At 30.6% G+C, this 123525-nt stretch overlaps 8 protein-coding genes across 14 annotated transcripts; 2 read left to right on the top strand and 6 right to left on the bottom strand.

Annotated features, from left to right (window-relative positions):
• Positions 1-13269: 13269 nt before the first annotated feature.
• On the bottom strand, positions 13270-17043 carry LOC8287910. Of its 3 annotated transcripts, none has more exons than XM_015728116.3 (3): positions 16886-17043; positions 16565-16675; positions 13270-15794 (listed from the first exon to the last, which is right to left on the bottom strand). In XM_015728116.3, exons 2-3 carry the CDS (start codon positions 16575-16577, stop codon positions 13705-13707), a joined length of 2103 nt encoding a protein of 700 aa, XP_015583602.1. In that variant the 5' UTR covers positions 16578-16675; positions 16886-17043; the 3' UTR covers positions 13270-13704. The 3 variants fall into 3 exon arrangements, with proteins under 3 accessions (XP_015583602.1, XP_025015641.1, XP_025015642.1); XM_025159873.2 differs by having other exon boundaries at positions 16565-16725; positions 16886-17037; XM_025159874.2 differs by having other exon boundaries at positions 16565-16720; positions 16886-17029.
• A 7416-nt stretch (positions 17044-24459) lies between these two features.
• On the top strand, positions 24460-34097 carry LOC8280420 (uncharacterized protein At4g15970). The gene is made up of 4 exons (XM_048371564.1): positions 24460-24902; positions 31163-31531; positions 33018-33499; positions 33933-34097. The coding sequence occupies exons 1-4, from the start codon at positions 24693-24695 to the stop codon at positions 33940-33942; spliced, it is 1071 nt and encodes a 356-aa protein (XP_048227521.1). The 5' UTR covers positions 24460-24692; the 3' UTR covers positions 33943-34097.
• A 3696-nt stretch (positions 34098-37793) lies between these two features.
• Positions 37794-39969, top strand: LOC8280421 (UV-B-induced protein At3g17800, chloroplastic). Its single transcript, XM_048372043.1, has 4 exons — positions 37794-38026; positions 38142-38278; positions 38512-38810; positions 38907-39969. The coding sequence occupies exons 2-4, from the start codon at positions 38153-38155 to the stop codon at positions 39736-39738; spliced, it is 1257 nt and encodes a 418-aa protein (XP_048228000.1). The 5' UTR covers positions 37794-38026; positions 38142-38152; the 3' UTR covers positions 39739-39969.
• Positions 39970-47273: 7304 nt separating this feature from the next.
• Positions 47274-58311, bottom strand: LOC8280416 (extra-large guanine nucleotide-binding protein 3). The gene is made up of 8 exons (XM_002533403.4): positions 57137-58311; positions 56925-57062; positions 54722-54826; positions 54417-54602; positions 53377-53554; positions 51669-51910; positions 48541-48710; positions 47274-48445 (listed from the first exon to the last, which is right to left on the bottom strand). The coding sequence occupies exons 1-8, from the start codon at positions 58070-58072 to the stop codon at positions 47860-47862; spliced, it is 2541 nt and encodes an 846-aa protein (XP_002533449.1). The 5' UTR covers positions 58073-58311; the 3' UTR covers positions 47274-47859.
• A 2813-nt stretch (positions 58312-61124) lies between these two features.
• Positions 61125-65484, bottom strand: LOC8280417. Its single transcript, XM_002533404.4, has 4 exons — positions 65110-65484; positions 64916-64998; positions 61581-61636; positions 61125-61477 (listed from the first exon to the last, which is right to left on the bottom strand). Exons 1-4 carry the CDS (start codon positions 65279-65281, stop codon positions 61399-61401), a joined length of 390 nt encoding a protein of 129 aa, XP_002533450.2. The 5' UTR covers positions 65282-65484; the 3' UTR covers positions 61125-61398.
• Positions 65485-81305: 15821 nt separating this feature from the next.
• Positions 81306-94351, bottom strand: LOC8280418 (potassium channel SKOR). 5 transcript variants are annotated; one of them, XM_048371520.1, is made up of 14 exons: positions 93887-94349; positions 91379-91603; positions 91208-91271; positions 89985-90324; positions 89351-89646; positions 88358-88438; positions 85688-85792; positions 84762-84986; positions 84337-84525; positions 84023-84098; positions 83609-83903; positions 82805-82926; positions 81631-81903; positions 81306-81528 (listed from the first exon to the last, which is right to left on the bottom strand). In XM_048371520.1, the coding sequence occupies exons 1-13, from the start codon at positions 94084-94086 to the stop codon at positions 81665-81667; spliced, it is 2457 nt and encodes an 818-aa protein (XP_048227477.1). In that variant the 5' UTR covers positions 94087-94349; the 3' UTR covers positions 81306-81528; positions 81631-81664. The 5 variants fall into 5 exon arrangements, with proteins under 5 accessions (XP_048227477.1, XP_048227478.1, XP_025015604.2 ...); XM_048371521.1 differs by having other exon boundaries at positions 81306-81539; XM_025159836.2 differs by having other exon boundaries at positions 81306-81903.
• A 3186-nt stretch (positions 94352-97537) lies between these two features.
• On the bottom strand, positions 97538-99850 carry LOC8280419 (protein PEROXIN-4). The gene is made up of 5 exons (XM_015727947.3): positions 99694-99850; positions 99078-99197; positions 98859-98987; positions 98502-98631; positions 97538-97827 (listed from the first exon to the last, which is right to left on the bottom strand). The coding sequence occupies exons 1-5, from the start codon at positions 99694-99696 to the stop codon at positions 97739-97741; spliced, it is 471 nt and encodes a 156-aa protein (XP_015583433.1). The 5' UTR covers positions 99697-99850; the 3' UTR covers positions 97538-97738.
• Positions 99851-111927: 12077 nt separating this feature from the next.
• LOC125369506 (mitogen-activated protein kinase kinase 9) lies at positions 111928-113165 on the bottom strand. The gene has a single exon (XM_048372241.1). It carries the CDS (start codon positions 113095-113097, stop codon positions 112099-112101), a length of 999 nt encoding a protein of 332 aa, XP_048228198.1. The 5' UTR covers positions 113098-113165; the 3' UTR covers positions 111928-112098.
• Between the last annotated feature and the right edge of the window lie 10360 nt (positions 113166-123525).

Here is a 123525-nt window from a genome sequence, read left to right on the forward strand (position 1 = left end):
ATATTCTCAGCAAATTGATCACAAAAGAGGGCACATTTAGCTATTGCATCAGCTGCCAAATAACAAGAACGAGGGACACACAAATTTGAACTAATACCAATAATGCCTTCAAAAATGACTCCAGAGAAGCCCTTTTCTTTAGCCAACCAAACTGCACTTTAGATGCCGCAACATTCTCACAATAGGGAATTTGCCCTGCCTTTGTATGGAGAACTGAACCCTTACTATCCCTAGCTAATATACTTCAAGATCCACGCTTCCTAGATCTATCAAAGATTAAACTTTAACGAGAGGAAAAAGAATTGGCAAACACCGGTAAACTAGTCCCTGTTCGCTGATCATAAGAGGCACATATGAGGAATCCGTGTTGATAACATTGAGCTTGTTAAATGATGATCTAAGGAAATCAAAGTTGTTGCTAAAAAAGCCATAAGTTTTTGACTTTAAAGGAGGTGTCTATTCAGTCTGACCAGGGTACTTCTTTCAGAGGTATAGTTGATAAGGCATTAGAAGTAGAGAGATTGCATAAGGAAGAACCAGAGATTACTCAGAGGAGCAGAAAGCACAATCAGAGTTCTTTCAAAGGTTCAAAGGAGAGATATGCTAAGAGAGGTGGTAGTATTCATTATAATAGAGGTTTCAAGAGTGGATCAAGTCAATACTACAGGCTAGTAAAGGATCACGCTAAAGGACATCAATGGGCAGTTGTGTAGGTGCTCAAGGACATCAATATAGATCACGCTAAAGGTTTTAATATTTCCTTAATATTCTATGTGTGGTATGCATATGAGGGGAACTGTAAAGCAACGACAACCATATGTTCTGAGTATGGTTAGATAAGTCATTTTGAGAGAGTATGCCCCATATTAGTGCATACCAGTGGTTTCAAGCAAGGATCTGTTATGCATGTGATGCATAACGATGGTAGGATCTAGTCTCATAGTAGACTAACTATAGGAGGTGTTAGCATCATCCAATCAGCTCATACAAAATTCACAGACTAGCAAACTATAGGATCAAGCAAGAGTAACTATGACTCAATAGGAGGCTCTAGCTTCTTGAAAGGTTGTGACTAGTGTGTTACCCATTTTGGCAAAGATATGCATATTTTTAATGATCCAAGCACTCCACATTCATTCAAATCATATGCATATGCCATTTATGTAGATAAACATAGCGATTCTTTAGATAAGGCTTTAGTAGTGAGTATACCAGCTAGCAGTTTTAGTCGTTTGTGAGAAAGTGCTTAAAAATTATGGCTAGGCTAGGAGATCACAAATTGGTAGTGGATCTGGTTCCTTTGCCTCTACAAGATTTTGATATTTATTTTATCATTTTACCATAATATATTATTAAAAGAAGGTGGTGAATTTTGAATTACCTAGGAAGACTAAGCTTGTTTTTCTAAAGGAGTGATAACTCTTACCTTTATATTTGATGTCAGCTAATTCTAGTAGGAGACTACTCAAAGAAAGGTGTTAGGATTATATAGCATATATGGTTAATATTGTATTGAAAAGATAAAGATTGGAGGATATCCTAATTGTGTGTGAGTTTTCCGAGGTGTTTCCTAGGGAGCTTCCTAGTTTACCTCTGGATAGGAAGATATAATTTTCTATTTAATTGCATTCAGCTACTGCACCAGATGGCACCAGCAGAGCATAGTTGCTTGACATAGGCTTCATAAGACTAAGTGTGTCCCCATGGAGAGCCTCATCATTGTTTGTGAAAAAGAAGGATGGTTCCATGAGATTATATATGGACTACAAATAACTCAATCAGGTGACTATGCGTAACAAGTGTCATTTGTGTCGCATTGAGGATCTTTTTTACCAGCTTCAGGGGCTAAGGTAATTCCAAGATAGACTTACAATCAGGGTATTATCAGTTGAAGATTAAGGATATAGATGTACCTAATTTCAGGACTTGTTATGGACATTATGAATTCTTTAAGATGCCTTTTCGTAACCTAACAACCTTTATGGACCCGAAGAACAAGGTGTTCCAACCATAGTTGGACAAATTTGTGATTGTCTTCATTAATAACATTTTGGTGTATGAGCAACATTTAAGAATTATATTAAGAGACTTTAAGGGCTGGCAGTTGTATGCCAAGCTTAGTAAGTGTTAGTTTTGGCTTGATAAAGTTATCTTCTTAGGATATATTATTTGCAAAAGGGGTTCTAGTTGATTCCAAGAAGGTTGAAGCAATGGTTATTTGGTAATTGCTTACTAATCCTACTAAGGTTTAGGAGTTTCTTGGGCTTAGCAGAGTAATATTATCGTTTTGTATAAGATTTCTCCATATTGCAATACCTTTGACTAAGTTGCTTAGAAAGAATATGAACTTTTTTAAGATAGATGAATGCTATGAGAGTTTGAGAAACTTAAGGCATATGTAACTTTAGCTCCAATTCTTACTCTTCCTTCAAGTAGTGGTGGTTGTGTTGTGTATAATGATTCTTCAAGAAAAGGTCTAGGTTATGTTTAATGCAACACGCGAAGGTGATAACTTATGCTTCCGAATAATTTAGGCCTCATGAGTTGAATTACCCTACACATGAATTACAGTTAATAACATGAAGAGACTTGCTAGATATTCACAGATCATAAGAGCCTGAAAATATCTTCTTACTCAAAAAGATTTGAATCCAAGATAAACTTGGTGTATTGAATTGCTTTAAGGTTATGGCTGTACCATTGAATATTATTTGGGCAAGGTGAATGTAGTGGCGAATGCCCTCAATCAAAAAATATAATACTTTTGCTCATATGAAGGCAGTAAGGCTTCTTTTGCTTACGGGACTTTGATCTTTGATAGTAGATTTGACAGTTGATAGCTTAATGCATTATTGTCTAACTATTCTCTCAGAGATTATTGCACTTTGATGTTTAGGGATTGACTTCGTGTTCCTGATATAGAATGTGAAGAGAGAGATTATGAAAGAAGCACATTGGTCTGTTTATTCTATGCATTCATGTAACATTAAGATGTATGGGACTCTTAAAGAGAATTATTAGTGGCAAGGCATAAAGAGAATCATAATAGATTTTATGGCCATTATATGTTAGTAGGTGAAGGCAGAGTATCAATATTTTGGTACTTTACAGTCGCTTCCTATTCCTGAACAAAAGTGGGAGCATATTACTATAGATTTTCTATCTAGGTTGACTCAGACCCAAGTTGTAATACTTTAAATTTTTACTTTTAATTTAATTGTTATTTTTATGTATATTTTAGTAAATCGATAGTTTCAATTTTAGATTCACATATTGATAAAAAATATTCGTTAAGTATTCTTAATTTTTATTTAATATAGACATGTTATTTCATTTTAAATGGATCAAGTTCATGATTATTTTATGTATTATTTATTTTTATTTTATTTTAATCCACCCTAACTAATAAATATCTATTTATATTTGTTTTAGTGCAATTAATTAGTAAAGATATTTTGTTCGGAGTCGTGTAGTATATTAAGAATCTATTTCTTATTTGATGTTTAAATTTTCCCTAAAACAATAATAAATAAATAAATAATTATGTAAGGAGATATTTCAAGAGTTACAGTAGCCTTTTCCATTTATCTTAAGGGCGCAACAATAAATTTTGATGTTGCAAAATGTTCACTTTAGTCCCTGGGCATCTCTTTCACTCCCTAACAGATTTCCCTCTAGCCGCGCCACCGTTAGCTACCATTTCTCACCTTTAGGCTACCATTAGTGGCCATTCTTCACATGTTTCGCCCCTCATTTACACTAGTTAGCTTTAAGGCTAGTCAGTTTGCTCGATTTGAAGAGAGAAAAGTCTCATTTTGACTGTTAGTTGAGGAATGATGACTTCCAGACTTCTTCTGCCCAATCCGACAGCACTTATGTGTTCCTCACCCTCAAAAACCCTTATATTAAGAAAACTAGTTCTGAACATTGTTGTTTAATCATGAAGTTCCCTCATTGACGTCGAACATTAAGCCACCAATTCATCGCCTTTCGGTCACTTTTTAGGTGAGAAAATTGTCTATTTAGCCGTCACTTTTTCGTAGCCGTCAAAAATTTTCCAGCCACCATAAGCTGATGACCTTGGGACATGTACCGACAAGTGAAATTTCAGTTTGTGCTCTCAGCATTTCTATGATTGTTTTGTGTTATTTGTCGGCTCAGTGTAGTAAATTTTGAAGCGAACTCATCATTTTTATTATTTATTTATTTTTGATATTTAGTTAGAATTTAGAAAAATATTATTTATTAGAAATAAATTAAAAATTAGAATTTAATTGAGGTCAATTAAGGATTAATTAGGAAATACATATTAATTGTAAAATTTATTGAAGTTAGAGCATTTAATTAGGTGATTTATTAATTTTAGCAGTAATACAATGTAGTTCTTATTTTCGGGATACGAAATCATCAAAATGATTGTAATGATTCAAGATTAAGGATTCAGGTATTATTTGTTGATTATATGATTATGTTTGATGGCCTTGAGTCTTAATTATAGAAGAAATTCTGCTCGTATTGGTTAGTAGGGCTGTAAATGAACCAAACGTCTTGCAAGCTATTCGGAGCTCGGATCGATAAAAAGCTTGTTCGATCGTTTGTTAATTGAAAAGAGCTGAGCTCAAGCTTGACAAAGATGGCAGAAGATCTCTTCAGTTAGAGCATACCCACGATGTATTCCAGAAATCCGAATTTATGGAAAGAGGCTTAAAATGACATTATTTGCCATGTGGCTTTTTAATTTGTTCTTGGGAATGTTTATTTACTAAAAATCCCTCACTACTTAAGGTTATTTTAGGAATGAATGATTCCTTCTTTAGACACATCATCTAATATTTCTTAGGGGGCAAGTTTTTCTATAAAAAGAAAGAGATGAGAAGATAGGAAGAGTTTTTTCGGTTTTAGAGAGAAGGAGGCAACAAAACCAGTTTTCTTCTTCCTCTCATCCATTGTTTTAGCTTTCTTCTTTGCTTTATTTTCTCTATAACAATTATGTGTGGCTGAACTCTTTCTTTCCAACTCAAGGTTAATTTAAGGTTTGAATTTATATGGGTTGTGAGATTTAATTGTTCTTCATTATTTTCTCAAATATATTAATATTCATATATCTTCTATGTCTATTAGGAATTCTATTTTTGTTGATTGTGTAAAAAGGCGTATTACTCAATTATCAAGATAGTCTATGCCAAATTAGAATATTAAATTCGTAATTGTTTAATTATTCTAATGATTAGTGGTAGAATAACATACCCATGTTATGTGGATACATGATCTAGTCTAAATAAATTCATCTTATGTATTTGTTGGCTAGAATTGGGTTTCTCTAGATTGCATTGCTATTAGCAAATTAAATCTTAGAAGCTTTTCTAGGGTTATTTATTCAATAAGAGAATTACTCAAGTGGCTTCCATTGATTAACGAAAAATTAAGGAGAAATTAGGTTGTTAGAGCTTCTCAACAACTGTAACCAATTTATTAATGGATTTAGAAATTATATTTGCATCAATGATCAATTCAATGAATTAAAACTGAGATTATACCTTGGGTTGGAATTTTCTCATATTGATTTATCTTCTCAAATATTATTATCGCTTCTAATTGATTTTTAGTTTAATTTGTTTTGATTCCAAATTTAAAATCCCCCCTAATTTTGTTTGAATTTTGTTAAAGAAATAAATCTTACCAATCTCTGTGGATTCGACCCTACGTGTCACTATTTACAAGTTATTTTTACTTGAAGAGTAGGAATATATTTTTGTTGGATTCGACACCCATCAAATTTTGGCACCGTCGTCGAGGGATTGGTGTCACTTAATTAGATTTATTTATTTTATGCCTCGTTCTTCTCATACAGAAAAATTTAAATTTGATCCTAAGATTGAGAAAACTGCAAAAAGAATAAGAAAGGAGACTAAAGAACGTCGTAAGAATTCAAAATCTTCTTCATCTTCTACACCTCCAGAATTGGAAACAGATTTTAACTTGGTTGATTCTTCAAGTGATTCTGAATTAGAAGAAACCATGGAAAATCAAGAAAGAACTCTAAAGGAATTGGCGGCACCAAATGTAGGCCAACAACCGCTTTGCATTCAATATCCCGATTTGGAGGTAACCTTTGAGCTAAAATCAGGTTTGATACATTTATTACCTACTTTTCGCGGTCTTGAGAATGAAGATCCTTATAAACACTTAAAAGAATTTCATGTGGTGTGTTCGAGTATGAGACCACAAGGGGTATCCGAAGAACAAATCAAAATGCGTGCATTTCCATTTTCATTAGCTGATAGAGCTAAGGATTGGCTATTCTATTTGCCATATGGTTCTATCACCACATGGACGGATATGGCAAGAGCATTCCTTGACAAGTTCTTTCCCGCCTCAAGAGTCGCAAGTATAAGGAGGGAAATATGTGGAATCAAGCAAAAAGATGTGGAGACTCTCCATGAATATTAGGAACGATTAAAAAATTATGCACGAGTTGCCCTCAATATGAAATTACCGAACAACTTCTCATCCAATACTTTTATGAGGGATTGTTACCTATGGAGAGAAAAATGATGGATGCCGCTAGTGGAGGCGCTATAGTGAATAAAACTCCTCAAGCCGCTAGGGACTTGATCTTCATCATGGCTGCCAACTCTCAATAATTTGGCTTCGATCAAGGCTCAACATCAAGAAGAGTGAATGAGATAAGTAGCAATTCTATCGAAACTCAATTGTCTAAACTAACCTCTCTTGTTCAACAATTGGCTTTAGGAAATGCACCAAAAGCGAGAGTTTGTGGAATTTGTACTGATCCAAGTCATCCAACCGACATGTGTCCAACACTTCAAGAGGACTCTAATGAGCAAGTCAACATGGTTGAAGGATTTCCAAATAGGAAGTATGATCCCTATTCAAATACATATAATCCAGGATAGAGGGATCATCCTAACCTTAGCTATGGATCAAGAAATCAAAATTTCCAAAACTCTAATCAAAATTTCCAAAACTCTCATCACAATTTCCAACAAAGATCGGAAAATTTCCAGCAATCACCTCCTGTAAAGCAAGGTATGTCTCTTGAAGATATTGTTAAAGAGCTTGCTAATAATACAAATGTTTTTCAACAGGAAACGAGAGCAAGTATTCAAAATTTTGATGCTCAAGTATAGAATCTCAAGGTAAATTGCCATTACGAACAATTGTCAATCCAAGGCACAATGCTAGTGCAATAACCTTGAGAAGCGGAAAAGAATTGAAAGAATTTGATGATGCAAAAAGGCATGGGCAAGCCTTAGAAGAGAAGGTTGAAAAAGAAGTGGCGACCTCATCGCAAGAAACCGACCAATCTCAAGTACCCAACAACGAGAAACAAAAGGTATTGGTGATAAAACCTCCTTTTCCCGAAAGATTTGCCAAATCTAAGAAACAAGAAGAGGAAAAAGAGATATTTGAGACATTTCGTAAAATTAAGGTACATATTCCTTTACTCGATGCAATTAAGCAAGTACCTCGTTATGCTAAATTTCTTAAAGAGTTGTGCACCAATAAGAAAAAGTTAGAAGGTATGAAAAAGATAAGTGTGGGTGAGAATGTTTCGGCTATTCTTTAAAGAAAGCTACCTCCCAAGTGCAAGGTTCCAGGTACGTTTACTATCCCTTGTAAGATAGGCAGTGTTGAAATTAAGAGGGCGATGTGTGATTTAGGAGCCTCAATAAATGTCATGCCTCTTTCAATTTATGCATCTTTAAAATGTGGTAAATTAAAAGAAACGGGTGTTGTTATACAACTTGCGGATAGGTCGGTTGTGTATCCTGAGGGTGTCTTAGAGGATGTTTTAGTGCAAGTGAATGAATTGGTATTTCCTGCAGATTTTTATGTACTTGACATGGAAGAAGATAATTCTCCTAACTCAACATCAATTTTGTTAGAAAGATCATTTCTTAAAACTTCAAAAACAAAAATTGTTGTACATGATGGCACACTTAGCATGGAATTTGATAATAAGATCATAAAATTTAATATCTATGATGCCATGAGATATCCTAGTGATGTATCCTCAGTTTTTATTTTAGATGCAATTGACACTTTAGCGCAGGAAACTTTTGAGTTGGAATATGAAGACAAGTTACAAGTTGCACTCACCAACAACCTCAATCCAAAAGAACTTCTACACCTTGAAGCACTTTATGCGATAGATTCGCCTTTACAAGACACCATTTTTGCATTGGATGCACTCAAGTTTGTGTTGATTCGGGTACTTAGAGAGTATAAAGAAGCAATTGGATGGACTATAGCTGATATCAAAGGATTGAGCCCCTCTTTGTGCATGCATAGAATACTATTAGAAGAGGAGAGTAAGCCATCTAGAGAAATCTAACACCTTGAACAATGACAAATAGAAATAGAATTAAACTTGATGGCTTTCTTCAAGCACATGGATTTTACTCCACCATATCCATCTTGCTGTTAGACATTTTCGCTATGCCTAGCATACTCAGGGAAGTTTCATCATTCCTATCTTTTATTTCCAATTTAATATGTTAGACATTATATAAATACATTAGGGACAATATATAAGATAAGTGTAGGGTATTTATAGGATGTTTTTGGGCATTGTACATGCATGTTAAATTTTTTATTTTTGGGTATTGTTCTATGATTGTGACTTATGAATCCATAATTTAAATTGTTAAGAATTGCTCGATTGGGTTAAAATATAATAAGAGAATTGCATAAATGATTGAGTTTTTATATGTTGCATTGTGAGTATTATTTTTATAATTGATTTGAATGAAAAAGTTCATAGAACTTAACACAATCACTTTTTGTGAGCTTTTGAGCCTAAGAGGATTCATCACAATATGCTTCATATTTTTCTTGATTATCTGATTGTCATGTGTAGATTGATTTTTCTAGAACTTGCTTTGTTATATATGTTAAGGTCACATTAATGGATTGAATGTATTAAAATGATAAGGGCAATTAGGGATAGCCAATTTGAACTCTAAAAAAAAAACCACCCTGATTTTACCCCTAGTGAACCAATTTTGAGCCTTAAACCTTTTCTTTATTTATTAATTCCCATCTAACCCGTTATAGCCTTTTCTTTCATTTTACCTCTTTTGTAACCTAAGTTGAAGGATTTTGTGAATTTATATGCATGAAACTTTTGGATGTTTATTAGGATTTTAAGTTGCAATTATATTGTGCTATTGCTCAAGTTGTGGAAGAAACTAAATAAAGTCTTCTTCAAAGATATCAAAAATTAAAAAAAAAAAAAAAGAGAGAAAGGAAATAAAGTAGGAATTAAAAAAAATGAAAAGAAAAAGCAAAAGAAAAAAAATTGAATAAAAAATGAGTTCATGAGAAATATGTTGTGTGTCAGAATATAACTTGAATTGAATATTATTGTTCCTAAAGGTTAAGTTTCATGTATGTATGTTTTTGTAAAATTTCTTCAACTTATTTATAGCCAAATTCCTTATTACCTGCCCATTACCTAAGCCTCATTACAACTTTATTAAGCTCCTTTGATTTTTGCATTTGATTCATTGTTTAGTGGTGGAGATTTGATATATAAGCAAGCTTATGGTAAAATTCTCTCTATGTATTGACTTGAGAGTTTATAATTACCCTAGAACACCTTGAGTGCATTGAGAGAAATCCTTGGGAGGGTGTTAAAGTTTTATTGCACTTTGATTTTGAATTTATTATGGAAATTGATACTCATTTGTGTTAACTTATAAAGACTCATTTGTGGATTGCATTTATCTCTTGCTATATTTTGATTCGAAAAAGTGAGACACGATAACTTATATCATGGATGAATATGTCATGAGAGGAGTTGAGAGAAAACCGAGCATGCTTGGTGATTTTAATGAATACTTGAGGACAAGTATTGTTCAAGTGTAGGATATTTTGATAGTGTGCATTTTATACATATTAATTATCATATTTTCTTAGTTATTATTAAGTATTTATGCTTAATTTTGGATCTTAATTGTGATTATTGATTTTCATAATAGACAGAACGTTTTGATGCAACATGAAGCTGAAAGGATGATATTTAATGAGTTTTCATAGAGATTGATGCTTTGGTGAGTTTTGGATAAAAGGGAGAAAAGATGGCAAAAGATCTCTTCAGTTAGAGCGTGCCCACGGCGTATTCCAGAAATCCGAATTTATGGAAAGAGGCTTAAAGTGATATTATTTTCCATGTGGCTTTTTAATTTATTTTTGGAAATGTTTATTTACTAAAAACCCCCACTACTTAAGGTTATTTTAGGAATGAATGATTTCTTCTTTTGACACATCATCTAATATTTCTTAGGGGGCAAGTTTTCCTATAAAAAGAAAGAGAGATGAGAAGATAGGGAGAGGTTTTTCGGTTTTAGAGATAAAGGGGCAGCAAACCAGTTTTCTTCTTCCTCTCATCCATTGTTTTAGCTTTCTTCTTTGCTTTATTTTCTCTATAACAATTATGTGTGGCTAAACTCTTTCTTTCCAACTCAAGATTAATTAAGGTTTCAATTTATATGGGTTGTGAGATTTAATTGTTCTTCATTATTTTCTCAAATCTATTAATATTCATGTATCTTCTATATCTATTAGGAATTCTATTTTTGTTGATTGTGTAAAAAGGCCTATTACTCAACTATCAAGATAGTCTATGCCAAATTAGAATATTAAATACGTAATTATTTAATTATTCTAATGATTAGTGTTAGAATAACATACCCATGTTATGTGGATACATGATCTAGTCTAAATGAATTCATCTTATGTATTTGTTGGCTAGAATTGGGTTTCTCTAGATTGCATTGCTATTAGTAAATTAATCTTGGAAGCTTTTCTAGGGTTGCTTATTCAATAAGAGAATTACTCAAATGGCTTCCATTGATTAACGAAAAATTAAGGAGAAATTAGGTTGTTAGAGCTTCTCAACAACTATAACTAATTTATTAATTGATTTGGAAATTATATTTGTATCAATGATCAATTCAATGAATTAAAACTGAGATTATACCTTGGGTTGGAGTTTTCTCATATTGATTTATCTTCTCAAATTTTATTATCGCTTCTAATTGATTTTTAGTTTAATTTGTTTTGATTGCAAGTTTAAAATCCCTCCTAATTTTGTTTGAATTTTGTTAAAGAAATAAATCTTACCAATCTCTGTGGATTCGACCTACTTGTCACTATTTACAAGTTGTTTTTATTTGAAGAGTAGGAATATATTTTTGTTGGATTCAACACCCATCAAGACATCAAACTTGTGAGTTAATACTATATAATTTATTATGTATGTCAAACTGCATTACATTTTTTATTAGCATTATTTATATTTGATATTAGTATAGATTGATATTAAAACGGTTTTAATATTTATTTTAATAGTTATTTTGAATTATTATTGTTATTATTAATTTTTATCATTGTTAGATTTATATTATTATATTAATGTAATTAATATAATGCTATATTATGAATGTACTTTATTGTGATCGAAGATGTGCTAAGACCTAATTAGATTGAGACTTATAGCAGAATATTCTATTTAATAGGCGACACCAAGATCGTTATTGCACAGAGTGAGATACTAATAATATGATTATTGCCCTAATTCGAGCACAACTCTTCGAGTATTATAGGGAGACTTTTTGGCATTATTAGAAGTAAAATCCGTGATTGAAGAGTTGTATCATTTAGGCGGGTAGTAAAAGTTCTTGATTAGAGAGCTATCTCATCTAAGTCTAATCCCATTAGAATGAAAGATCATAATGCCATAAATTGAGAGTTAGACTTTTACTATGAGGTCTCTTCCCACTAGTTGCTTACATGATGCACTTTAACAATTCCACGGGGTGTAATGATTTTATCAAATTTATTTTGCATCATTATATAGTTATTTATCTAATTATTATAATGATTATGTAATACATTTTAAATGATATGACATTAATTCACCTTCAAAACTAAAAATCTTAAATTTTAAGAGCCGAGCCGAGTATCTATACGTAAAATTCTGAAAAAACTTTTATTTCGGGAATAGAGATATAACATTGCATTTTATTATTATTACTATTATTATCTATATCTTTAGAAATTATTTAAGATTGTCATTTTAAAATTTTCTCTAAATTTCATAATTGAACACATTTACGCACACATACACATATATCCCTATCAATTTTGTATCTATTTTTTTATTCAGTAAAACCAATAATCTTTTTGAGATTATATTGCTTTAGAAAAGTCAATTTTAAAAAAGTTATAATACTCTTAAGTAGAATTGATTAGAAAAATCAATTTTAAAAAGTTATAATACTCTTAAATAGAATTGATTTTTTAAAAACAATAAGATCTCAAAAAGATTAATGAACCAAGAAAAATGTATATAAAATTAACAGGTATTTAGTTGTTTATCGAAATGTGAAAAGAAGCTAACAACTATGACCCTCATAAAAATGCTCTGGCATCATTCTCTGGCATCATTCTCCAATCAAAGACGAGCTGATTAAATCAACCAAAGTTCCACTTCAACAGCCAATAGAACAAATAATAGGTTAAGAAAATATCAATTGTTTAAAATGGTCATTACAAATGTTCTCTGAAATTCGCCATAATCTGCCCTTATATCCTCTAGTTTTTGAAAATATGCACTTTCATCCCTCATTCCTCATTTTTATATATCGTTCATCGTAATAGTCCTTTCCTAAAGGGTCACATTTTACAAACTTAAAAGGACATTCTTATACTTATGTAAGTCTATATTAAACTAAAATTTAGTGCAGCACTTTATTTTATTTTTTTCAGTTAAAAATATAAAATTTTATATTTAAAAAAAATAATAAAAATTCAGAAGTGAGCAAATTTTATAGCCCTTTTTAGTAATTTCACACAATATTAACACTTAAATAGACGGCAATCATTATAAGAGATGAAATTACCACTTAAATAGACAGCAAGTACCGTAAGAGATGAAAGTGCATATTATTAAAAAATAAAAAATGCAAATGCTGGTTATGCCATACCTCTCGAGGGTATTTACAAATTCCCCTTCTTCAAATTGTAAATAAAAAGTTAGGAGTGGCAAGGAGTAACCTTCAGTTTTATGAATAAAATTGTAATCTGAAACCCAAATCCAAAATTTACCTCGCAATAGTTTCTTCAATTATAGAAGAAACCATACATAAAATACAGATCAAATTTGCCATTATGAATAGAAGAAAGAAGGCTAACCTGTTCAAGTTCTGAGACTGGTATGGTACCTGGCTTTACAGAGAGTTGAACTAATCTCAGACCTTAAAAGATTATACAAATTTCAGGACAATCCTGATAGTTCATATCTTTACAAAGGAACGTCAGAAAATAATATAATGTATATATATATATATATATCACCAAAACAGAAAGCAATGATATTTTGAGAACCTTTACAGAAAGTGGGAACTGCAGGCACACAATTCCAACAAAATAGACCAAATCTGATAGGGTGGCTGATCTGCAAGAAAAATCACTATATGGTCCCCATGATCTCCAAAAAACAAAGAAACATCCCAAACCATTCTCCAAATTTTGAACTACTTACTGTCCTCAAGATGAAAAAAAATGTAGATCACCGGAGCTAGAAAACAACTTACAGAGTGTAGAGATTTCTAATGAATATACATAATGTTGCTACCAGGAGCCAAATCCGATCAGTATTGGCCAACAGAAAACCTAGCCTGAAGTGTCAATTTCCTTACCATGGTCATCATCACGAATATTTCTCCTTAACCTTCTTAGCCATATATCATAATCAATCGGGTAAGGTGTCCCACAAAGACTGTCTACATAATCAGCAAATGCTTTTAACACTGTTGAGATATCACCAAGCTTCTGCTGAATTGATCTCCTTGACCAAGAGGTCTCTCGCCATCGCAGTGCCCCCTCAACTGAATCCAAATCAGGCAAAGGCCCACCACAAGAAAAATAAAGCATATAAACCAAACTCTCGGCATCTGAAGCTGAGCACAACTTGCCCTCTTGCAGAGCATAAGTTGAAGAGTAGTGGAGATTCATGGCAGGGCGGTCCCTATCTTCAAGAATGGCATGACCCCAGCCAACAAGGACAAAATAAGGCTGTCTTGCACCATATCTCACACAAATTACATTCTCTGGCCGTATATCTCCATGTCGAATGCCAGCAGAAGAGGCAATAGCAAGTGCAGATAAACAATCATGACAACACCTGATAGCCTCGTCCGGATTGAATCTGCCTGCATTTACCATATTAGCAACGGTTTCACCTGCTGGGCTGGTAACAAGAACTGGGGTACCACACCAGGGATGATCACAGTTTACACCTGATCTGGGTTTCCGACACTGACCAGGGTGAATAATCCTGCCAGAAGCACTCAACTGTGGTAGATATTTGCTAGATATACCTTTCTGTCTCATAATGGTCAATATTTTAGTCTGTCTTTGAACTTGATACCATAAATTCATATCTTCCCATGCTGGCTCCAGTTGAAATGGATGAGAGCCAATGTAAAGAAACAAGGATTTACCTGGGTCTTCAACAGGTGATGCAATGTAATACTGTAGTTCAGCATTACACGTGATGTCATTAATCTTATAACCCCTTCGCTGGTCTGAATCTTCCAACCATAATACAGACCCTACCTCCAACTTCATTATCAAGCCTTCAGCCTCAACTTTGATGGATTCATCCTGAACTTCAACAATTTCCGGTGAAACACTGCGTTGCTGAAACCGAAATAGACCATTTCCATTGACTCTAGTATCCCCTAACTGCCTTTCCACTCTTCTTGTTTGTAACCGACAACCATGATCAGCTGCTAAATCTTCAATGGAGTGCTTTGGGATTCCCGCAAACTGTATAATGCTGTGAAAGGTAGCAAAAAGTACCTGTAAAGCACCAATATCTCCCCAATTGGCATTTCCAAGCTTGTTCCAGATTCTCTCAATAGGAGAGACTGAGACTCTTGAATGCTTTTTTATCCAGTCCGCTGAACACTCATATATATTATTGACATCAAACTCCATTTTATTTACATCTCCTTCAACTTTAACTACCCCACCATATTGAGAATCCACTAGAAGAACAAAGACGCAGTTTGAACTCTCAAAAACACTTGTTTTGCTTATGCTTCTTGATAAAAGTATGCGTAGAGCATAGAAGAGAGCCTCACTTAGAACAGATAAGGAAAGTTGCTGATTACTTCGCACAGAAAGGTCTCTAATGTCGGGCCTCAGTAGTGCCAATTCAAGAATTTGATCCCATTTTCCATGTGGATGTCTAGGGTTGTTCAGAAAAATGCCAGTGGCACAAAGTCCCCCAAGTTTTCCATTAGCTATCGCTTTCTCAGCCTGGTAGAACTTTAAGTTTGAATTGTAGAGACAGGCAATGGAGAAAGGCATTGAATCATCCTGACTCCAAAAGGTCTCCCACAAACCTTTCACACTTGCATGTAGAAAATCTTCAATAGCAAGATAAGCAGTTGCTTCCACAGCATCAGATGTAGAACCATAGACAGCATTTGGCATCCGAATCAACTGCTGAAAGGATACTCCCTCTAATGCATAGTCAAACTTTTGAAGTTCTATCAACTCAAAAGGGACATCAAATGGAAGACTTTCTGTTGCTGATTTTTTCAATATAGATTCATACCAGTCGTCAAGTTTGGTAGTCAGGACTTCACTGTCCACAAACCTATAAAGAAATTCCTTGCGGTTACGAGACCTGCCAGATGATGCACTAGACCTTTTGGTCCCAGACCCTACAGATTCCTGGTCCGGGGATCCACCTGTCAAATAGCAAGTTTCCAAATATTTCTCTTCAGTAAACTTTATTGAATATATCTAGACCCATATATGATGCATCAAAATAATTGCAATAGCCAAGGCCAGCATAAAGGACAAGAATAAATGCAGTACATGGAAAAAAAAAAAAAAAAAACATTTTCAACAATTTTTGATGTTCAGTTGAGGTTTTGGAATCTCAGACAAATAGATCAGGCTTTTAAACAGGACTTAACCAATGGCCATCATGCATGTGATGGCAATTACGCAATAATTTGGCCAACTATCATGCTCTAGGCTACTATGCAACAGAGATTCAGAATCACAGGCGAGACCGTCCATTACAGCTTTCAAACTTCGCTTTCAAAAGCAATCCACCACAGTGCCTGCCTAGGAATGGCATCAGATATGTTATCCACCCATTAAGCACTACCCAACCCTGAACCCAATTATTCACTATATGTAACTGTCTCAAACCCGATTAGGATTACCCGTCTCACAAGTCCAAATTGAACTATCGAACCCACCCAAACCCATATATCATTATCTAAGATTCCCAAAAAGAGAAAAAAAAATGGGAGAAAATTAAAAGGAAGGCGAAACGCTGGGTGAAGACAGAACATGGAATATGAAACATGAAAAAGCGATCCATGCTCTAAAGGAAATAAAAGTAAAAAAAAAAAAAAAGAAAGCCCATATAAACAAACTAATCGGCAAGACTAAAAAAAACAAAAGAAAAAAAAGAGTAGCAGATATTGATAACAAGAAAACTAACCTAAACTAGCCATTTCAGCATTTTGAAGATATTACTGTAACAATTTGAGCATCTTCATGGCATCTCTCTTGAGATAAGCAGCACCAGCAGCAGGATCACCACCAGCAAACACTGAAGAAAGAACCCAAATCTAATTACTTCTTCCTTAGAAGGCACCTAAGCTAGCCAATCAATAACATCACAATTCTTATCAAAAGTTTTGATACTTAAAGATAAAATATACCATAATTGAGCTTCAAAAATCATTAAACTCACAACTTATTTAAGAAGCTAATCTTTACAATTATCATCAACATAGAAAATTCAAGAAAAAGTACGAACCCATTTATTAGAATCGACCGAAATAGACACAAATTCTGCAGCCGATACTGGACATCAAGAACCGTAGGAGCAAGAAAGCAAAATTTTAGGACTGGTGCGACAAAGAAGCAAACATTGGATTTAGGGTAAGGTGTAGGAAGTGATATATTTATAGCTTCAATCGAATGGTCAAGATTAATTGGGTCTGATGATCTGAAGGTTAATATCAAAAATACAGTTTCTTTTTTCATCTAATTTTTGTATGATGTTTTAAAACTTCCTTGGCATTGAAGCTGGCCGTTAAAATTACACTTCCAATTATAAAATATGCTTTTATATATATTTTCATATTATAATCATAACCATAGCCATCATCTTATTATATCATAATATATAAAAATACAAAAAGAAAAGACAAACAAATTTTGATTAAAATAATCATATTAATTGTTTAATTAATTAATAAAATTAATTATTAATTTTAATAAAAATAAAACATTAAATATAAGTCTAGCTCTAAAATTTCAATTCTATTAAGATTTCAACAATATACTTATAAGATTTATGATAGGTTAAGAAATAAAAGTGCAAAAGGAGAGGACAAATAAAAATGCGAAAGGAAAAGAACAAATAGATTTACTAAAATGATTTTATTGATTGTTTAATTAATTAATAAAGTTAATTAATAATTTTAATAAAAATACCAATATTAATATTTTATTACGTATAAGTCTTAACTCTAGAAGTCCTAACTCTATTTATGCTTATAGGATTTGTGATAGGTTAAGAAATAAAAGTGTGAAACTAAAATATTTTAATAAAAATAAAAAATATTAATAATTTATTAAGTATAAGTTTAACTCTTAAAGTCCAACTCCATTAGAATTTTGGCATTATGCAATGTTGCTTATAGGATTCCTAATAAATTAAGAAATAAAAGGGCGGAAAAGGTAGGACAAGCAGATTTACTAAAATGGCATTAATGATTGTTTAGTTACTTAATGGAATTAGTTATGTTATTTATTAATTAGTTTTAATAAAAAAATGTTAATAATTTATTAAGTGTAAGTCTAATTTTCTCTATTAGCCTTTTAATCTCGACCTTTAACTACCTATATTGCTCAGTTTCATGACCGTAATCCTCGTGAAATTGAAAATACTTGATCTTATATCTAGTGCTTTTATTTTCAGGATCTATTTTTCTTGTCTCTCGTATGCCCTTCTTGTTTTCTTTAATCTACATATTTATCCTTGATCTGCATTCAGTCAATAAAGTCTAGCTTTGCTTTTTCTCTTTAGGTTGACTTCTTTCCCTAGGCTTAGACGGCTAATTATCTAAATCTTTTCGCATCAAACTTTCTAGCTTGACTTTCATCTTTTTCTGATTTCTTTGCCCTTCATCTAACTCCATGTTCTTTCTAACTATTGCCATCAGCTCTGAGAAAGTGTTAGGCTTTGTAGTGTGCAATTTATCAATAAGTTGTTACCTAGTTAAGTCCCTACTTGAAGGGCCTTGGTATTTGTCTCCATATTGATATTTTTAATTTGAGTTGCCTCATTATTGAATCTTTCAAGATAACTCTCTAGTGTTTTATTTTCTCCTTTCTTACCTACAAATCATTAGTATGCTTTTTGGGTGGAACATTAGTGAGAAAGCGTAGCATAAAGCTCTCAAAGGAGATTCAAATGTAGTGACGAATCTTTTGGGTAATGTTGAATACCACCTCAAAGCCGAATCTGTCAATATAGTCGGAAACTCACGACACATAATTGCATTAATTATATTTATAAGTAATATTTGACATTTGAATTTGTGAAGATAGAGCCCTAGATCCCATAATCCGGTGAAGGAATCGAGATTTAGCAGCTTGAATTTTGCTGGGAACTTTTCAGCCAATTATCAAAGATAAGGGTGATCCTTCAATCATGAACTTTTCTAAGTTGGAATATGAAGTTTTCAATTCTTTTATAGACTCTAACAATTATTGCTTGAGATTGGAATTCTCTTGCCTTATTGTTGCCATATTAAAAGTATGTGCTTCTATACATTGATGAGATTCTACCTTATCGTCTATGTTCTTAGGATTAGTATTATACTACTAATTTTCACCATTTAGAGCTGGTGGAGATGGTGGATGTGTGTTCCTCGGTCCTATCCCAATGTTATTCTGATTCATAGCAGGATTAACATAAGGTACTAATGTAATCACCTACGATAAGGTTTTTTAACTGATTTTTTGCAATTGACCTTAAAACTAGAAAAGTACGGTGCTTATAATTAATTGATGGTAGTTTCAAAGGTTGGGGGTAATGCTAGTGGGTCAAACATCGCAACCTTTAATGGCATAGCTGTAACACCCGAAATTTTTATATATTTAATAATGAGTTTTTATTTAAGTTAATTTTAGCTTCATTTTTATTGGGTTTAATTTGAAATGATTTAATGAAAATTTTAATATTAATCAAATAAATGAATTATTTTCTATACCCAATTAGTTTGAAATTTTAAGAAATTATTCAAGTAAATTATTTGAGAAATGATTATATTTTGGTTATTCAAATTTTCCCCAAATGCATATTTATATAAGTAAAATTATATATTGGAATTCTGTAGGATGAAATTGTAAGTAATTAAGAAAGTTGAGGGACCAAATTATAATAAAGAAAAGTTCGGGGGCCTAATGTCGATATTGAAAGGAATGGGATCGGGGAGAGAGAAAGTAAATCGGGAGAGAGAGAGAGAGAGAGGTGATAAGCAGAAGAAGAAAAGGAAAGGCCGTCGGTGCTGCCGGCCGGAGAACCAGCGTCGGACAGCAGAATCGCGAGGAGGCTGCCCGGAGGCCGCCCGACCGCTTCCGGCTGTGGCCGAGTCGAGTGGCGATCGGCTCCTCTCGGCAAGGGCTCTCTTTTGGCAGCAGCGGCAACGCCTGTGGTGACCGGAGACGGAAGATCCAGTGGAGAGAGAAAGTAGGGGGCAGCCACATTTTTCAGCTTTTCCGGCGAGCTAAGGCGGAGGATGGACGATCGGAGGACGTATCCCAACTCTCATCAGCTCAAGCTTCGCATTGGGACCGGTTTCGTGGCGATCGGGCTCCGTTTGTAAATCGACGGTCGAGATCGTCTGTAAATTTCTCCGGATGATCGGATGTCAGATCGGAAAATCGGAAGCGGGGATCGTCATCAGCACGTCGTTGTGAGTCCGATGGTGTGTTTAGATCGTCGATCGGACTCCAGCGGCCGGAGGCGAGTTGACCGAGCGACCGAGCGTCTCGGTAATTTTCTCTGGCCCGTTAATTTTAGAAATTCTTGGTTTAATTGTGTGTCTATTGGATTATATTGAGTATTTGATTATATTTGTGAGTCATAAATAATTGTCAGTTTGCCTGCCATAGTCGTGTTTTTGTGCTGTGTGGCGTAGTCGGGAAATAGTGAAGTTTGGGGACCCGACTCCTGTTGTTTGAATTGTTAAGTATTTGAAGTGTTTTTCTAGCAGGTCCTGGACCCGTTTCTACGGGGGGGTAATGTCCGTGTTGTAGGGGAGGTTCTGCCGGATTTTTGGTAGAATTCTCCCGAGTCGAGATTCTTAGTCAGTGAGTCCTAGGAGTCTAAACCTAGGATTAATGATCGATTGTTTCAGCGTTTTGATAAATTGTTTTCCGTGACTAGATTGTCCGTTTGTTCGGCTCGCTCCAACCGAGGCACCGGAGCAGAGCTAGGAGGTCGCTTAATTCTGTGAGTTAAAGTCATATATCACTTATGCACGTGTCATGCATAAAATTTGATTTGCTACTGTGATTATTCATTTGAAATTTTAATTTTTCATTTAATTATTATCATTATTTTCATGATGCTTTTAATTACTATTTAAATATGTTTTTTCTTTATCACCAATTTTAATATTGCATGATGACTCAGGATGGGACGGCAGTAGAACATAGGAGTTGGATGAGTGTTCCAATATAATCTGAGAGAGATAGGAAAAGGGTAAAGAGGTAAAAATTTTGAGAAAGAAAGATTAGGACTGCCTGGTCGAGCATCTCTCTCCGGGCTTAGTAGAGTGTGGTTGCCGGGAGTAAAGGTCCCCGGTCGAGCATTGCTCTGGCCGGCTTATCCGGAAATTTAAGTGACCGGACTGGAGGTAAGGTCCCTAGTCGAGCTATGCTCTCGGGGCGCCAGTCTTATTGGATAAGAGAGCCCGAAAGGCTAAGGCCGAGAGTTAAGTGACCGGACCGGAGGTAAGGTCCCCGGTCGAAGTTTTGCTCTCCTGGCCAGTCCTATTGGAATGAGAGGTTTGAGATGTTAGAGTTAAGGTTAGTTGAGACATAAGTGTTGAAATAAATCGAGATGTTAGAGTTGGGATTAGGGTTATACTGAAGTACTCCGTCCCGTTGCATGTGGAATAATTTTTGTTTAAGCATGGCATAACACATATGTCTTAACATGACACGTATGGTTCGCGTGATTTATTAATTATTTTAAAATTAAATGAATGTGATATTGAAATGTTTGAAACTGTTTTAGATATATGATTTTAGCTCACTCTCGAGACTGACAGTCTCAATTTACTTTTTTCTTCAGATGCGTGACTGTTAGTCTTCCCGCGACTCTTATTCAGTAACCCGACTCCTTCATCATCGGGTGATGTATTTGATTTGGTATGTCAAATTGTAAAAAAAATCTTAGATTCTCCGCAATAGTAATAGTAGAATGTAACTATTAAGATAATTTATGGCTTTAATAATATTAATTTGAGATGAGATTTGATTGAGTTAGTGAGTTTCAGGCTTACTACGGGATTCGGTGGCCTTAAGCCTACCCATTCCCTAGTGCCGGTCACGGGTCCACGGGTGGGGTCGTGACAATAGCAAAGGTGGAACCTCCCTCCTTTTCTAATAATAAGTGTCCCTGAGAGGTTTAAGTTGAACTAAGGGTTACAAAGATAGTGGTTTTATGGTGTATTTAGTATAGGTTATATAGAGTTGACAGGGTTGATTGATGGAATTTGCTCATTCAATGTCATTTTGAAGATCAACCAAAGAAGAGAAACTTTACATTTCCCACAGACGACGTGAAATGATGATGTCCGAAATAATGACGTCGAAAGGATAGATCCGGAATATGACCATCTCCTTATCAAGATAGAAAATGGCCTCAAAGGACCTGGATTTGTGGTACAGGGAAGCCTCTGATGCTTAAATTAGTAATAACGGAGTAAATTAGGCTTAGAGAATGATTAAAGTAATTAGAAAGTGTGTAAAAGTCATACCTTGTAAATGATGAGCTTGTGATATATATAAAGGAGTAGCAATTGCCTTTTTTATGTGCCTTAAACTCCTCTTTCTTTTATAACTGTTAATAATGATGCTAAGTGTAACTCCCTTATTTAAGACTTACTTAAATATTATTTAGTAACCGTTAATTACTTGAAGGGTCTTTGAGTGTCTGAATCCTTCGAGATCCTCTCCAGACTAAATCCTCATCCCCTATCTTATCAAATATGGATTTATTAAAATGGGATACCATCATCACCTATTAAAAGGTTCATAAAATTCGTAAAGGAGAGTGCTTTAACTCAATACGATGAAAAGCTCAACCCTTATGTTGATGCCAAAGGGAAGACTCGCCTTGGATTTCAGATCTTCAGTGAAGAGATCAAAGCAATAAGGGTTGAGAAAATTCAGCAACTTCATACAAGGAAGATGTTAAGATTGAGGTTGAGACTGCTGCCAAGGGTAAGAATTAGCTTAAGGATGATCCGATGCTAGATGCTAATGAGCATGTTTGGTGTTGTTGCTTTTATTTAGAATTCTATTTCTGATGTTTTTTACGAAGACATGTTTGTCCTGAATTTGTTTGAAAATTCTAATGAACTCATTTCTAAATTTAATGACATGAACATTGATTCTGCTTACTTGTATGGTGTTTTGTCTGACAGTGAATTGCATTTTAATAATCATCTCATTCGCATATTTGACATTAATTCCACGCCATCTCACTCATTAAATTGAGATACAACTGAATTTTCAAGAAAAATCATGTTAAGAGCCACTTTAACTCCCAAAGAAAGAGACAATAACAAAAATAATAATAATAAGACAAAGTTACTTTGCTTGGTCTTATGATAATATGCTTGGAGTAAATAGAAAAATTATTGAGCATAAGATCCCAACCTATACTAATACCAGGCCAGTTAAGCAAAAATTACGAAGAATTAAACTAGAGCGGCCTTAACTAGTTAAAGAAAAGATAAAAGAAGCAGATAGAGGCTAATTTTTTAGAGAAGGTGAAATATCCAACATCGCTAGTTAATGAAGCACTCAATTCTAAAAAAAAACAGCAAGGTTAGGATGTGTGTGGATTATAGAGATCTTAACATAGCTTTACCAAAGATGACTTTCCTTTACCACATATAGATGTATGGTTGATGGTGTTGCCTCTTATGTTATATATAATTTTGTAGATAGGTCCTCAAGGTATAATATAAGTTCAAAATTGTTTTTATTACCGATTGGAAAATTTATTATTATAGGGTTATATGTCGTTTGGGCTGAAGAATGCAGGTGCAATCTATCAGAGGAGTGGTTGTCAAAATATTCCATAATATGATTCATAAGAAGTTTAAGATATACGTGGATGACATGATGATCCGAACCAAAAGCCACGAAAAGCATATGAAAACGCTGGATAAATTTTTAGAGAGAGTTGAGTAAAATAATCTCCAACTTAATTCGAAGAAATGCATTTTTAGGGTAACCCCTAATGAGTTGCTACCATTCTTAGTGCATTTCCCTAAAGAGGTTCAGGGTTTTCTAAAAAGAGTATATAATACATCAACTGATTCATTGTCAAGCTTACCTCAATCCATTCTCATATTTATAAGCTGCTAAAGAAAGATCGGAAGTTAATTTGGAATGAGCATTTTCATGTTGCTTTTAACAAGGCATATGTACTCTGAAGCATTTTTAGCTCTTTCTGGTACCACGTCACCTCTCAATACATATTGTCAGACTTCTTATAATGCCACTGCGTTAGGCCTGAATCATAGACTGGAATTATTTATAAATATAACTCTATGTTAAAGAAAAACACAATAATTTAATATATAGTATATCATTACTTTTGTTATGTTAAAAATTCATTGAATTATCTTTGATGTAATATTTGATGATTGATTTATATAATAAAAAATAAAATAAAATATATTATATTATTTAAAATTAATAAATATATATAAATTATTTATTGATTTGGTATATATATACCTAAATAGATAATTGAATATCTAATATGCTGCTGAAAAATAAGTTTTTTAACTATAATTTTAATTAACGAGTGGAAATTTTTATAATTGTTTATAGAAGTTTTATTATATATATATATCACATAAATATTTTAATAATCAAATAAAAATAGCATTTATCTAAAATATTTATATAATTAATAAAATATTTCGTTTAGATTACTCAAGAACTGCCAAAATAATAAATAAATAAAATAAATACGACTAAACTCTGATTGGCTAGGCCCCTTTTTGTATTACTTACTCATCCTTGTGTTAGCCCCTCTCTCTCTATCTTACTTAATCAAAGATTACAGTCTCTCTTTCTCAAAAAAGAAAAGAAAAGATTACAGTCCCTTTTAATGACCCATTTGGGTCGTCGTCACCACAGAATATTCAACGCATTACAGATAGATGGCATATATATATATACACACATATTTTACGAAGCTCTCATTAAATCCACCAATCTAAAACCATACAGAAGGAAGAAAAAGACTGTTTTGTTTTGTTGTATTTCTTACTTCCTTGGATGGAGAAAACAAGAAAATGAAGAATCCATCAGATGAAGAAAACATAATCAGCAGCAGCAAGGCCTCAAGTTCTTGGAGAAACCATATCAGCATCAGCAGAATAGGGCTTGTGTTCGTAGGATCACTTGTTGCAGTTTCATGCTTTCTCTCCTACAAATCAGCCTACCATTTTCAATTCTTACCCACCTCCTTCCGTTCCTCCTCCTCTCCAGCTCCTGTCTCTCCTGTAAGTGACTCTTTTTCCTTTCATCAATTTCTTTGCCTGTCCCTTTTCTTTATTGGTTTCTTTTTTAATTACTTGCTGTTTAGTAACAAAATTATGTGCTTTTTCTTTATTTTCCATGTATTTTCTTGGAAGTAAGGTCTTAAAGAAAAAAAGAAGAAAAGAAAAAGATGATTTATATATCAGGTGATATCCAGTCACCTGCATGAACCATGATGACAAGTCCATGGCAACCAGTAAAATATGGTTAATTAAAATGAGTCTAAAAAAGAGGGCTTCTAGATATGATTTGGAAACGATTCGTTTTATATATTTTATGGAAATATAAAATTAAAATGGTTTGAAATAAATTTCTCTAAAATAATAAATAAAAACTAAATTAAGCATTAAAAGGAAATATATATTAATATGTATAAATTTTTTATTTTTATTTTTTATGTAAATATTTTTAAATATTTTATATTTAAATAATAAAAAAGTGATATATAATTATAATAACGTTAAATATTAATTTTGGAATATAGGGCACACTATACAGAGCGGCAAAGATTATTATTATTATTTTAATTTGTTCTAGATGTTGGCCCTGCACATGTTTTACTAATCCAACTAAGCAGGGTTATATTTTATGATCAAATATTAAATTTATAAGTTTGTGAGTTAAATTAATTATAATTTATAAATCTCTTGATCTTCAATTAAAAAATGATCAATAAATTGATTGAGTATTTTGTGATTTAATATAAATGAAAAAAATTAAATAAATATTATTACTTCTATAGAATTTAAAATTAAATTACATTATTAAATTAAGATAAAGTTTAAAAAATAATCACATGGTTTGACGTTTCTACACTTAAGAAATAAAAATATTTTCATATTAAATAAGTGACACGGGTTCCATTTTTAATATTTTTTAAATATATTCAATATTTTTATTATTTTCAAATTGTAAATATTAATAAAATAAATATTTGATAAAATAAATATTTTTAACTAATTTAGCATCCAATTAGATATTTTGTGATCATAAAAATTGTTCAAATTTTAACTAAATTTTAAAAATAATTTTAATAAAATTTTAATATATTTATAAATTCTTTAATGCATTATTAAATACCACATTACTTATAAAATCATAATTTAATAATAGTTCATATTAGATATATGAAAATTATGTGAAAAATAATAAATATATACTTAAAATGTTAAAAAAATAAAATATTTAATACTCTTTTAAAAGAAAAAAATATCTCGATCTTTCAAGTAAAAAAAACGTCAAATCATATATTTCGATTTTACTATATTTATAATAGTTTAAAAATATTCCAAAGTCTATAAAAGAAAAATAAAAATGTATACTTGTTTAAGACGGCAGCTGGCATTTACTAAGTCAATGGGGACATGGAATTGAATAATAGTACTATCAAAATCACAAGTCACCATCTACCATTATTTATTATATTAGTTATTTATTTTTGCTTAAAAAGAAAATAATTAAAAAAAATACATGAAAGTGATATTTATTTAAAAAAAATTGAAATTATGAGGAATAAATTAAAGCTGCCAAATATATTCAATATAATTCAGGTTAATGCACAAACAAATTGGCAACTCAGAAGACTTTGTAGAAGGCCATAAAATTGTTCATTTCCCTTTTCATTAACTTTACTTTACAATTAATTACAATCTTCTTTTTTCCTGAAACCTTAATGAAAATCGTGAGATTTTAATTAACATACTAAATATAGTACTGATATAAAGATATTGTCTGCCTAACCTAAGTTAATATCTATTTTAATATGGTAATAAATTTCAATTGGAGTCAAGTCTTGAGTTAAAGACTTCTTCTATCATATATTACTGAAATTTAATTTTTTTTTATATGTGTGATTAATTTTTTACAGATAAGATTTTTATTTTGATATGTGTACTACTTTTGACACGTGAGATTCAAATTTATGTGTAATTGTATAATTTTTTCTATTAATTTGTTAATTAATAAATTATATTTCTAATTAAATATTCACTCTAATTCTACAAGATAGAATATTAATTATATTTTAATATTATATTAACTAATAAATAATTTCTTAATCAAATAATAATACTAATTTTATCCTAAAAAATAGTAGGACTTTCATTATATTCTAATATTATATAATAAATAAAGTGTTTCCTAATCAGATAACAGTATTAATTTTATGTTAAGAAGTAGCATATTAATTATATTCTAATGTTACATTAACTAATAAATTTCTTTTGTAATTAGATACTAATTCTAATATAGGAAATAACATTTTAAATTATATTCAATAATAAATTAAATTTTTAATTATATAATAAATTTTTAATTCTAGAAAATACTAATATCAATTATATTAAAATTAATTAATAAATATTTTTTATATTATTGCATTAATAAATTTTTTTAAAATTTAAAAAAAATTAAGAACATTTAAAAATAGTTAATTGTTATTATTTTTTTAAAATTTTATAAAATAATATCAAATATTAAAAAAATTTATTAAACTATATTTATCAATTTGGTTTCATAATCAAAATAATATAACACGCAATATTAATTTTGGTTAATGCACAAACAGAATTTGCAACTTAAATGAGTGAGGCAATGCTAATTGCGAAGAAAACTTTTCAGAAACATTAAAATGGTTCACTTCCCTGGCATTACTTTAAAATTAATTACAATCTTTAAAGACATTGAAACTGTGGTATTAATTAACCTACTAAATATAGTATAATTGGGAAGATACATTCACCCTAATCTGCATTTAACACACAACTAGAATTGACAACTTGAATGAATTTATTCTCAACCAGTAGTGAGGACTACCAATTCAGGTTTGGGTTAATCTAAGTTTAATAGAGAATTAAAATTTAATTAGCCTAAAACCTTTTACAATTATAAATTGATTAAATCCAAACCGCCCTTTCACCAGGTCTACTTGATCAGTTTTTCACTATTATACAAGGCAAAAGGTATACAAAAAGTTCATGAAATCTCAATCAAAACTTAATTAAATTATAGCTTAATTGCACTTCTAAAGTTTAAAAGTAAATTCATATTCTTAAGCTAACTTTCACCGAGCTGAGCTAAATTTTTCAAAATTTAGATTTGGTTTGTAAAAATTTAACTGAATTCGAGCTTGATAATTTTTTATATTTTAAAGTTAGAGCTTCGCTCAGCTCGGTATTTATATAAACAAGCTAAACTTAGGCTCGGCTCAATTTCAAACTCGTTAAGCAAGTTTGATTTTATCAAATATATAGCTTTAAATTTTGTAATTATAAATAAATAATATACAAAAAATAAAATATGCATATAATTTCAGAAACTAAAATAATTAAACAAAGTATCTTATGAAAATAAAGAGTTCAACAAACTTCATAGAAATCTATCTCAAATTCGTATAAATCTATTTATGATTTGGTCAGGAATAAGGGTGCAAATGAGCCGAGCCGAGCTTCACATTAAGCATATCGTAAAAATATTTACTTATGCTTCGATAATTTACAAACGTATAGGCTATAACTTTCAAATATTTTTAAGTATTTACATAATATATACTTATTATTTATTTAATATATATATATATATAATTTTTATAGTAAAACAACGTAATTTATGTTGATTTAAATTAACAAATTATATTATTTTCATACATGTTTTTATTTTATTATTTTACTTAAATTAATTTATGATAAAAAATAAATTGATAAGATATTAATAATAATTAAATGTACATAATCAAATGCCAATTTAATTAATAATTTTATTAAACTAGTAATTATTTAAGTGATATTGAAATTATTCAATTAGAGAATTTATAATTAAAATTTAATTTATTGATATATATTGTTACTTTAATATTATGGTGTTTTTATTTTTTTTATTTTTTTCAATTAAAATATATTATTTTTTTAATTATTTATTTATTTATTGAGATAATTCATGAGTTTTGAAATAAACTAATGCACAAACCAGCTCATGAACTTAGACGAGTCAAACACTACTAAGCTCGAGCTCAGCTCGTTCATTCTGACGAACGAACTCGAACGAGCTTTTATTCAGTCGAGCTTCGAGTAGCTTGCGAGCATCTCAACTCATTTGCAGCCCTGTTCACTATATAATTGTGGGAGATCTAGTTAGTTTTAGGTATAAAAAAAGATTATTTTAGCTCTTTCTAACTCAATTTTTGCGGAGATGAGAAAGTATTAATTTCTTTTTATACTTTTCAGTATATAAAAATTATAAGATAATAGTTTTTCTTTTAATTTACTGAAAAAATCAACACTGTTATTATTAAGTAGAAAATGAGTTAGTTTTAAAAATATAATTATCTATTTTTTAAATCTTAAGTATATTAATTAAATTAATTTAAAATTTAAAAGTTTAATTATAATTTTACCAGAATCTTCGGATTTATTTGAAACTTTTGCTGCAATACAATGTCAAGTTATCTTTCCAATAAGCATAAAACATGTCATTATTTGGTGTCATATACCACTAATATCATATTAAATTTTAGTGATTGGATTATTTATTTTAAATCTCAACCGTTCAATTATATTTACTTAGATAACTTATAATTTAGATAACTTATAACTTAAACAACTAATTAAAAGGAATTAGATATATCTCAAAATTATAATTATAATTATATATATATATATTAACTATTTATCATTTTTTAAAGAAATAATTTAGTTTTATTCATCAAATTAATCATGTCTATTAATTCAAAATAGAAACTTTATATATTTTAATTTATTTTATTTCTATTTTTTTTATTAATATAGCAAACTTTTTCTAAAAATAGAAAATATGTACTAGTTAAATTTATGAATATTGTTCATATAATTGTATTGGCCCATAAAAATAATGTGTTGGCAAATCATTCAACTTACATAAATCTAACAAATAATTTTCTTCGTATTTGTAAAAACTGATAGATATAATTTAATAAATTTTTAATATTTAATATCAATTTAAAAAGATAATAATAAATTAATTATTTTTAATTTTTTAGAATTCAAAATTTTATTAATATAATAATATAAAATTATTCTAAAAATATTTAATATTGAATTTTAGTATTATATAAATTAATACTATCAATATAATTGATATTACTATTTTTAAGATTAAATAATTAATTTATTATTAAATATAATATTAAAAATATAGTTTAAAATGTTATTTTTAGAATTAGAATTAGAATTATTATCTAATAAGAAAACTAATTTATTAGATAATATAATATTAACATATAATTATTATGTTATTTTTAGAATAGAATTAATATCATTATCCGATTAGGAAATAAATTAAGATAATATTAAAATATAATTAATATGTTGTTTCTTAAGGTTAGAGTTAGTGGTAATTATGAATATAATTTATTAATTAATAAATTAATAAAAATAATATGAAATTACACATATATAAGCTTGAATTTCATAGCAAAAATAAATATACATATTAAAATAAAGATTCAATTTGTCAAAAATTAAATATATATATTAAAAATATTTTAAATTTTAAAAATTAATATATATATATATATATATATATATATATATATATATATATATGTTTCTATATAATTAATTTTTATGATTGAACTGTGTTATTAATTTATACGATTGAACTATATTATTAATTTTAATTATATTTTTAATATTATATTAACTAAAGAATTAGTTTTCTAATAAAATAATAATTTTAATTCTCAAAATAACATTTTAAAAATTATAATTTTAATATTATATTAACTGATAAATTAAATTTTTAATTATATAATAATTTTTAATCCTAAAAATAGTATTATTAATCATATTTATAATATTAATTTATAAAATATTTTAAAAAATAATCTTTATATCATTACACTAGTAAAATCTTAAAAATCAAAATATAATATGGTTAGTCTCCATATTTTTAAGACTCTGTTTTTCCTTCTCCTATACACATATTCTTCTTGGCCCTCCAAAAATTTATAATTTTAAACTTTTCTCTATAAGTTTTATATTTATTTTTTTTCAATTTTAGTTCCTCTTTAACTTTCTTTCTTTTTTTTTTAAAATAAAACACCAGTATTTCGGGGCTCCTGATACCTAAATATGCATCAATTTTTTAAGAAGTTGACATCATGATCTAACTTGAGAAACATAACTTAAGTTTTTCTTTTATTTATAGTCCTTGTTGTCATATTAATTAGTTCTTGGCCCAATATTTTCAGGAGAAGCTTGATGTGGAATTAGAGAAGGTTTTGAGAGCAGCATCAATGGAGGATAACAAGACAGTGATATTGACAACTTTAAATGATGCATGGGCAAAGCCTGGGTCTGTAATTGATGTGTTCTTGGAGAGCTTCAGGATTGGGAACAATACAAATGGGCTCCTAACTCATTTGGTAATAGTAACATTAGATGAAAAGGCACATTCACGTTGCCTGGCAATACATCCACACTGCTATGCTCTTGTTACCAGAGGCCTTAATTTTACACAAGAGGCTTTTTTCATGACCCCAACTTACTTGGAAATGATGTGGGCAAGGATCGAATTTTTGGCTACTGTTCTTGAGATGGGTTACAGCTTTATCTTCACGGTATACTCCTCTTTCCTCTCCTTCTGCCCTTTTAAATATGTCAAGTAATTGCTACTTTCTGATAAGTTCATTTTGTTTTTATAAGAGTTCTGGGAAAATGATGTTCTATTTGAGTTATATGTGTATTAGAAATTGAAACTGATTTGATTAAGTTGAGAGTTAAATGAACTAATAAATGTCGAGATCAATAAATAGAATTAGGCTTGAATCCAACTAATACTAAAATGGCTAGAATTAGCAATTTGATTGGTCGGATCTTATCTTTATAATTGTTTATATTTTTTGATCTTTTAGTGACGTAGGATTCTAACATTTTAGATAAAGATTTTACATCAATAAAAAATAAGAAATATAAATAATTTGTAAGTTTAAAATTCAACCAATCAAATTATTAGTTCTAATTATTTTGATATTGGTTGGACCGAAGTTTAATTCTATGAATGAACTGTATTCTTTATTTATTCACTTAACTCCTACTTTAATCAGTTAATTCGATTTTTAACGAGATTTATTCAAGTGGATAAATTATTAAAATATTTATTTGTGAATTGGTTAAATTAAAACATAATAAAATATTATAAGCAAAATGAAATTAAGTATACAATTTAATAGTCATTTATATCAATATCACTAAAATAAAGAAAAAAAAAACTTAAATGACATAAAAGTAAATTGGATTAAAAGTTTTATCCAAAGGAGGCATTCTTCTTCTTCTTCTTCCCTTTTCTTTTTATTAAAAAAAAAAAAAAGAAGAAAAGAAAAGAAAGCTATTATGAATCTTCTCCTCCTTCCTCTTTCTGCTTGTTATCTAAATATATTAGTTTGGTCAATTATTTTAACTCATTTAGAATAATTAGTTTTTTTAGTAACATGCGTTTTACATAAATATTAACTATTTAATTTCTTATTATTTATAAAATAATATATATATATATATATATATATATATATATATATATTTTAAAAAAATTTTAATAATATAATTGTGCATGTTATTTTTTTATTTATTATGATTGTTATTTGAATATGTTATTTGAACTCTTTATTTATTATATTGATATTAATTAAATACATAATTAATATACTATTTTTAAAAATTAATTTATTAATTAATATAATATTAAAAATATAGTTGAAATATATATATATTTTAGAATTAAAACTATTGTTGATCTAAAATTCTAATAGAGTTGCACTTCTAGAATTAGAGTTGCACTAAATGAATTATATTAAACATTATTAAATTAATAAAAGATCAAATTAATCTAATTAATTAACTAATAATTTAATAATAACTCAACAATAAATTTATCGGTTCCCTCCTTCCGCACTATATATATATATATATATATATATATATATATATATATATATATATAATGATAATTGATGGTGTTGTTGCATAATGATATAACTTTTGAATTTTACCTTATTACTCTATAGTTCTTTAATAGTCTTATTGATAATTGTTAATACCTTTTACTAGGATGCAGATGTGATGTGGCTACAAAATCCATTTCCCCACTTCTACCCAGTTGCAGATTTCCAGATAGCATGTGATAATTATTGGGGTAACTCTTCTGATAGAAACAATATGCCAAATGGTGGGTTTAACTATGTTAAATCTAATACTCCCACAATTCAATTTTACAAGTTTTGGTACTTCTCTAGGACACAGTACCCAGGGAAGCATGACCAAGATGTGTTGAACATGATCAAATTTGATCCATTCATTGATAAAATTGGGTTGCAAATGAGGTTCTTAGACACAGCTTACTTTGGTGGGTTCTGTGAACCAAGCAAAAACTTCAACTTGGTGTGCACAATGCATGCAAATTGTTGTTTTGGTTTGGAGCATAAAGTTTATGATCTTAAACTTGTGCTTGAAGACTGGAGACGGTTTATGTTATCCCCACCAAATGTAAAAGCATCTTCTTCATTCTCTTGGAGAGCTCCTGATAAATGCAGGTAACTGTTGTTTTTTTTCTTTAAATTGTTTTTGGGTGTTCAGAAACAGTTCTAGATTATGTCTTTTCTGATTTATTGATTCAATAGATTTGACTTGTTCGAAGTTTCTATGAACTGATTTTTTGAATTTATTTTACAGAAAAAATCAATTTTTATTTTTATTTTCTTAGAAACTTTTTATAATTTTCGTTGTCATTTAGTTTAATTAATTTTTTAATCTTTTGTAATTCTTTTATAGTTTCTCTAAAATGACTTTCAGAACAAATTCAAACTAAACAGAATCTAGATATATTTGTTAGATATTATTTATCTATTCAAGCACTTATTTCAAAAAAAATAATAATAATTCAAGAGCTTAAAATATCTTGAGCATTATTATTATTATTATTTCATATCCATTTGACACCAGTCTTGTATCTTTCAATCCTCCCAGGTTACGATAGAAGATTAAACAGAAGAATAATGATCAACAATGTCTGTCTTTGATCATTTTTCAGACAAATGGATATGGTATGTTTCTCCAATGTTTATTGATAAGAACAATAACAAAATTATCTTCTATAAATCTTATGATCAAGAAACTATATTCTTATGTTGATTCCTTTATTATATGAATTTCTTAAGAAGTCATGTTTGTCATGCCATTGATTAGAATAGAATCTTAAAGAAAATAAAATAAGAATTTAGATTAGGAAGAGAAAAGCAAAAAAGAAATAAAGTTTATTTAATCATAGTATTTGAAATAGAAATATTGATTCTGAAAATTAAAGAAAAGAACAATACTTTACAATTATGAGTTCTCTACTAATCTCAATGATTAGCCCAAGTCATTAATGAAGTTCTTCCTTTGTTTTCTTTTTTTTTTTTTTGTTGTTGTTAAGGGTTCTAGAATTAATCCTTGAGGCTAATATTTAAAAACAAATTTCTTTGAAAAAGCCAATTCGAAATGGAGCATTTTAGAAATTGTATAAAAAGAATTTTAATCTCGTCGATTAGTACATAGTCTAATATGTCAGTATACATATGTTCTGATGAAATGCAAATACATATCATATAATATCAAAATCAAAATGTATGTTTACCTATCTCGTAACTACAATACATATTTATTTTTCCATCACACAATAAATATGAAATGCAAAGCGTTAGAGGACTAACATGCAAGCATATATGTTATATCACTTATCTCTTACGATCAATTCTACCTTTCAATCGTTGAAAAGCCTCGGCTCATGTTTGCACCATTAACTTGACTCCTTAAGTGATCGTTGACTCGTAATATTTAATTCAAATCATACTATTAGAAGGAAATTAGAATTTTTAATTCTATTTCCAACCGCACAAGAAAGATTACAAACACATATCATACATGACTCATCAATATACTATTTTCATCATATTCAGTTCATACATATTCATAAGCATATAATTGATCAATTACACATGATTTGTTACAAACATACTCTAAGTTATTCACCAGACAAACACTCAGTGGTAATATATCACCAATTATATCACTTATTAATCATATGGCATCAACAATGCAATATATTCAAGTAATAATCCCTTTAAAACTACCAATTTATTCAATAATGTACACATTATTAAATAAGATAGATCGAGCATGAAAATATATCACTCAAATTGACTATTAAAGCCTTTGAATGGTTGGGCTTTGGATATGTTATTGATATATCAGTTTAGTTTATATAGTAAAATTTACCGAGCGATCCAACAGTTGGATCTCTAGAAAATACCCTTGAACTAAGGGCTACTTAGGTATGTTCTGTCATGAGTTGATAATTTGATTGTTTGAGCCTTATCTTAAATTTTACAACTCTAAGTTTAAATTTATAGAAATCTTGATTAGTCGTCTAAAAATATTTAGTTTTAAAAAAGACATGATTCTAATAATGTGAGACATAAATTGACGAAGCTAAACCTACTGTTGAACTGACTTGTTCCGAGTCACTTTTAAAAAAAAAAACGACTAAGTTCGGGTTGCTAGGTAGAAAGTCGGTCACAAGATCATCTAGTCCAGATGGAAGCCTATAACACAGTTTTTGACATTTTAAGAGCTCAAAAACACTAAAAATTTCACCTCCAGATCACAATTCAAGTTTCCCAACCTAACACAACTCAATTTAACTTCAAATAACACTCAAAATACATAAACATGTGTTTATCAAATATATCATCAACCAAAGATTTAATAAAAAATTGCAAACAGATAATTCTAAAAATATTATTCAATATTAAAATATAAAATATTTAATATTTATCGATTTTCTTTTTATTATAACTTATACTCCAAACTAAAATAAAAATTTCTCATGTATCTTAAGATCCGCCTCATACACGCCGCAGAAATCATGCTCCACTGGGAGTGGGACGCGTAAACCCATAACTAAGAAATCTAACGGTTTGATCAGCGCCACAAGTTCATGCCACGCTCTCAACAAATCACAAAAAGATCCACACATATGGGGCCCATCTTTCAAACCAGAGTTTTCCTGAAGCTTTTAATTTTTCTATTCCCCATTAAACCAAAAAAGAAAAAGAAAAAGAAAAATATCCTTATAACCATTGTTAAATTACCAAACAACCCCTCGTGAGTCTCTTGTCGCATGTGCAAAATTTGTTTTGTTCAATTATTTTTATTATTTTGTGCTATATAGCCTGTACTTCATATGAATGGGATTTTAATGTCATATGCTAAACGTGTTTGGATTTATTGTATTTTTAAATTTAATTATTTTGATATTTTAATTCTTAAATTAATTTTATTTTTTTATAATTTTAAATAATTTTTAATATATAATTTCAATTAATACGTCCTCAAATACTGATATAAATATTTAAATATTATTTAAAAAGTTAGATATTTAATTAATAAAATAAAACACTTAGGATTACTAAACAAAAATTGATCCTAACAATAGATGCCAATAAAATAGATTAAAATAAAAATTATTTTGTTCAAACATTTTTTCTCTTCTGTAAGATTACTAAATGGTCGAAAATTGACCCTTAATAATAGGATATCAATACTATGCCAATAAAAGAATTAAAGAAAATAAAAAATAAAGATATTCTATGCAAGCCATTTTTTTTTTCATACAATGAGAATTTTTTAATATTTTTAAAGTTGATCGGATTGACTGATTGAACCTTAAATAATGACTAATCCCATTTGATTAGGATGATAAAATTAAAATTTAGTTTCAATTGACTTTTTAACTAGCTAGTTAGACTGATATTTATTATAAATAAATTTTAGAGCTATTATAAAAAATATTTTATAATTTTACCATTTTATAAATTTTTAATATGCTTTATTTTTTCAAATGAAGAGAAATATGTAATTATCAAATTATAATAAAAAAAGATATTTTATCATCAAAAAATTTCAATTTGTAAGGTTTTGATCTTTTTCACTAGGATTATTAAACCGACAAAAGCTGACCCTTAAAAATAAAACATCTATTATTGCCAATAAAAGAATTAAAGAAAATAAAAAGTAAGAATATTCTATGCAAACCATCTTTTCCTGCTATGAGCATTTTTCAATATTTTTAAAGTTGATCGGATTGACTGATTGAACCGATTAGACAGTGACTAATCCGAATTGATTAAGATGATACAATTAAAATTTAGCTAGTTAAATCGGTATTTATTATAAATAAACTTTAGGGCTAAATATAAAGAAATATTTTATAGTTTAATTGTTTTATAATTTTTAATATGCGTTATTTTTTCAGATGAAAAAGACTATGTAATTATATATCGTGATAAAAAAAAAGAAGATATTTTACCGTTAGAAAGTCTTGGTTTGTAAAGATCCAACCTTTTTTTATTTCGATTAACTATCATTATTATATTTCTCATATATGATAACATGAGTTTATAATTTAATAACTCATAGTTCCATTTTTAATCGCCAATTCATAATTTAAAAGCTATTATTCTAATAATATTTTGAGTTATTAAGTCTTTAAACTTATATCATCAAACACAAGCCATATAATAATGATGGCTGATTGGAATAAACATAGATGAATTCTTATAGATCTATACCTTTTAAGGGTAAAATATTTTTTATTCTAATTTATAGCTACATATTAAAAATTATAAAATGGTGAAATTATATAGTTTATTTAAAATTTAATAAGTGTCCGAATCAAACCGGTTTGATTTTACCGGTTCAAACTGGAGGAAGGAAAACAATGAGAAGTGGCAAATACGTAAATAAGTGAAACTTGCAGTGCTAAGTCAATACAAAACTCTTAACTGTAGAACACAAACACAAACATGTATAAAATAATTATTACTCTGGCCAAAGGCAGCTCCCAAATTTTTAATTCCGCCAGCCATCTTAGACTCTCAAGAGAAAACTCAACACAAAACACATCCTAATCAAATAATATTATAATAAATATTTGTATAACCCATTTGGGTTCGTCTCTCGATTGCCTATATACAATCATCTCTCGCCTCTCTGCTACCATCTCCCTGTTTTTTCATCAGGTAATCATCATCCTGATTTTTTCTTCAATTGGTTCTTTTTTCTTTTTTTTTTTTCTTTTTTCCTCCGGGTAATTGATACTAACATCAGTTTTATGTTTCGATTGGGTTCTCGTAGAACTGTGAAAAATGGAGGCAGCGACAGCAGCTATTGTTAGGTATCCTATTGGCATGTATAAACCTTCCACTACTGTTGGCAGATCCGTTTTTCTAGCTGCTAACGGCCCTGGCTTTTTGCGCTTTTCTACTACAAAGGTACGAAGGTTTCTGTTTTGGTCTGAATTGGGTTTTGGGTTTCTTGCAAAATCATAGTTTTTATGCCTCAATTTCATATCTTTTGTGTAAAATTTGGTCCTTTATTTATTTGAGGAAAGATATAAAGTTTGTGATTGTATCTGTGACCTCTGGATAGGATATATATATATATATATATTGGTTGATATGTTTTGCCCGGAAAGTATTTGATGAGATTTTGCAATGAATTGCAGCATTATTCTTCGGTTTCATACGGAAAGCAAGGATATAGACGGGAGGCTTTTGGGAATAGAAGATATACAGCAGTGAGAGCATCATCATCATCATCAGATCGTGCTGGGCCGCCAGCTCAAATAGCTCCACTTCAATTGGAGTCTCCAATAGGACAGTTCTTGTCTCAAATATTGATTAATCACCCACATCTTGTGCCAGCTGCAGTGGAGCAGCAGCTTGAACAACTTCAAACTGATCGCGATGCAGATAAACATAAGGAGGAGCCTTCTGTTTCTGGCACTGACTTGGTATTATACAGGTTAGTAAGTGTGACATCTAACTGCTTGGTATGCGTGTATGGGGCTTGCAGATTTCATGCCAAGAGTGTCTAATTATGTCTTGATGAAATTCTTAGGAGAATTGCTGAGGTAAAGGCTAATGAAAGGAGAAAAGCTTTGGAAGAGATTTTATATGCTTTGGTTGTGCAGAAATTTATGGATGCCAATGTTTCTTTGGTTCCCTCGATAGCTCCGGCTTCTGCTGAGCCATCTGACCCGGTGGATATGTGGCCGCGCCAAGATGAGAAGCTTGAGAGGCTTCACTCTCCTGAAGCCTACGAGATGATCCAGAACCACTTAGCACTGATTTTGGGTAACCGGGTAGGAGATTCAACTACAGTTGCACAAATAAGTAAATTAAGGGTTGGACAGGTCTATGCAGCATCTGTGATGTATGGGTATTTCCTCAAGCGTGTTGATCAGAGGTTTCAGCTTGAGAAGTCAATGAAAATCCTTCCAAGTGCTGTGGACGAGGGAGATAATAATGTTCAAGAAGCTATGAGGCCAGATATGAAATCTAGTGATGGAGATGCTGCCTTTCAAGCTGCGTCATCTCACCCGGAGGTGGCTTGGTCTGGTGATGTCAGTGCTGGGGGGTTTGGTCATGGCATAAAGGCTTCCAGACTTCGGAGTTATGTGATGTCTTTCGATGGGGAGACACTTCAAAGATATGCAACAATAAGATCCAAGGAGGCAGTTAGTATCATTGAGAAGCACACAGAGGCCTTGTTCGGAAGACCAGAAATCATCATAACACCTCAAGGGACAGTTGATTCTTCCAAGGATGAACTTATTAAGATCAGCTTTGGTGGTTTGAAGAGACTCGTCTTAGAAGCTGTTACTTTTGGTTCTTTCCTTTGGGACGTTGAGAGCTATGTGGATTCAAGGTACCACTTCGTTACAAACTGAATGTTGCTTGCCTACATGCCTGTCAAAGAAAACTTGTTGCAGAAGTAGAACTAACCGAATTTGAATGTCATTAAAGACTGTAAAAATTTGCACCGATATTTCTGTATATAGTTTGGATTAGGTATTTTCTACGATGGATTTGCTTAATGTGAAATTTGGTCGCCATTGGCGTCTCAGTTATTCATCATTATACTTGAATACAAAAAAAAAAAAAAAATCTTTGCATTCTCATGCTTGGGGATTGTCCATCTTATTTGCTAGTGTATGTTTGATCACACCAGCTGCCTGTATGTTTTGCTGGTGGTAATTTCTATCCCACAACTGGAGTATGAGGTTCATTCATGCTCTATGGTGCAGAAATGTTAATTTTAAATTACATCGAGTATGAGTGGCCCTCTATATGATAGAAATTTCCTTTGGTGTAAATCCTACCTTAGGGGAACAACTGGAGATGAAATCTAAAGATGAGAAATGATCAGAACTTTCAGAAAAACAAAAAATAAAACATATATTTTGATAGATGATTGATATATTTTAAATAATTAAGAATATATCGTGTCATTTTTCTATTAGTTGTGATGTATATAGTATTAAACAGCATGCTAAACACTAGCTAACTGACTCCTAAAAACAAGCTTGACTCAACTGCTAACTTAAGACTAGGAATCCACTAACAAACCTACAAGTCTAGCTAACAGCTACTGAACATAACTAACTAGATGACCAACAAACATGCTTGTTGGTTATACTAGATAGAGAAGCAAAAACTTAATAAATAAACTATTGATAAAACAATTTATTAATCTAACATTTCCTTCCTTAAACTCAACCGGATTAAGTTGAGTTTATAGACTTCAGCAAACTCAACCTTCTAGCCACTTGCTGTTGCTTCAGACTTATCAGACCAATCTCCGACTCCAAGCTTAGCCCTTAAAGTCTCAAATGTTTCTAACTTCACAGCTTTAGTCATGATATCTGCAATCTGAAATCTAGTCCCACAGGGCATCAGTTCAACAACTCCTTCATTCACAAGATCCCTCAGAAAGTGAAATCTTACGTCTATGTGCTTACTCCTTCCATGTAACACTGGGTTCTTCGATAGCTTGATTGTAGAGACATTGTCACACAGAATTGTAGTGGCTCCTTCTACATTTTCCATCCATCCCATCTGCTCAAGAATTCGCCTCAACCAGATACACTGAGCTGCACATGAAGCAGCTGCTATGAATTCAGCCTCTGTAGTCGATAGAGTGACCACTGACTGTTTCTTAGATGACTAGGAAATGGCACCCCCAGCAAGAAAGAACACATATCCACTGGTGATCCTTCTATCATTTAAATCCCATGCATAGTCACTGTCTGTGTATGCAATCAAGATAGGATTCTCCTCCTTTCTCTTGTACAAAATTCCAAACTCCAAAGTACCCTTTAGATACCTCAAGACCCTTTTTGCAGCCTGCATATGTAGCCTAGTTGGCTTAGCCATGTATCTGCTAAGCAAACATACCACAAACATTACATTAGGCCTTGTTGCAGTCAGATATAACAAGCTCTTAATCAGCTGCTTGTACAGAGTTCCATCAACCATAATTCCATCTTCTTCAAGTGTCAACTTGTCACCAGGAACTATGGGATTCCTTACTGGATTGCAATCCATAAGCCCAAACCTGTTTAGCAGATCTTTGGTATACTTCTTCTGGCATATGAATACACCATCATCAAACTGAGACATCTCTACTCCAAGGAAGTACCTCATCTTCCCAAGATATGTCATTTCAAACCTGGACATCATGTTGGTCTTGAACTCAGATACTAATTGTTCACTGCTGCTCACATACATTAGGTCATCCACATACACACTGACCATCAACACATCTGAATCTTTCTTTAGAATGAACAAAGTATGTTCATAAAGACACCTCTGAAACCCTGCTTCTAAGAAATACCTTTCAATCTTGGAATACCATGCTCGTGGAGCCTGTTTTAATCCATATAAAGCTTTTTTCAATCTATACACCTTGCTTTCCTCCCCTGAGCTTACAAATCCTGGCGGTTGTATCACAAAAACTTCTTTAGTAAGCTCACCATGTAGAAAAGCACTCTTCACATCAAGTTGATACACATGCCACCCATGATGTGCAGAAAGTGCAAGCATGGATTGAATAGTATCCCATCTAGCTACTGGTGCGAAAACTTCATTGTAGTCTATGCCATATTGTTGAGTGTTATAACTGTCATAAGCTTGGTCACTTCAAAAATGAGTGTCCGGAGTGGACACCTCAGACACACTATGCTGATGGACATGTCTCTGGACAGGATGAGATGCTCTTAATGGCTGGTGTTGGAGCTGACTGGCACAGGTTGATGGCTCATGAGAATTCAGAAGAGAATAGTAACAATTGGTGGTTTCTGGATAGTGGTTGCAGCAACCATATGAGTGGCGATAAGAAGTGGTTCAGCAGTCTTGATAGCTCCTTCACCTGCAATGTGAAACTGGGCAATAAAATGAAGCTTCAAGTCTGCGGAAAGGGGAATGTTAGGATGAGAATTGATCAAGCTTCACTAGTTGTGCAAGAAGTTTTCTATGTTCCAGGATTAACTAATAATTTACTCAGTAATGGTCAAATGCAAGAAAAAGGTTTGGCCTTTCTTATTAAGAATGGATTGTGCAAGATATTCAGTAACAAAACATGGTTTCTCTTCTCCACAATGATGAAGAGTAATCGTATGTTTGTGTTACATGTTGTGCCTAACTCTAGTGATAAGAGCAGTGATGGTTTGTGTCTTAACACAACTTAGTCTAAGAAGGAAGAGTTAGATCTGTGGCATAGGAGGTTTGGCCACCTTAATCTTCAAGGACTGCTGAAACTTGAGAAGTCCAACATGGTTAAAAGGCTGCCTTCTATGAAGAATGATAAAGAAAGTGTGTGTACTGTATGCTTAGTAGGAAAACAGCATAGAAAGCCCTTTCCATAGAAGAGCTTGTGGCGAGCCTCTACAAAACTCCAGCTTGTTTATGGCGATCTATGTGGGCCTATATCACCTTCCTCTCACAGTGGCAAAAGGTATGTGTTTACCTTAATAGATGATCATAGTCGAAAGCTTTGGGTTTATTTCCTTACTGCCAAGTCAGAGGCTTTTGGAGTGTTTAAGTCTTATAAATGCAAAGTTGAGAAAGAGTCAGGATCTCAACTTGTAAGCTTTAGAACTGATAGGGGATGAGAGTTTCTGTCTACTGAGTTTAAACAATGGTGTGATGAGGTTGGGATAAGGCGACAATTGATAGCAGCTCTTACTCCTCAGCAAAATGGAGTTGTTGAGAGGAAAAATAGGACCATTCTCAATATGGTTAAGTGTATGCTCTCAGATACTAATGTTCCTAGCAAATTCTGGTGTGAAGCAATTGCTTGGTCCACATATGTATTAAATAGAAGCCCTACTGCTATCAATAAAGAGAAGACTCCGTAGGAGTTGTGGAGTGGATCACCACCATCAGTGGATCATCTAAGGGTGTTTGGCAGTTTGTGCTTTGTTCATATTCCTGAGCAACAGAGAAAGAAGCTGGATGATAGGAGTGTGAAATGCATTTTTCTTGGAATGGCTACAGAATCTAAGGCCTACAGAGTTTACAATCCCGTCACAAAGAAGATTATTGTCAGTAGGGATGTGGCATTTAATGAATCTAAAGGGTGGGATTGGGACTCTAACAATTCTGCACAAAAGAATGCTGAACTCTCTTGGGATGGATTTGAAGAGGAAATAGAGGATCCAGAGATAGAGGATAATGACAGTGAAGAAGTAATCTCATCTCTGAATCAGCCAAATGAACAAGCTGATCAAGAATACATTACTGATGTGCAGGAAACGAGTTCTCTAGTTGCAGAAGTAGACTCTTCTCCAGAAACTGATGAGCCTAGTGACAACTTGGGTGCAAGGATTAGAACAAGACCTGTATGGCATAGAGATTATGAAAAGGGTAATGTTTTATTCTCTCCTAATGATTACTATGCTTTGCAGATTGATAGCTCTGATCCTATGACTTTTGAGGAAGCTGTGAAGTCAGAGAAGTGGAGAATAGCTATGAAATCAGAAATACAAGCCACTCAGAAGAATGACACATGGGAACTTACCTCTCTACCACCTGGAATCACTCCCATTGGAGTAAAATGGGTCTACAAGACCAAGCTTAATGAGCATGGGGAGGTTGACAAGTTTAAAGCTAGACTTGTAGCCAAGGGTTATGCTCAACAATATGGCATAAACTACAATGAAGTTTTCACACCAGTAGTTAGATGGGATACTATTCGATCCATGCTTGCACTTTCTGCACATCATGGGTGGCATGTGTATCAACTTGATGTGAAGAGTGCTTTTCTACATGGTGAGCTTACTGAAAAAGTTTTTGTGATACAACCGCCAGGATTTGTAAGCTCAGGGGAGGAAAGCAAGGTGTATAGATTGAAGAAAGCTTTATATGGATTAAAAAAAGCTCCACAAGCATGGTATTCCAAGATTGAAAGGTATTTCTTAGAAGCAGGGTTTCAGAGGTGTCCTTATGAATATACTTTGTTCATTCTAAAGAAAGATTCAGATGTGTTGATGGTCAGTGTGTATGTGGATGACCTAATGTATGTGAGCAGTAGTGAACAGTTAGTATTTAAGTTCAAGACCAACTTGATGTCCAGGTTTGAAATGACAGATCTTGGGAAGATGAGGTCCTTCCTTGGAGTAGAGGTGAAGAGTGCTTTTCTACATGGTGAGCTTACTAAAGAAGTTTTTGTGATACAGCCGCCAGGATTTGTAAGCTCAGGGGAGGAAAGCAAGGTGTATAGATTAAAGAAAGCTTTATATGGATTAAAACAGGCTCCACGAGCATGGTATTCCAAGATTGAAAGGTATTTCTTAGAAGCAGGGTTTCAGAGGTGTCCTTATGAACATACTTTGTTCATTCTAAAGAAAGATTCAGATGTGTTGATGGTCAGTGTATATGTGGATGACATAATGTATGTGAGCAGCAGTGAACAGTTAGTATCTGAGTTCAAGACCAACACGATGTTCAGGTTTGAAATGATAGATCTTGGGAAGATGAGGTACTTCCTTGAAACTTGTTCTTCATGGAGTCCCACAACTCCTTAGCCGTAGACTTCTGAGAAATAGTTTTCAGGATTGTCTTATCTATGCTACTGAATAGATAATTCATTGCCTTGAAATCCTTTAACTTCATTTCCTCAAGATTCTTTGCCTGTTCAGCAGCTAACATCTCCCCAGAATTCACTTCCTTGAATCCATTGCTAACCACTTGCCAATACTTCTTCAATCTCAAAAGGTTCTCCATGAGGAGACTCCAATGGTCATAGTCCCCATCGAAGGTAGGAATACAAGCCTTCGTGAAACTCGATTCTGCCATGAACACTCTCTTATGTTTTTCTCTCTTAGACAAGAAGGTCTCGTATTTTCTCTCGTGTGTTTCCCAAACCCGTTACCCACACGAATTGATCAGATGTTTTGCTTTTCGCTCTGATACCAAATATTAAACAAAGATTGTAAACTGCAAAACATAATACTATTGATTATGCTAAAAACTTCAATTTAAACTACAACCCAGCACTGCTTAATAGCATGCTAAACATTAGCTAACTGACTCCTAAAAACAAGCTTGACTCAACTGCTAACTTAAGACTAGGAATCCACTAACAAACCCACAAGTCTAGCTAACAGCTACTGAACATAACTAACTAGATGACCAACAAACATGCTCGTTGGTTATACTAGATACAGAAGCAAAAACTTAAAAAATAAACTATTGATAAAACAATTTATTAATCCAACATATAGAGCAATAAAAAATTTCCCATTCCGTTGGAAGTCCTCGAATCCGTTATTTCAGTTGCGCAAAAAAGTCATATCAATGTTGATCTAGCTTTACATATTTTATATCTTGCTGATATTATCAATGTTTGGTTATATCTTGCTGATATTATTAATTTTTGATTCATGTAATATTCAAAAAATAAAATAATTATTTAAAACATATCATGAAATTATTTTGAAGTTTAAATAAAGAATAAATATTTCATGAAATTATTATTATTACTTTTTAAATTTTTGGAATATATAATGGCCATTCTGCTTTTTAAAGGATATCATATTTCTTTAATGCATATAGTCATCTTAAAATTCAATTTATTTAGTAAAATATAGAAAATAAAACTAAAAATTTCAGTATTATGATAAAATTCTTATGTATGGCAATATAGTAATTAGGAGTGTAAATAAACCAAATGTGTCGTGAGCTATTCGGAATTCGACTCAATAAAATGCTTTTTCAAAATTATTCGTTAAGTTAATCGAGCCGAGCTTACTATATTTTCAAGCTTAATAGCTTTATCGAGTGGAATTCGAGCTCGACAGAGTTTGATCCGTTAGCTTGCAAGTAGGCTTGCAAGCTCGAGCTCGGTTTGTCTAGGAAGCTAGTGCATATGCTCACAATCTGGTTCATGAGCATACTCATTTGAAGTTGTTTATAGACTCATTTAATATCTCGAGCTCGAGTTCGAATTAATTTTATTTTTAAATTTAAAATTTTCTATATATATATATATATATAATTACTATTTCTAATAATAATAATTATTATTATTATTATTATTATAATTAATATTTAAAAATTCTTAACGAGTTCGAATATGAATTCGAACTTTTTTTATTATATAATTATTTAACAAGCCAAACTCAAATTTAACTCGTTTAGCATAATAATTTAGCTATTTTTGAATCGAGTTTGAACTACTCAAAAGCTTAATAATTTTAAGATGACTCGAACTTGAATTTGAATATAAGAGCTCGAGCTTCTGCTAGATTAAACCGAACCGAGCTGGAGCTTATTAAAATTCAGCTTGGCTTGGTATGCTTCCAGCTCTAATAGTAATTCAACTCTAAAATCTGCTCAAAATTAAGAATCATAAATATCATCATGGAATGTAGACATGATATGATATAAACATTATCGATATCATTATCTTAAAAGTTTAGGACACAACATACACGGAATATATTGATTAAAATATATAGATTTATTAATATTCAAAATATAAAATATAATATTTATAGATTTAATATTAGTTATATATATATATATTTAACAATAAATATTTATGTGTTATATTTCTTTTAATTTTATCAAAAATTATTATATTTATAAATTTTTATGGCCGATGAATGTTATAGCTAATTATAGAATCGTCTATAAATTTAATGTTAAATTGCTTCTTAGTTTGATTTCTAAAATTTTAAAATTATTATAACTCTATCCTATATATATATATATATATATATTAAACATAAATAAAAAATTAATTTAAAATCTTCTTTCATTTTACAAGTTTAATTGAAAAGGAAATATAGATATTTGAATAGTGAATAGTATTTTAATAATTTAGATTTAAAGTAGTAGTGATTTAAAATTAAAAATATTTATATTTATTAGTTTTATTTTACAATTAAGTTTTTTCTGACTTTAAAATTATCCATGGGTATGAGCAAATTGCCATTTCTATTATATGCTAGCAACTGTTCACTGTTCTTGTGTAATTTTACAAAGTTTTTTTGCTCAGGTCACAAGAATTTTCTGCCCTTCAAGGACGACCGGAGATGGGAAAGGCCAAACCCGCCCTTTGCCATTCCTAAGCATACTGTTGAATTCTGAAATAGTCAAGTCGGCAAAGCCCCAACAAACTGCAGTATCTAACAATGAAGGAGATGCTCCCAAAATTTACATGAAATTTCAATGAAATGATAAAAAGCTGGGCTTATTCATGACGAACAAGACTAAGCTATACAGAAGGAAATATTCCCCATCCACCCAATAATAAAGAAAAATATACAAATACCTTCACCAAATTAGTTCAGCTTATTTATAAATCAGTTCCTACAGTCTAAAGAAGACACCAATAGCAGCAGCAGCATCAATTTTTAACGCACTTTTGCACCATATTAGCACAAAAAGCCCCCACCATTTTCGAGCAACTGCAAGAGAATTCTGACCGTCAAAGTAAAATTAATCAATCTTCCAGTTCAAAATATTGGCATCCTAGAGCCATGAAAAATAAAAGAAACGGATGGTCATTCAGGTCTTAAATAAGGAGAGGAGCTCATTTCTGTACTGTAAAACGATTCATCGGCATTGATTCCGTATATGTTATCATCTTTTTCGTCATCCCACTTAAGGACCTCCCTTACGTACTTGAACGCCTCATCTACTGAGACACGTTCACGAGCTCTGACCTGCCAAGCAAACAACTTACGGCCAGTTATTGAAGAATATAGCTCCTTAAATTTCATTGCCACATAGTAGTAAGCTTGGTTAGCCAGAGTCTGAGTATTGTGATGCGCCTTCAAAGGGCTGAAATCCCTGAACCACTCGCAAGAGGACAGCGGAACCTGGTTGATCTTGTCCTCAAATGTATCATATTTATTCAGCAAAAGCACAAAGGGAGCGTCCCTAAAACAAGGGTGCCTCACCAAGCTCTCAAACAAGTCCCTGCTGGCCAGCATTTTATTATTATTATGAGAACCGGAACCATAGGCCCAGATCTGATCATAATCACTCAGTGCAACACAGAAGATAACTGCTCTTACGTCCTCAAACATTTCTAGCCATTTGCAACCATCATGCAATCCTTTGGAATTTATGCGAATAAGTTGGTATCTGAGAGAAGGAAATTCCACAGGACAGAATACTGAATATTCAGTACTAGCAGCATTATAGGAAAAAGGATTAGATGAAAGGAATGAAGATATTACTTGGCCAAACAGGGCGGACATTCAAAGTCATCGTTGTATGTTTCAGACATTGGGCTTCTATCATCAAATGAGAATCCCATGAAGGCAAGGCCATTACTCTGGGTGACTCCTTCAGCAAATAAAATGTCCTTCTCCGAAGGTTCATACTCGTTGCTTGAAATTTCAACAGCCTGTGATCGACGATAACAATTATCCATCAAAATATGTGAGATTGAATTAAGTGAAAAATTCAGCACTTGAACAAATGCTAGGAAAGGATTGCTATTTCAGCAAATTTTCTCAATCTATTTGTTAAAGGATTGCAATTCATGATATGATTGGAATTAAGACAGGGAAGATGCAGATTAAAAAATATATAGTTACCAAGTTTCCACACCAGTTTGAGCAAAACTCCTGCCAAATGGTATACAGTATTACTTTGTTGACACACCAATATTTTGACTTTTATGATGTGGAAATTCATCAACCAATAATACAGAAATTTAAGCACTTTTTCCCCCACAATTTCTAGCAAAATCTAACTAGTGGAACCAAAAACATTCGGATCCCTTCTCTTACCTCTGTATCTCTCTTCTCTCATCTTTTTACCAGCTTGAACTTTCTTTTCTCTATAATCAAAACTCTCCCTACATCTTGTGGATTTCTTTTCATTTCGGAATATCTCTCTTTATTTATCTCTTTTGGGACCTATCCTCCTATTCTTTTTACCATCTTTGACCCATACTACATAACACCAGTCTCCCATGTTATCATTCAAGAGCCATTTCTCTGCTAGTCTATCCCTTTGCAGAGCCACTATGACCATTAGCATTCTCCGCCATTGTCCCATCTCCAATCAGAGTCAGAATAACCATCTGCAGTCAGTCTCCAAGCTTAGATCAAAGCCATCATTACCATGACTGAACATTAGAAAGATTGCCACCATGAGTATAAAGATAATGACACTTTGGAATTATGAGAGATGGCTTTTGCTAGTCTTATGTTCCTGATCTAGATGTGCACGCTGCAAGTTCTCTTTTAAATAACCTCATCTTTTCCCAACATTTTAATTTCCTGGAAATATTTTGCTCAAGTTTTTGGGCATTAAAATGAGAACAGAAGGATTTCTCTTTTTATTTCATTTGTTTTTTTATTTTTTAGGGGAAAGTACAAATGGTTTGACGCATTTTCATATAGACGCATGTGATTTTTTTTATGTCAATGAGATACCTGTGATTCATATTATTAGCAAATAGAGGCAAAAATGACTTAAGCCGTACAAGAAGCTGATGCAGCATGAGTATATCCTGCAAAGTGATGATTATGTTTCCAGTTTATCCTTGCCATGTCAGCTTTCTTTAACTGCACAAATCATTTTTTCCTCTATTTATTAACAACATATATGACAAGATATCTTCTTGTTGAAAAAAAAAAAAAAAAACCAAATGCCTATATGTGACAATACAACAAACCACAAGGTAGAGGTTTGTACTTTCCCTTTTCTCATGATGCACAGTGAGAGTATTTATAAATTGCTTAATGAGATGGATTCTACAGGGATTTGATTGAGAAGGAATGTATTGTATTATGATTAAATTGAGCAGGAATATATTGCAAGCTAGGAGAGGCAAAGGTTTTTTTATATATATAGAAACAAAATATATCATCCGTTCCTGTTTCTTTTTCTTGGAGGAACATCATTTCTGTTATTTGATAATGTTCTTTCCAAAGTTTGAACTTCTAATCTGCTTTTAATAATATATAAAAGCACACACTTAAATCTTTCAGATTCCTGAACAAATTAATTAAAAGGATGGCATCCTACATCTGTTTGTGCATACTACCATGAGAACCCTCGAAGAATAAAGCTCTAGCTTTACAATTTTGGCATAGACCTAATATATCAATAGTGGCAGCAATCAACGACCACTGTGAACCAACCATCTAACCTTTTTCAACAAAGAATTCATATACCACAGAAAATATGGAAAAACAATTCTAATATAACTACTTATACGCGTTATCTCAAACAAAAATAGTTTCAAAACATCATCATCTATGGAATGACAGGAAATTCAATATTTTATCATAGCCCGGAAACATCATTTTCAGGGGAGTAACATTGAACCCCCATCCATGCTGCTTTAATCCTTTGTCCATTGCATGTCTTTGCATGCCTTTCAAATCTAACAAGCAGCGAATGATTTTACCAGTGTCTTTCCAAATGGCCTCTCATAATCCTAGCAACTCAAGTTCAATGTATTTAATTAGTTGCGCAAGTGGCGGTCCATGTCATCAATGTCTAACGATCATCTTGGCCAAGGTTTATATATACCTGAAAGTCATTTAAGTCTAGAATAGCACTTGTATGTTTCAGCTCAAACGAGAATATAGCCAAATTATATTTGTTAGCCTGGCACATGTACCTTGGCTACTCTTAGCTTTTTAGATGCTACTACAAATACCTAAACACCCTCAATTCACGTAGTAATTCCACTGGTATGTTTCTCCTGTAGATTTCTTACTTCAAATATTCACAAATCTGTAGGTCCAGTAGCTTTCTTATGCTGGACATTATAAGACTTTGCCTCTTCAAAACCATTCCTAGATAAACTACTATATTGAACTCCCATTCTATGCTATAGCTATACACTAGCACAGACATTCAGCTGTTGAGGCATACACCTCAATGTCAACCGTGGGACATTGAATTACATAATCCATGGCATAAAGAAGGAAAGTCTCATTGATATCATTTGGTGAATTGTCCATCAAGTTTAGTTTTATGCCTCACCTTCATCAAAGGTGAGGCTACTTTAAAAGAGGTTCTTCCCCAGAAATATCCTTAGACATGCTTCAAGAGAAACAGATGCCACATATTCTCCTTCCTATCCATCAGGTTCTATCAAAAGAAAAATCTCATGAAACAATGACTTAGAGAGCTCCTTGGGCATAAAATTTCATGATATAGTGCACAACAACATACCTGCATTTCAAAACTCCAGGGGTATGATAAAACGTGATAATGAAGAAAATCTAAATTTACAGTAAGATAGATCATCAATGAAAGGAAAAGAAAGAATCAGATAGGATGACTTATAACTACTTGGTGATAAACCATGCAAATAATAAAGATGCTTGAGGCACACCTGATCTAGAAAATATTTGGCAACATCAGGGAGCTGCAATTCCTTACTTCTCTTGTATGTCTCTTGAATGGCAGGATCCTTCCAGACCTCACCAACAATAGGACCATACTCTCTTGTTGCAGCAGGAAAAAAGGCATCTAAGTCCCCAGTAGCCATGATATCCAGTAACCAGTCAGAGAAATACTTAAACCTTTGATTTATGGAGTAGATGCAGTGCTTATTTGCTTCAACTCCTGTTTCATCTGAAATTGTTCATCACAACCAGTTACTATGGCTTTCTCATGCCCACAAGCAAAAATTCTTTATATACATTTTAAAAGTATTTATTTCTTGAAGAAAATCATGACTCTTCCTAGTAATAGGAAAAAATATAAAAGGGAGAGAGCAGTCACTGTCAAACTAATCTAGTGGTTAACAGTAATTAAGAATATAGTAGAAGTTTTCTTCAAAACAAAAAATGCACAACATTGATTCAACTCATCTATTTGCAAAATCCAGAGTATACATCATGCCCTTTCAGAGGGGAAAGTTTAGATGAGTAGGTCTATATTAAAAAAAGAAAAAAAAAGGGACAAGAATAAGGAGGAAATTAGAAAAGTTTCTGTTATTCATTGTCTCAGATGGTCATAGAATTAGAAATGAACGAATCTACTTAAGAACTTGAGTTGTATTCGACCGTTTAAAGGAAATAAGAATAACACTTCTAAACAACTAGATTTGTACAGGACCATTTGAAACAAAAAAGAAAAATGTTAAGATTGACTATGTCTCTTATGGAAACAAAAAACGCAAGGAAAGTTGGCAAATTTGTCAAAAAAGAAAGAAAAGAAAGGTTGGCAGATAGGATTCCTTTGAGCAAGACAGGCTTGGACCGATAACTAGTGTCAGTTTCACCTAGACTGCATTATTATTCCCTCTCCTTTGAATATGATAAAGTAAAAGGTTAACAAACTTTAAGATTGTCATTTGTGTTGTTATTATTGTATGTGTTCATTGACCATCATATATCCACTGTTTTTAGACCAAGAGCTGACAAACAGTGAACCAGCAACAGATCTAACTCAAGCCTTTACACGAAATCTTTTTGAGTCAAATATCAAATTTGCCACTGTAGCAGAAAAGATTGAACCCAGGGTTTCAACCAGTCCTTTTGTTCCTATACATAGAAGCTAAAGTTATTGAATGAAGATTAGGCTTGAAGTTTTGAGTATTTGACAATCCTAGATTTCCTTTTGGTTCTCTTGCTTTTCATGGAAAAAGGATGACATCCACCGGTGAACTATTCACAACATGCCAATATGGCCATAAAACTCTACTTTGGCATCATTAGCCCAAAATTCCTATTTTTTTGCAACTTGTATATAACAATCAACTGATAAACAGCCCATTATAACTTTTTCTGTTTATCTCCTTCAACAAAGGCCTGAGTTGTTGACATTCTTGCATTATTCATGGTTCAAATTCCTCAAATTTAATAGTTCTTTTAATTGTTGATGGTCAGAAATAGGGCCAAATTGGCCAAAAAATAGAAATTATGAGCTACTGAGACCAAATTAAGTTCCATAGCCAAATTGGCTTTTCATGAAAAGTTTGAGGGAGGATTTGCACTTTATTCCTTCTTTTCATCTACAAAATCTTTTTCAACAAATGAAAAAGAGAAAACCATAATTGAGAAACAACAAGGAGAAAGAGAAAATAGAGTTCAAACCTGATATAGATTCTTCAGCATTCAAATTAGCAGTTCCATCTTCCATCAGAGCTTCCTCTTCAAACATTTCTCGTCCTTCAAGTAATATGCTAAGATATTTGTACATATTACTTTGAATCATGAGCTTAATGTTCTGTAATTCTTCTGAAGTAAACTTATTCCCATACAAAAATTTTGCCTGCTCCATTGAAGAAATAATAAAAAGTAGTCATTCATGAAACATGATTAGATGGTAAAGAAGGCATGTAATCATTGTCATGGAAAAATAAAAATACAGTTATTATACTCCCCTAAACATAGAGAATATCCAAACTTAAATTGCCATCAGTGCTAAAGAGCCTTAAGAGTATTAATGGGTTCAAGTTTCCTAAACATCTGTCCAACTAAAACTAATAGATCAATGATTACAAACATGCATAAACAAATGTAAGATGACATTGTCAGTGCAAAAAAGAAATTTCACCCACTAACTAAAGAAAATGTAATACTGCATACAAGAGCAAGAATAAAAAGATTAACTCAAATAAGATAATGATTTCCAGAAAAAAAGAAAAAAGCACTGATAGCATCAAAATCACCCAAAATGTTTTGAAACTTTACGAGTAACCTACAATAACTTTCTTAAGAGCTAAGAAAATTTTCAATGATACAAAAGGAGAAGTGTACATTTCAAAGAACAAAAGGAAATTACCATGTTTTCAAGAAAAAAAAAATGTTAGAACAGATTTAAAGTAAGCTTTTTACGGCTTAATTTGCAGGAAATAGAAAGATATCTGATATGTAATCCTATAACTTCTAATTTCCTAAGGAGATTAGAATTTCTAAATACAGCTAAATTTAAACTCTCAAACAATATTTAGGAGAAACTTCTGAATTCCATAATTAAGAATTAAACTCCTAATTTCTATTTTCTACTGTGCATAAAAAAAGAGACCAAAAGATCAAAGTAAACAAATGAAAAAATTACATCCAATTAAATGAATGTTTATGACATACAAGAGAAATGAAGTCAACGAAGAAGCTTTGAGACATGACCATACCTGCTTGAAGATGGTACTGGTTCCAGATCCCTCCAAACCCAATAACAGAAGTTTTTGGACCCTTCCCTGTTCCAAATAGTCAGGCACTGACCTACTTGAAAAGGTAGTCGGATCTTCTTTTGACTCCAAAGGATTTCCCGGTGGCACAGGCAGCGAGAACAGTGAACAAATCAAACGAGTAGATGCCTGCCTACCAACAATCAAATACCAACTGTATAAGAATTCAATTCAAAACCACGGGATAATTTTTAAACTCAAAAACAACTAAAAGGAAAGAGTGGATTATCTGCAGATTATGTGAGAACCTTTCCCCATATGTTTCCTTTTATCTTATTTTGGCCCTCTTCCTCATAAGATCCATCATCATACACCCAAAAATGTGTATCCCGAGGGCATTGTACCTTAGCCAGCTGAAACGAATACCAAAATGAATAAAGTAAGTCAAATGTAGTAATGCTTGAGGCCCTATCACATAACCAATAAATGATGTAATTACCAATTAAATATAAAGCCATCATTTAAAGCTTTTGTGCAAGCAGAAGTGTAAACCTATCATGTTTACATTTTGAGAGAAAATAAGAGAGAAATAGAAAGAAAAAAGAAACATGGTAAACAACAAACAGCAGTTTCAGAGACACTTAGTTTGACTAAACGAATGAAAAAAGTAACACACCTAACATTCCATTGGCATTATACGATCAAGTCAAGTAGAACTCAAAGAACCAAAAACATCTAATAAAACTTCTAAAGAAAGAAAGGAAATGAAAAAATGTAGAATTGCAGAACAAACTGCACAAGACAAAAGGCAGATATTAGGCATCATAAACTTCCAGTTAGTGAAATATGTAACATAAAATGAAATAGTTCATTTAACAACAAAAGAGAGAGAGAACATGCATTAGCTTTTGTTAAAGTTCAGTCTTTACTAATAATATCAAATTGTTAACAGAAAAACCACAAACTTGATACTAGATATGCACAGAGTAGCAACCTCTTATGTGCAGATCTTGAGATATGTTACTGCTGGAACTTAAAATCCCACATTGGTGACAAGAAAGTTAGCCAAAATATAACGTTGGATAACCCACTATCTAAATGCCTTGGGTTATTTTCGAGAAGTGTGGACTGCAACTAATAATTAATAAAAAGACCAATTTATAAATAACACTTTCATATTTCCAAGGCCCAAAAATTTGACATGGTCTCGAAGCCCAAAGGCTTAATGCTGCTAGATCCTCGGCCTGTAAAAAGAAAAGATCATCATTTGAGCTAGACACTAAAAGAGTTAATTAGACCAGTTGCACTTGAAGTAGACTGTTGGAACCTAATATCTCACATTAGCGGAAGGTAAAAAAGTTAGCCCAAATACAATGTTGGAGAACCCACTGTCCAAATGGCTTAGGTCATTTTGATGAAGTGTGGACTCCAACAATTGTATAAGACCTGGTTTAATTAAATAAAGATAAATTTAATTTAATATAAACAACAGTCTTTCATATTCCTAAGGCCCCAAGAATTTGATAATTACCAATAAAAAATTATACAAAAAACTACTCTGCATATAGGGAGTATTTAGCTTCATATTAGCAATGAAGTTAATATCTTATTAACAAGAGATACCAATTAAACAAAGAAATTTCAGAGGCTTGTTAATTTCATTATGTAAACAAAGTTACAAACCATTTGAGGGCTCGAAAAGAAATTTTAACTTTTGGCAATTAATCTCATAACCTTAATTTTGGAGACCAACATAAGCTTCTCCCCTAAATTTGAGTACGTATTTGTGGACTCTTTATCCCAAAAAGGTTATAGGGCTTGTACTGCATCAGTCACTAACACCTTACCAGATACAAGGCAAAATGAAATGGCATTCTATGACAAGATTCTTCAACCTTATTGAATCTATTAATGCTGAAAAGATGTTGCTGACTTTAATATTTCATGGGCCACTTGACTGATTCTCGAAGTGCAAAAGAAATCCAAGACCAAGAAATCCAATTATGTCGTAATATCTGACTTTGACGTGTTCATTCAATATGGAGGATTCTAATAGTCCCATTTTAGGTGGTCAGAGAAATAAGCAAATTTAAACATTTGCTCTTTGCTGGAGTATTTAGATATTGTGATTGTAACTTGCAATATTGTAACTTGCAATCCTCTAACTCACATCATCCTTACTTTTCTTCTGATGATTTTCTTGTTCTTTACTATGAGTAAAACAAATCTCAGCTCAACTAGACTTTTAGTTCCAGTCTAGTGGGGGTCAGATGTATCGATCACTAAGACGAAAAAATTACAAAACACAGTAAAGAGAAACAAAAGGAAACTCAAGCAACACTAGTTTTAATTGAATCATTAATGATGCCAGCAAAGTATGCAATTTAAATTAACAGGATCCCCGTAGTCCCATGCCAGACATTAGTATAACATAAAATTAATTGAAAGACAATCATATGACTAAATTGACATGCATTTACAGAAAAAAAAAAAAGAGAGAGAGAGAAATACCTTCAACACTCTGAGTTCAGTCTTGGTAATTTCACGCCCATTTATGTAAACCTTGGTGTTTCCATTACTCGCATCAGGGCGAAGCTTACCACCAACATTAAGTTTTGAAGTAATAATTCTATCAGGCTTCTCCCCCTCCTGGAACACCACAAAATTAAAAAATAAACAACAAAAAATCATTTCTTAACCAGATATTCATTTATCATTCATACCTTTCCCCATAGTCCCGAATCCTTATCATACCAATACTTTCCAGGCTTTAAATTCTCCGGCGGCATAGGACAGCCTAAAACCTCAGCTAATTCCTCTTGCCTAAGTGACCTTCCATTCACAAGTAACTGCTCAGGTCTCAATTGATTGGCTGCACATTCTTTCTCCGCTTTCATAATCTGTTTAACCTCCAATGCACTACAGACTTTTGACAAAATCCTTGAACACTTACCTAAACTACACCGTTTTGGTTCATCAATAGGAAGCCCTATGCAACCAACACATTTCCTTCCTTCAGGCATTGAACCCATAGCTTTAAGCAAACAATTACTACAATACCTCGCATCACACACTATACATACCTCTCTCTCTCTTAACCTATTCCTTTTCTCGCATCTACTGCACGTTCCTCTTTTCCTATTGCCCTTTTTAACCGCCACTGCAGGCCCCACTGCACTTGATTGCGTGGATGAATCTCCATCGTTGCTTTGTTCTTCATCATCATCATCATCGTCATACTCCGTTTCTGATATTAACGGAGCATCATGGAATTTCACTACATTCACACGATTTCCTTCATTTTCTTTGCAGTTTCCGTTTTCTCTGTTTGTTTCCATTACATTTTGGGGTCTGCTCGAAATACCTGAGCTTGCGTTCGTAAAACGGCTGAATTTTGAAATCGGAGCAGCGACAGGGATAGAAAGGTCATTTGCGTGAGAGACAGAGGCTAAAGAAGAAGTCCGAACAGAAAGGGAGCTTAAGTTAACTGGATCGACGCGAGGGACGTCGTAAGAAATAGGAGGACCTTGATATTCGATAGCGATTGAGTAATCGAGGTGCTCTTCGTCTGGTAGTGGAGCGCCTGCAGGTAACATCTTCCTCAGTACTTCTTCCCATGCCTTTTCTTCTTCTTCTGCTTCTGTGTCAACAGTAGCCATTTGCGAATGAGGATCTTTTTCTCTTTTCTTCGTTCGTTTGGTTAGCGAGAAAATGAAGGAAAATTTGTCAAAGAAATAAAGCTGCTGGGTTGGCTAGCTCGAACTAGATGGTGTGTTTGACTCTTTTTCCTCCAGTAACGGTAGATATTAATAACGTAAGCGGTGTCAGGTGTGATTCCGTTACAACGAAAAATTCCGTTAGATTTGACGTAATGCTCGATACGTAAGATTTTTATTTATTTACTTTTTTTTCAAAGATCAGAAGGATTTGCTAGTTGTACCCATGAGTTCTGCGTGGATTTGGTGCTGTGGTTGTTGAATGCAATTTTATTGGGCTAATAGCCGTAAAAGTATTTTATGTAAATTTACTATTTTGACTAAAGTTTTAAATATTGTCAATTTAGCCCTAAGTTTACTAATTGAGAGCTATTTTACCAAATTTCGATATTAGTCAAAATTGATCTAAATAAATAATGACATATATGATTCAAACACATTTAGTTGGATTCCATTGCCACATCATGATTTAGTTAAGCAAACTCTACTCATTCATCTATTTTATTCTACCCATTTAGCTTTCTATTAAAAAAAATCCTAATTAACATTATCTCTCATCATCCATCTCTCTTCTTACACATCTATCTTTCTTTTTTTCTTCGACTTTAATGGATAAAGTGTGTAGAGTTAGTTAACTTAACTAAGGTGAATTAGATGGTGTTATGATGTAGCAATAGGACCCAATTGAATGTGTTTGAAATTACACGTGTCATAATTTTTATATATCAATTTTTAACCAAAACTGAGATTTAATTAAAAGAGTTCTCAATTAGTAAATTCATGACTAAATTAACAATATTAAAAACTTTAGTCAAATAGCAAGATATCGTAAAACTTGTAGATTTTTATGTTGTTATGCTTTTCTATTTTATTTAAAGAGATTATATGTATAATAAAGAGTATTTTAATTAATATTTAAATAATTTCTTATATTGTTAATTTTATTTTCTCATAAGTATTAATAATTTTAATTTTTTTTTTTTACTTTTTCTTCAACTATTACAGAAGGTCTCTAGCCACTAGTTGGTTTTCTTTTTTTCTTTTTTGTAATTTTTCCTTTTATAAAAAGAAAAAGGATAAAGGATTCATTTGGTATGGGGTTAGTAAGGAGCACTTTCTGATAAGTAAAGATTTTGATTGTGATTGATTGCACGGTGACAAGAACTTCCGAAAAGTAGATAATTTAATTTTTCTTATATTGACCAATATTTTCTCATTTAAATATCTAAGAAAAGCTGCCGCCGATTTTATTTATTATTTTCTTTTAAAATACATGACGAAGCAACAAAATTTCATTTTCTAGGAAGTCAATTATATACCAAACACTCTTAATTTCTAATTTTGGAAAATAACTTCTTTAGAAATTCAACTTCTTGAAAAGTAAAAGATTTATACCATACAAAGCCAAAGATTAAAAATATCAATTAAATGAAAGTACATAAAAATTTATAATACTTAATTAAAATTATAATAGAAAGTAAAATTAGTTCTAGATATGGAAAGTTGAACCCATTTTTTATATTTAAAAGGTTTAATTATTAAAATATTTATATTTTGTACTTAATATCAAACTTTCAGGAGTAGCATGAAATTCATAATTAAAAAGATTCTCTCTATCCATTATGGAGAGTAGCATGTGTTTAAAGAAGAATTATAGAGTTAATTTATTGAAATTAGACTCTTCAAGATCAAACCTTTTCAACACCAATTATTCATAATTTTAACGTTAATATTATTATCACAAATTATTTTTATCAAAATTTATTTTGACAGGAATACTTATCAAATTTGAGATAAAAGAAAGACAGAAGACTAAATGTTAGATTCAATTATACTTCCATTAGAACCCTAATACCAAAAAGATATATATATTTAATTACTTTAATATAAGTTGAAATTATTACTTTTCAAAAGAATGATTTATGTTTATTAATTAATTTACTAATAATCAATAAAAAATGTGTAGAGTACTATTTTGATTATGTTTGGTTCTAAATCAGCTGCTTGCGTGTTAGAGTTATTGTTGCTATTGTCATCATCTTCTTTAATATCTTTAGTTATTCTTTTTTCTTATAGTCTATTGCAAAAATGGGTGTTATTAGAATATGCTAAAAGTCTTGTTCAAATAAATATGTTAAAAGATAAAAAAAAACTATGTAGCATTTGGAATGAAAAAGAATCTAAAAAGAAGACAAATTAATAAATATAAACATATTTTGTAAAAAAATTTAAAGAGACTTACTATTTATATAATGATAATTATTTTCAATATGCGTTTTCCGCCGATTCTTTTGTTTCATCAATAAAATAATTTTTTTTAAATAATAATTATTCAATAAGAATTTGAGATGATAATAAAATATATTTTAATCAATTATTTGTATTCAAATTTAAATAATTAATATTATACAAATAATTTAAATTTTTTTTATAAAATATTTAATTGACAAGACTTATAAAATGCATGAATATCTACATTAGATAAGTAGGTTAGATAGATAAATATGAAAATATAATCTATAAATTACAATATAAATCTTTAAGTAAGTTTTACAATTTTTTTTAAATTATAAAATATTAAAGTAATTACTTTACATGAGAATTCATAATTTTAATAAAAAAAGCATAAAAACATTGTTATACTTCGTGCTTAAAATCAATATCAGGAAATTTATTTGTACTAATCTAAAGAATCCAAGAAACATTTTCATAAGACCCTGAAGTATATCATTTGCTACTTACACTAATTTCATATATATATATAATTGTTTTAGAATTTTTAGAATTACATGGAAGCTAGAAAGACTTTTTCAAAATCCTATCCGATAATAAAAATAAAAGAAAACCATAAAATTGCTGATTGCTAATGTGGCGATCAAACTCTTTGTATCTGAAAAAACATTTCTTGGCGGGTCAATGAACACATTTATAGATTCATCAAAATGCAACGTTAACTTAATATGATAAAACACAAAATGCTTGTAATACCCATAAATTCAGAATAGCAAAACCAGATTTTTAGAAGGGTAATTTAACGTTTAACAAAAAACAGCTCCTTTTAAGACAGATTGCTGGGTTTCTAATCAGCAATATTTGTCCTGTACTTTCCATACATAACAGAAGAACTGCTGCGACAAAAGAAAGAACATGGGCGAGCACAGCATAATGCACTTGCAGATGCGTGCTGCAATACAAATTTTTACACAGAAATGGAAAGCATAAGTTTCTGTCTACACCTAATGCTGAGGTGGGGATAAATGACAATTCCACTACTGGTCCTTGGCGCGCTTCTCTACCTCCTCCAACTTTTGAATCTCCTTGTAGTAGTGGCATATGCGATAGACACACCTGCGTCCATATGCAATGGCGGATTACACAGATGCAGACAAATCAAGCTTTCAACTTCCAAGGAAACTTCTACATTATACACATTAGATATCAGGTCACATACCAGTAAAGCAGGCAAGCTGAAGCGCACAAAATTACATTCCTTTGAGCTTTGTAGATCTGCAAAACAAAAAATAAAATGTGAAATCTCATCAAGACAAGAAAAGAAACAACTTGCAGCTAAATTTGATTCAAAAGGTGCATAATCAATTATCAGTGTCATGAGATGAAGCTAAAATGGCAACCCAAATTCCCATCTTAAATTCCCACAAATATATATTCTTCAATATCTTGTAATATTATGATAGGGACATGAAATGGCTAATATGTAGTAGCATCCGGAGTTAACTTACAAGTATACCATATGCTATTTATAAACCTAATCCTAACAATATATAAGCAGCCTGATCCATGAGTAAGTTCTACTGAGGGAAGGGCACAGGGGACTAAACTAGAAAAATGAGTAAGGAAAAGGCAAAACTCTTTACTTTGTTGTCATCAACTCAATCATGTTAGGTAACCCATTTTCCTCAAAAATATCGGCAACATTCATGTCACTGAAAATATGCAAATATGTGAAAGAACATTTCCCGATGCAGAAAGCATCTGTAATGGCTTGGACTCAGCATAAATATGGTTTAGAAAGGGGAATGAAGCAATAGGAGGCGTGGAGATGGAGGTGCTTTCAATTAATTGACTTCAAATAGCAAGGTGATTCAATAAAACTTTCATATGCTAAATAAAGAACTCAAAATCAAACCAAGATATTTTCAATGGAGGCAACAATTTAAGGAACTATTGATAAATTCCTTTTATTATTAGAAGTTTTTTTTTTTTTATGTATTCTGCATTTTCAGTCTTATGATATGGAACTTGAAATTGCAGAAACACAGTCTCCCATCTTAATTTTGAGCAAGATGCTTTCTCTTTACCTGTTTCGAATTGGAGATGTTAATGCTTGAAATTGCCAATTTCAGAAAGTGAATTCATACACAGTGAAGCATTTTATTCCCACAACTACCTCAAAAATAGGAATTTACAAGGCACATATCCATCATCAAAAGTGTTCATATACTCTTTTGAGCAAATTTAAGAATTATATACTTCCGTAAAAAAAAGGTATTTAATCATATGCAGCATACAATCAGAGAATTATAGTTAAATAAATTTCATGCCATGTGAATATAAATTAAGCACATTCACTTTCCCATGTATTTATATGGATGTAGTTGCTTAAGAGTCAGTTTTTCTCTGTGAGAGTTTACTCATTTAGATATAGCAGAGTGGCTCTGAGCATATATATTCCTCACTATACTAGAATAGCATTTTAGCACGAGTTAACTATTAACATCGTGGATATCATGGTGGGAGAAAAATAAACAATCTCCAAGCTTCCATTTATTAGACACAGAGTTCTACCATCATAAAGAAAAGCTCCATGAGGTTAAAAAGCACTGATGGATTAAGACCGTGAAGAATTAATAACTTCATTCCTATCAAACTGATAGTAATGGCAATAACAATATTTCAAAACCCAGCTTCTGGTTACATGATAATTAAAACTACATTTAATTCTACAATCGTTGTGAATAACAAAAGCCCTTAAATACAAAAAATCAATTGCAAATGGGCACAAAGTTCAGAGAAATGAGAACTTTTGCATGTAGACAAACTTCATGCAAAAGCTGCACTCTGAACTAGTTCAGTCATCCAAGAACATTAGGTATCTACCATCCAGGCATCTCAATGCTATATCCCTCTAAGTCCAAGGGAAACCTCAATTGTTGAATTATAGTTTCTTAACCCCCACTTCTCATCAATAAGAAAGTGCTCACCCTGTGTGCAAGGCGCTAAATACCTCAGGTGTCGCCTGTTTTTTTTTTAAAAAAAAAAAAAACTAAATAAAAGAGAAATTTCAGTATAGTTGGCATTTTGTTATATCTAGTTTGCTAAATATAACAAACTAGAGCACCACTTACGTTATAAAAATCTTTTACTAGAATGCACTAGACTTTCTTTATTCCTATATAATTCCATAGATTTCATTTTTCAAATTTTATAGAGTTTTCTTTTCCCATGTGAAGTGACATTTCACTAGCTTTATCTTACTCGATTTTCTTATATTTTCTTTCCTTCTCTTCTATTTCAGATCTGAATTTCTTTCAAATGAAACCTGAAATTCAATGTTAAACCCTTATGTTCTGCAAAAATCAAAGTAGAACAGGTTATCTAAATCTGTCCTACATCACAACTATATTGCTAATTAATTGTTTTATAGATTGTGCGCCTTCCTTTTTTCAGGTGAGAGCTTTCTTTGCACTTTGCACTTCATGGTGATGGGAATGCATATCGCCTTGAGTGCGTATTTTACTTTTAACTACAGCGATAACAAGATATACACACTTTTTTTTGGGCAACTAAATACCCACACATTTATGATATTAAATGTCAATATAATTTAGAAAATAGGGAAAAAATGATAAAAATTGGTCACAAATTTCTTAAAACCATGTGTTAAAGCCCACATGAAAAGAAAAAAAAGAAAAATATATAAAAGTACACAAGAAGGAGTAATAAACTGAAGAGAAAAAAAATGAATATACCATGAGATAATGAACAATTTGCATAAAGCATCATAAAATCTTTGTCATAATTCCATAAAACTCGAGCAAAGCAATCACAGTTCACAGGGTTTAATTAAAACACACTTATGTTTTGGCCATACACCATTTAAATTTACATGAACAAATAATCACAATAGCTCCTTAATATTTCTACATTCTGAAACTTAGCCATCGAAACCCTACAAGTTATCTTATCCGTAGTTTTATATAAATGCACATAAACAAATAAATCTCAATTCCTTGTCCACATTCATTGTAATGATAAGAAAACAATGCACTTGCCAATGTCTCTGGGTTCTTCCCGGGACTTAAAAACAAGAATCACAGGACTCCTAGGATGTATCACAGTCAGTGATATAACACAAAATTGAAGAAAAAACAGGTGACAAGTATAAACCTCAAGAGTAAAACATCCACATCATTTTACTCTTCCATACCATATCCAATTCTACTAGTATCCTTCCTTGTGGAAGAGTTCCAAATAAACTTAACGTCTGCATCTTGAAAATACATCCCACATACAATTGGTAGTGTATTTAATCATTTAAGTTCCAAAAGTGATTCAAATATTAGTATATTATTTCAATGACCCACAAAAATCGAGCAACAGTTTAAGAAACTTTCATCCAAATCAATTAATTTAATTATAGCAAAATTGACATTAAGAACTAAAACTTTAATCAATCATCAATAGCTCAATAAATCATTGAACACAATCCAAGCTTAACAGAAAGCATACTTCCAAATCCTATAAATTAAACATTAGAGAACTTACAGATTTCTCATAGCGATCTCTCTCAGCAGCAGTGCAGATCTCAGAGGTGCACATCAGCCGATGCTCATTCTTCCAATAGATATCTGCACGCAAGAACAATAAATCCAAAACCCAATTTAGAATTCATCAATTATAGTATATTAAAAAAAGAAAAGAAAGAGAACATAAATCTAGAAGTAGGAAAAGATGAAAACCCAGAAGCTGGAAGCCAGCAAAAGGGACGACGAAGAGAGCCGGTTGAAGAATGAGAGAAACGAGAGATACTAATCGATACTTCAAGGCTTTTGGCGACGGAACAGTTAATACCGCCGCTAGGGCCGCCTCCACTGCTACAACGTAAGTCAGTATCATCCACTGCAACGCCATTTTTACTCTCCAAAATACACTACCAACTACTTGAGGGCTCTGTTTTTGCCCTTTTTTTCTTTCCCTTTCGACTCTGTAAATCAATGGAATCCAATTGACTTTACTTTTCTTTCTGTATTCTCTCTGTTTCTTTCTCTTTGATGCCTTCCTTAACAACCAAGCCTTTCGGTTGATCTAGAAAATAATTCCTTTTTTTTTTTTTTAATTTTATCAAATTAATACTTGCATATTGAACAATGCACAATAAATAAATGATAAATATTTATTAATATCAAAATTAAAATTTATAATGTATAAAGAATTTGAAAAATATAATTAATACGATTTCTCGCATAAATAATATATTAATTAATAAATTATTAATTTATATAACATCTACATAAAAATATTATATATATATATATATATATATATATATATATATATATATATATATATATTCCTTTAACCACTGATCTTTAACTTTTATAACCAAAGTAGCACAAAATTTTACATTTCTTCATTTAATCTCTATTTTTCAGTTGTATATATTTTTAAGTTTTGTTAGTTGAGAAGAAGAATCCCAAACTAACTTAAAAATGCTGAAAAATTTTAATAGAAAAACCTTTTTTTTATTCTAATCTTATTTTAAAGAGATAATATAAAAAAATATATGGTTTCACCATTTGGTAATTTAAAATATATTTTTTTTGAGACAAAAAAAGTATATGTGATTAATAATTATGATAAAAAATTATTTCACAATGAAAAAGTATTAATTGGCAATGATATAACCTTCTTTATTCTAATGAGCTATTATTATCATATTTTTTTGTGTTTGATAATATGAGTTTAGAGCTTAATAATTCAAAATATTATTGTTTGATCGTCAAATCGATATCATCAGATTAATAATTTTTTAAATCGAAATTTTAACAATCAAATAATAGAATTAGAAGTTGTTAAATTCTAAAATTATGTTATCAAACCCGGACAATTTGATAATGATGGCTGATTATACTGAAGTTAGTTGAATCATTACAAATCTAGACTTTTCAACAATAAAATATTTTTTTTTTCCTGTCCATAATCACATTGTCTTTTTTTTTTTCGTTTAAAACATCACAAAGCAACAAAATACTTTATTATATTTATCTCTATTTTAAATCCAAGCTTCTGAGCAACCTCATTTGGCACAGCTGATAGGAAGCATCCTCATTTTGGCACAACTTTCTTTCATGGGTTTGCTGGTTATTGGTGTTTGAAGTTTCTTTCTCTCTCTATTTCTTTTTTCAAATGATCACTTTCTTTGGGTATGGTTGTTGGGTTATGCTTTCAAGCTTAATCTGATGCATAAAAATGACAGGAGAGCATTACAAGATCTCATGGGCTTGGAATCACCAATTTCAATGTTGGAGGCACCAATTACTCTTCAAATTTTTATAATTGGTCGGAGCGACACTTCATATTTCTCTTCTATAATTACCGTTCTTGAGCTTTCATAACAAAAGCTTGGCCGACATACTTCTAAACGGGAACAAAGCAAAAAAGAAACAAGGAGAGCAACGGGTAAGGGAAGAGAATGGGTGGAATTCTACTTATTTTAATTTTTTTGTTCACTTAATTAATTATTATTGCTTTATTTCTTAGTTATATTTTTTTTAATGAAATACTCACAACCAATGGAATAAGGAGAGAAAATCTTTGAAAAAAAACAAAAGTAGAAAAAATAAGTTATTTTATTTAATAAATATAACACTACCTTCTTGACTAGTATATGTTGTGCAAATTAGTAAAAATGAAGCTGACGGAAAGTTCTAGGTTAAATTGGTTCTAAAATGAAGCAGACGGAAAGTTCTAGGCTAAATTGGTTCTAAAAGTTAAAAAGGGTCCGATTGAACTTTAGAAAAGATAAAATTATCATCAATGAATAAGAGATGTGATATCTCATAATAGGCAAAATACTGTCACTATTTTTACTAAGAAGTTGAAAGAAACCTCAGAAACGAAAGAGAAGAGGACGAGTTATTCACATTTCATTTGATGGTCGGAGGTGAATTGAAAGCTAAGCAGAAGTAATTCTAAAGATTCCCTAGAGAAAAAATAGAAATGTCTCCTATGTGGAAGTATCAAACGTAATTTCAGAGAGTCATTCGGTCTGAATGATACATGAAGAACATAAGCCAGATGAAGGAACAAGAAGACATAGGATGTAGAAGAGCATAACATGAGCGATTCAGCAAATTTAGATTCCTATATATCCACTCATGTAGTACTTTTTTTTTCATTTTACAATATATAAGGTCCATCTATATAGATATCATCATCTATACCCAGAAAGCCATATGCTTTGGGAGAAGCTTGTATAGTTTGGAAAGAGGTTTTGATTAATCAAAAAGAAGAATCTAGTTCAACTGATATGCCTTTATGCACGACCATAGATAATATAGAAATCACATTTGGAAAGGGTGGATAATTAGCTAGAGCTGCAGGTGCTGTAGTGAAACTGATTGCAAAAAAAGGAAAATTGGCCACATTAAAATTACCTTCTAGGGAGGTTCATTTAATATCCAAAAACTGCTCAACAACAGTCATACAAGTAGGGAATACTAGGGTGAAATAGAAAAGTTTGGATAGAGCCAGATCTAAATATTGACTAGGTAAGCGTTTTGTAGTAAGAGGAGTAGTTATGAACCCTGTAGACCATCACCATGAGAGTGGTGAAGGGAGGGCTCCAATTGGTAGGAAAAAAACCCACAATTCCTTGGGGTTATCCTGCACTTAGAAGAAGAAGTAGAAAAAGTAATAAATATAATAATAATTTGATTTTTTATCGTTGTAGTAAATAGGAGAAAAAATAGAATTTGTTTCTTCGTCTTTTCAAAATAAATAAATAAAAGAAAAATTCATTGTGACGCGTTCACTAAAAAAAATCCTTTTGTAGCAAATCATTTATTAAAAAAAAAGAAGCTTAACACAAAGTAGAAAAAGAAATAATAGTAACGTGGTCCTGTGTATCTACCATTATACCCATAATGATTGGCCATATTATTGCTATCCATAATGAAAAGGAGATTCATCTATTTATATAACATATCGTATGGTGGATCATAAATTGGGAGAATTTGCACCTGCTCTAAATTTTCAAGGACATGCAAAATTGATAATAAATCTCATTGTTAAGTAGCTAAACTTAGGAATACCGAGTCGGGGTCTTCTCCTACCCGTATTGAATAGAATATGTTGAGCTAAATCTTTTTCATGTAAAACCTGCTTTATTTAGATCGGGAAAACCATATGCTTTTATAAAACCATGTACTATGACTCGAATCGGTAGTCAATCCTATTTCTGATAAGAGGAGTTGACAATTGAATCCAATTTTTTTTATTATTTTCGTATCGATAAAAATAAAAAGGTCTATACAATCTAAAGAAATAGTAAAAAACTAAAGGAAAAAAATATTATGATATTAAATTAATTGTAAAAGAAAAAAGGAAAGAGATCTAAACGATCAAGCAACATAACATCCATGAATGAGGCCTCTAGCAATATAACCTGACAAGATACTAGATAATTCTTCGACACATATAATAAACAAATAAGGACTAATTGAGTTGCCTTGTCGAAGGCCTCGCTATGGAGCAACTGGACCAACTTCACCACCAGCAATCAAAAAATTATATTCTACTGTACTTAATATAAAGCATGACCAATCTCACCCATTTTGTATGAAAACTAAGCTTGAGTAATATTTCTTCCAAAAAAGTCCATTCTATGCAGTCATATGCTTTGGACATATCCATTTTTAGAGCCATATAACCTGTCTTTCCTTTCCTTTTATGCTACATATAATGTCAAATTCATAAGCCACCATCAATTATCTATAATAAGCCTTCTTGTGTTGAACACATTGTGCGAATCCAAATGATACTAGACAACACAAATTTGAATTGATTAGCAATAGCTTTAACCTCTATTTGGTAAATGACATTACATAAGGAGATTGGCCTAAGCTTAATAATCTTTTCGGGGTTATTGATCTTTGAGATAAGAACCACCAAAGTTTGATTGAACTCTGCAGGAAAGTAAGCATAATCCAAGAAATCATGACAAGCTTCTGCAAATTAATCACCACAAATATTCTAAAAATTTCTGACAAAACTAGTGATTTATTCCATCAGGCCTTGAGCTTTATCACTATGCATGGAGAAGACAACCTTTTTTTATATCATCCAGCTAAAAAAGACTGATAAGATCAATATTTTAAGCATAAAAAACCCTATACTCCATATGGTAAAGAATAGACTCACACTTACAACCTCTAGATGTGAAAAGATTAGTAATAATAATTCTGAACCACATCTCGCAAACCATCACCCAAACCTCTCCAGATGCCTTAATCATCTCTAAATCTAGTAATAAGATTTTTATGACAATAAGAAGATGTTGGAAATTGATTTTAAAATATAAGAAAATATGCAATAGAATAAAAATAATTTTTTTTTCAATTCCCACCAAGGATCTCACTGATATGAAGTAGTCATAACACTTAAAACAAGCAAAATATAGAAAAAGGCTTACAATGGGAGTATGTCACCAATTCCAAAAAGTGCTTCTAGCTTTGTTGATTCTTGATTCTTCAAGGATGATTAATGTACTTCAAAGCTACTCAAATGACCAACCTCTTTTGGTGACCACACAAAATTCTAAGTAAAGATCTCTTATACAACTTTTAAAAGATTGGGAAGAGATGTAGAAGATTAGATGCTAGTTCCAAGCAAGGAGTATGAATCAAGTAATCTCATGATTGATTCACCTTGGGTATACTTCTTAAGAAAATATTTTTCTCAATAAAAACACTAATCCATGCTGCCCCATGCATCTCTTTTTATATATATGGCTTTTAATTAAAGCCCTTAAAGGTTTGGGATTATTACAAAATTTAGCTTAAATTAAGTTGGACTTTTATTTTTCTAATTGAACTTTGATTAATTAAGATCTAATCCATGGATAATAAACCATCATAGGCCCATTACTTTCTAATTAATTAATCTTTTCAATATATACGAGCTTAAGCCCAAAGCATAAAGCCTTATTTTAATCTTCACTTAAATTCTATTTGTGTGTGACCTAAAAGGTTTCTAACATATTGACAATAAATATGAATTATGAATTAAACTCTTTTAATTCTCTAATTTAACTTAATCCATATACATAGATCAAGATTGACATCTAAAAAATATATTATGACCACTCAAATATATAAGAATAATTAAAGTACTTTATTTAATCTTTGCAGTGAATAATCTTATAATGTAATTCAATCATCTCATTGTACTTTTATCTCAATTGATTCATAGAGTATGGATGCAAGTGTTAACTCTATAATTAAACCAATCATTCTTGTTCTTGATAATTGTATATAATATTTTGAATAAGATCTATGAAACACTTTTCATAATCTTCATTTATACAACCTTGGCCAAGGATTTTCATGTTAAAGCATATCAAGAATTATCAGGATAAGGTCTCATGACATATTACCTTGGACAATGAATTCTTTATTGATAACTTATTATCTTCATAGGACTCTTATTATACTTAATGACTATTCCTTTGAGCACTCAATGGATAGGACATAACATAGTATTAAAGTATAACAATCCTCATATAAGATAATATATTGTTATCTCAAGTCTAAGGATCATGTCTTACATGATTGTCATAAAAGTATTGTCCATAGACATATTTGGTAAATTCCATATAGACTACTCAATAGGGTTATGTTCAATGAACTTATTCTTGTAACAAGCACTCATATGCTTATCTCGGAATCCCTATTCATCAACCTTTTGAGACATATTACTTATTTCATAAGTAAGTGATAACACATTATGGTAGTCTCGGTCGTTTGATCAATATCCAATGATCAATATTTAATTTTGAGCAAATATAAATTGTGAACAAAGTTTATGAATATATGTAATAAGAATTTCATCATTATAAACTCGCTTTATAATTTCTCTTACATTTGTATTTACATTCAATGGTTCAATGTCTAACGGTTTATATTATTCTTCAATAATACCACGACTACTCGTACTATTAAGGAGTTTAACAATGCCTTCAGTATAATTGTATGTCATTAATTGTGATACATAAATTAATACAGATCATCTGACAACTCCTCATCTTTAGGACATACTCTAACAAAAGAAGCATATTAATGAAAGAAATGAGTATCTAAATCCCTACCTCTTAACTAGAATTGTTTAGCCCTTTGTCTTTAATTGGTGTTTTATTGTTCCAAAGTAATACCTAATTCCTTTTGCACCTCAGCAAGTCAAGTTAAAGAATGAGAATCACGTCTGCCTTTAAGATATGTGATCTCAGCTCTATACTCCTTGATCTTTCCTTTAAAACAATGACGTAAATCAAGATGCCATTAAAAAAGCTTCTCACCATATTTTTTAATATGCTCCGGATCCTCATACACCATCTCTAATTGAACCATCTAACAGTACACATTTGCTCTCCTTTTTCTTTAGCTGGAAACTTTCAAATTGAGACTTTGGAAGTATCAAGAGATGATCACAAATAACAGATATTGTTAGATATATATTAGATATAGGCTGTATAGTTTGTTACGTAACTATATATTGTTATGGGTTTGTTAATTACGCCTAACTGTATATCTCTATATGTACTGCAACCATGTACTCATTGATTAAGTAATACAATATACAATTAACATTTATCCCTATTTCTAAGTTGGTATCAGACCAGTACTATGGCTCATTCATCTTCTTCTTCAAATTCTTCAACTTCTACCTCAACAACGTTAGTTACTTCTGTCTTATCCTCCCTCTCTGCACTACCAACAACCCGACTCAAATCAATCATGCTTTCTCCATCAAACTCAACTCCAAAAACTACATCGCTTGGAAACTCCAATTCACTCCATTATTAAACTTTTATAATCTTCGTGGAATTATCAATGGGGCTGAACCAATCCCTCCAAAAGAAATTTTCAATTCTTCAAATGAAAAAGAAATCAATTCAGATATTGCATGGTTTAGCAAAGATCAACTTCTATGTTCTTAGTTATTGTCCTCCATCACTGAGGAAATTTATCCACATTTGGTTGGCTTGAAAACATCATTTGAAATATGGACTGCATTAGCTTCTGCCTATGGGGTAGTTAGTCATGCTCAGCGCACTCAGTTGCACATCGAGCTTCATAATCTCTCGAAGGATGACAAATCTATTTATGAATATCTCTATCAAGCTAAGTCAATAGCCGATTCTCTAGCATTAGCTGGACAACCAATTTTACCAACTGAATTCAATGCTATTGTGTACCAAAAACTCAGTCCAGATTATAATGGAATTATAGGTGGTTTACAACAACGATCTGAGCCTGCTTCCTTCAATGATCTACACGGTCAATTGGTAGTGCATGAGTTGCTTCTCAAGGCACAAAAATCATCATCTATGCCAATAGCAAATATTGCTCAACACACACCATCATTCAATGCCTCTCAACACTCACATTTTGTTGATAGAGGTCGTGGACGTGGCAATAGAGGACGGCGTGGTTACAACAGCTATTCCAATTACTCTGGTTACAACAACTATTCCAATCATTCTTTGAAAAACTCTTTTATAGCTTGTTAAATTTGTGGATACACAAATCACTCCGCCTTTGATTGCAGACGCGGGTTTGATAACAATTTTGTTCCTCGCCAGAATTCTAGCAATAATTCACGCACTTATTTTCCTCTGAAGCCTCAAGCAAATATTTCAGTATTGCCCACACCATCTGCCGATCTTAACACCATGAATGACCAAGCTATTTCTTGGTACCCTGACACTGGAGCCAGTCATTACATCACTCTAGATTTAGCCTCCCTTTATATATCTAATGATTACTCAGGTAAGGATAACTTGGTAGTCGGTAATGGTACAAAGTTATAAATTTCTCATATTGGGTCTAGTTCCATTAACACTCCTTCGAAATCATTGGCTTTGAATAACATTTTGCATGTTCCAACAATAACAAAACCTTTATTATCAGTTCAACAATTTTGTCATGATAATAACTGTTTCTTTGAATTTCATCCTAACCATTCCTTTATGAAAGATCAAATTACCAAGAAAATCCTACTGGCGGAACAAGTGAGTTGGGTCTCCATAAACTCTATGGTGCACTTCAACGAGAGAATAATCTTACTGTTGCTGCTTTCTTGGCAAAATTAGAAGATTGGCATGCTAGATTGGGTCATCCCAACTATAACATTGTTCATCATTTAGTTAATCAGTTCAAATTACCTTGTTCTTCTTCAAAGTTGTCTTCAAATAAATGTGCTTCTTGTTGTCTTGGAAAACTACATAAAATGCCTATTTCTTTGACTTATCATCATAGTTCTCATCCCTTAGAATTAGTTCATTCTAATGTTTGGGGTCCTGCACCTCTGTGTTCATCTTCTGGACATAAATATTTTGTTATTTTTATTGATGATTATTCTTTATTCACTTGGTCGTTTCCTATGAAATGCAAAAGTGAAGTTCAACATATTTTTCGCCAATTCCAAATCATGGTTGAAAAGCAATTTCAATGTAATATCAAACAGTTTAATTCTGATTGGGGTGGTGAATATTGGCATTTGCATAAATATTTTCAAGATAATGGTATTATTCATCGAGTTATGTATCCTTATACCTATGAACAGAATGGCACTGCCGAAAGAAAAATTCGACATGTTGTTGATATTGGTCTTACATTACTTGGTCATTGTGGATCACCTTTTAAACATTGGCAATTCGCATTTGAAACTGCTATCTTTCTCATTAACCGAACACCTTCCACTTTATTAGATAACAAAATTCCTTTCCAAATTCTTTTCAACAAATCTCCAAACTATTTTTTTTCTCAAAGTTTTTGGGTGTGCTATCTATCCGCTTTTACGGCCTTTTAATAATCACAAATTTTCTTTTCATTCTAGGCAATGTGTTTTCTTGGGCTATTCCCCTATTCACCTGGGCTATCGTTGTCTTGATAAGGAAACTGAAAAAATTTACTATGCTCGGCATGTTGAGTTTGATGAAAATTTATTTCCTTTTAAGCAAGTTTTAACACAATCTAATAGTGAATCTTCCAGTTCACAGTTAGTTCCTTGGCTTCAAATCACAGAGTCTACTTCCCAACTCATTGTTCCGCCAGACTCCTCCACAGGTAATCATTCTGATCCTAACAATTCAAATACATCCTTATCATCACCTAGTGACTCCACAACTTTATCCTTATCTGCTTCTAATTCAAACTCCTTACACCAACAAACTTGTTCCCAAAGTAACATACCACAATCCTTATCTACTCTAGAAAATTTATCTTTACCCATTCACCAACCCACTACAGACCCCAACTCAGACCCTGCATCAGAAAAAAAATCAATGAACTCATAATATGGAACTTTGCCCATCAACCATATAGAAACATGTTTATCTTCATCTCACCTGACCCTCTTTATCTCTTTCACAAACTGAACCATCTTCTTTCACACAAGCCAATAAAAATACAGAGTGGCGACATGCGATGCAACTTGAATTTGATGCTTTGCAAAAGAATAACACTTGGGAACTTGTACCTCATCCTCGTCATGGGAATATAATTGGTAATCGATGGGTGGATAAGGTTAAACTACGAGCATATGGTAGCGTTGAAAGGTTAAAAGCTCAATTGTTCGCAAAAGGTTATAATCAAGAATATGGGATTGATTTTACAGACACTTTCAGTTCTATTGTAAAGCCTATGACTATTCATTCTGTTCTTGCTGTTGCAGTGTCTAGAGGTTGGCAACTATGCCAGCTTCATGTAAGCAATGCTTTTCTCCATGGAAATTTGTCTAAAACTATATATATGGTTCAGCCACAAGGGTTCATTGATCGTAGGTATCCAAATTATGTTTGCAAATTGAAGAAGTCATTGTATGGGCTTAAACAAGCTCCTCACGCATGGTTTCAGAGATTGAGTAATCAACTTTTACGGTTGGGATTTGTGGGTTCTCATGCTGATCCATCTTTGTTTATTTATAACAAGGATCATTGTTCTTGTTTTCTGTTGGTATACGTGGACAATGTTTTACTTACTGGTAATAATTTGGATTTTCTCAACTCTATTGTTTCTCAACTCTTCACTGAGTTCTCGTTAAGGGATTTGGGTTCTCTCCATTATTTTCTTGGTATAGAGGTTATTCAGCATGCGAAAGGAATTTCTTTATCTCAACAGTCTTATGTTTCAGACATTCTATCAGAAATGAGAATGATGAATTGTAAGCCATGTTCTACTCTAGTGACAGCCACAATAACTCTTTCAAAAAATCATGGGCAGTTGTTAAATCATGAGGAAGCTGTTAAGTACAGGCAAGCATGTGGTAGTTTGCAATATGTCACCATGACTAGGTCTGATATTTCATATTGTGTTAACAAGTTGTGTCAGTTTATGCATCAGCCCACTACCGTTCATCTTGAAGCTCTCAAACGATTACTGCGGTCTTTGAAAGGTAAGATGTCGAAATTTTTTTTGATTAATCGTTGCTCAACTAATACATTGATTGCTTTTAGTGATTCGGATTTGGCTGGTTGTCCCGATGACAGACGCTCTACGGGAGGTTACTTAATTTACCTTGGAAATAATTTGCTTGCATGGAATTCAGAAAAACAGAAAAATATTGCTCGATCCTCCACAGAGTCTAAATTCAAGGCTATTGCTAACATTTGTGTTGAACTAAAATGGTTGGTCAAGCTTTTTACTGAATTAAGTGTTACCTTGAGCTATACGCCTCACATTTGGTGTGACAATGTGGGAGCTGTTTTCTTATCTTGCAATCTTGTGTTTCATGCTAAGACTCGGTATGTTGAAATCGTTATCATTTTGTGCGTGATCTTGTAGCACAAAAGTTCATCACAGTTGGTACAATTTCTTCTTCTGACCAAGTTGCAGATATTCTTACAAAGGATTTACCAAGTTAGCGATATGAATTTCTGGTTTCCAAGCTTCGGTTACATGGTATTCCTCCTTCAGCTTGTGGGGACGTAATAAGAGATGATCACAAATAATAGATATTATTAGATATATTAGATATAGGCTGTATAATTTATTACGTAACTATATGTTGTTATGGGTTTGTTATTTACATCTAACTGTATATCTCTTTCTTGTACCCACATTTATGTCCCTTTACTCTTCTACTAAGTGAAGGGGTATCCCACCATACCCAAGACAAGTAAACTACTAGTCTCCCGCTACTTATAGAAAATTCAAGAGTAAATGATTAGGATGCTGATGTTGACATTTATTCTCAGACTGAAATAACAAATCACCTATAACACACCAAGACAGTAAAGATTTAGAGCTAAAAGACATGAGAAGATTCTAAGAATCCTTCCATTTTTTACATTTTTTATGCGCATAAAAGCTAGTAAAACGTCAAGGCTGCATTCCTTCGACAAAAACCAAAATATCAATATGATTATAAGAAAAACTTAAAAGAGAGGCCATATTACTTTCTTTCCAAATCAACCCAATATCACCACCTAATCTAGGCCTGTGCACATAAAAGAATCATTTAAAAACTAATTTTCTATAAAGCCTTTCTACAGAAACCTGACCCACCTTAATCTCCATCAAGAAAATAAATTTTGGTTTTTTAGTAGGCATAAGGTCCACTAGTTCTTGAACTGTGCATGGGTTGCCAACCCATTATAATGCCAACTGAAGGAACTCATTATTCTAGACAGACTTAAATACCAGAGCCCACCTTTTCTGAGTTTTTTTGAATTATCTTAGCCTAAATCTCGAGTCTCATTTGATTGAATTTTCTAATGTTTAATTAGATATAACTTAATCTTTATTTTAATAGTTTATTTCTCTAACATTTAATTGCTTTTTGAAGATATATGAATATAAAGATTAATCATTGGTCATTAAAACTATAACAAGGTCTAATAATAAAATATTTAAGGTAACCTATTGTGATTAGGAATTAATATTAGTTAATATTAATTTTGGTTAAAAGGCTATTAACAAATTAATATATAAAATGTTGATAAGTCCAAATTATACATAGTTTAATTAGAGGACATACTGAGTTATTATGCTAGTGATTATCAGCTGTTTAATTAGAGATATTTTAGTCATTTGGATTTTTACTTAGAATTTATAATAAGATAATAATTAAGTGATAATAAAAAGTGGAGATAGCAATATCTATAGATATATCAAGATCTATCTCTCTATATATACATATCTGCAGATCTAGATTGGAAAAATTCACTATTTTCTATTCTCTATAGTTTAGGAAATAATTTTCTCAATAGTTTTCACATACATTTATTAGAAAGATAGTTTTCATTCATTTTTTCTTTAGTTATTCTCTCATTGAAGATAAAATAAGCTTTTTGATGTTGAAGTTTGAAGATCATCATCTCCACATCTTAAAGATATTTTTAGATCTTGAAGAAGTTTTTATTTCATTGTTTTTTTTCTATGCTTAATTCTTTAATAATCATGATCATAAAATTAGAAATGTTAGGCTAATTTTTTTATAGATATTTAGTTAAGCTTGTCTATTTTGTATGAATCTTTTTTTACAAATGTATTTCTTCTCAACATGTCTTTATTAATTTCAATAATAATGATTGTTTGGCCAACAATATTTATAATTGTTATAAATATTATTTAGGTTATTGCTTTAGAAACATCATCTATATTACAACTTTGTTGATTAAGAACTTTTAATTATTTCGTTGGTTTGAATAGTTAAAGGAAAAAGTACATTAAATATCATCTATTATTTTATTCTTATCATATTAAAGAGGATTTTATAAAATAGTTAATGAAACTAAATACCATTTATCTCATATAGTTTTTTAAGGTCTAATTTGTTTTTAAAAAAATCATATACTTTGTACTAATTATCAAATCTAGTATGTACTGTTCAAATTTTCAATTTTAACATTAAACTTTAACATTAATTTTGATTTTACCTTCGATGAAATTATCAATAAAAGTTATTGACGTAGCATGAACTCTGACAACAATAATAAAAAGGAGGAATTGAGTCAACACCCTCACTATTAAAATATTGTCATTTGAGCACATAAGATTAATGAATTTCAAAGTTAAAAAAAGAAAAAGAAATTAATTTATGTATTTAAATAATAATATTTTAGTAATGGAACAAATCAACAACTCTAATGTTGACTCGGTTTTTTTTTTTTTTTGTCGGAGTTCACGCGAAATCAGAAAATTTAGCAGATAATTTTATTAGATGCTAAAATTGAAATCAATATTAAAGTACGGTGTTGAAATTAAAAATTTAAAAACTACGTGCTAGATTTGATAATAAGTGAAAAGTTTTTCTTTGGCAATTAAGCCTTTTTTTTAAAACATTTGTATTTTTATCATTATTTTTGTTGCTTGGTTATTTTATGATTCTAATTTTTATCAAAATTAGATTAGAGTGTTTAGATCTATTTTTTAGTATTGTTGAGTTGATAATCAATTTATATAATAAGTTTGCTACTAATTCTTTAAAAAATCAACATCGGAATATTTTACTGCTATACTTATAAACGGTTCGTGCATTTATAATTATTAATTTGAGTTCATCAAATAATGATTTCATTGGATGATTGGAGTTTTAAGAAATATTAAAAGTACATTAAACTACAAATATTGAAATATGATATGAAAGTGAAAATCTAAAATTGAAGAAATAAAATCATGATCTATCAGAATTTAACTATTAATAATTTTTAGGATATTTTTCTATAAAGAGTTAATATTATTAAAAAAATATTTATCATCTTAAAGACATTAATGATGAAATACATATTAACTAAATCTTGACTCTGTATTTTATTTAATTCTTACCGTGATTTAATTAATAGGTATGGGCATATGTTCTATTTAACTATTAATAGATTTCATTTAAATGTAAAAGTATAGTATTCTATATATCAATTAAAAGTATAGTATTTTATACATCAACTTTTTTACTTTTAACATTAAATATTAAATAATATAATTTAGATGTTAATAAATAATGGCTCAAACTTAGTACTTATAAATGTACGAACCGAATTATAGTACATGTAAGTTCATCGTAAGATTGATCTCTCAAGGAACTGTAAAGCATGCATTATAAAAACTATCATATAGAAACACAAGAATCTCTAAGCTAATGTTTTAGGAATAGTTAAATGTTTATAAAAGAAATTAAATAAACTAGAAAGTAAATATGTAAATGGAATGATTAATGAAAAATTATATGATAAAATAATATTTAATCTAATCAATATTTAGTAATCTCTTTATTTTCCCTTAAGTTCAAATCTAATGAATGAGATGGTGATGTATCTTTTCCCTAAGTTACTCGAACTAATGATGAAATCTAAGTTTTTTTTACCCACATAGATTAAAGTAAAAATGGCGTTTCTAATACTTTCAACCTAAAATTTTTTATAACAAAAATTATTTATTAAATTGATATGATGGTCAATCAATAATAATAAGTGAAACTAATAAAGTCATGAAGGTAAAAAATCTTTCATTAAATATATAAATAAATAAGGTTCATACATAAGTGAAAAGCTAAACTAAATACTTATAAAAATTAGTCCGACATATTTAATCCAACGGTTATTGTAATTAAATAGTAAAATATAAAAATAAAGTAAAAAATAAAAACTATCTCAAAATCCAAAAATTCTTTAAAAATATGAAGATGATTGATCATCACTCTCTACTTTTTGAAAAGCTTCTTAGATTTTCAAAGATTTATATAAAAACTAAAACTAAATGTTTGTGAAAGATGAACTGTAAAAAGTTGCAGAGAAATGAATAATGGACAGATGCAAACTGAACTCTCTTCTCTTTCTTGTTTAACTGATCTCCACTACTTGTAGAGATTCCTTCTATAGAGTCATACTCTAAGTACAACACTTCTAATAGTTATCTCCTAACTATCCTAAATAAAATAAATAACTTAAGAATACTTATTTATAATTACATAATAACTAATTAATTTTCTGTTGCGGGCCTTCATATATTCGGCTAGATATGACAATTAGCAGTCCACTCGTCTTTATTCTGAATCTCAGCAACGGTAGTCCAATTAAGCCCAATTATGTATATTTAATTCATATTTTTTTTAATTTTGACTATTAATATCTGAAATTAGACAATAAAGCTAAAATGATGTAATAAATACATATTTTCATATATTACGTATATAAAATATACCAATAAATCACTAAAACACCTTAAATATATATATACATAATATAGACTTATTAATAAATATAATAAGTCACCTGCAATATTTAAAATTTGTATTCTTTTATATTAAACATAATTTTAATATTTATTAGATGGATAATAGCGGGTGTAATTATTCATAATTATAGTTATGTAATGCAATAAAAAAATTAAATTAAAATCTATAAGATAAGATGTAAAATTAGTAAAATGTAATGATATCAACATAATTGAATTAAATTTGTTAATTATTTAATATATGATCATTTAACATACAATTTAATTACAACAATTGGAATAAAAAAATCAAAAATAAAATATTTTAATTCTAAAGACATTAATATTAGTAATAAATATTAAAATATGATGATTATGAATGTGAATTTTAAGTATATTCTTACATTCGTTAGATTCTTGTGTATGTATTCCTTTTCTTTCCTTCTTTTTTTCAAAGTAATAGATTATGTTATTTCTTAATATTAATAGTATTGTTTTCAAGTTTAAATTTAATAATTACTTTCTTTTAATTATATAAATAATAACAAGTCCAATTATTAAGCATCTCACGAACAAAAGCTAGTATAAATAAAAGTTTGAAGTTTAAAGAACAAAGAAATTAAAATTCTACCTCAATCAAATGGATTTATTTTTGTCAAAATTTTTTGTTACTTTTTTATAAAATTAAAATCAGAAGAAAATAAAAATAAACTAAAAGAAAACAGTTTTAACTCAAATAAATTAAGATTATGTTTTCAAATAAATAATTAAGATTTTCAATACATTGTTCTAGAGCTATCAAATAATGCTCTGTAAATAGCTCCACCCCTACAATAAATGTGGAGTTGATAGTATACTAATTTCTTGCCAATTGCTTCTTGTTCTGCAAACTGCAACAATACCCTGCATAGTTCTAATGTGGAAATCTGCAGAACCAACTGCAAAATTCTATTTCCACACTAGCAACATGCCATATATATTCATGACTGTTTCTCCAAACTATGATCATATGTGCAGTAATAATATAAAGGGTTGAAATAGTTTGCTGACCTCTTAATTACTGGAGAATTTGTGGGGAGTTGCGCTATGATTCACTGACTAAAAATAGCTTCTGGCCATCATTAATCATGCTGGCATCAACAATTTTTCCCCCATCTTCAGATAATATACAATTACTTGAGCTTTTCAATTGCTCCATTGCCACCTTGACAAGCTCTTCCATCGTTTGAGGAACCCACAAAACCACACCATTTCTCTTCTCTATTGGATCCCATGGGTGGAATGGAAATACTGTGCATTTCCTTCGTCGCATTTCAGATGCTGCTAGAAATTAAGATGTTTGTGAGATCAATGTGTAGCAGAGGGAAAAATCGATTCAAGCATAAATATCAAAGCATGTCATGTAATTGGCAATTCGAAACTGTGATTTATACATTTTTAAGTCCTTGAATTTTTCAGTTTCATTTTATTGAGCCCTTTAATTTTTATTTCATTTCATTGAACCATTGTATGTTTAATTTTACTCTTATTGAGGACCTAATAAGCAAAAATAGAAGCATAAGGGCTCAATAATACATACAAAATTCTCATGAAACATGTGTAAAAAATCTTTGTTTAATGTTCACAAATAAAAAGTACAAAGAATAAATGTTAAAAAGACTTTAGCTGCAGACAATGTTTTAGAATAGACCGGACCAGTTCAACCAGTAAATGCTAATCAGACCGGTTAGTTTGATGCTTAAAACCAAAAATCTGGTCAAACCAGATTTGACTAGTTGGACTGGTTTGATAGGTCAGTTGGAAGAGTGTTTTTTTCATAATTATTAAAAAAACTAAAAGGACAAAAAATTTAGAAAGTAAATCCGATCAGTTGAACTGATGATTTTAGATGTCTGTAATACTTTTATATGCTTATATGTTGAAAACAGTAAGTGTTACTGAACTGCTGTATCTGGCATTGTTTACTCTGTACCATATACAGATCATTCCGTGAACATTAACATCATCCCATCAAACTAAAACATAAAGTGTATTTTTCTCTTTTAAGCCTTTACATTTCTTGTTAACCAATGTACTGATTAGGGCTTTCTTTTGCTTGATAAACTAAATGTTGAACCAATAAATGAATTGCCTTGACAAAACTGTATGCTAAAGTCATGAACAGGACATATTATGCAAGGAATTAGAAACAAACAAAAGGAAATGAGTGTAATTACAGTAGTACCTTCTACTCGCTGAGGAGATTCAGAGAACTCGGACATCTGAGTTGTTCTTGCAACCTCAAGCAACTTGATTAAATTCTTATTTCCACCTACACGAGCGTCATCAAGTGGGGTATTTCCCCATCTGCAAAGGGAAAAAAAGCCAAAAGCTTAAATTGAAAGAAAACCAAATGATTTAAATAGATTATTTAGCCAGTTAGATTGACATTTATAGTTTACTGTTCCTACATCATCCTTGGAAATATATTACAAATGAGAAGAAATGTTCGTGCAATTTAGAAACTAGAGCATCCTATATCTCTAGCTCCATGCCTTACTACTAGAACAAAAAAATAGAGAGTTATGAAGAATTTTCAGAGTTTAAAATTAGCGTTGAAGCATTTAGACCACCTTCGCATGGTTCTTTCCATAGTAAACTCAACCGAACATGTTTCCCATCTTTTGTTGGTATAAAGGAAAATAATTTTTCCATTTCTTGGAGCCAATGCAATAATAACCATGATTGATTCTTTAATAAGGAAATTAAAATAATGATGATGTTTATTTACAAGCAATACGTGAGAAGTTTTATTTTTTCAAGTCTAAATTCTTGTTAGTTACATGGTTCTACAGATTTAAGAAATCAAGAGGTAAACCTCCCAACTAATTATCATGCTCAGTTTCAGGACCTCTATATCAAGTAGTAACAGCTCTTACATTGAGTGAGAAACACAATCCCCACAATAATTATGGATCACTTTGAATCATTAAAAGAAAAAATTATTACCTAATAAAATTTGGAGTAATAGACTATGTCCCAACTGTACCTGTCCTTTGAAAACACACTTGCTCCTGCTTCTAAAAGCAAACATGCAATAGGGTACGACCCCTCTGAGGCAGCTATATGAAGTGGTGTTCGGCAATCAAAGTTTTTGGCACTCGGGTTAATTCCATTGGCCAAAGCCCTCTTTAAGAGACCCATATCCCTCCTTGCAACTGCCATACAGAGAAAACCACCAGAATCATCAATTGCCATGGTTGCACCCGCTCTAACAAGTAAAGAAGCTACTTCATCATGCCCATTCTTGACAGCTTCAAGCAAAGGAGTGTTTCCAAATTTATCTGCCACACAGATAACAAATCAAATGCATCACTAGCTGTATTTAGAATAAAAGATTTCATCGAAGAATATGCACATCATCCATGAGGATGTGCGCAGAAATAAAGCATAAGAGAATTACCTGAAATGTTGACATTCACTCCATGGTCTATAAGGAGAAGTGTTATATCTTCAAATCCTTTAGAAGCAGCAATATGCTGTAGAAAGCAAAATTCAGTTTTATCTATTTCAAGGGGAGGAACGCATTTTCCAAAGCAAAACCTATTAGTTCTTTCAGTTGATGACCTTCTATCATAAAAGTTAAAACTCATAAATGGTTAATTATATGATGTTGAGCACAAAAGAACATGCAAGAGTTAATTTGATAAAAGTGGGTTTATCTGGCATTATGTTTCATAACATACTTAAAAAAATTAGCTAAGCTAGAAATTATACCAGAGGTGATCTTCCATCATAATCTGTCCTATTAGGATCTGCTCCTGCTCCAATAAAACGTTTTAGCCGATAAATATCTCCATCATATGTAGCACAATTCAGCCTGGTAGCTAGAACTAATTCAGACTTTTCAATGTAAAGGGTGACATCTGACTGCAATAATTCATTCCGTAGATTGGAGTCCTTTCCCTGTCAGTTGCGCATATTGGAAAAATGAAGTCGAGTTATCCAGCCATAATTTCTAGGCAGAAAAAGTGCTTTTAGAAGTTCTCATTTATCCCCCTTTTCACTAAAAGAGAGAAGATAATACTGTCAACCAAACCATAAGGTGCAGGTATGCTTACTAATTATAAACAACCATCTTTAGGTGACAAGTTTCAGAAAGACGCAGAAGAAAGATGAAAAAGATATCATGAAAAACTTACCTCGACAAGGTTGTTCAAGATAATTCTTCCATCAGAGAAATAAATCTCAAGCATCTCTGTAAAGGATTGCTTATCAAGTCGCAAGACCCTGCAGAGTTCCCTAACTCGAACTGTGTACGGCTGAGGAGTGTTACAAAAAAAAGAGACCTCACCAAATGAGCTAAAGGTTTGGAGACACATAGGAGATTCTTCAGTTTCATCATTATCTCGTCCTCTCCCTTCCTCCTGTAGATAACACTAAGACATTAGAACTTCTGCAACGAAATTATATTAATAACAACATACAGATCTAAAAAGATATAAAATATACTCGCATATATAAAATGCGACCAATATAGCATGTGTATGTCAGAAGTATAAAAGATCTGAAAATAAGAAAAGATGTGACGATGTACCTATTTAAATATTATCTAGTTTCTTTGGCACCTGAAAGATATTTTGCACTGATCATCATTTTAAGTATTTCATTGAAACAGCCTGACTGTACCCTTCATTTGAAGTGATGAGACTACTCAGCATATATTATCAAAAAGAAACTCGCTAGAACATATTTGCTAGTAATCATGGAATGCATCTTGCATCCAAATAAAAAGTAACATGGGAATATTAATTCACATAGACACAAATAAATTAAATGCTAACAGAAGAGCATATATTTGAGAAATTGCTGATTCTGGTTCGTTCAGCCTTTTATTACTTAAGCTGAAGGCAAAAGAAAATTAAAATATGAGCTAAATACCACAGATTGTCTAGTGAGCTGATAAAATTTATTCTAGCCAAATACAGTAACCAAAAGACTGGATTATATTGCACATTTTACACTACATTAAGATGGATTAAGTGGCTGCAGAAATTAATATTCTACAGTAATGATGCATTGAAATATGTAAACGCAGCACAAATACTGCTGCAAGAAGAAAAATTACCATGACCAATTCACCATGACAGACAACATAGAGTTGATCCACTACATGACCCTGCTCAATAATCACTTCGCCAGGGAGAAAGAATTCCTCATGGACCTTAATTGCCTGGTAAACCCACAGAATGAGTAAGAATCTTTTCCATGATAAGCATCATGCCAGGCAATGTTATTATGATCTGAACTTCACATATAGCTTAAAGATAATAAATTTTAATATCAAGATAACCAAAGAAAGTACAGAATTTGAAATAAAATATTCGCTCAAGGCATATCATTGTAGTACTAAGATTATGAAAGAAATTGTAATGCAAGGAATATAGTTGAAACAGTAGCTCATTAAGTCAAAATTATTAGATATTTACCAGAAGAATCAAGGTCACTAGTACATCTGTCATGCGCTCATGCAAGTGATATCTTACATGGAAAGTAATACGAGGAATTTAGTTGAAACAGTATCTCATCAAGTCAAATTTATCAGATATTTACAAGAAGAATCAAGGTCACTAGTGCATTTGTGTGTGCTTATGCAAGTGATATCTTACATGGAAAGTAAACAACTGGGACTAAAGTTGCTGCACAATTTTGATAAGGTGGAATCTCTAATATTTTAAGAAATATTCTGCTATCATAAACCAGAGCAGGTCAAAGTATTGTTATTTGAAAAAGTGGAAAAAAGAAAAGAAGCCACCACATCTAAAATGCGGTGATGGAACCAATAGGTAAGTGCATAGGTATATAAGTAACAGCAACCATTTAAAATTTTCAGTACAAGCTTTGTCAAGAATACGTCTTAATCACAAGTTTGTTTATAAACCACATTAATAAAGTACAGAAAACTTAATATCTTTAAAGCACATCAGACAATTATAGTCCAAGGGCAAACTAAATATCATTAAGCATGGGAATTCCCCCGTACCACCATTAGTCTCCAACTAAAGACATTACAAGATGTATAATAGACTAAATGACCGTCAAGCTTCAACTCATTAACAATGCCTGAAGAAGAGATTGTTATGCATGCAACATTTGCAACTGCCATTTTCAATTGTGGGTAATATCCTTCTACAGGTTTAGAAAAAGGAGATCCATATACCATTTTCCCAATAAAATGTGTCAGTTTCAGATATCTAAATATGGTTTCTTACGGATTGACATTAATGAATTGAAGATGAATTGCTTACTGTTGCAAGGACGAGAATGTCAGTACACAGTTGAAGATATTTCTCCTCTCATAATTCATAAGAAAACAGAAAAAAAACAAAAGCAAAATTTAAAACCAAGATTGAAAAGAAAATTGTTCCATTTTTCATGCTATATAACACTAGGAGGCCTCCCCTTGAACCTTACTCTAACAGTTGTCATGAGACAATCTTTTACTCCTATTCCTACCATCTCCATATTTCCCACAGCTTAGAGAAGTTGGCAGGCATCCTTTTCCTCCGATCATAGGTTATTTGGTAAGGATTTCTCCTTTACTCCTACTGTAGCAATTGGTTCTGTAATTTAAAATCAAACAGAGACTAATCCTCCAAAGCCTCTCCAATCATATTTGTATAACAAGAATTTTATAATCCTAATTTTGTGAATAAGATTCAATGCAAATTTTAATATCAATTGAAAAAATATATTATATATCCATGTAAAACAAACAAAATACATCAAAATTTGTCATATTTTTTGACATATAAGGAGTGATCTTCTGATCAATTGGATAGGCACTCAGCCAGTAAAGCAAGAAATGTGCATCTCTTCTTAATTTAAAAAAACATGTAATTTCTTTTAAAAGAATTGAAAGATAAGAATCATATAAGTTTTATTATAATTATCTTCTATTACATTCCATATCATGCAGTAAAGTGCCAAAAAAAAATTGCCACTACGCCCTCAGGGAATATCAAATAATGGAGGAATAATCCAATAGGAATTGAAGCTGATAATTCATGCAACAGGAAAAATCATTTTTTGTTTATTTTTTTTACTGTATTTTTTAAAATCTTAAATCTCAATTCAGATTACTTGGTGGAGGGTTCCAGGGCCTTTTCATGGTTAAAAGAGATCTATAAGTTTTTGGTCTTAAACTTATTAGGTCCTACATTCACACAATTTCACTTGATTCATCCATGAACATATATGTGCTATTCACCCTTAGAATCTAATCAGTAGAATGAGGATTCCAAGTCAGAATTATATGAAGATATCAACAGTGTTCTGGAAAATAGGACAAGTTTTACAAATATTGGCTGCTTTCTAACTCTCTCCTAACTGTTCTCCACAATGTAAGGCTTTTCATGCACCCTAAGTTTCTCCATTAAAAAATTTCGAACAGGTAACTTAAAAAGTCATGAAAAGAAGTGGCAGGAACCTTCAAAGAATTAAAGCAAAATGCGATGCCTAAGCTATGTCTTCAAAGTTAACTTTATCTTCATGGTGGTGGAGGGTGAAGGAGAATAATGAATCTGACAAGAAGGCCAGTAATAATTGCAGAAAGTCAAAGTACAAACTTGTGTCAATAATTTTGATGTTTGTTAGTGAAAGGGTACTTTTTAAAGGTCACTGAAAGGTATTTAGAACTCGAAAATTAGCTACTTATAATCGATAGTATAAGAAGTTTCACTCTCGAAAATTCATATGGAATTAAAATATATTCTGCTTATATAAGGAAATGGCTTACAATCTGCTTAATGAATTCCAAAGAGCATCCCCTAAAAAGAGGAACTTCTTTAATAAATGGTTCATATAACTTCTGCGAAATCTGCAAAGGAAAAAAATATGAATTGTTAGAAATGCAACCGAGCATTAATATCTATAAATGGAGTAGGAAACTTTAACTGATCAAAGGATAAAAACAAGAGGTTACCTACTAGAGAGGAGAAAAAATAAATTATTCGAGCCTAGCAGATAAGTTATATTAATCCAACCATCTAGAAAGCCATTGTATAAGTTACTCGTGTTAACAGCCACCGCATTCCTCTGCCAGATTATGTAGTATCTCATCTCAACTAATAAACCCAAGCAAAAAGCTCGACATGTTTTTTGTGGTGGATTAAAGGTAGATAAAACTAAGAGGAAGTAAACATGATGGAAATTGGAGCTAACTTGACTTGATTTTGTCTTTAAGAGACAAGGACAATACCATTCAACTTCCAATTTACATTGAATGCTCTTAGGTTTTATGCACTCCATAATCCCAAAAATCACACAACATTCTCATAGTTCACGTTCAATGTTGTGCTCGCCTTGTTTCTTTGCAATCCTCATTGTCCTGTTTATACTCTCTATAGTTTCTTCAGATCTATCCTTAAGAATTTTAAAATTTACTCTGATTTCATGACAAGCAAATGATTTTGTAGCATATGTAAATAAGGAATGAAGATTGAGGAAGACATCAAGGCAGTACTGGAAACAGAACTAGAAATCTCCATCTCTTGATCAATAGATGATTCAACATTCTTTTAACAAAAACAGAAGCAAATTACTTATCAGATGTTTCTTTCATTTCCACTAAAAATAGACAGATTTTTCTGGAAAAAGCATAATAGCATTTGCCAAAAGAAATATACAGAAACTCAAGAAAACAAGAAGAAGCATATAATGCATTCTCAAATTCTAAATCGAGCAATATTCTAAGCGCTTGCAGAAAGAGTCACATTGGCACTATCAATACCTTCGCACGAATAGAAATGGGTATATCCTGAAGAACAGCGGCTTCAGTGTAGCTTCGATTATATTGTAATCTCAGATGACCTTTGATGTCATTACTTATGCCCTTCTCAAGGTTGTTTCTGTTCATGTACTTGATGAGCTCAGTCATTTTGTCCCTGAACTTTTCTGTTTTTGATCCTTTCACAATTAATGCAGTCATGTTACCAAGCAGATAAGCACCAAGAATCATGTCAAAAGATACATAAATCATGACGAATATCATTTCCCTAACATTGACTGCATGTATTTCTCCATAACCTGCAGAAACAAAGCACAGAACAATTATAGATTTTACAGCAGTAACAGCACCCAGCCTTTTCATAAATAACCCCATGTCAAACGTATGCAGCTTCACATCACAGTGAAGCAGCTGTTATCATCATTGATAAATAGCATTCAATAATAATGAGATAGGATCAAAGAAAATCTTTCTAGAAACAAAATGAATAAGATTCAAAAAAATTAATTAAATCAAAGAGTCAAGAAACGAGACTTAGTTGCAAGTTCTCATTTAGTTGAACATAAAACCTCATGAATGGAAATTCCTGAGTTATATTAGATGACAAAATGAAATTGAACAAGTAGCAGAAATTTACCAACAGTTGCCATGGTAACAATGGCAAAGTAAAGTGATGTTATGTACCGCTTCCAAAGATCAATTTCTCTAAAATGTGAATAGTGATAGTCACCCATCTGCAAACTTCCTATCCATGTGTAACCTTCCTCGGATGGAGGCAAAGTAGTAGCAAGATAGTAAAATATGCAGGCAGCTGTATGTGTGCAATAGAGTTCAACAACAAGAAGTTTTACAATTCTTGTAAAAAGGTAATTGATCCTAATATCCTTCTCCAACGTCTCAAAAAACTCAGTCACTCTGCAGACCCGACTTAGCCTAATCCATAACATGTACCTTGCTGCCTCTTTTCTCCCACAAGCCTAATTAAAGCAGATAGCTTCAGATCACTTGAAGAGTGCGAAGCATACTAAATTATACTTGGTAACAAGAAAACGGCCACAAAAAAGCGAAGATTGAATGAATAAAGACCATAATAATATACACAATTTAAATCGAGAAGCCTCCCAACACTCAATGTGATGTAAAAAGAAAGAGTGTTGCACGAATTAGAAATATAAACCAAAAACTATAGTGAGACGTAGTTTTGAAATGCCAATAACTTTGTCTAGAGCAACTATAATTTTAAAAAATAAGTAATATAGTTAATTATACACTTACTGCATTCAGTTTTCATTAATTCCGAATTATATACACATAAAAAGATAGATTCTAAAACTCCCAACCAAGTAAACTGCATTACATATATTCTCAAGAGCCCGTTACAAGAATACTAAACCTAAAAGCTCATTCAAATTCATGGACAAAAGTTGCAAGAAGAATAAGCTTTGTTCTCTAATAAAATTTCTTGCAAAATCATGTTACAATATTTTTGGCATGATTTCATTTCTTTCAAGATGCTTTTTCTTTTCTTCTTGGGTTAAGTTGAAAGAATTGAATTCCAGCAATTATGAGAATTGACAAAAACAGAATTCAACTAAATTGAATTGGATTCTCTCATTTTCATTCAGTATTTCCAAACAAATTAATAAAAAAGGAAATAAGATCCTCTCATGTTTTTGGTAAAATGATAGATCATGTTTATATAACCTTGGCCACCAATTTCACAATCAATGATTGAGATTTGTATCTTATAAATAACTATCCATTTTTCCTGAATTTTAATAAAATTTCAATGAAAATTACAATGTGATAGCTCATATTTAAAATTAAACATGAGAGGATCTCAATCCAGTAAAATATCACCTTGTAGATAGCATCCCAGGGGAGGCAACCCAACAAATCAACCAAAAACCGAGATCTTAAGTACCTAAGAAAAAAGAAAGAACCACATACGAAATCATTATTGATAATTTGTGTTAAATAAGTCCAATGAAACAAACAAAACAAAGTAGCAAATAACTAAAGAGAAAATACCTAAGGGCAATGAGATAGTGATTGAACACCAAGCGATAAGAGTGGAGGTCCCGATAGGCGACGAAGAAACGCACAACGATGTCTATAAGAAAAGCGATCTGACCAGCAATGTCGAGAAGGAAGAGATTCTCTGGTAATCCTCTGAAGAATCCAAACTCTAACGGAGTGAAGAATGATGAGTATATTGCCCATAGTAGTATGAAATGAGTCCACACTGCGTACCACCTGCTTTCTCACACAACCAAAAGCTTCAGTTTCCAGTTCTCAGTTCTCAGTTCTCAGTTCTCAATTCTCCACTCTTTTCTACACAATTTTCAAATCAAGATTTAGTTTGTTGGAGTTAATTTCGCGCCATTCTGTCACTCTTCAAACTCTGCTTACAGCTACAATTGGCCGAAAGGCCGGTTCGGCTCAAATCCGAAACCGGGCGGTTTTAATCAATGGTCCCGGTTCATAAATCCCATTTAGGTTCGAGTTGGAAAAAGTATTCAAGATATTTTAATTCTTAAATTTTTAAATTTTAAAAATTATTTAAAAACATGTAAATTGAAATTCTCAAATGCATTCTAAATTTGTCTAGAATAACAATTCTAAATGCATTTTATAGCTAAATTTGTATTTCTTTGGACAGCGTAATTAAAAAAAAAAATTGAAAAAAATAGGGTGATTTCACAATTTTTGACATTGTTAAATAATTCGATGCAAACTAAACCATACTTCAGTGAAAATGAGACGAGTCGATCTGAAACAAGTTTCAGAATAAACCTGTAAACAAGTTTAATGGAAAAAGAGGAATTAATTAGAAAACATTCTATTGAAACAACAACTTGAATTCGCTTTTTTCCATAAGGACATGATTAGGAAGGTTATATTATTATATAGAACTATTTATTTATTGGTAAGATAATTATTTTTGTGCTTTTAAATATTTATTTAATGAGAACTTATAATAGTTTACTTAAATTTATAAAATAATTTATGTAAAATTTTATACATATGTGAATTTTTCTTATCTTCTAAATTTTTATTAAATAAACATATAAAACTATTAAAAAATTAAGTCGTCATAAATTATATCATTATAGATTTTTTACTTTATTTACGTAAATTAAAATAGTATATGTGAAGGAATTTTGGCAACGAAGAAAAGAGAAAAAAAAAAAAAAGGAAATGGCACACCAATCATTTTGAGCTATTGTGATTAAATTAAACTCTTATACAGAAATTTAAATTTATATGTAGGGTGAAAATGAGCCGAGCCGATTTGAATACGTCGTTGTACAAGCTCTATTCGATGAAATGATATTAGTAGTCAATATCAGTTTGAGTTCAAGATATTTTAAACGAGCTCAAACGAGTTAAAAAATGAGCCGAGCCCAAAATCAAGTTTGAACCGTTTAGAATAGTAATATTTTTAAAATATTTTACTTATTTTTAATATAAATAAGGATAAAAAATTATCAATAAGGAAACTAATAAGAAAAAAACTACAAAAAATAATAAGTGCAAAAAGATTAAAAAAAACTATTTAAAAATTAAATAAGAGTATTTTACTTTACTGAAAATAAATAAAAAATTTAATTTGTAAAAAAAATTATTATATGCCATATTTTTTTTCAAACTTTAGTTCATAAAAGAAAATTATAAATTTTTATATAAATATGAGTTTATAAAAAATATATCATAAGTAAATATAAAATTTCTATTTTGATTTATAAGAGATTTGTTTGACTTTATTTTTATGTAAAATTTTAATTTAAAAAATGTATATATATATATATATATATATATATATATATATATATAATATTATATCGTTATAGACAAGATTTCGGATAATATTATGTAAATATAAAATTTCTATTATATCGTTATATCAAATTCAGTTTAAATTCTTAATTAATTTAAAAATAAGAACAAAATTTCGGATCATTAAGCTAATAAACAAGCCAAATCCGAATCAAGTTAAAACCGTTTTACAACTCTATTTATATGTTTTCTTGTGATTCTTTTACAAGAAAGAAAGCTGCCAACATAATATTATACTTATTGAAGAAGCTTGAAATCTAATTCAAGGAGAATCAAAGCTAATCTATTTTCATTTATATAAGCCTACAATGATGAGTGACAATATATTATATTAGACCTATCAATTTCAAAATGGCCATAACAATCAAATTAAATTCTTCTGAAGTACCTCTTCTTGTAATTTTTTAAATTTTTTTATTGGCCCCACTGATATTTATAATTATATTTAATTTTCAAATTTTTTATGAATTTACCTATGATGTCTATTAATCATTTTATTTTTAATTCTTAGTGTTTTTTTTTTTTTATATTGTCATCATTTCTTTTAGCTTTTGTTATTTTTTATATTTATTTTTAATTCATGGTAAAATTATATACCTGTACAAAATAAGTAATCCAATCCAGGACCCAACTCAGAAAACAGATGGCACCTCCATAATAATAATAATAATAATCAAGGCAGGTAAAACAGTTAGTAACCTGTTATCAGGACGAATGATGAAAGCTGGTGGAGGTGAAGGCCTTGCACTGTTGCTTCCTTGACTAGCAATCTCACCCCTAATCCCACTCCCTGGCTCATTCCCAAGCAGAGATAGGATCCTTCTCCATGTTTGCTTGTCTTCCACCTCTAACTGATGACTTCCACCACCACCACCTCTTCTTCTTTGTCCTCCATCCATATGGGTGTTTGTGCTAATGATGACGATGATGAATCACCACCACCCACCGTTCTAACCCAAACACTTAAAGCTTGTGTGAAATGAAACAACAGATCTAAGAAAATTAAGTGACAGAGTTAATGTTTAATGATAAAAAGCCGAAGAATATGTTTACTATTGCTTGTGATAGTTTCTTTTTGACAATGGTGGCACTCTGGCTGTGATTTTTTTGCCTTTTCAATATGCCAAATTCCTACACTTGAGTGAACATTTGCTAAGCATAATAAACTGCAATTTTGTGAATATGAATTGCCTAAAGTAAGATAATTGAATTGAAGAAAATCAAATATTACCGAATTCTAAATAAAATTAAAATAATTGAACTGAAAAACTAAATTTTATATTAATATAAATAAAACCAAATCAAATAACTAAAATTAAAAAAAATATCCAACCAAAGAAATTGAATAACAAAAGTTCACTTTAAATAATTAAATATTTTATAATTTTTATTTAATATTTTTATTAATAAATAACAAAACCTCAGTTATTTCAATTTATTCAGTTGGTCAAATTTCTTGATTTCAAAAATCAAATTGAAGAAAAATAGCTTTAGTTTTTAACAAAATTAGACAGAATTAATTATTAAATATAATAGGTCATTCTTATTTCCAGCTAATAAAGTGGATAGTGATTTGATTACAGGTTGATAAATAAATATATTTTAATTTAAATAAAAAAATTAAATTTGAGTCTTTTTCGATTTATTTTATATATTATATATATTTTAATTTAAATAAAATTTTAAATTTGAGTCTTTTTCAATTTTATATATATATGTATAAAGTGTACAATGATGGAATTTACAACAGTACAAGGAGAATCTTGTGCCGGGAATAAGAATAAGAATAGTACATTTGGTTCTCAATAATTAGTGGGTTCAACAGTTACCAATCACAATCTTTACAAAGTTACTAGGTATATAATATGATTGAGTTTTTTCTCTATATAATACTTGAAATATCCTAAAATTAATATATTAATGTAAATTTTTTCAAAAATATTATCTTATAATTTTTTAATTTACGGTATAATTATTTTATTTAATTATTTTTTAATTATTTTATCAAAAGAATAGTAAAAAACTAACAAAGATCGTATTTTTTTAAAAATTAAAAATCATATTTTAATATTTTAACAAAAAAATTAAAAATCATATTTTTGATACTTTAATAAAATAAAAATAAAAAGAATAAAAAGAATAAAAACATAGGCTTTCTTTATAATTTTTCCATAGAATATATGAATCAGACAGTTGTATGGTTGAAGCCAAAATTAGAATATTGTAATTTTTGCCATTGAATCTTTGGATTGACATGCAATTTCTTTACAAAAATGGTAAAAAGATGCTACCAAATTTGGGCTTTGAAGCTACAGAGAAGCATGTGCATGGGTTAATTTGGTAAGTTAAAGGCAATATTTACTTTTAAGTTGTTTGTTGTGCTTTTTAATTTTAATTTAGGACTAATAAACTTTCAATAACAACAAAAATAAATATACAAGAATTCAGTATAATAAAATAAGAATTTAAAAATTCAATAGAATCAAGCTAAAAAATTCAGAGATTCAATAATGAATATTACTGTAATTAATTTAATTTTTTAATCCTAATAGAATTAATTAGTGATTAATTTAATCCTATCACGAAATTCTCAAAAGGGTTGGTAGAAAATTCTCACTTTCTTCTTAAACCTGCATGTAAAGAACAAAATCATTTCAAAACCTGCATCATTTCTTAAACCTAAAATTGATTCTAATTTTAACAAAAATCTTTAAACTATATCAGAAAAAATTCAAAAGAAAAATATTATTCTAAAAATAACATTGAACTTATATTAAATATTAACTTATAAAGTTTTCCAAGGCCACAAGCATTTGTGACAGAAGACTACTGGCCTTTGAAATCAATGTATCAAAGTATTTGGAGGCCCTCATCAATTGTAATATTTGCAATGATAATGCCACCAATAAAAATATTAGAGCATCAGATGGTATAAATGAAGATAAAAATAATAAAGAATAAAATAAATAAATAAGTAGAAATTCAAAGTGAAATAAACATGTAGATCTATAAATAATAACAGCTGAATTAAAATCTCAAGTGGTTGATATCCATAAAATTTATTTGTAAATTTAAAATTTATGTGCTTTAAATAACGTAAAATTAATTTAAAATTCTACATAATCAAATTTGTATAAAACTGATTATAGTTAAACTAAATTCTAACCAAAATAAAAATAAAATAAAATTTCCATATGAATTATATATTAATAAGTTAATATATTTTATAATATAAAAATATATTTTTTAATTTTATTATTCTCATTTTATTTTATTTTTCTCAAAATGAAATAAATTACATAGCATAAAAAAGAATAAAAACTTCAAAAATTATTTTAAGTAGGAGATAGAAGAGACACATTAATCTCAAGATAATGCATGGTCACAAAAGCCTGTTTCTTTCTTGCTATAAGAATTTGTTAGTTTCTTTCATCTTCGAGCTAATTGTAAAGCTTTCCCTCTAAATTTTTATTATTTTTCACCTTGAAAAGAAAAAAGAAATGGCACGAGATTTTTAAAATATGAACGAGAGAAGAGAGAGACTTTAGTTCTTTAACTATTATAAAAAGAGAAAATAAAATAAAATAATTATTTAATCTTACCTAGAGAATAAGTTAAAAATTATTGTTAGAAAAACAGAGTATTGCTAGCATTTCTCTTGTTTGATACGCTATACTTTGTTTTCTAGTTCTCTTTATTTCTCTTCCCGATTAGATTCGGAAGAAAGCTGCGACTTTTCGGCAAAGAAAATGAACATCTACTACAACTGCCTGCTCTCTGCCAAATCCAGCGTTTCTTGTTGCTGTCCTTTGAGTTTTGAACATTTCAACCCTCGATAAGTCCTGATCACTCTCCAAGTTTAAATGTTCAGCTTACCTGCTTTCTTCTCTAGATATTTGCGAAAGTACCAAACTCATAATTCTTGTATCCTTTCATAAATTCTGCTTATCCCCTATTCTGGTTCAGTTCAGTTCAGTTTTCAGTAAGCAAAACCTGGTTAATCAAGATTTTCAGACATACAGAATTTGCATCTCTAGAGAATTATTTCTCCACACTTATGCTATTATGCTACTCTTTGATGCTCTATTCAGTCATGGTTGCAAGATACTCTAATGTAGATAGTCAGGTATAAAGATGAGCATTACTCTAATGCAACTAAAGTCAACCCAAACATATTTATATATATATGACCATCATTTTCCCACACTTTAAAGAACACTGGAATTCATAACAAACTCTTTTTCTTTATATACGCCACAATATTGAATGAATAGGTTGCTTTGAGTCTATCTCTTAAGATGGTCAATAGGCTACTGGCATCCCTGTGCTATACATATTTAGGAGGGGGAATGAAAAGAAGGAACTGAAGGAGATGTATTGCCCAACAAGGACGCTGAAATAATTTATGCAGTTTGAGTTACGCGCTACAGCATCCAAAATAGAACAATAATTTGTCTTACTCAGAAAATTACTTTGGCAAATATCACTGACCAAATCTGATTAGATTCGTATACATTCAGAAAGGATGAACACGGCCTTACACCAGCTTATTCATCCTTTCTTAGGAGAGGCTGCGAGTCTAGTATACATTCTAGCCATGGACTGAAAACCTCTGATATCACCAGATCGAAGAAGATTGCCTGTACAAGAGTGGTCGGTAAGAAGAAACATCTTCAACAGATACACAAAAAAAAAAAAAGTACATCCATGATGCAAACTCAAGTATATGAATTAATTAGTCAAAGATAAAAAATGAAACCCTCATTAATCCCTTAATCTCATAGCTCTCAAGAAAAATACGAGTTCTTCAGAACTAGGCTTGATAGCCTCAGCTATAGCAGGTTGTCTTCTAGAGGTGTAAAATTCAACTAGTAATTCACATGGTATGCCAAAACTGAAACAAAACACCACCAATGACCATGCCTTTTACAGTCCTACCCTATGCCACCCCCCTGTTGTAGCCTGTAACTCTAGCCACGCACCTCGCAAAGCAGCAATATTGATGACGAGGGGAATTAGGATAAGTACACATGGTAAGGCAATAAAGATGGAGAAACTGAGAAGAGACATTTTCAAAGTTTTAGCACACTTTATTAAAAATAGTTTAATTCCTCAGTTTCCTTTTTATTTCCCATTCCGATGTTCTGTTGTATAATCTCTATAAAAAGATGTCCTGCAATCCGCATGTTCACACCATTTCAAACTAACACATGAAATTAGATGGATCCTTGCCTTCTAAACTAAAGATTCCTATCTGATTCCTCATAAACCCAAATTGTTGAAACAGAAAAGAATTGAACATTAATCAACTTACCGGAATCACAATTTAAAGGGCTATCAGGTTCGGGATGGGCCATCAAAGCGATTATAGCCCTGCAAACAGACTGAAGCGTCCAAGCTGGACTCCAAGCATTCTTCAAGATATCAAGGCATATCTCTCCTGTCTGCCAGAGAAATTATTCATAAAGTGATTCATACTCAGTCAACTACCTCAGATGAGTTACACACCAGCAAAGATTTGAGCGCCACCTCAAATCTATGTGACACAACCAAATACAAGTTAAGGGAATAACCAGGGCCAGCTCACAGGTTTCCAAACGTTAATCATAATAAATATACAAAAGAGATAATGCATCCATGAGATTAAGCCACCATACCATATAACTCATACCTTAAAATGCACATTTGGATGAAATATTTTTGTCAAAAATCGCACTTGTGGAGGTTGCAGAGGATACTGTTCTGGAACAGAGAAGGCAAGCTGGAAGACTCCACCCTCATACGGTGTTTCTGTTGGTCCCTATAGACAAAAACACAGACAAGATGAACCTAATTCAGCAACTCAACAGCCACTTCTCTCCCTAAGCAGAAAAAGAAAAAAAAACCCAACCTTAATAAGTGCATTCCACTTAAAAATGTTGGAATCATCGCAGACTAGTTGAATATCAGGATCTGCAGTTTTCTCTCGCTGTACCTCTTTGTACTCCTTAAATAGCCTTGCCCTTGATGCCTGCAAACATCACAAGACACAAAGCAATATCAATGAACCAAATCAATCAAGGGAAGACGAAACAAATTCAAAGACCACACCAATTTGTTAAACCACCATCACTGCCCTAGAACCCTATCAATATAAATAAACAAGAAGAATCAGGCTCCTCTGTACAGAGATTATCAAACCTATACTTTCAGTGATTAAACCCTAAAAACCCTCAATCGATCCAATACAATCCGGTCAAAAGTATCCAATTATCTTTCCAACCCAATTTTCTGCTGATACAAATGCTTACCACATCAAAACAGCAAACCAAAGAGAAACCCAATACTGCAAATTAGGTTAAATCTAACAAATCGAACCAACAGGGTAAACAAACACGAATATTTGCGCAATAGATTAACACGCAAAGATGGCCAGAACACTAAATTAAACAGACCCTTTATCAATGATCTACATCATATGCACAGAATCAAAAATTAAAATCAAATCAAAACCCAAACGCACCGACCATCAAGATAGACGAGAGAAGATGCTATAGATTGAGAAGCGTAATTGATCGCCGGCTTTTGCTAGAGCGATTAGATCAGTTGAAGGGAAGCAGAAGGCTGAGATTAGATAGTGAATGATGACACAGCGGTTTAATCAATGTAGCGGATAATTTACGACTAAATTTTCAATTTGCCCCCTGAACAATGTAGCCAGGCCTAATTCAGCTCAACAATAACTTTTCTTGACTATTTTACCCAGAACATTTCAATTTATAGCCAATTTAGCTTATTGTACGGCCTCTACCTCGCCATTCGCACCACTCTATAAGCAAATAATAAAAATTTAATTATTTATATTAAATAAGAACATCAACCATAATATTTTTTTGAAAAGGAAAAATATAATATCCGAAATTTTTTCTTTTAACAATAATAATAATAATAATAATAACTAATAAGGATTGTGATGATGATAATAATAAAACTAGAAGTTTTAAAATTTAATGTATGTGATTAGAGTAAAGAATTTTATTTTTTAAATTGGATAAATTATGACAGATTATTGATGAGATCCTATTCTAAAAAGGATTTTAAATGTTAAATAAAAATTCAAGGAATTATTAACCCATATTTAATAAGTTTAACTAAATAAAAATTTGCTAAGCGAATTATATAAAATATGATTTATTTCTTGTAAGTATCACCCTTGTATTTACTTAGTATGTATAAGTATAATTAACTTTACCTAATTGGAGGCTATAAAAAATAATTATTTTGAAGAAACTATTTGGGGGAAAAGTGAATTTTAATTAGCAAGATGGTATTGGATTTCATTGAAAGTAGTAAATAAATTAATTAATTAAGTTAATTTTATTTTAAAATTAAATTGAAATTTATATTTGAGGAAGAGGCTAAAAGTAGAATTGAATTAATATGGGGCTTTAGTGGAAAATATAACGGTTGGTAGTTTTGTAAATAATAGTGTAGTAGGGCATTATGGTGATATCAAATATAAAAGTAAGAATAAATAAGTAACTCTCTATTTATAATAATTTTAATTTGGCTTAAAGGTAGCAACTAATGGCTTAATTAAAAGAGTGACATTAAGCTTGAAGGTTTAAGAAGAACTTTCAGGACTTAATAATCTTTAACTAAAAAATATAGGGACTAAATAACGATATGAAAAGAAAAAAAAGAAAAGAAAGAAGAAAGAGAACAGAACGAAGAAGAAGGAGAGGGAGTTGAGGCTGCCATTAATGGCAAGTAAGAGAGGAGTTGGCATGGGAGGTGAGGAAGTTGACCAGAGGTGCAGCTTACATCAACGAGCTCAACGATGGCGACGATGGCAGCTAGCAGCGGCGGTGGGCGGCGAAAAATGAGAAGGATAATATAAAAGTAGAAAATAAATCTGAAATTGTTGTTTTGTCTATTGATCATTGAAGTATATATATATACAATTGGAGAAGTTTTTTATTCTAGAATATTCTAATATCTAGAATTATCTCTAATTAATTATACTCTATCTTCTATTAATTACTCCATATTCTATAATATTCTAGATTATTCTACAACACTCCCCCTCAAGCTGGAGCATAGATATCAATCATGCCGAGCTTGTTACAAAACTAGTCCACTCTAACTCCATTCAAAGCTTTTGTAAATATATCCTCTATCTGTTCTCATGTCTTCACATAACTAGTAGTGATTAGACCCTGTTGTAGTTTTTCACGAACAAAGTGACAATCAATCTCGATATGTTTTGTTCGTTCATGAAACACTGGATTAGCAGCAATGTGAAGTGCAGCTTTATTATCACACCAAAGTCTTGCCGGCAAAGACATTTTTATACCAATTTCCATTAGAAGTTGGTATATCCATATAATTTCACATGTTGCTTTCGCCATAGCTTTGTATTCTGACTCCGCGCTTGATCGAGATACAACAATTTGCTTCTTGTTTTTCCATGAGACTAGATTCCCTCCAAGAAAAACACAATAGCCTGTAGTGGATCTTCTGTCCATTTTAGAACCTGCCCAATCTGCATCCGAGAAGCATTCGTTTTGAGTGTGCCCATGATTTTGATAGAGAATTCCTCGTCCTGGAGCTCATTTTAGATAACACAATATTTGTTCTAAGGCTGCCCAATGATGAACTGTTGGAGCTGCCATAAATTGACTAACAACACTAACTGAACAGGCAATATCAGGTTGAGTTATTATAAGGTAATTCAACTTTCCAACTAGCCGTCTATATCTCTCAGGATACTCAGATAATTCACCATCTTCTGTGAATTTCATATTAGGATGCATTGGTGTATTGCACAGTTTTGCCCCCAGTTTTCCCGTTTCTTGTAGTAAATCAATGACATATTTTCACTGGGATAGAAAAGTACCTTTCTTGCTTCTCATTACCTCAACACCCAAAAAATATTTCAGATTTCCCATATCCTTCGTGTGAAACTAGGAATGAAGGAAGGACTTAAGTGATGAAATGCCTGTAGAATCACTCCTAGTGATTACAATATCATCCACATATACCACTAACAGAATGATGCCAGATTCCGAGTGTTTATAAAAAACTGAGTGATCAGATTTGCATTTTCTCATCCCAAATGTCTCAACAGCTTCACTGAATTTTTCAAACCAAGCTCGCAGGCTTTGTTTCAACCCATATAATGATTTGTGAAGATGACATACTTTCCTAGACTCCCCCTGAGCAACAAATCCAGGTGGTTGCTCCATGTAAACTTCTTCCTTAAAATCACCATGAAGAAAATGCATTTTTTATGTCCAGTTGATGTAATGGCCAGTCATGTATAGTGGCCAGAGAGATAAAAATCCAAACGGATGCCATTTTAGCAACATGAGAGAAAGTATCAGAATAATCCACTCTATAAGTCTGAGCATAGCCTTTTGCTACTAAGCGGGCTTTGAGGCGAGCCACTGACCTATCTGGATTAACTTTGATGGTAAATACCCATTTACATCTGATCGCCTTTTTGCCTGCAGGTAAATCAACCAATTGCCAAGTACTATTTGCATCTAATGCATTCATCTCTTCTATCATGGTGTGGCGCCAACCAGAGTGAGATAAAGCTTCATGCACTGTTTTGGAAATAGTGATGGAATCGATAGAGGCAATAAAAGAATAGGAAGAAGGTGAAAAATGATCATAAGATACAAAAGAAGAAATTGGATAAGTGCACTGACGCTTACCTTTTTGAATGGCAATAGGAAGGTCCAAGTCGGGAGAAGGATCTGATGATGAAGAAGCCATAGGTACAGGACATGAATCACTAGAAACCGGCCTTCTGGAATAGATATAGTGAATAGGTGGTTGCTGAATTTGTGGTGGATTGGAGTCTGCAGCTACTATGCTGGTAGTCATATAAATCAACCAATCATCATCCTCAGCTTGTTCTAAAGAAGGAGATAGAGAGAAAAACCAAGTGCTTTCGAAAAAAGTAACATCAGTAGATACTAAGTATCGATTAAGATCAGGAAAATAACAACGATATCCCTTCTAAAGACGAGAATAACCAAGAAAGACACACTTAAGAGACTTACGATCTAATTTTGTAATATGAGGACGGACATCTCTGACAAAACATGTACACCCAAAGATTCGTGGTTCGATAGGAAATAAAAGTTTATTAAGAAACAGAATACTATAAGAAGGCTTACCATGAAGGACAGAAGATGGCATACGATTGATTAAGAAACAAGCGGTTGAAACCGCATCAGCCCAGAATGATTTAGGAACTTGCATCTGAAATAGAAGAGCTCTAGCTGTTTCAAGGAGGTGCATATTTTTCCTTTCAGCTACACCATTCTAAGAAGGTGTATCAACACAAGAAGTTTGATGAAGAATACCATTTTGAGTCATGTAAGTTTGAAAAGAGTAGGATAAGTATTCTTTTGCATTGTCACTTCTTAAGTTAAGCATAGAAAGATTAAATTGTGTTTTAATTTCAGCACAAAAATTAGAAAAATGTAAAAATAACTCAAAATGATTTTTCATTAAATAAAGCCAAGTAACACGAGAATAATCATCTACAAAAGTGACAAAATAATAAAATCCAGTTTTAGACACTACAGAACAAGGACCCCAAATGTCAGAATGAACTAACTCAAAGGACTACTAGTCCGTTTATTGACTCTTGGACCTGAAAACACACGATGATGTTTAGCAAATTGACAAGACTCACAATCTAAAGTAGATATACTAGAAAACTGAGGATATAACTGTTTAAGTAGCGGAAGTGATGGATGACCCAATCGACAGTGAATATCGAACGGACTGAGGACACTGGAACATGCAATGGGTTTAGGCACCTGAGTATCCAATATGTATAGTCCTCCTGACTCATGTCCTCTACCAATAGTCTTCTTCGTCATAAGATCCTGTAAAAGATAGTAGTCAGGAAAAAATGAGATACAACAATTTAATGCTCGAGTAAGTTTGCTAACAGAGATTAAATTAAAGGAAAATTGTGGAAGATATAAGACAAATGATAAAGAAAGGGATGAAGTTGCATTAATAGTGCCTGAGCCAATAACACGTGAGGGCGATCCATCTGCTAAACTAATAGTGCTAAAAGAGAATGTGGTTGAAAAGAGGAAAATAGATTGGGGTTACCTGTCATATGATCTGTAGCGCCAGAATCAATGACCCATTTTGATGAAGAGGAAAGAGGACATTGACTTGGATTACCTGAGTCGGCAATAGTAGTGATAGGCTACGAGGGAGACCTTAATGTCTCTTGATATTAAGAGAATTTAGCATATTCATCTGCAGAAACCATGATTGTCTTATCAGTTGGTTGAGGAGAAGGAGTAGCTGCAATATGCACAGACGGATTCCTTTAAAACCTATTTTGCAATTTCTTGCAAGTTTGTTTTGTGTGTCTGGGCTCATGACAATAGTAGCAGACAACTCCCCCTTGTTCTAGCATCCGATTACTTGAACTTCCCCATTTATTAATGTTCCTGCTAAATCGCCCAGAATCAGTATTTCGACTGATGAGGGCATTAGTCGGCTGAGATGGAGCAACTAATGGGGTTGATTCATTACGGACAATCCTACTAAAAGTCTCCTGCAACGTTGGAATTTGGGGACTGGAAAGAATTTGAGATTTTACCGACTGAAATTCAAGACGAAGACCAGCAAGAAAACTCATTACAACTATTTGTTCTCGTTGAACCTGTTGGACTGTCATGTCAGGACTAAAGGGCAATAAAACATTAAGCTCCTCATAAGTACGCTTAAAGTTCATAAAATAAGCAGTGAGAGATTGATCTTGTTGTTCAGTACGATGAAAGCTCTGGCATACATCATAAATACGAGAGATATTGCCTTTACCCGAATACATAAACTCTAGATAATCCATTAATTCCTTAACATACTCACAGTGATCAATGAGAGGAAGTATTTCACCGTCAATTGAGTTCCTTGGCTGTAAGAATATGCGGGCATCATCTGTTAACCAAGCTTCCTTGATATTGTCATCCGGAAGATTATCTGTTAGGTGATAAGCCTTGTTGATGCTTCGTAAATACATACGTACAGTCTTACTCCATCCATGAAAATTGGACCAATTTAATTTTTGATTCGTAATTTTCGTCATTGCCGAAATGATATCAGTAGTGACATAAACTGATTTGGTACCACTCATGATTACAACAGTAGGCAGTAGAGAACAAAATGGATAATAGCAGTGTCCAAATACCAAAGACACAGGCAACAAAGAAAGAAACACCACAAGAATCTCACAGTGCTGCTCACTAGGACAGAAAATTATTTTTAACAAATGATTGCTCACTTGGGCAATCTGAAGCAAAAGAGGATCAGATAATCAAATTAGGCTCTGATACCATGTAAAAGTAGAAAATAAATCTGAAATTGTTGTTTTGTCTATTGATCATGGAAGTATATATATATACAATTGGAGAAGTTTTTTATTCTAGAATATTCTAATCTCTAGAATTATCTCTAATTAATTATACTATATCTTCTATTAATTACTCCATATTCTGTAATATTCTAGATTATTCTATAACAGATAACAACAGCTTCCTTGCCGTCGTTTAGAACGATTCCAGCAACCATTGGTGATGGTTATGGTCTCAAAATGACGAGCAGCGAGCAAGCTTGTATAGGCAGCTCAGTTTTGAACTTTTTCGGCCATCGCTGGTGAGGTTAGGCTAATCAGAGCTCACTAACAGACTCCTCTCGTCACAAGCTTTCCAATAGCACTAATTTTGCAACGATCAGACTCTATTAGGAAATCGACGTTTGAAACTATTTGTGATGTATCAAAATGATCAGGGACTAGATCGAAAAATCAGATGCTAGAATCATCGTATGCGCATTGTCTCGAGTCCGTAGGCGCGCTCGGATCATTGATCAGACTCCGATGGCTGAAGGCGAGTCAACCGATTTATTAAGTGTCTCGGTAATTCTATAGCCTGCTGATTTTAGAAATTGTTAACTAAAAATTATATTGGTTATTTATTGGAGAAAAACAATTTAAGGTTTATGTGTAAATATCTTAGAAAATTAAAAATTTGGTGCTATCAAATTAAGCAATGCGATAATTTTATATAAAACCTTATATTTAGTTGCGTTATAAATATTAATAATGTGAAACTAAATAATTAGAATAAATAAATTAGTGGACCTTGAATCAATAGCTATAAATTCTAGTAATTTATTTAGATTTTGCAATTCAAATTTTAACTAAATGATTAGTCTATAATTAAAATTTATTTTGTTATTGACGAATATTAGAAGTGTTTCTGGCAGGTTCTGGACCCGTTATATGGGGGCAAACGTCCGTATTTTAGGAAAAGTTCTGCTAAATTTTCGATAGAATTTCTGAGTCGAAATTCTTAGACAGTCAATTCTAAAAGTCTAGATCTAGGGTTATTTATTAAATTTTTTATTTTTATTGATTGAATTATTCTCGTAAATAGATAATCCATCGTTTTAGCCCGCTCCACCCGAGACTTAGGAGTAGAGCAACTGTGAGTTAAAGTCATATATTTGGTATACTTGTATTATGCCAAAATTTTATATAGTAATTTTGATTAATTGATTTATAAATTTAAATTATTTATTTATTTATTATTCATCTAAATAACTGTTTTATGGAATTAATTATTTATTTACTATTTATATATTATTTTCCACATCATTAATATTATGATTAATATTATGATTGCATATTGACTCGGGATAAGATGACAGTAGAACATGCTACATGATAGGTTGCATCACGACTGCGTGTGCACTAGTATAGATATGAGATAGATAGTAAAAGAATGTTATTATTATTATTATTATAGATGTATAAATTGTAGGTTTTCTTAGAATGATTCAAATTGATTGTGAATTTAATTAAAGTTACGTTCCTAAATACCTTTGGCTATGACATCACATGTTACCAATGATATTTTTCAATGTCCATTAATAAAAGAATTTGACTATTATTTTATTAATTTACAATATTACAGTTTAAACCAAATAGGATTAGTATAAAAACCAATACTATAAACTCATAATAAACCAACTATGTGGACAGAGATTTAAGCGGAAGTTAAGATTTAACATAGATAATTAGTAATTATTTTTCTAGAAAAGATAATTAATAATTATTTAAATAATAAGTATATTTTTTTAATTTTTAAATTGAATAACTTCTTATTAACCATCATATACCTCTTTATTAACTATCATTTAATAGTATATTGCAATTCATTTATTATTAAATGCTCAAATAATTATGAAAAAGAAACTTACATTTCATTTCAAGTTTTTTTTCTCAAGAAATGTTTTTTCCTTTATATATATATATATATATATATATATATGTATGTATATATGTGTGTATCCTAAATTTATACTTTTATTTAAAGTGAAATAATATTTTTATTGTATCTCCTAATCAATTAAATGAAACATTATACTTTTCTTATTTTTATTTTTAGTTAAATTTGATTATTTTATATGTACTTCTTTTTATTTATATTTTATTACTCAATATGTATATAAATTTTAAACCACTTATTCATTGAAGTATTCATATATATATATATCATGAACTTGACCTTTTATTCAAAGTGAAATTGTATTTTTAATCAAGTTAAATGAAACATTGTAATTTTGTTATTCTTATTTTTAATTGATTTTCCCTTTTTAGTAATAAATATTTATTGATCATTGTAATTATTTTAAAAGAATTATAAAATTTTAGTTAAATAGATTATTGAAATTTTAATAACTCTTCTTAAAGATTATGAAATCGTTATCTAAGATTATATGGTTCGATACACTATTTTCATCAATTAGTTTCACTCGAATTTTTTGAAAAATAAATATTTTTCATATTAAATCAATTGCTTAAATATCTTATATTTTGGAGACTTAGTTGTCAAAAAAAGAATACATTTGATAGTCTATTTTAATTTTAAGTATTATTTTAGATTATTTGTTACGATCTAAATATAAAAATTATTCAATCAAGAATTAAAGTATTCAAATTATGTTAAATATTGATTCATTTGATTCTCTAATTTTGTATTTTTTTTATCATTTATTCTGTGTAAATTAGTATAATGATAAACTAATTAATGTGGTTGTTAACCAATTAAGTATTGTGTAACTCAAAATTTTAATTAATATAATTATTATTTACTAATTAAATTTACTTTAATTAATATAATACTCATTAAATGATTATAATAATAATTAGTAAAAGATATTTATATTTATGTATGTGTAGCAATATTATATTTATCTTTATGATCTTAAAAGTAAATGCTATTTCAACATTATAAATTGTTAGGATTACAATGTTTTCCTCATGTAAATAATTTCTTATCTAAAAAAAGGTTATGGCCTTAGCATTATAGATTATAGAAATAGATTCACTATTTTTAAATTAGTATGACAACAAACTAATTAATCAAGTGTTTTAACTAATTAAGTATAATTTAATAACTTAATTTTTATTTATTCTTATAGTATAATACATATTTCAATTAATAATCATTAATTAATTAATTGAATTAATAAACTAATTAGTATTTAATAAAAGAGAGACCGAATTCCTTTACTTATGTTTTTTCTTTCTTATTTGGTATGCAAATGTTTAGTTTCATATTTATTTAATTTCTTATTCTTTTTAAGATGATTCATTTCTTATTTACGTTTTTAAATGACTATAATTGATAATTTTATAATTAATTGAACTCTTTATCAAATCATACATAACTAATAAGCTAATTATTACTTATTTTTTTAAATGAATAAAATTGCTAATGGATTATCTTTAAATATAATTTTATTTTAATTAAAAAAATCATTAACCGATAAGAGTGTTTACATTGAAATTTAACTATTCCTTTTTATTTTCAAATTACAAATAAATCCTTAAATTATTCTATTTTATTTAAATTTTCAATTTTTAAAAAAATAAACAAATTTATAAATGTACTAAATCTTTTTCTAAGTTGATATTTTGCAACTAAACGTGTTAATAAATATATATCAAATTTAATTTAATAGTTTAAAATTGTGGTATATATATCGAGTTTTAGTTTTTATTTTCAAATTATGCTATAATAGCAATTGTAATTATAATTGGAATATAATTTTATATTGTATTGTCAAGTCACTTATAATATGCACGAATTAATTTCTATAAATCATTTATAAAGTATGTGATATAAGCTTAATGAATATGTATTTTGTTTAATAAAAATATCATAAAATTAAAATTTAATTATATAATCATCTAATATGTTAATATTTTTACTACATCGTTTAATGTAAGATTATTTATTATTTACTTTTTAATTTAATAATGTTATTATTAAGCTGCTCATAGAGCGGACATTTATCTAGTTTTATCTTTATTTTATTACATATATAATCTCTTATTAATTATATTAAATCAGTTAAAGATCAAATCAACATATTTTAACAATATTAATTATAAATTTTTTTATATTTTTATATATATGTTATGACATATGTGTGAATACATTCTTAAAAGTTTATAAATTCTTTTAATCTTATAAGAACAATCTATGTTTATTTTAAATTTATAGAACTTTAAATTTTACTATTAGAAATTAGGACACATAGCATTCAAGTTGAAAAAATATCTGAATCTTTTAAGCTTTGACCATTATTTGTTATAAAAAAATTTTAAAAGAATAATTTACAAAAAATACCAAAATTAATATTTTAAATTAAAAATTATAAATACTTATTTATTTTTCATTATGAGCAATATTATGCACTAAGGAAAGGACTTGGCAGTTGAGCTGATCAAGTCCATCACTCCACTTATCAATGAATAATGCAACTTGTTTATGTCGTTTTGTTCCATGATTGATAATGAAAGACAATAAGAAAAGAAAAGGACTTTACATTATAAATAGTGCAACTTGACAAAGGAATCCACCTAGAACCAACCAAACCATGATTGATAAATAGGCTTGCTTGAATTGAAAAAGCTTTACTAGGCTTAATTATAGAAAATTAAATAGTTAAATTATATTAATTTATCTTTCTATACATATTATCATAATCATTATACCTATTCCGAGAGAAAAATAAAATAGAAAAAAATAATATTACATTAGATATTAAAAGATTTAAATTTTTAAAAAAAGATAATTAATATAGAATAAAAGAAATACTTAATAACAATATCAAATTAAGAAAAACGAACAATTGTTTGACTAGATTATATCTCTGTTATTCTTTATGCTATATATTTTTATAATCAGTTTGTATTATTTGTCAAGAAATACATATAAACCTTATGTTTCCGGACTCTAAATTTTTTTAAACTATAAAGTTATTCATTTAAATTATTTGAGTTTTGAATTTGATTGAATCAGTTCTAAAGTTTAAGTAAAATAAAATAAATATCGAATAGTAGATAACAAATTCTATTTAAAATTATATTATATTTAGTTGAAATTTAAAGAATTTATTTTATTTAAAAAAAGATATATAAAAAATAAAGTTGAAAAATATATATTAATTTACTATTATAGAATATATTTACTATTGTATTATAATTTAATTTAGTTATAATCAATTTCACATAAATTTGATTATGGAGAATTCTAACTTAAAAGAAATTTTTCAAAGATTTGACTCAAAATCTTCTAGAAATTCTACACCTAATATTCAAGATTTACAAGAAGAAATTAAAAATATAAAACAAGAAATTAATAATTTGAAAAACGAAAATTTAGATTTCAAAGAAAGAATTTTAAAATTGGAACTAAATAGGAAAAATAAAGATATTGCTGAGTCCTCTGAAAATACGAATGATTCTCATATTAATGAATTATACTTTTTTTATTTTTATTTTTAGTTAAATTTGATTATTTTAAATAATATATTTTATAACATTAAATTATCCCTTTTAATTTTATTATTTTAATTTTATACTTTTTAAATAAAATAACTTTTTAATAAATGTACATAAGATTTGGGATGGCGCAGCCTTGGATTTTAAATTATTAGAACAGTCTCTAGCAAGCACTACACAGGTAGAATACTGCCAACACTATCAGGAATCTTTATTAAATAATCATTTAGATTTTGGAAAAATAATATATATATATATATATATATATATATATATATATATTTTTTTTTTTTTTTTTTCTTTTCTTAGATGACCTACTCTAGGGACTTTTAAGAAAATGTTAATCAAAGAATATATCATGAATTTTTCTTGTGTTCTCAGCATATCAGTGACAAATATAAAGTTTTGTTCCACATGATTCATGAACCAGTTGAGCCTCTTTATGGAAAAGACAAATTGTAAATAAATAAAGGGTACATGATTTTTAAATTGGTATGGATTTTGATTAGGATATTGAACACTGAATGTTCATTTTCAGGATCAGTTCATTGTTTCCCTAATCCCTAGTAAACTTCACAGTTCAAACAGCAACTCAAACATGGTGTTAAAATGTTTTGAGGATAAAGTGGTAATTTGCCTCTTCATTTTGGAGTTAATAATAGGCAATTAGTTTATTTTAATTTTTAGAACAATTTGTTAATACAATTAAAGAACTCATAATATAATATTTTTTTAACTAAAATAATTTTACATTAAATTATATTTTTAATTATAAAATTGAAACAATTTTTTTTTTTGAATTTTAAGAATTAATGATACTAATTTACAAAATTTTGAATTTGATTATGCAATTGCAAACTAAAAGAAAATCACTGCTTTGATGGAATAAAAATTGAATAAAAAAGGTAAAATTTGATTCTACCTTACAAGAGAATGTACAAAAAAAAAAAAAAAAACTAAAAACATTTTCAGATCCGGCCGTTTATATACAGAAACTCAGGTGAAGGGTTTTCGGGTCAAGTTTCCGGTTTCATCTGTCGGATCTTAGATCTTTACATACAAAGGGGTGTGACAGTAGCTGAGACGCTGTCCACCTCTTACTGGACTCCTTCTGCAAGCAGCGCTCAACGAAGCTCCTGAACTCTTCCGACGAATTCTCCGGCAAGCTCGGCGGGTCACCGAAGCATATAGCGCACATAAGGGTAGCCCAATCGGGTCTCTGTCCCGGCGTAAGAAATGGGAAATGACCCAAATAAAGTTCCAGTAAAGTGAGCCCCAAGCTCCATATATCAGCAGCATATCCATTATAGTTGCCTCCATAAGTATCAGGATCGAAGCGTTCAGGACTCATATAAGCACAGGTACCCACATAAGAATTACAAGCATCTAGAGTTCTACACATAATTTTACTAACACCAAAGTCACTGATCTTCACTTCCATTTCCATACCTTTCTTCACTAGCAAATTAGAAGGCTTAATATCACGATGTATTATTTTGTGGGTATGCAAATAATTCAATCCGTTTAGAACCTGCCGAGCTATATGGGCAAGTTTAGATTCACTGAAAGTACCCTCTTTCTGCGAAAGTGTATCAAGAGTACCCAAATCCATATACTCCATTAAAATAGCTATATCACCTGTCGGCTTCTCGTAAATACCATGACAGTGAACAATATAAGGAGAATCCGTACGGCGGAGGATTTCCATTTCGCGAAAGACCTGGCGGCGAACAAGAGCGTCGTCCGTGTCAGCATGGACCACTTTCAGAGCGTAGACCTGGGAAGTCTTTCTATGACGCACTTTGTAAACAGTGCCACCATTCCCGTGGCCTATAACATGGAGCTTTTCGAGATCGTTGCAAGAGATATTTGCTGCGGAAGAAGCAGTAGTGTTTGTAGTAGTAGCAGCAGCAGCAGCGGTGGTTGAGATAGGAGGAGGGATCGGTAAAGGGAAACGAGGCCGGCGTGAGGAGGGTTCAGGTAAAGGAAGGCGGAGATTGAGCTGGCGGCGGTCACGGACAACGGCCATAGAAGGCGGAGGAGGAGGATGAAGATGAGAGGAAATGAGTATCTGGAAAGGAGAGGAAGTGAGTATGAAGGGTATATATATAACGTAAGTGGGATCAGGAAAGCACGTGGAGAGTAATTATTATTGTTAAGTTAGGAAAAGGAGAAGAAGGATGGAGGAAGGGAAGGCGGCATGGGGTCCACCACAAAAACAGATTCATTTAATCTTGGTGAATCATGAGTGAGTGGAAGAGGTTAATTTGACGTGTGTTGGATATTCATAACTGAAGTGGCCAATTTTGTATGCTCCCTTTTCATTTTTCCTTTTTCTTGTCTTATTCACATGGATCTCACCACCAGGAAATTCATAAATAAACATTACATATTTACTAACCCAAAATAATTAGATATATAATTATTATGTATGTATATGTTTTGCTTCTTTCATACATATTTTCTAAGTGCATGTATGATAATTATTTTTATTTTATAATTTTATAATAAAAATATTTTAAATAATATTAAAATATATATATTTATATTTAATAAATTTTTGATCTTTAACTTTTAATTTTATTAATATCAATAATTTTATTTTTTAATTTTTATTAATAACTATAAATATCAATTAACTAAAAATATAAAAATTTATAATATATTTATTAAATATATAATTTAGTAAAAATTATCAAATGATAAAAAGTTAGAATAAATAATAATGAAATATTTTATTTTTGTTAATGAGAAACACGTGTCACTTTTATATTATTTAAATATAAAATATTTAAAAAATATTTTATTTATAAGATAGTCTGGATATAATAATATTAAAAATAGTTAAAAAATATTCTTAAAATATAAAATTTATAATTCTCACTGCAAATTTAACATAATAAATTTTTTGAATAATTATAAATTTTTGAAAAGGAAACAAAAGTGAATCTCAAATTCAAAGTCTACCTCTATAAAACCTCTAACCATTAATTTACTATCTAATAATAATAATAATAAATTCATCTTAAAAGATTTTAAAAATTCAAAGATTTATATTTAATTTTTTTATTCATAAAATGTTTAATGGACCGTGGTTACATAATAAAACATAATCATCTTTTTGTATTCTTATTCAATGAAAAATATAAAAATCTTAAACTCAAGACCGCCAACTCTGAAAAATAATCACTCTGACCACTTAAATTTGTCGTCAAGTATATCTATATTTAAAAACATTATTCACTTGATGAAATATAAAATTAATTCCAGATTGGTGATTGATAGGGGAATTCCAACTAAAAAGAGAATCCACAATGCAAACCAAGATAAAAGAGGAGAAGCCATATGTGAGTATTTAAATATCATATTGATAGCATGGGATTAGATTTTATGAATATGGAAGGTGGCCAACTTGGAAATTTATATATAACTGTTATGATTAGCATGTTGCCAATCCAAGCCACCCTGGATAGGCCAAACATTAATATTGCCAACCCTACCATATTGCACAACACTTATCTTTGTATAATAATAAATACAATTTGTGGGACACATTTTTTTTGCTAATAATAAATTTTAGGATAATTCTTGTTGCCAACTACAAAGAAGTGATGTTTCTGGTAATTCTTAATATACCTTTGTTATTTGTATCAAATTTATCCTTATTATTTAATGAGTATTTTAGTAAAATAGATTTATTATTAATTATAATTAAATTAGATTAATAGTTAGAAATGCATAAAAAAATATTTTAATGTGTTTGTAGGTAAAATTTATTTGTAATAATTTTTCTTAATTTTTTATTATTTAATATCTCGACTTTCTCACGCAAGGATTAATGATATCTATTTTGTAAATTGATTTTGCTTTATACATGTAGGTACTTTCAAGATTTTAATAGAGATATCATGAAAAAATCCAAATCTCATAATTATATAAAGTAATTGTATTCCTTAATTAGATTAAATTAAATTTCATGATTGTATGAAAAATAAATATTTCTTATTTAATTATATTAAATTAAATTGAATAAGAATATTTTAAAATTTTTATCTCACAATTATATCAAAAATAAATATTTTTTATTTAATTATATTAAATTGAGACGAGTAAGGCTACTTCTAATGTAACGACCCGGAACCAAATTACATGAGATATTATCTGCTATCAAGTATGTTTAACTTTGGAATTCCTACAACTCCACAACCAAACAACCAAAAGACACCTCACGTGATTAGTTCCAACTCTTTACATATATGTTATCAACTATTCCCCATCCCATTTCAATGTGCAATTTGATTTATTCATGTACTCCTATACCTTAGAGTGTTATCATCCCAGAAGTCTACCAGAATTCGCTCCTTGTCTAGGCATCCTATTTTTGTCCCGGCGTCTACTTTCCACTCTCGTCGGACTACTTCTCCAGGCCAGACTCTCATACCTAAATTATTTTTCATAAAACTTCATATAAAAGATAATCGTAATTAATCGTTCCTACTCGACCTCACTAGCTTGGGAGTTTAAGTATTCGATTCCATGATCCTAATCACGCATTTAATATATTAAAATAATTATTTTAAATTAATTGATTTAAATAGAGTCAAGCAAGGCCACTCCAAAATTTCTATCACACGTTTACATGAAAAATAATTATTTCATACTTAATTATATTTCGAGTAAAGTTATTCCAAAATTCTAATCATATATTTATATAAAAAATAATTATTTCATATTTGATTAGATTAAAATAAGTTGAACAAGGTGATTCCAAAACCCTTATCACATTCAAATACGAAAATAATTATTCTATACATAATTAGATTAAATTGAGTCGAGCAAAACCGTTCCAAAATCTTAATCACTGTCTATACAAAAATAATTATTCTATAATTAAATTAAATTGAGACGATCGAGACAACTCTAAAACTCTAATCATATTTTTAGAATTAAAATAATTATTTAATAGTTAATTAGATTTAATTAAAGTAAAAAATAGAATGAGAGTGTTTTTACCACACTTTATAGTATTCTCTTGCATTATTATAGTTATCACATCCCATTCTCACACTTGCATAAAAAGATTACTACTAATTTTGAGAGAAATTGCATTAGGTCAAGCCCTAATACTGTAAGGTCCCAAACTAAAGCACAATCACCTAAAAAGTATTGGCAATTTCAAGAGTAATTGCACTTGATCAAGCCCTAAGAAAGACTGTAAGACCACGACCAAACAAGTAATCTCATCAACCATGTTTATCACCTCCTCCTTCCCATACTCTAACTAATAAAATTAATAAGAATATCTTAACATTAAAATTAATAATAATCTTAATATTATTTTTAAAATAATTATTTTAATATTTTACATCAACTATTATAATTATATTAAATTATATATATATTTTTGTTATAACGAAACATATGATAATATAATGATGAATATATTGCATTCTATTATTTCTTTAATTCTATTATTTAGTTGATTATATTATATTTTGTTACACTATATTAATATAGTTTTAATTGATAAAATTTAATTTTGATATAGTAATTGTTTTTAAGTAATTTAATAGTTGACTAATTATTTTGACCATAAAAATATTACAAAAATATGAATTCTTATAACTTATAATTGAAGTAAAGTAAGAGGTTAACTTTTTCAAATAAATTTTAGTTATACTTATGGATTCATGTTGCCTAGTTATATATCACATTGCAAAAGAATTTATATGTTATTAACAATTTGTGATATATCCATACTAAATTATAAACTAACATATTTTAATAATAATACTAATTCTATTTTTAATATTAACTATATTTTATATTAAATAATAAACTAATTTTATAATTAGATAATATTCTAATTCTAAATAATAAAATTTTAAATTATATTTTTAATATTATATTTAATAGTAAATTAATTTTAAATTATATATAATAAATTTTTAATATTAATTATATTGATATATTAATTTATATAACTAAAATTAATTAATAAATAATTTTTAAAATAATTTTTATATTCTTGTATTAATAAAATCTTTAAATTTTAAAAAATTAAATACATTTAAAATAGTTGATTTGCTATTATTTTTTTAAAAAATTTATAAATTAAATATTATTTTTATTATATTGTATATGTTAATTTAATTTTATAATTAAAATAATAATAACGGTCATACAACGCATGAATAAACGACTAATTTCATCTACATTCCTAATCCTATAAGAAATTGATGAATTATCCGTAGTATATATACCTTTGATAAAGTTCAAATTACTCTGTATAAATTTTTATAAAAATTAAAGATAAAAATAAAAAAATAAAAAAGTATTTTTATTAATATATTATAAAATTAATTTATTTGAAATCTAAATGTTTATTAAACTTATAAAATGTATAATAACACATTATTTACTATTATATGATAAAAAATATTTATAGTTAAATATTTTAATAGATATCATGTTATATATTAATTTGTTAGATATTTTTATAATAATAATTGATTAACGTCACACTAGTATAACATAAAATTGGAGAAGGATAGAAGGTAGTTAACAAAGGCGGCCATCGTATGGAGAACGTAATAAATGACGTGAATTTGATAGTTTTGTATGACAGATGGCACAAAAAGCAACTCTTTGTGGGTAAATTTCACTTTCAGTCCCTTAATTTAATTACTTTTCTATTACAGTCCTAAATTTTATATTTTAGATTTGCTAATGCTAAATTTTTCTTTTATTTGAATTTGAAAAAACATTCACATGATATATATGATATATGGCATTATAGTTTGGCATAAATCTAACATTTTGTGAGCTTAGAGAACTAAATTCATTTTATTTGAATTAAAAAAAAGTCCTATACATGAAATAATATCATTATCATAAATTGAGATAAATTTAATATTTTTATAATTTTAAAAATTAATACTGTAATTTTATATACTTTCATCGCAAGTTCTTATGGAAAAATATTAAAATTAATTTTAATGTTAACTACCACATTCTACATCGATTGAGAGTTAAAAAATATCTAAAGTTTATAATATTAAATGTAACTCTTTTTATTATCGTTAAAAAAATTTGAAATTTACGATATAAGATGCAATCTTTTTATAAAAATTTATTTTCTAAATAAGGATAAAATTGTAAAATTACAAGCGGATGGAGCAGATAATTACTCGATGACAAGTCACAACCTAGTCATATCTGATAGTCTATTATAAATTATTAAATATAATACTGTAATTTGAAATATAAAGATTACAATGAGAAATATACTTGAAATCAGATTGAATATGAGATTTACCCTCACAGTGCTCATTATAAAAAAAAAAAAAAAAACAAAAGAGAGAAAGAAAAATAAGAAAATAAAAATGTGTTTCACGCTGTGGTGGAAAAGTTTGTTTGGTTGTATGGAAAAGTTTAATAAGAAAGGAAAAGAGAAAAGAAAAGAAAATAATAACAATACTTTCTTTTGTTTTTAACATATTTTGGTTGCTTCTTTCTACCTTCTCAGTCATACATTTCAAATGTCCTGGCTGCCTCTATACTACAGACTATTACTATTGATAATTACATGTGTCTTTATCACTTAGTTTTTCTCAAATCAAACTTATTATGATTCTAATAGATTTTTTTTTTCTAAAAATATTATAGTTTGACTATTATAAAATCTATTTTTTAAATTAAAAAATAAATTTTATTTTTATATATTTTAAGTGATTATTTATTATATCTAATTGTTTATTTAAATCAAAATTATATAAATAAATTTCATAATTATTAAATTTATTAATTAAATTTTAAAAATAACCAAGAATATATAAAAATAAAAATATTTAATTAATTATTATATATAATTAATTAATTTAGTGTTTAATTATATTAATATATGTTTCAATTAATTTACAAAATTTTTAAGTTACACTTATTGAGACTGATAAAAAAAATACAAAAGTGCATATATTTTTTTAATTTTTTTATTAAATTTATGATATTTTTAATTTTTAATTTTTATTTTGTGGAAATATCAAAAATATGATTTTTAACTTTTTTTTTTCAATTACGGTTTTGGTTTTCTTTGGTCTTTCTTTAATTATTTTTTAATAAAACAATTGAACAATAACTGTAAAACAATCACATTAAAAAAAATTTTAGAAAAAATTATACAGTAAAAATTATAAATTCTATTAATTTTAAAATATTTTTAAAAGCATCAACAAAAAAGCACATAAAAGCCCAAAATAATTCTTTATTCGGCTAAGAAGAATAAAAGGAACTTGAGTTCTATTAGAATATTAAAGATTATTTTAAATAGGATTCAAAAATCCTATATTATTTCTTAGACTTAAATATTTGTTTCAGCTATCAATTGCAAAAATCTTCAAATTATACTTGGATAAAATTACATAAAATATTGACTTTTCAAAATAATGTTATTTATAGAGGGAGACCTTTTCTTTTCAAATATACACAAGCCACCTTTTCAAAAATACTACTAACTTTCTTAGTAGTTTATACAAGTTTAAAGAAAAAGAGTTTTTATTTGTAACTTTATTATATTGATATGTTATAAATTTTTATATGTAGTGGTGCAAATATTATTGTTTCTTTTTTATTTTCATATTTAAAAGTATATAGTGGAAAAGGAGAAAGAGGAGAATGAATTAAGCAATTAATTTTGGTGAACAGTAAAAAAGAAAGAAAAAATACCAACACCATATAAAGGAAAAAAATAAAATAAAAATGAAAAAAACTCAAAAACATTATACAAATGATATTCTATGAAAAAAACCAATAAATCATGTAATTTCCTCAAAAATAAAAAGAGGTTGAGTTTGTATAGTTTAAAAACATAACAATATAAAGTGAAGACAAAGTTGATTGATATATTGATGAATCACATGAGACTTAAATAGTCTAACAACTCTAACTGAAAAATGAGAAAAAACAGCCCACTAAAGTGGTAACAACTAATTGGAAATAGTAAAGCAATACTAAATTGTAGGCCTGTTATTAACAATAATTGAACCAGTCCTAAACACGTGTGACTCTTCCAACAATCCCTCCCTTAAACTTGATACATAATTAGTTCACCTCAGGAACAACGCAAACTCCCAGTTCTTCACGAAACTTCTTGAGATCGTCTAGCTTTAATGGCTTTGTCATTAGGTCTGCAATCTGATTTCGAGTTCCACAACTCCTTTAGTTAGGTCTCTGAGAAAGTGAAATCGCACATCTATGTGCTTAGATCAACCATGTAATATTGGATTTTTGGACAACTTAATCATGGAACTATTATCAGACATAACCACAATGCTTCTTTTTTGTGAATGACCAAGTTTTTTTAATACCCTCCTCATCCAAACAGCTTGACAAGCACAAGTTGTTGCTGCTACGAACTCGACTTCGGTTGTTGATAAAGTAACAATAGGTTGCTTTCTTGATGACCAGGCCACTGCTCCTCCACTTAACATGAACATATAGCCAGAGGTACTCTTCCAATCTTCCACATCACCCGTATAATCATTATCAGTGAATGCCAATAATTTACCTTCCTCATCTCTCTTATATAAAATTCCATAATTCATGGTTCCTTTTAAATACCTTAGTGCCCTTTTTGCTGCTTGAAAATGCAACTCTGTTGGACTAGCCATAAATCGACTAATTAGACTTACGATGAACATAAGATCAGGTCTTGTGGCTGTGAGGTACATTAGACTTCCCACAATCTGTTTGAAATGAGTTTCATCCACCTTGACTCCTTTTTCATCTCTGAATATCTTATATCCTGGAACTATAGGATTAAAAAATGGATTATATTCAGACATTACCAAAACGATTCAAAACATCAGCTGCATATTTCTTCTGGCATATAAAGATACCATTTGATCTTTGCACAATCTCAATTCTAAGAAAGAACCTCATTTTTCCTAAGTCATATTAAATTCCTTCTCTATAGAACTCTTGAACTCATACATCATATCTTCATCATCACTTGTAAACAAAAGATCATCAACATAGACGCTCACAATTAGAATCTTATCTTTATAGCTCTGTTTGGTGAATAAGGTCTGCTCACTATGACTTCTTTGAAATCCTTCTTTGATAAAGTAAGATTCAATTCGGTTAAACCAAGCTCTTAGAGCTTGCTTTAAACCGTAAAGTGCTTTCTATAACTTGTACACTTCTTGCTCACTCCCCTTCTTCATGTACCCTTTCAGCTATTCCATATAAACTTCTTCAGTTAACTCTCCATGTAAAAAGGCAGACTTGACGTTGATAGAGTTTCCAGCCTTTATTTGCAGCTAGAGCTATGATCATTTTGATAGTGTCCATTCGTGCTATAGGAGCATACACCTTTGTATAATCTATTCCATGTTGATGCGCATAACCTTTAACCACCACTCTTGCTTTGTATTTGTCCACTTCCCCGAGCTTGTTTAATTTAGTTTTGTAAACCCATTTTACTCCTATCTTCTTTGCTCCTGCTGGTAACTCTACTAATTTCCAAGTCTGATTTTTGTCAATGGATTGAATTTCTTCATCCATAGCTAACCTCTAATTTAAGCTTCTAGTTGCTTCTTCAACAACTCACCGGATCTGACAACAAAATAAACACCATGTTTTCCTCTACTTCAGTTGAAAAACCTTCACCTGAAATGTATGAAACATAATCTTGCATCCATATAGGAGGTTGTCTATTTCTTCCCTCCCTAGCATTCATGCCTTCTTCATTAATGGTGCTTGAAGAGACGCATTCAGTTCTAGTTGTTTTAATATCATCTATGGCAGCCTCTTCTTCCTCTATGTTCTCTTCATCATGAATGCTATTTTATTATCGGCCCATTCTAAATCCATTAACAGCTCCTTCTCATATTGTTCTTCCCAATTCCATTGACTATCTTCTTCGAAAATTACATCTCGGCTCACAATAATTTTGTTTGTGATAGGATTATATAATCTATATGCTTTAGATTCATTACTGACACCAAGAAGCACACATTTCATACTTTTATCTTCGAGCTTGGTCCGTTTAGCATCTGGGATATGGACATGCCCTACACACCCAAACACTCTAAAGTGCTCTATCGATGGCTTTGCTCCACTCCAAGCTTCTTCTGGAGTCATGTCTTTAACAACTAAAGTGGGAGATCGATTTAGAACATACACCACCCATCTGACTGCTTCAGGCCAGAAATTCTTCGAAACTTTCTTTTCAGATAAAATGGATCTCACAAGATTCATCACAGTCCTGTTCTTGCGCTCTGCTACGCCGTTTTGCTGTAGGGTGTAAGCCATTGTTAATTATCTCTTTATTCCATTCAGTTTGTAAAATTCAGTGAACTCTATGGAGTTAAATTCACCTCTTTTATCTGTACGTAGACATTGAATAGGCAAACTTGCTTCTTTTTCTACAAGCATCTTGAAGCATTTGAAGGAATGAAATGCTTCTGATTTCTCTAATAAGAAGTATACCCATGCTTTTCTAGAGAAATCATTAATAAAACATAATGCATACCATTTTTTACTATTGGAAGCTGGTGAAATAGGACCATAAATGTCTGCATGGACTAATTGCAATTTCTGAGTTGCTCTCCACTGACTCTTCTTTGGAATTGAAGCTCAATGTTGCTTGCTTTTCATGCAATCAGTACACTTTATTGTCGATTCTGGTAACATTGGTAGCCCTGAAACCATTTCTTTTGATTTCAGCGTGTTCAATCCTCTACAACTGAGATGAGCAAATCTACAATGCCACAAGTGAGTGATGTCTTGTGTAGTAGTATTGAAACATGATTCCTTTTGAAGTTGTGCTTTAACAATTACCACAAACATTCTATTTGCTATCATATTTGTTTGAATAATCAAACCTTTGAGTGGATGATATATGCGACACATCCCTGATTAGATAAGAATGGTCAAGCCCCGCTCCTGCAATTGCCCTAAGCTTAAGAGATTATTATTAAGTTCAGGAACATAAAATACATCTGTGATCACATGAGTTGTTCCACTCACCACTAGCTTCACATCTCTTTTCCCGAGTACATTAATTGTAGTATCGTTTCCAAGTTTCACCATATGCTGAAATGCACCATCCATCCCCCAAAAAACACATCTATCTCTACACATATGGTTTGAGCATCCTGAGTCTAAGAACCAAACTTCCTTTTTTCTCATATTGGACATCTCCACATATGACATCAATAAGAGTTCTTCACTATCATCAAACTCAGCAAAATTAGCCTCCTTATCCCATGATGGACACTTATAATGAAAATGATCGAGCTTATGACATTTGAAACATTCAATTGTGGCTCGATTAAAACTCGATCTTCCCCTTCCTCTTCCGCATCCTCTGGTGGTGTTTTTACCTCTTCCTCGTGAGGTATTTCTTTCAAAATTTCTGTTCATGCACGATTAAAGAGCTTTGCAATTCATCCAC

Source organism: Ricinus communis, chromosome 3 (genome assembly GCF_019578655.1).
Source record: "Ricinus communis isolate WT05 ecotype wild-type chromosome 3, ASM1957865v1, whole genome shotgun sequence".
NCBI lineage: Eukaryota > Viridiplantae > Streptophyta > Magnoliopsida > Malpighiales > Euphorbiaceae > Ricinus > Ricinus communis.

Bases quoted from the DNA above. Each gene is read 5' to 3' on its own strand.
- LOC8280419 (XM_015727947.3), bottom strand. The intron at 98,988-99,077 runs GTTGGGTTTTTT...TTTTGTCTATAG, and splicing joins AGTGGAATGCACTTATTAAG to GGACCAACAGAAACACCGTA. The intron at 97,828-98,501 runs GTAAGTTGATTA...ACTCTTGTACAG, and splicing joins CCCTTTAAATTGTGATTCCG to GCAATCTTCTTCGATCTGGT.
- LOC8280420 (XM_048371564.1), top strand. From the start codon at position 24,693: ATGAAGAATCCATCAGATGAAGAAAACATAATCAGCAGCAGCAAGGCC. The intron at 24,903-31,162 runs GTAAGTGACTCT...CAATATTTTCAG, and splicing joins CTCCAGCTCCTGTCTCTCCT to GAGAAGCTTGATGTGGAATT. The intron at 31,532-33,017 runs GTATACTCCTCT...ACCTTTTACTAG, and splicing joins GTTACAGCTTTATCTTCACG to GATGCAGATGTGATGTGGCT.
- LOC8280418 (XM_048371520.1), bottom strand. From the start codon at position 94,086: ATGGATGGAGGACAAAGAAGAAGAGGTGGTGGTGGTGGAAGTCATCAG. The intron at 88,439-89,350 runs GTATTGATAGTG...TTTCCTTTGCAG, and splicing joins CCATTTCTATTCGTGCGAAG to ATTTCGCAGAAGTTATATGA. The intron at 83,904-84,022 runs GTAATTCTCTTA...TCTGTGTGGCAG, and splicing joins AGTGAATGTCAACATTTCAG to ATAAATTTGGAAACACTCCT.
- LOC125369506 (XM_048372241.1), bottom strand. From the start codon at position 113,097: ATGGCCGTTGTCCGTGACCGCCGCCAGCTCAATCTCCGCCTTCCTTTA.
- LOC8280417 (XM_002533404.4), bottom strand. From the start codon at position 65,281: ATGGCGTTGCAGTGGATGATACTGACTTACGTTGTAGCAGTGGAGGCG. The intron at 64,999-65,109 runs GTTTTCATCTTT...TCTTGCGTGCAG, and splicing joins TGCTGGCTTCCAGCTTCTGG to ATATCTATTGGAAGAATGAG. The intron at 61,478-61,580 runs GTATGTGACCTG...ATATGGACGCAG, and splicing joins TCAGCTTGCCTGCTTTACTG to GTGTGTCTATCGCATATGCC.
- LOC8280421 (XM_048372043.1), top strand. From the start codon at position 38,153: ATGGAGGCAGCGACAGCAGCTATTGTTAGGTATCCTATTGGCATGTAT. The intron at 38,279-38,511 runs GTACGAAGGTTT...AATGAATTGCAG, and splicing joins TGCGCTTTTCTACTACAAAG to CATTATTCTTCGGTTTCATA. The intron at 38,811-38,906 runs GTTAGTAAGTGT...TGAAATTCTTAG, and splicing joins ACTGACTTGGTATTATACAG to GAGAATTGCTGAGGTAAAGG.
- LOC8280416 (XM_002533403.4), bottom strand. From the start codon at position 58,072: ATGGCTACTGTTGACACAGAAGCAGAAGAAGAAGAAAAGGCATGGGAA. The intron at 53,555-54,416 runs GTATGGTCATGT...TCAATGGAGCAG, and splicing joins CCAGTACCATCTTCAAGCAG to GCAAAATTTTTGTATGGGAA. The intron at 48,446-48,540 runs GTAATATCTTCA...TCCTTCTCTCAG, and splicing joins TGTCCGCCCTGTTTGGCCAA to ATACCAACTTATTCGCATAA.